We start from the raw sequence: 108,479 nt of genomic DNA, 5'->3' as shown, positions 1-108,479 counted from the left end.
TATATCCTGCATATTTCAGGTATTTTAAAATATGAAAGAATTGATGGTTAAGATTGTAAGATGTTGGATGATGGTTGGTATTAGAAATTGGTGCAATATCTATAAAATTGGGAACAGAAGTGGAGATTACAGAATTATCATGTAGCAAGTTCTATAATGTTATCATAGTGTCCGTAAGCTCTTCTTGTTGCTATACATAGAAATATCTGATTTGGTTTGACCTTTGGCATTAGTTAAATCACTATCTCCAGTAGTGATCACCATAAGACATAGGAGCAGAATTAGTCCTTTCAGCCCATCGAGTCTGCTCCACCATTTCATCATGGCTGATCCCATACACCTGCCTTCTCGCCATATCCTTTGATACCCGACCAATCAGAAATCTATCAACTTCCACTTTGAATATACCCGCGGACTTGGCCTCCGCCGCAGTCTGCGGCAGAGCATTCCATAGATTCACCACTCTTCGGCTAAAAAAAAATCTCCTTACTTCTGTTCTAAAAGGTCGCCCCTTAATGTTGAGACTGTGCCCTCTAGTTCTGGATACCCCACCAGAGGAAACATCCTCTCCACATTCATCTTATCTAGTCCTTTCAACATTTACTAGGTTTCAATGAGATCCCCATGCATTCTTCTAAAGAAGAAGTAACTCATAGAACATGGTGTTTGTGGTGAACTAGATATACCTGTCTGACTGCTCCTGTGGCTCCTCCCACAGACCCCTGTATAAAGGCGACTGTGGGCTGCTGCTCTCCCTCATTTTCCCCAGGATGTAGTGTTGTTTATTCTTCCAGTCAATAAAAGCCGATATCTCGCTTCCTAAGTCTCAGCGTGAGTTATTGATGGTGCATCAGTGTTCTCAGTTCTTTCGTGTACACTCCACTTATATATGCCATGCTGCTTTTCTTTAAATTAACAAACCCTATGAAAATTAGGCAGTTAGCCAATAATTTTACAGAGCCATATGTATATACAGTTCTTGGATTTTACCAACATTGGTTTATTCTCTTCTCCCCTCCTCTTTCCTACAAACTCTGTCCCATAAATAAAATATCTCTACAATGTACATTCCAGGTCACCTTTTCATATAACAATTGTAGTACAAATGTGAAATTAGTCAGCAATACATAGTCCTAAACAACTTGTAAAACAACTCCTTTCTGGTTGATCAGCTATAGTACCAAGCACAGGTTTATAACATACTGTATGTAACTACTATATATTGCCTTCACAATGATGAGTGGGTTGTTGCAATCTAGTCACCACCAAGCACACACTACTCTATGTAAAAAAACTTGCCCTTTACATCTCCTTTGAAATTACCTCCCCTTGCCTTAAATGTACGCCTTCTGCCACTCCAGAGAAAACAACCCAAGTTTGTCCAATCTCTCATTATAGCATGTCCTCTAATCTGTGCAACATCCTGGTACACATCTTCTGCACCCTCTCCAAAGCATCAACATTTTCCCTATAACTGGGTGGCTAGAACTGAATGCAGTACTCCAGAAGCTGCCTAACCAGAGTTTAATTCAGCTGCAACATAACTTCATGACTTTTGAACTCAATGTTTGACTATTAAAGACGAGCATGCCACGTGCCTTCTTAACTACCCTATCAAACTGTGGAACCACTTTCAAGGAGCTATGAACTTGGACTCCAAGATCCCTCTGCTCATTAGCACTAAAGACAATATATGTTACAAATGTTAACTACCTGTGCTTGCTACTATGGCGGAACACCTTAAGGGTCTTGCCCTTACCAGTGTACAGTCTCTTTATGTTTGGCCTACCAAGGTGCAATACTTAACATTTGATCGGGTTAAATTCTGTCCACCATTTCTCAGCCCATTTTTACAACTGATCTTCATATCCCTTTGTAATTTTTTGCCAGTCTTCTACCCTCTCCATAACACTACCAATCTTTGTAACATCTGCAAACTTACTAACGCACCCATATATATTTTCATACAGGTCATTTATATACATGACAAACAGCAGATGGCATGGTATAGAACCCTGCGGAATACCACTAACGACAGACCTCCAGCTAGAATAAATCCTTTCAACCACTACCTTCTCTCTTCTACGAGCAAGTCAATTCTGAATCCAAATGGCCAATTCACCATGGATCCCATGCATCTTAAACTTCTGGATGTGCTTCCCATGAGGGATCTTTATTACTAAAATCCATGTAAACAACATCCACAGCTCATCAAACACCCTCATCACCTCATCAAAAAAACTCAGCAAAGTTAGTAAGACATGACTTGCCCGGTACAAAGCCATGTTGGCTCTCCCTAATTAAACCATAGTTTTCCAAATGCTCGTAAATCCTATCTCTAAGAATTCTCTCCAGTAACTTCCCTACCACTGACATGAGACTCACACATCTATAGTTTCCAAGATTTTCCCTGGTTGCCTCCTTGAATAATGGAACAATTAGCTACTCAACAGTCCTCTGGGATCCTGCTTCTGGCTAGAAAGGACACGAAGATATTGATCAAGGCCCCAGCAATCTCTTCTCTTGGCTCTTTCAATAACCTGGGGTATAGTCCATCAGGCCCTGAGGACATCTACCTCAATAAGAGACCCAACACGACCTCCAACTTTACATCAAAATGTCTTAGCATGTCATTATGATCAGTACTAATCTCCCTATCCTCCACATCCTTCTCCTTGGTAAATTCTGAGGTAAAGTACTCATTGAGGACCTCACCCACATCCTGAGCATCCAAGCAAATTTTCCCACCTTTATCCTTGAGTCGTCCTACACTCTCCCTAGTTAACCTCTTGTTCTTGACGTATGTAGAGAATGCTTGGGATTCTCTGTAATCCTCCTTGCCAAGAAATTTTCATGGACTCCCCTGGCTTTCCTAATTCCCTTCTTGAGTTCTTTTCTGTCTTCTTTATAATCCTCAAGGGCTCCGTTAAATTTTAGTGTCCTAAGCTTTACATAGCTATCCTTTTTCTCCTTGACTAAATTCATCACCTCCCTTGTCATCCTAGGTTTTCTTACCTTGCCATTGATAACTTGACTTAAAGTAATCTCATTACAGTATCTCTTGTGAAAATTCTCACCTTCCCCTTACCTGAGGATCCTGGCAAGGGCATAGCTGTTGCCCTGAAACTGAACCAGTGGCCTCATCCTCTTCAAACAAATTATGGACTCTTCCTCTGTGATAAGGTCACATGAGCATTGAGAATGTCAAATCGCTAACCAAAGAAACTAAGTCTTCCCAAAGTAAGCTATCTTCTGCTACAGTTGACATCTGGTTTACCTTATAATGTATTCTGTAGATTGGTCCTTACCTCCCTCCCCATGAGCCTCCACATCCAACATGTCATTCTCCACAACCTCCACTGTCTCCAAAGGGATCCTACCACCAAACATATCTTTACCTCCCCACTCCGTGCCCCACTTTTCATAGGGATCATTCCCTCTGTGATTCCCTTGTCTATACATCCCTCCCCATTAATCTCCCTCAGGACATTTAACCCTGCAAGCAGCCAACGTGCTACATTTGCCCATTCACCTCCTCCCTCCCCTCCATTCAGGGCTCCAAACAGCCCTTCCAGTTGAGGCAATTTCTCACCTGTGAATCTGCTGGGGTCCTCTATTGTGTCCAGTGCTCCTGATGTGGCCTCTTCTACATTGATGAGACCTGTCACAAATTGGGGGACTGCTTCGTCGCTCCACTCCCTCCGCCAGAAACGGCATTTCATGGTCATCAAATATTTTAATTCCCATTCCCATTCCAACATGTCTTTCCATGGCCTCCTCTTGTGCCATTATGAGGCCACCCTCAGGGTAGAGGAACACCACCTTGTGTTCCACCTGGGTACTCTTCAGCCTGATGGCATGAACATTGATTTCTCCTTCGAGTAAAAATAAGAGGAAGCTATTTTGCTTCCTATTTATAAATTTAGCATATGCAAGTGTTGCTAGCCAATAGCCAAATGAGTCAAAATTGCAGAGTCATGGCTTTCAAAAAACACTTCTAATATTAGTAATAATAATGTTATTTATGGGACACTTTTCATGCAGGCATTGTAGTTCAAAGTAATTTACAACAAGATAAACATGAGCATACAACATTAACATACAAACTTGAAAATGAAAGAAAAAATAAAAAAGTAAACATGGAATAAAAAACAAAAAGATGTTAGTTAAAAGCGAGGTTAAATAAATAGGTTATTTAATATATACCTATATATTCATCAAATCAAATCAAGTTTAATTGCCATTCAACCCATATATGAATACAGCTGAACCAATCAGCACTCCTCTGGGGCCTAGGTGCAAAAACATGCATTCAAAATAGTGAGAGAGAGAGAGAGAGAGAGAGAGAGAGAGAGAGAGAGAGACAAAAAGAGCATAGACACGCAAGAAAAACACATTTTTAGTTCAAGACCCTGAGTGACAAGCCCTGCAAATTGATGGTTCCTGGCAGTCCAGCTTGTAATTCTACCAATCCAACACTGGAGGGCAGCACCAATGGGCGAGGCTACCCCAAACTGAGCACAGAATCCACGCTACCCTGCCTCCAGTGACTCCTCCTCACCTGAACTGCTGCAGCGGTCAAGCCCGGCTTAAGGCCTACCCTTCACTACGACAGAGGGAACACTGTTGCCTCACCTCCCGTCTTCCACCAAACAAGGAAAACAGGATTGTGGCAATCAGTGTCCAACAGGGTCTGGTGATTGCAAAGGAAACATCCAAGACAGTCACTAACAGACAATATTTTTAAATCTCGTCCCAAAAGGTGCATTCTTCATGAGCACATTGTTCTGCAAACCCAGTTCTGGGAATTCACTTTTATGCAATTTCTAAATAGCCCTCAACTCAAAGTGACCTAATTTTCTTTTCTTCTCTTAGGTGCATAACGTTTCAGGTGGGCTCTCATCAAATTCCATCTGCAATAATATCAGTGCATCGGTCCCAAACTTCCACAACTGCACCTTTGGTGAAAGAGACCCCTGTGATCACCTACAACCATTGATCTCCCATTGACCATCATTGCTTTGTCACACATTGCTCTTTTCTTTGATAATAGTACCGGGTCATCTTGAATGAGCTTTCTGAGCCTCTCTGGCTCCCATATCATCCCACAGGATTTGCAACCCTTTTGCATTTTGCACTCACATAAGCCACTATCATCCCCTTTATTAAGCCACAAGCCAAAGTGAGAGTTACACTTGTAATGCTCAAAGAAAAGTTTTAAAGGTGCAGAGTTGAAATAACCCCTTGGGATTTCAACAGCTTGCCACTGGGGCAAGTGCTTTCATCCTAATTAATATGATAAATTATTTTTTGAGAGAAGGGTCAGGCTCAGTAATAAATCTCGGATGCTCAGCATCATTACCAATAAAAAAACATTACCAACGCTTTGTCAAAGCCAACACAAAAACAAAAAGGAGGGCATATACTACGGCAAAATTAGTGGGAAGTTAAAGGATTGGGAAACATTTAAAAACCCAGCAGAAGGCAACTAAACAAGCCATAAGGGGGGAAACAGGTGAAATATGAAGGTACGCTAGTCATTCGTATCAACGAAGAGACCAAAAGCTTTTTCAGATATATAAAAAGTAAAAAAGAGGCAAAAGTAGATATCAGACCGCTGAAAAAGGACACTGTGGAGGTAGTAATGGGGAACAGGGAAATGGCGGATGAACTGAATAGGTATCACTCTTCACTGTGGAAGACACTAGCAGTATAACGGAGGTTTGAGAGTGTCAGGGGTTAAAAGTGAGTATTACTAGGGAGAAGGTGCCTGGGAAACTGAAAGGTCTAAAGTTAGATAAGTCACCTGGGCCAGATGGCGTACACCCCGGGGTTCTGAAAGAGGTGGCTGAAGAGAATGGGGAGGCATTAGTAATGATCTTTCAAGATTCACTAGATTCTGGCATGGTTCTCGAGGACTGAAAAGTTGCAAATGTCACTCCAGTCTGCAAGGAAAAAGGGTAACAGAAAAAAGGAAATTATAGGCCGGTTGGCCTAAGCTCAGTGGTTTGGGAAGATGTTGGAATTGATTGTTACGGATGTGGTTTTGGGGTACTTGGAGGCACATGATAAAATAGTCCAAAGTCAGCACAGTTTCTTCAAGGGAAAAACTTGCCAGACGAATCTGTCAGAATTCTTTGAGCAAATAATAAGCAGGATAGACAAAGGAGAATCACTGGATGTTGCATACTTAGATTTTCAGAAGGTCTTTGACAAGGTGCCACACATCAGGCTGCTTAACAAGACGTGAGCTTATGGTATTATAGGAAAGATACTAGTATGGTTGGAGCATTGGCTGATTGGCAGGAGGCAAAGAGTGGGCATAAAGGGAGCCTTTTCTGATTGGCTGCTAGTGACTAGTGGTGATCTGCAGGGGTCAGTGTTAGGTCTTCTTTTTATGTTGTATGTCAATGATTTGGTATCAGAATATATGGTTTTGTGGCCAAGTTTGCAGATGATACGAAGATAGGTGGTGTTGAGGGGCAGGTAGGGTTGAGGAAGCAGAGAGACTGCAGGTGAAGTTAGATTAGGAGAACAGGCAAAGAAGTGGCAGGAAGTGTATGGTCACACACTTCAGTAGAAGAAATAAAATCATAAATGGGGAGAAAATTCAAAAATCCGAGGTGCAAAGGGATGTGGGAGTCCTCATGCAGGATTCCCTAAAGGTTAATTTGTAGGTTGAGTCAGTGGTGAGGAAGGCAAATGCAATGTTAGCACTCATTTCGAGAGGACTAGAATATAAAAGCAGGGATGTAATTCAAAGGCTTTATTAGGCACTGGTGAGGCCTTGCTTGGAGTATTGTGAGCGGTTTTGGGCCCCTTTTCTAAGAAGGATGTGCTGACATTGGAGAGTACTTAGAGGACGTTCACGAGAATGATTCCGGGAATGAAAGGCTTGTCATATGAGGGACGATTGATGGCTCTGGGCATTTACTCACTGAAATTTAGAAAAATGAGGGAGGATCTTATTGAAACCTATCAAATGTTGAAAGTTCTTGATAGACTGGATGTGGAGAGGATGTTTCCTATGGTGGGGAAGTCTAGGACAAGAAGGCACAGCTTCAGAATAGAGGGGCGTTTTTTTGGAACGGAGATGAGGTGGAATTTCTTTAGCCGGAGAGTGGTGAATCTGTGGAATTTGCTGCCTCAGGTGGCTGTGGAGGCCAAGTCATTGGGTGTACTTAAGGCCGAAGTTGATGGGTTCTTGATTAGTCACGGTATAAAAGGTTATGAGGGGGAAGGTAGAAGAATGGGGTTGAGAGGGATATGGATCAGACATGATGAAATGGCAGAGCATACCTGATGGGCCAAATGGCCTAATTCTGCTCCTATGTCTTACGGTCTAACCATTGAAAATTATCAACGATAGCCCTAAAAGTTAAATTCCATTTTCAAAATTCTTAGTATTTATTGCTAGGGGGATATCAAATTAGTCAAATACATACTGTCTCCCTTCCTTTTACTCTCAAAAGTGCAATCTCTCTTTAAGGAAAGAGAAAGTGGTGGCACAGTAGAAAGTGAATGGCATTATTATTGTTGTAGGCCCTGATCAAGGATCAGTAATGATTAGTAACAGGAAACAAATGGAGAATCAGCAGAGATTTCAGTGCCTCCAATGTGAGAGGCACCTAATTCCTAAGTAGACCACATTGTGTTACTAGGTCAGAGAGAATCGAGGGGCTTTGCTCCCTTAGTCTGCTACAGGTAGGAGAAAACTCTTCGCCCACTCTCCACCCACCAGGCCATTAGGGTACTGAGCCTTCCTGCTTACTCTTTGGTCTTTGATGAAGAATGATGGCCGACAGATAAGCAAAGACAGTAACTGGTTCTCAGCAGACACGTGGCAATGCCCCCGTGAGCAACCACAGAGGCAGAAAATGCAGGAATTGTTCTGCAGTTTAAGCAGCATCTGTGGAAAGAGAAACAGTTGAAGTTTCAGAGTCGTGGCCCTTCATCGGAGGAATCAAGCATTTTCCATTTTTGTTTCAGCATCCGCAGTTTTGCTTTTGGACTTTCATTCACATCAAGAACAGGTTTACACTTGTAAAGAAAAGGTATAACAAGGTTTTCAATTAATTTGTGTTTATGCTCTTCCAATGCCAGAAATGTGTACATTTATATTTTTGCGCAATGCACAAATGATCTTGAATTGTGTCTGTCTTGGTCCCAATTCACTTTGTTTTTTGTTGTTCATTCTGCAGTTTAGATAGGGCATTATGTGAAGAGACTTGTACATAGTGTTATAGATGATCTTGATTGACTTGGTTAATGGCTGTGCTCGTGTATTGGTAATTTATATATACACTTATACAAACAAAAGTACTGCAGCTTGAGAGAGACAGATTATTAATTTTTACAGTTGCTTCTTACCACTAAATTTCAGTGTGACATATCTAATGTAAGCTTACATATTCAGCTATTCATTTATTATCAGCTGAAGACTTTGTACAAAACAAGTATAGATTATTGACCATAAAAGTGCATGTGGAGAGATCTCCATCTGCTTGAAACCATTTACTACACCTCTTCTGATTAGATGTTGCACTTATTGCTATGTATTCTAATTGGATTTCCATCAAAGTTGGACATAAATTAACCACTGGAAGTTTGGCATACACAATGTTTTAATTTATGCTGTTTGCCATTAGCATTGGTTTAGTAAAATCTCCATATTAATATAAATACATCATGAAAGATTTTCTCTGAAGATCTGACTGACCTTTGGAAAAATTAAATTAGAATTTTCTCCTATTTGTACCTTAGGTTTATTACTTTAATTGTTATTTCACAGTCACAATGGATGGAAGGCTTTATATTTTGCCAATTCCACATACTGACCTGATTCTAGATAGCCTAAGGTTATGAAAGATACAGATCTTTTAATGCAAGTCTGCAGTGCAGCATATCCCTTGGTCCCAATCAGCCTGTTTCAAAACAAAGGCACTTATTCATTTTAACTATAATGCTTGGAATTCTTTGAATGTTATTTTTAGAAGTTGAATTGGTGTAGAGATCTACAGTATATTAATGCCTTTCTGTTAATTTCAGTATGATTCTAACATCGTGAATTTTGATGCTATTTATATGAGTTGCGAATCAAGAGGATTTAATAGAATTTACACACACGTGAAAGGGCATGAAACTGCGATGTTAGCTCAGTTTTTTCACTCCACAGGTGCTGTCTCACTTGCTATGTGTTTCCAGCATTCTCTTTTATTTCAGGTTTCTGATGTTTGGTATCTCACAGGTTCAACATTACAGCTTCACTTCTCTCCTGTCAGTCTTCATTCACCTCCCTCTGCCGACACTGCTTCCAGTCAGACCAGCTGCAGTTGATAAGGTTTCTCCACCCTCTCTCAGCTGCCATCAATACCATCTGTGCCATTGGTTTCTACCTTACATCCAATATTTGCTTTGTCCTCTCCAGTCCTTCCCTTTTACAGCAACTTAAAACGTGGTGGTTTTCAGCTCTCCCTGTTTCTGAAGGAAAGTCAAAGCATGAACCCTCAATAGACACTGGAGAATTTCCAGGGTAATTCCTGCGATGGGAAGGTCATTCTGTTAAGAAAAGACAGAGAGTTTGGATTTGTATTCCTTGAAGTTTAGAAGATGATGGATGACCTCAGATGAGGCCTTGATAGGAAAGGTGCTGAGATATTTTCACTAGTGAGGGAGCAATGAGCAAAGGGGCATAACTACAAATTATGGGGTGTATGGAAATTTCTTCTCTCTGTGAGTAGTGAATCCCTAATGGAAGCTGCATCATTATTTATTTTCAAGGTATTGAGCGTCATGGGGAATCTGCACAGAAGAAAAGTTGAGATCAAACCCAGATCGTGTTGAACAGAGGAGCAGGCCTGAGATGTCTGGTGGCCTACTCTTTATATTGCGGTTATGCAACTTAGTTCATAATTTGTAACACAGTGGGAAAGTTTTGGTATTTGGGCATATATATTTTTAAAGCTGGAAATAAGCTGACATCAATAAAAATGATAATGCTGTTGCAATGCCATTGAAAACCCAGCTATCTCATCAATCTTATTTCCGTAGAGAAATGTTTCTGTCCATGCCTGTTCCAACTTGATCATCATATCAATATACATCGCCCTTATCCACCATCTCAAATGAACTAACAAGTCACTAAGTTGTATCAGATCACCAGAGGGATCGAATCTAGTTGTCAGGGCAATTAAAAATCAACAACTAGAGCTTTGTCAGAACAATTAGTCCCACTGGTAAATGAGACTAAAGCTTGGGGGCATTGCCTCCAGATTTAAGACAGAGCTGACGAGAAACTACTTTTCCTAGAGAGCATTGATTCCGAATTCTCTGTCCAGTGAAGCAATAGAGGCTGCCTCATTAAATGTATTTAAGACTCAGACAGAATTTTTGCATGGCAGGGGAATTAAGGATAATGGGGAAAAGGTAAATAGGTGAAGCTGAGTCCACAGCCAGATCAGCCATGATCTATTAAATGGTGGAGAGGTCTCGATGGGGTAGATGGACTGCTCCTGGTCCCAGTTCTTATGATTTTGGATGGTACCATGATTGAAAAGGATATATCCTGGACAAGCCCCCACAATTGTAACTCTTGCTTCGCCTTGCGACTTAATATAGGGGGTGATAACTCCCGGCCCGGCTAAACTTAAGAAATCTCGTTTGGGTGGATGCTGCACGATGTGTCCCCTGTTACAAATCAGTACCCCGAAATAACAAACAATACCCAATATGCGATTAAACGATTGAGCTTTATAACTCTTACTTTGACTATATGGTTAGTAGAGAAACAAGATTTTTAAAAAGGGCCCAATCTTATTAAATGGTCTGTGCGCAAAGTTGGAGCTCACTGTTAAGCCAATCGTTCACCATAAATCTCCGATCGTCGCTGCCCTTCGGAACCTTGCTCCAAGCCCACCCCGTCCGGTGGTCTACCAAATATCTCCATTCGTGTCTTCTCTCCTCATCTCCCTCTCTGGCAAAAGGCCGCGAAAAAACTCCTTCCAGATTCACAAGACAGGCAACAAAATCCTGATTGGCTAACATGCATACCACAGTCCTGTTATCTCCAGCTATTGCCCAAACATGGCTGCTACAGAGAAACCATTACCTCAGCAGTGAACATTACAGAGAAGCCATTTCATTAGCCTTAGCAGTGAAACATTACAGAGAAGCCATTACAGCACGTTACACTATGAAATAGAATTAACAAAAAGACTGGAGCACTATGATCATTTCCATATGCTTTGGGATAACTAGAATTAGCTTTTATGGGTGAATGTTTTTAACAGGTAATCTATATTCATAGAGTAATTCAGTGTATTGCTTCTTGGGGACTTATTAGGGAACTCAGTTGACATTAATCTATTCAAAGCGTATGCTCTGGATTTATGCTACCAATAATCTCAGTGCTTCCAACCTTTCTGGATGGAAATGGTTATATACAGGGCGGAGCAGCAGCAGTGCGGTTTGGCAATGCAACATCCTCAGCTGGCGGAGGATGAGACCCACAGCTAGAAGTAACTCTAATGTAAATGCAACAGATAGCTACTATTGAACATATGTTCCTGCTTCACTCTGAAATTGTAGGGTATAATGTAAACTGTTATAACTAGAAGAAGTTTTAATGAAATATTGGGCTTTTTGACATTTCAAAGGCATATACTGCAGGGCACTGTGGAAGTACAATGGAACCTTCATAAACATACCGCCTCTCTCTGAGAAATTGAAAGCCGTATGTGTCAAAGTTTGAAGTAAATTTACTGTCAAAGTAGATATATACCACAATGTACAATCCTGAGTTTCATTTTCTTGCAAGCGTACTCAATAAATTCATAATAGAATAATAACCATAACATAATGGTGAGGGAGGGCTTTAGCCATGATGGACTGGGCCTTATCCATTACGTTTTGTATGATTTCCATTCAAGAGCATTGCTGTTTCAATACCAGGCTGTGATGCAACCAGTCAATATACTTTGCACCACACATCTGTAGAAGTTTGCCAAAGTTTTAGATGCCATGCCGAATCTTTGCAAACTCCTAAGGACGTGAGGCACTGCCATGTTTTGTTTGTAATTGCACTTTCATGCTGGGCTCAGGACAGACCCTCTGAAATAATAACACCAGTTATTAATAAACACCAATTTAAAGTCGCTTCCCCTCTTCATCTCTGATCCTCCGATGAGGACTGGCTCATGGACCTCTGGTTTCCTCCTCCTACAGTCAATAATCAGCTCCTTGGCCTTGCTGTCATTGAGTAAGAGATTGTGATTATGGCACCACTCAGCCAGATTTTCAATCTCCCTCCTATATGCTGATTCAGACTATGGTAGTGTTGTAGTCAACAAACCTGAATATGGCTTTGGATTTGTGCTTAGCCACACAGTCATAAGTGTAAAGCAAATACAGCAGGGGGCTAAGCACACAGCCTTGTGGTGCACCTATGCTGATGGAGATCGTGGAGGAGATGTTGTAGCCAATCCAAACTGACTGGGGTTTGCAAGTGAGGAAATCCAGGATCCAATTGCATAAGGAGGTATTGAGGCCCAGGTCTTGGAGCTTATTGATTAGTTTTGAGGGGACGACGGTATTGATTGCTGAGCTGTTGTCGATTGAATGCTGAGCTGGAGTTACAGTATTGGAAGGCTAAGTGTTACAGCAAGCTCAATGTTTTTCAATGTTTTAGATTTGGACTTTAGGCTATAGACTCTTTTTTTCAGTGTTATAGATTTTGTATTCTGTGTTTTTTTCACCCGTCTTCTTGGGTTTTTTTTTGTTCGGGGAGGGGGATTTGGGGGTTGAGGTGCCTGATCCATTTTGTTCATTTTTTTTGTGTGGGAGAAGGGATTTAGGGGTCGATGTGCCTGATCCATTTTGTTTGCTTTTTTTTATGCTTGAGGAGGAATTTGGAGGTCAATGTGCCTGACCCATTCTGCTCATTTTTTGTGCAAGGAGGTGGGATTTTGGGTTTGATAATCATGCTGCCTTTCCTTTCTTTCTTGGTTTCACGGCTACCCAGAGAATTGAAGAATTTCACAGTTTTATACTTTGATAATAAATGAACCTTTGAACGTTTGAAGATCTCTTCTACTGATTATTTGAAATGCAACTGCTTCTATAACAAGTGGTTAAACAAGAATGGATTTAATTACAAGCACAAGAGATTCTGAAGATGCTGGAAATCCAGAGTAATACATACAAAGTGCTGGAGGAACTTAGCAGATCAGGCAACATCTTGTTGTTTTGGGCCATGACCCTTCATCAGGATTTAATGATGTTTGGTAATCCTGGGTGTTTATCTCAGCATCAGGAAAACAAATCTTAATGTGAGGTTGCAATATTATTGTTTATCTTTAATGTCAAGGAGCACAGAAACAAATCTTTTGGTTCATAATGTCCACAAGAAACACTTATACTATTCCTTCATTGTATTCTGTCCATATCCCCAGCAATTTCTCTCAGATTTTACCACCTCCTACACACAATGACAATGAATGACAGCCTACAACCCAAACATCTTTGAGGTGCGTGAGGGGTAGGAAACCAGAGCACCTGGTGGAAACCCAAAATATATTACAGAGAGAATGAGCTAATCCACGCAGAGAGCACCTAAGGTCGGGATGGAACACAGACTGCCAGATAATAACTCTGTCAGAGGTTCCACTGTCCAAACCTTTGGATTTGGAATTGAAATTTACCTTCTGTGCTTCTTAATGTCTCTTCCCATCTTGTACCCTAAAAACCTAATACTCCTAGATCGTTAGCTCTTTAAGAAAAGCCACACAGCATGAATGTGCCCCAGTTTTTAAATGGTGATTATAGTCCAAACTTTAGCATTGAAAACATCATGGGTTTGTTTGGTTGGCGGAATGTACTTAGCTAAAGGCATGTGGATGAAAGCAAAATGAAGGGCCTTGCGGGAGGAAAGTGTTAGATTGATCTCAAAGTAGGTTAAGAGATTAGCACATTATCATGGGCCAAAGGGCCTGTAGTGTGCCGCACTGTTCTAAGCTCTATGTACTGAGTTCCCCTCTGGGCTAATTTTACATGTCCATCAGCCGCCTGTTCCGATATGTTTAAAATATTGCAATATGTGTGCCATTACCAAAAATAAAATAAATTAAATTAAATAAGATAACTAAAATAACCGGGCCCAGGACACACACTCTTATGACTCAAGCGTTCTTTTTACTTTACTGGTGCACAAGGAGAACAGCCTGGTCCCCTGTCACCCACACCGTTCTGAAGCCAGGACAGAAAACTGCTATTTTTAAACAGAATTGGCTTACCTGTTACTGATATTGGTAAATTATATGTGTTTGAATTTCTTTGTTGGAAGATGAATCACCATTCCCAATAGAAGTGTTAAAGTCAATTGAAATTTCAAGCTGACACCTGATGACATTTTGAAGGTAATAAAGCAATTGTCCCTTAGTTGTTGGGTGTGTTTCGCATCCTTCCGTATTTCTATCTCGTCTCTCCCCAGCAGCCCCTGTTCTGTATAGGGATGCTATATTTTAGGAAGTCCTTTCTAGAGCAGTCTCACTTCAGAGGCCTCACTTGTCTGGCTTGAGTACACATTGGCACAGTCACCCCAGCCTATCGTGTCTGTAGAAAGCAGGGGAGCATCCTGCAATCTGACTTCAAAGGTTTCGCTTGACTACAGCTGTCTCAGGCTGTTATTGCCTGTACGTTGTCTTTAATCCTTGCCTTACTGTAACTTCCCCTCACTTACCTCAGATCAAGGCCTACCTTGCACCATGAAACATGTGCAAGATGGAAAGGAGCTTCTGCTGGGTGCCACATGTGGCACACCCAGCAGGTCCCGGTGGATTAGTGGAGAGATAAAATCTGATCCAATATCACAAATGACTTACGCCAGAAAGACCCGTTCTGATTCAAAAAGAGAAAAGAGTTTATCCGAACTCACCATTAATCCTTGGAAGCTGCAATGTGCCCAGACAGAAGAGATTAGGTCCCTCAAGATTATGTTGGGCCAAGTTAAAACAGTGCGGAAGGCCATAGACGAATAGCTGAGATTGGGAGAGAAGTGGAATTCTGAGTCCTCTCTGCAGGCTGAAAGTAAATGCTTCACAAAATGGTCGTCAGGCTTCTATTTGGTTTCTCCAACCTTGCGAGCTCTAAATGCACATCGCCGTCACTGAATTGCTGCTTTACTCGGAGGAATTTTTTGGGTCCTGGCTATTAGGATAGGAAGAGATGAAAGGAAGGGACAGGAGGGGAAGATGCGCCTGGCAGTGGATTCCTGTTGTAGCTGGCACGAATTGCAAAGGATGACCACCTGAATGATAGTAGGGTGAAGGGCGAGGAGAAAGAAACTCTATCCTTGGTCTCTACAGAAAGAGAAAGTGTGAACACAGATGCTAGAGATAGAGGAGACGTGGTCAAGGGCTGATGGGGAAACCCACAATTCAAAAAGAAGGAAGTTATCCCAGAGATATTTGAGGAAGATCTTACCATCAGAGGAACTGGGAAAATGTAATGGAACCCTTACTAGATGCAGGTTGGGAGGAATTATTTGCTTTACATCTATGGAAATCTGTATGTTTGTAATGGATATTTTGTCACTGGTGTATTCCATGAAATGGAGGTAGAGATCCAGAATGGAAAAGGCAGAAATAGTCAACGTGAACATAATAAAAAGCAGCAACAATGATAGATTTGTGTACAAATGCCAAAAGCTGTACCAATAGTCATCAATGCCGTAGGAAAAGAGATGAAGGTGGGAGCCGGATAGGGAAAGTAGCAGCCTTCCAAATTCAGTATCAAGTTCTACCATTTCTGGTTAAACTCTTTCTTTGCCATTTCTTCAGCAGATCATCCATTTATGGAATTGGCTCAGAGATTCTCCCTCCACAGCCAGATCTGCTGGGCATGTCTCAAAGTCCTCAATTTCACAACTTCCAGTGAGGGTTCTTTGATGTTAAATATTAACATTCCTATTTTCTCACAGATTCTTCCTAGTTTGTTGAGTATTCTCAGCATTTTCTCTTTTTAATACCACTCGGTAAATGTCTGGAAGGCATTCGCCAGTCTGGGATAACACTTCAATGAGGCCACAAAAGATTCATGGATTTCTTATTCTGAGATACCATAATGATTTGCATTTTTTCCCTACTGTTCACTGGTGTGTGTATATGGTCACATTACTGAATACTAACTTTTTGCTTCCAGATTACTTACTGTATTTAAATTCCCACCTGCCCTGCTGGGATTTATTTGTTTCTTTCTTTTATAATTGCACAGCTTGCCTTCTTTGCTCATTGGTCTTTGTGCGTAGTCTTTCAGTGATTCTATTGTATTTCTTTGTTCTACTGCAAGAAAATGAATCTCAGCATTCAGTAGACAAATACACACTTCAATAATATATCTTCTTTGAATTTTGATCTTCAATGCAAAACTGCGAAACATTAGTCCGGATGTCTCCACTGCCCCACTGCTGTAATGTCAAGAAAAGAGCAAGGACATTTAAAGATTGAGTCCAGAATGTCTTTCTTCAGTTGGGGGTTTTGGAACCTGCTCATTTTGAAATGGGAAGCAGCGGGGACCACTAGAGAAGGGCTGAAAAAGGGTTGTACCAAAAACTATTATTTGTGTCTCAACCATCTGAGTCTTGAAGAGCTGCATCCTGCAGGAGTACGGAGGTGGTGTTGGAAGGTGGGATTGGGCTGGGTAGCTGGCATGGACATGGTTGCAGTCCAATGTCCTCTGTCTCTTTAAAAAATGGTGCTCTGATTTGTAAAACAATAGCAACAAAAAGCTCAATGCAAACGCCTCTATGTGTTCAGAAAAAAACATTGTTCAAGCCTTGGAAATAGTTGATGCGCTAAGAAAATATGCAATTGAATAGATGGAAAGTGAAAATTGATTATAACTGTGTGCTTAACAGTGGGAGAACCAAGGGGTTTTCCTGGACATTGCTCCGCATATCTAGTCATCGAGGAGAGAACAAAGGAACGACGAATAGAATGTTAAACTCTTGTTTGTGTTTCACTGTTTTGGCTACGTGATTAAGTCATGATGAAACCGTTTAATACGCTGGTCTGTCCACACCTGGAGCACTGGGTCACATTTCTAACTGTTGATAAAGAAACGAAACAATCCCCACCCCTAGATCTCTTCTGCGGGGCTGGCTTGTAAAATAACGAGACGTGTTCAAAGTGGCAAACGATAACTTCTAGGAGTTTCAGCTGAAAGTCCGCCCCCCCCCCCCCACAAGGGCGGTGAGTGAATAAAGCAACTGAGCCAAAACATCAAAAATAGTTAAGGAAGTGGTTAGGATATAATGGTGAACATTAGGTGTTCTGGCCAAATCCCACCTTCTGGCCGGGTTCCCGTGATGGGGATCGTTTCGAGTTCAGTGCAGCCCTGCTGTTTTATCTGTTAGTGCACAATGCACAATACTCCACTTTTCCTGACCAATATAATGTGAAGATAGCAACATAACGTACATTCTGGGCTCCTGGTGTTGATATAAGAGAACTAAATGCGTGGTGCAATTGTATTACTGCACTGACTGGTGAATGCATTTTAACCGGCCCAGTTCTGATCCATCCCAATTTCACAATGCTGGACAGCTCTGACTGGAACAAAAGCCGGACGTTACCTTTTTGCTTATTAAAGACTTGTTTTAAAATTTGTGGTTATGGTTCACTGTCATCTATCTGTTTGCAGTCCTGCCCGAACATGTGAAAAGATTAACTCAGTGACTGTGAAAGTAAATTGAAATTTGCAAAGCACCGAGCGTCACCTTTCAGTAAATGGACACCGCGAGCGGCGCCCTGTTACACGGATAATGTATCTTTGTGGAGCGCGGCGACAGAGCGATCTTTGTTGGCCCGCCGACAGGATTGACGTGCAATCGCCGAATCAGCTGTTCCATTCTCTGCCGGAGGCCCAATGGGAGCGGGCGTGGGCGGGACTTCCCGTCGCAACCCATCCTGAAGTGAGTGGCCCGGACTCCCCCCTCCACCCACCCGCCGTGGAGTTCAAATGCAACTTTCTTTGTGCGTTTTAGTAGCTGTGAAGTTAGTGCGAGATCTGCGCGCGGTTGCTGTGGTTTCCAAGGGGAGGTTCATTTCCTGCATTCCTGTCATACTCCCAGAATGAGCGAGAGCAGATTAATAATTATTACCAGCTTGATTCCTGAAGGCAGAGGAAGGAGCTAGATGGGAGACAAGGAGAGGGACAAGAAAGAAGTATGACTTAATTGTTTTATTCGATATTCTTGAAAAGTTGTAAGCGGCGAAGCGTTCTTTTTGACTGTAGGACGGTGTTTGGGTTGGAATGGTTATGGGCAGCATTCCATCCCGTTGAAGGGCTGGCGGTGGGAGAAGGTCGGGAGGCGGTGGTGGGGGTTGCATTGTGGCCGGAGATTGTTCCGAAGTAACAGCGGCGGCGTGCCTGGAAGGATGTGCCTCGACGTGGCGATGTGGCAGGAATGATCGCGGAATCCTCGCGGCGTCGGCGACCTCCGGAGTAGGTAAGTTCGGGAGCCGCACGCACCCCAGCTGTCAGCCGGGGCTGAGACCGCGACCGTGTCACGCGTTCCCCGTCTGAATAAACTTTGTTCTCTCTTCCCCCCCCCCCCCCCATCGGCTTTCCCGAGCTGATTTTATTCCATTATTCCCGCCCACATCATTATTGTAATATTTCTGCCCGGCGGTTTGCCCCCATTTTGGGGTCTACCTGTGATCATGTTGGAAAGCACGGAGCGAGAGGTGCAGATAACACATTCCTTTCGCTACGCGGAATATCTCGTCGTCGGTTAGCACATGATCTGAATTGCCAATTTGATTTTTTTTAAAAAACAAGGAGCGATGTCTTCGCATTACCATTTCACTTGACTACCTGAAGAAAAGTGATGGCAGTGGTGACAAATGGTGACTCCATTCGGTTCAAACCCTCCCAGAAATAAAGTTCACTGGATCTGATTGTGGAATTTGTTTCTAGGGAACAAATATAGTTTAACTTAACATGAGTTGATAACCCTATATCAGGATAAGAATTAACACTGTTGCTTGCTTTTTTTTCTGGGCTAATTAAAAGCGATTCTGCACTATAGACTATATTCATCCTTGTAACAGATGGAAGGAGAATATGTTTTTGAATTATCACTCAGTGAATTAGAATATGCTGTTTTACACGGGGCTGTCAGTACTAAAGCGTAACAGGAAGTGCATGTCGAGCACAGTTCTCGGGAAGGGTTTTTACCTCTGGATTCTAATGTCTAAAAAAAAAACTAGATATAAAGTGCAATTTCGTTTTCATTGCAAGATAGAGTTGGTGGAAGCAAACAGCAGGAGGACGCGTTGTAAGTTCAGTGTTGAACATTTAAAAGGATTACTGAGGACAGTATCGGTGTTGCTGTTTGTAATCCGCTGGGCAAGATGTGCTCTGCTTGTTGGTACTCAAATTATTTTTTGTAAGATTTGTGTTTTTTTTTTGGCATTACGTCCGAATGGGGAAGGGGCAAGATGGGTCAGTGAAGTAGAAACGTTCAGCGGTAGATGGAATCTTTGTGTGAGAACTTTGACAGAGGTCCCACCTGCTTCTGAATTTCGTGGATGGTCTTGCATCCTGAACTGGTTTGTTCTGTCTTGACTAGATGCATGTGATTAAGTTACAATTACAAAGGACTTCAGATTGTGTTTTAGTAAGAGAAGTGGAATTGAAGTACTTGGTTAAGCCGGGGTAGATTTCATTCTTTAATGTTTCCCCTAGTAGTGATGTATTTAATACATTTGGGAAATCTTAGACATTTTTGGAAGCATCACTGGCACTCTAATGCAGTAATACTTGAATGCTACACTGCTGGAGGTACTTTGTCTGTAATGATACAGAGTCCCGAGGCATTAATTCAAAAGAAATATGGGGCTTCGACCTTGGCATTGGCACCAAGATAGACTATTTGATCATTATGACGTTGATGTTCATGAGAACATCAAGGTAGAGAATATTACAGCAACAGTGACTACACTTCAGGAATGAGCACTGACTGAAAGTGCTTTGGAACACCCTGAGAGGGATGTGAAAGATGCTATATAATACATCTTTATTGTGTGTGGTCCAGCCCCCCCCCCCCATAGTTCCAGTATTACCCACGAGAGATCAACATGATGTAAGAAGCCAGAGCAGCAACATGCCTTTTGGCCTCTTGAGCCTGCCTGCTGCTTAATAAAATCCTGGCTGATCTGAGTTTTGGCCTGAACTCCATAGGTCAGACCAGCCAAGATTGCACATTCGGAGTTGTGTGTTTAGTTCCAGGCAGCAAAAGCTTTAATGTTGTTAGTAAAGGAACATGTAGGAAACGTGATCTTCAGATTTAAGTTAATTGTCAAATGGGAAAGTTTAAAAAGAAAACAAGTTAAAGGTACTTGTAACAAAAATATCAGTTTTAAACAAATTGTGGGAGGCAGCTGAATACTAATTTTCTAAAAGGAGATCGGAGTGCATTTGCTTCGCATTGACAGACTGAGTTCAATTCTGAGCTTGGCTGCTGCCTATGTGGAGTTTGCATGTACTTCCTGTGACCACTCGGCTGCCTTCTGGATGCTTTCAACCCAAAGATGTATAGGTTGGTGGCTTAATTGGCCACTGTAATGCAGAGGTAAATTTCAGCATCTGGGGAGATGTTTTTTTAAAAAAAATAGAGGAATAGTGTAAGATGAGTGGTTGATACAGTGGGTTGAAATTTTCCATAAGACAGAGGCGCAGGACTAAGCCTTCTGGCCCATTGAGTCTGCTCCGCCATTCAATCATGTTCTTTTTGTCTTTCAGTGACTTCATAATAACATGCAAATTAGAATAATTCCGATAGAATGAAATAAGTTCAGCAGTAATTTTTATGAATGAATAGAAAAATACAAATGAACTAAAACAAATTCAGGAACGGGACACAAGTAAATCAAACAGCAGATGAAATGTGGGGATACAGGAGATTACACTTGCTGGATGTGGAGCGACCTGCACTCCGCTGTAGGAACTCCGTGGGTCAGGCAGCATCTACAGGAGGGAGAACAGGAAGGAAGGTCAAAGCACCGAATCAGGTTTTGACCTGAAACGTTTGTCAGTTCCTTTCCCCCCGCACCTCCCCTTCCCTCACAGATGCTACTTGACCCCTGGCGTTTCCCAAGCAGGTTAAATGACGCTATATAAAAAACATTGTGCAGCAGAAATAAAATAAACACAGACAATGCATGATAAGGTTACTGGCGGATAATTACTGAAAATAGTGGAGAACTTCATAAGGGAATAAGTATTCAAAGAAATAATGGTGCAAATTAGGAATAGGTAGTGGTGAGTGTGAAGAGAATCTAATCGGGGGTTATGATGGATTGGTGGAGGTACATTGAATAATTTGCTTGGGTTTTCAGAAAATCTTCCAGTTATATAACCTAGAAACTCACAAAACATAGAACAGTACAGCACAGAAACAGGCTCTTCAGCCCACAAAGTTGTGCTGAACCATCATAAAAGTAAATCAAAAATCCCTAAAAACTTCTTTCCTACCCACAGAATGTCCATACCCCTCCATCCTCCTCACATTCATGTGCCCATCTAAAGGCCTCTTAAAGCCTCTAATGTACTTGCCATTACCACCATACCAGGCAGCACATTCCAGGCATCCACCACTCTCTTAAAAAAAAATTACTCCTCACATCCTCTTTGTACCTACCCCCTCTCATCTGTAATGCATACCCTCTGGTATGAAGACATTTCTACTCTGAGAAAGAGATACTCTCTGTCCACTCTATCAATGCGTATCATGATCTTATAAACCTCGATCAGATCTCCCCATAACCTCTGTTGCTCCAAAGAAAACCTGCCGTGATGTCACATGCCCTCTAAACCAGGCAACATCCTGGTAAACCTTCTGCACCCTCTTCGAAGCCTCACCATCCTTCCTACAGTAACTTTTTTGGGAAAACATTCGTAGCATCTCGTAATTCTTTCACCACGTTTATCTTCTCCAGTTTCTGCTCCTATGTTCACAAGCAGAGTTTCTTTGCTTTTCCTCAGGATATTCCGGTGGGCCTCTGGAGTACAGGTTTTCTCTAGAGTGTATTGGAGAGCTGGGCAGCCTGTTTACACACAGCAAGGTCCATAGTAGTGAATCAGTCTTTGCAGAGTCTGCCTTGTGGTGGTGGTGTTGGTGAAAGAGATGTGTTGGCTTAGAGGCTGAGCTGGGGGGGAAATACTGCTTTCTCTTTCACTAATGCCTTGAAATATATATATTTTACAAATGATTGACCTACTAAAAACAGAATGCATTTTTACAGTACTCCAGCGCTACACTGTAGTAGAATAGCTTGTGTGCTTAATTCTTCTGTGGTGGGGGAAGCTGCTTGAGCAAGTAACATTTTAAACAAGGAGTATTGTTAGGAGTGAAACAATATAATTGGAATGTGGAAGTGATTAGATCAAAAACAATAGATCATAAATAATCCAGTAAAGATTCATTGAAATAACCTCCTTGGAGTGGAATTCCAAAGATAGTTCCCCATTGAGACTGTGTATGTCAGACAGCAATGCAGATTTGAAGATGGAAGAGGGAAACTGAAGGTACCTAGGGAAATCATGGTACCATGTACCCCCCGCGTCATTTCAAAATGTTCCCCAGAAGAGATGTTTAAGATCTTGTTTTGCATGTTTCGAGAAACAGGATGACTTTTTATTGAATGAAATGGGTAAACAATATAATACAGGGGTACTTGGCTCAGCTTTTATAACTTGGTGTTTATCTGCTTTGAGTTTTGATCCCATAGGCTCACTTTATTCCACAGAGACATCAGGCACATGGGAGCACCATTAAGGATCTCCTCCCAGTAACACACAATCGGAATTAAAGTATGTTCCCTTTCCTTCATGATAGTTGTTCCAAATCCTGGCATTTGCTGTCTAACAATGTGGGAGGAACTTCATCAGTAAGGCTGCAGTGGTTTCAGAAGGCAGCTCACCTGTTCAAGTCAGGTGGCATGGTAGCACAGTTGTTCGTAAAATGCTAAACAGCATCAGTTGCTGCCCCTGACTAAGGAGATTGAATGTTCTCCCTCTGACCATGTGGGTTGCCTCTGGGTGCTCCAGTTTCCTTGCCCATTCTGAAGACGTACGGGTTGGGGTTGGTAAGTTTTGGAAGTGTGACAACAAGTTGCCAGCTGCCTCAAGTACATTTTTGGACTGTGTTGGTCGTTGATGCAAATGGCACATTTTGATGTACGTGTAACAAATGAATAGAGCTAATCTTTAAGCCACTTGGGGATGGGAAACATTTGCTCGTCTTCTCAGTGATATCCAGATCCTAAACAACAAATTTGAGGATGGAATTCCACATCTTGAGTTCTGTCCCCCACCTTACCCTGGAGCCTTTGATGTAGACCAACTCTGGCAGTGTTTCCACACCCTCACAGGTCCCAGCAGGAGATTCTTCTGTTCCAGGTCCTAAATTTACTTTATTGTCACCAAACAATTGATACTAGAGCGTACAGTCATTACAGCGATATTAGATTCTGTGCTTCGTGCTTCCTGAAGTACAAATTGAAGTAAATATATTAAAAATTTTAATTATAAATCATAATTAGAAAATAGAAAAGGGAAAGTAAGGTAGTGCAAGTCAGGTCCGGATATTTGGAAGGTACGGCCCAGATCCGGGTCAATAATTGAAGTTTAAAAAAAAGTTCCTTCGCTATTTTTATGCCCCCCCCCCCCAAATTACCAGAAAAATATATTATTCTGATTTCTCTATCCAGTCAGTTCCTAATTGTTTGTACATCTAGGATGTGATTCCTGAAGAAGAGGAACAAATGACCTAGTGGAAAAACTTGGCGGGTTCAAGGAGGAATTTTGGTGATGGGAGGTTGGGGGTGCAGGGGAATGTTGGTGAGCAGTGAACCGGAATCAGGTTTCTTATCACTGAGGTTTGTCATGTGTTCTGTTATTTTATGGCAGCAGTACAGTGCAATACATAAATTACTGTAAGTTACAATAAATAGTGCAAGCGAGGGTTAGTGAGGAAGCATGCGTGTCCACACTGTTCAGATATCAGATGGCAGAGGGGCAGAAGCTGTTTCTAAAATGCCAGTGTTGGTTTTCAGTCCCCTGCATCTCCTCACTGATGGTGGAGAAAATGTTGACTTTTCAAGTGAAAAACCTGTATTAGGATTAGGCTCTGGTACGTCATTTCTATCCAAGGTGTTGACAATGCCTTCCCTCCCTTCACTCTCTCTTCCCCCCCCCACCCCCCCAAGCTTTCATAGATGCTGCTCAATCTGCTGAGTTTCTCCAGTATTGCTCCAGGTTCCAGCAACTGCAGTCTCTTGTGTCTCACTAATTAAGGAAAAAAATTTCTTCAAGGTATTAGTTTCTCATTGTCTGGCATTTTCCTTGTGCAGCCATGCAGTGCACTGTCTATTGAAGCTTCCTCTGTAGAGGCTGAAACTGCTCAGAACACTCCAATTTAAAATCAAGTACTTGTATGCACAGAACATATGGATGCTTTCTAACCTTTGCCAATATTCACTGCTTAACAGACCTTTGGCCTCCCCTCTGGATAATCATAGCTGATCCACTTGATTAGAAATTGTACAGGTATTTAATATTGTTTGAACATGACCCTCTAAATGGTTCTGTTCTTCCATTTATTCAAAGTCCAATCACATTCTACACTTGGAAGATAATGCAGTGATTAATGCAAAAAAAAGTCAATATGTGAGCCATTACTAATTAATGTAGGAGTCAGTTACAGTACAATGAATCTTTCTTTGGATTATAGTAGGTGTCATCATCTTTCTCTTGTTTTGACTAATTTTGACTAAAATTCTCATATTCATGTGACTGTTTCAAAGTTTCTGGCCTTCTGGTTCCATTGATTTGACTGATTTCTTTTCTCTTTAAGTTTGCGTTCTTCAATTCCACTTTGTCTTAAAGATCTCAGTTGAACTACTTGAAAGCAGGCCTTTCCCACACCAGCCTCTTTGTTTGCTATTCAGATTGACCAGACAATATTCCTTCCTTGGTCTCTGCTAGTCCAAGTCATAATACCCCATTTGCAACATTATCAACAACTATGGTCTTTTTAAGGACCTTTTTGGCTCCTTCTGGAAATATTTATCCTCTGTTCCTCTTTCTGTGTTTGACAATCCAGGCACTCTTTTAATGGTTTGTAAAGTATCCTTTACAACTCTTGTAAAGAACTCACTGCAGAATGTGTTAAAGCTGCAGTCTGTGAGAGAAAATAACAATCTTTTTTTGTTTTTGATAGTCACGTGCTGATCAATTTTAAGAACATCAGTTATGACAGGCTAATGACAACAAATCTGTTGATCACTTCTTAAGCACTTTGTAATAAAATAGTTGCCTTTTACAGCAGTAGATAAAGGCGAAGGGGAAACTACCACTATCACTTCTCCAGTTCTGTTTCCCTGCAACTTTTACTCATGCTGTGAATTATTCAGCTTCTTGAACCTTGCTTACCAAGTTGTTCTTCCCATTTAAAGGTTAATTGTTAATACGGTAGGTTATTCAGCTTTGGGGGCACTGCAGCCAAGCATGGTGCTGAAGGAACTCAGCAGGTCAGGCAGCTTCAATGGAGGGGACTTAACAGTTGACATTTCAGGCCAAGGCTCTTGATCAGGTGTTTCAGGCTGCTTGACCTGCTGAGTTACTTCAGAATTTTGTGTGTGTTGTTTGAGATTTCTAGCATCTGCCAGAATCTCCTGCATTTAACCCAAGCATGATGCTGTTGTTTGTTCTAAATCTACAAGTGTTTCCATTTTAATGTCATTTATGTGATGGTGATTGGGAACATTCACCATCATTTTATTTCATTTTTCGCCCAGTTTGGAGACATTAAAATCATATTGTCATAATCGTATTGAATCCTGATTGTCAGCAAACTTGGTATGGACTTGGGGTGAAACTTGGACCTCTCCTTGACTTTTTAAAAAAAATCACAGTTATGCTTTAAAATGCATTTTATCAATAGATTAATACTAACATTGAAAATTTAAAGCAGTAACATGTTTGTATAGCTAATCAGAAATTATCTATGAAGAAAATGCATCAGCTGATATTGTGGTTAGATTTTCTTTCTTGGAATAAACCTGCAATTCTCTGTAGCAGCATCTGGCCTTCGTCTGATTTCTCACTCCTTGTTCATCACTCTATCATCGAGGTCAGCAAAGGAATAGGAACAGGAACAGTTTATTTAGTACCTCAATATATTTTGTGTCACTCACTGAAGTTGTGGTTGATTTGAATCTTGGCTTCATGGACATCCTTTTATTTTTATGTTAAGGAAAATCTGCCCATCTTAGTTTTTAAATGACTAATTTAGTCATCTGTTAATTCGGGTACACTTTGTGTGAAGTGGCTTTCCCTAACTTGATTCCAGATGATTTTGCCCTGGACTGCTGTGTTAATGAAAATTGATTTTCAATGGGTACCCAAGCAACTGTTTTCAAAGTCTTAAAAATCACAATCAAATCTTGCTTTAAGGTAAAAATGTCTGATTTATATTCATCTGATTCCAACTTGTTTATTCCATGTAATGGGGCCTAATTGCGTATGAGTGTTGACAGCATGACATCTAGTTATTATGTTGTAGTGTGATCGTTACTTTGATATTTACCTGAAAATATGGAAAATTGCCCAGATATGTGTCTTCCACAAAAAAAAGGTAAATCTGTTTCTGCCAATTACTGTCTCATCAAGTCTAGTCTCAATCACCAGCAATGTGATGAATGGAGCAACAGTGCTTTCAAGTATTTGGATTATGCCGGATTACTTGGCTCCAGACATCATCACAGGCACAGTTCAAATGGATATGGAAGAGTTCAAAATAAATTTATTGTCAAAAGTACATATGTCACCATATACATTTTCTCATGGGCATTGACAGTAGATGCAAAGAAACACCATCAGTGAAAACTGCACTTTAACAAAGATGGGCAAGCAACCAATGTGGAAAGGACAACAATTGTGCAAATACTAAATTAAAAACAATAATAAAGAAGAAAAATAATAGTGGGAATATAAGTTAGTGGTTGTGGAATCAGTTCAGTTTCAGGATGAGTGAAGTAATCCATGTTGATTCAGGAGCCTGGTGGCTGAAAGGTAACAACAGTTTCTGAACCAGGTGGCACACAGAAAATTCTGGAGGAACACAGCGGGCCAGGCAGCATCTACAGAAATGAGTAAACAGGACCGATGGAGGGTCTCAGCCTGAAACGTCAACTGTTTATTCTTTTCCCTAGATGCTGTCTGACCTGCTGAGTTCCTCCAGCATTTTGTGTGTTGCTTTGGATATCCAGCATCTGAAGATTTTCTCATGTCTCTGAATCTGGTGGTGTGGGACCCAAGGCTTTTGTACCTTATTCCTGATGGCAGCAGCGAGACGAGATCCTGGCCTGGATGGTGGGGGTCCTTGATGATGGCTGCTGCTTTCCTGTGGCAATGCTCCTTGTAGATGTGCTGAGTGGTGGCGTGGCCTGTACATGTAATGGACTGGGCTGTATCCACCACTCTTGTAGGCTTTGCCAACAAGCACGTTGTTGTTTCCACACCAGCTTGCAGCCACGTATCTGTAGAAGTTTGGTAGATTTTTAGATACCATGCTGACTCTTCGCAAACTGCTTTTAAATCACCTGCTTTTAAAACCTTGGGATTTCAGCCTTGATTTTTTTTGTTTGGGATTCAAGAAAAATATATTAAAAATGTTAACGGTATCATTTGTTAGGTAAACACTCAAGATGTTGCTAAGTTTGCATTTTGAGAATGTAAGTTAAAAAGATTCATTGCTTAAATTAATCAGTCTAGCCAGGTTTTACCAATACTTCGATTGCTGCAGTGTGTGGATGGTTACTGCTCAGAAAGCAGTTCAGGATCTGCCAAGCAACACACAAAATGCTGGAGGAACTCGCAGGCCGGGCAGCGTCTATGGAAGAAAGTGTACGACTTTACTCGTTCCCCCTCCAATATAGATGCTGGCTGGCGTGTTGAGTTCCTCCTGAGAATGTGGAGAGGGTAAGGGGTACGTGTAGAAAAGGGGGACAAGGGGTAAGTGTAGCAAAGTATGCGTACAGGACTGGAGACAGAGTATGTGATTGGGGAAGTGTAGGAGGACGGACAGGTAAGTAAAATAGAGTAACAGACAGATACGGCAACCACAAAGAAAGGGGAACCTTGCCACCGCAAGACAATGTGTCTGGCAAAGTATCTGAGCTATATACCTATTTCGAGTGTTTTGCTTGCGTCCATACTTATTCCAAGTATTTTGTTCGTGTCTATACTTATTCCGAGTATTTCGCGTGCTTAGCTATGCAATAGCCAATCGATCGATGAATTTGAATCGGTAACCATATTTGCGAATGTAGTGCCCCTTTTTTGGGTATAAGTATGACCTCTATTAAGTAAGTGTGTGTGTGTGTGTGTGTGAGTGTCTCTTAGTCTTAGATTTTCAGGATCTGCGGATTTCTCCTTTGTGTCTTTGCAGTTTTAAAAAATGTCTCCCCTGCAATGGATATTAAGTACTTTCAACGTTTCTGTCGTGATAGTTTAGAATGTAAACAACAAAGGCCATTCCCACTCAAGCATGTGCACCAGGAGAAAAAAAATAAGAGTTCAGAAAGACTGGGCAAAATATGATGGCTTTGTGAGTTGCTGGCTTTTGAGTGAGATTTCAGAAAATATACTATTGTGAGTTAACAGAGAGGATTCTGTGTAGTGACATGGATGATATTGGAACGTTTTTGTGGCTGACCTCATGGAGCTGCCGCCTCACAGGTCCCGACCTGACCTCGGTTGCTGTTTGCATGCAGCTTGCAAAATCCCCCCTTACCATTGTGTGGGGTTCCTCCAAAGCCACCTAGTTTTCTTGCACATCTCAAAAATGTCTGGGTTGGTAGGTTAATGGGCCCCGTGTGCGTAAGTGAGTGGTAAAATCTGAGGGGAATGTGGGAAAATAAAGTAGGATTTGTGCAAATGCCAGCTACTGAATGGGACTGAACAACCTGAAGGTCATGAACTGTGGCTTACCCCAAAGCTGTTTTGCATAAATGGTTTCTTGATGATCAGTGTAGTTGGTGGGTCGAAGGGCCTGTTTTTGGCTGTCTGAATCTAAGCAGCTTTCAGAATGTTGAGTACTATCCAGTTGTTAGCTGGTATTTTGGAATACGTACACAGCGTTGTGTACGTATTCTTTGATCCACAGCATCTGCAGTTGTATTTTTGTGAGCTGGTATTTTGGGCTAATTCATGGCTCTACTCTTAATGTTTAAGTAATGGTGGTTCAAATTTACAAACACCTTGTTCTAAAACCATAGAAAGTGTATGTTGTCTAGATAAATACAAAAAGATTTACTTAGTGGATGCAGACTTTGCTGACACTTACTGCCTGAGTCTAAATGCTTCTGAAGTAAGGATGCAGTTTGGAACCAACCGTTTTGGTGCGTTTGGACTTGTGTGCTGGGCAGGTTCTACAGATCTCCTCCTAGAATTTAAATTAGCTAGGTGACTTTCATTGACAATCTAGCAGCTTCATGGTTTCTGTTTCTGAGACGAGCAAAGTTTTCAATGAGCAGCAGTTTCACAGCAGAAGACATGGAGCAAGGAGGTTGAAATACTAACTCAGCTTGGAGAGATGGCAAAACTTTCAGCATCAGGCTTTGAGGGAGGTACTAATAATTAGCTCTGAAGAAGAATGAAGTCAATGTTTCAGGCTGAGACCCTTTATCAGGACTGAATGGTCTTGGCCTGAAATGGCAGCTCTTTATTCCTCTCCATATAGATGCTGCCTGTCTTGCTGAGTTCCTCCAGCATTTTGTATGTGTTACTCTGCAGAACCCCTTGAGTTGATTATTATCTTTCTCATTTCCTTGGTGGGTTATTTTTTTGTTATCGCTGTTGCTTTCTCTCTTTGCACACAGACATTCCTGCTCAGAGGAAAAACATTCCACAAAATATTCTAGGTCTTCTGTTAATACCGCTTCTGCCTTCTTTGGTTAGGTGCACAAGAACTTCATTAAAGGAATTGAGGATTGGGAAATCAGGATTTTATTTCTGTCTCAATTGCTGTGGAGATGCTAAACATGGATAAATCCTTAAACATAATAGATCACTGTGTTGCCAAGCTGGAGTAAGATTTGAATGGTAACTCGCTTTAGCTGATTGTAAATCTTATTTGCAAATCGATGACTTTTCTCACAGAAAAGCAGGAACTTGGTGATGCCTTGAGTTTTAAAGGTAGCTTTACTCACATGTGATCTTTGCTTGGGACGGGTTGATGTCACCTTATGAAGGTCAGGTTCAGTTATGTTCAGGCAATCAGTGCTACAAATGAACTTGGTATACATATTCTCATTTATCCTTTATATCAATTGTACATTGACTGTAAATACAGACATGCCTCACGTCAATAATAGCCATCTCAAATGTGTTGTTTTCTGAATTCAAAAGGCGACAGGTCTTGCCGGTCACAGTTTCCCGGAAAGAGAAACAAGAATGCTATTTCCTGGCCAAAAATAACTTGTCCAGGGTGGAAAATACTAAAGGAAATGGAGGGGAAAGAAAACTTGGGAATTGGATCTTCCTTGACTTTGCAGTACAAATTTAATTTTCAAAATTTATAAAAAAAACTTGTGAATGAAGTAACGTGTTTGTGTGTTGAAAACTGCACTGTTCTGATACATTGTTTAGGGCTGAATCATATGATCATTTGCACAGTCAGCTATGTTTACTAAAGAAGAGATTCTTCATCTCCACCCATTTCCTTTCATTGCCACTTTAAAAGAGTCCGGTTATTGGAAATGTGTTTCATTTACACATAACGTAATTTAGAATTCCTTTCTCCTTTCTCTTGCTCTGCCAGTCCCTCCCATTCATATTCCCGACATTGGACTCCCAATTCTATTCAGACCTCCGTCATGGGAAGATATTACCAGGCAGACCGGAAAAGATTCCAGGATGCACCTATGGCTTCCTTGGAAATAATGCTAATTCCCACTGATTCCTGGAACCTCTGGACGATCTTGTGAACCATCGCTTGTCACAGGAAGTTCACAAGAATCCTAGGAATGAAAGACATAATGCATGAGGGAGAATTGATGTTTTTTGGTCTGACAATAGACAATAGGTCCAGGAGTAGGCCATTCGGCCCTTCGAGCCAGAACCGCTGTGATCATGGCTGATCATCCACAGTCAGTACCCCGTTCCTGCCTTCTCCCCATATCCCTTGACTCCGCAATCTTTAAGAGCTCTATCTAACTCTTTCTTGAAAGCATCCAGAGAATTGGCCTCCACTGCCTTCTGAGGCAGAGTATTCCGTAGATCCACAACTCTCTGGGTGAAAATGTTTTTCCTCACCTCTGTTCTAAGTGGGCTACCCCTTATTCTTAAACTGTGGCCTCTGGTTCTGGACTCCCCCAACATCAGGAACATGCTTCCTGCCTCTAGCATGTCCAATCCCTTAATAATCTTATATGTTTCAATCAGATCCATTCTCATCCTTCTAAATTCCAGTGTATACAAGCCCAGTTGCTCCAATCCTCCAACATATGACAGTCCCATCATCTCGGGAATTAACCTTGTGAACCTACACTGCACTCCCTCAATAGCAAGAATGTCTTACCTCAAATTTGGAGACCAAAACTGAACACAATACTCCAGATGTGGTCTCACCAGGGCCCTGTACAACTGCAGAAGGACCTCTTTGCTCCTATACTCATCTCCCCTTGTTAGGAAGGCCAACATGCCATTAGCTTTCTTCACTGCCTGCTGTACCTGTGTGCATACTTTCAGTGACTGATGAACAAGGAAACCTAGATCTCGTTGTATGTCTCCTTTTCCTAACTTGACACCATTCAGATAGTAATCTGCCTTCCTGTTCATGCCACCAAAATGGATAACCTCACATTTATCCACATTAAACTGCATCTGCCATGCATCTGCCCACTCACCCAACCTGTCCAAGTCTCCTTGCATTCTCATAACAACCTCCTCACATTTCACACTGCCATCCAGCTATGTGTCATCTGCAAATTTGCTAATGTTACTTTTAATCCCTTCATCTAAATCATTAATGTTATTGTAAATAGCTGTGGTCCCAGCACCGAGCTTTGTGGTACCCCACTAGTCACTACCTGCCATTCTGAAAGGGACCCGTTATTCCCTACTCTTAGTTTTCTGTCTGCCAACCAGTTTTCTCTCCATGTCAGTACCCTACCCCCAATACCATGTGCTCTAATTTTGCCCACTAATCTCCTATGTGGGAACTTATCAAAGGCTTTCTGAAAGTCCAGGTACACTACATCCACTGGCCCTCCTTTGTCGATTTTCATAGTTACATCCTCAAAAAATTCCAGAAAATTAGTCAAGCATGATTTCCCCTTTGTAAATCCATGCTGACTCTGACCGATACTGTTACTGCTATCCAAATGTGCCACTAATTCATCTTTTATAATTGACTCCAGCATCTTCCCCACCACTGGTGTCACTGTTCTCTCTCTCTCCATCCTTTTTTAATAAGTGGGATAACATTAGCTACCCTCCAATCCACAGGAACTGATCTTGAATCTATAGAGCATTGGAAAATGATTACCAATGTGTGCACAATTTCTAGAGCCACCTTCTTAAGTACCTTGGGATGCAAACCATCAGGCCCTGGGGATTTATCAGCCTTCAGTCCCATCAGTCTACTCAACAACATTTTCTGCCTAATGTGAATTTCCCTCAGTTCCTCCATTACCCTAGGTCCTCTGGCCACTATTACATCTGGGAGATTGTCTGTGTCTTCCCTAGTGAAGACAGATCCAAAGTATCTGTTCAACTCGTCTGCCATTTCCTTGTTCCCCATAATAAATTCACCCATTTCTGTCTTCAAGGGACCAACTTTGGTCTTAAATAATTTTTTTCTCTTCACATACCTAAAGAAGCTTTTACTATCCTCCTTTATATTCTTGGCTAGCTTACCTTCGTACCTTATCTTTTTTCCCCGTATTGCCTTTTTAGTTATTTTTTTTGCTCTTTAGAAGTTTCCCAATCCTCTGGCTTCCTGCTCATCTTTGCTATGTTATACTACTTCTCTTATTTTTATACTGTCCTTGACTTCCCTTGTCAGCCACGGTTGCCCCCTACTCCCCTTAGAATCTTTCTTCCTCTTTGGAATGAACTGATCCTGCACCTTCTGTATTATTCCCAGAAATACTTGCCATTGTTGTTCCACTGTCATTCCTGCTTGGGTATCCTTCCAGTCAACTTTGTCCAGCTCCTCCCTCACGGCTCCATAGTCCCCTTTGTGCAACTGTAATACTGACACTTTAGATTTTCCCTTATCCCTCTCAAATTGTAAATTAAAACTTATCATATTATGGTCACTACCTCCTAATGGCTCCTTTACCTCGAGTTCCCTTATCAAATCCAGTTAATTACACAACACTAAATCTAGAATTGCCTTCTCCCTGGTAGGCTCCAGTACAAGCTGCTCTAAGAATCCATCTCGGAGGCACTCCACAAACTCCCTTTCTTGGGGTCCAGTACCAACCTGATTTTCCCAGTCTACCTGCATGTTGAAATCCACCATAACAACTGTAGCATTACCTTTGCGACATGCCAGTTTTAACTCTTGATTCAACTTGCACCCTATGTCCAGGCTACTGTTTGGGGGCCTGTAGATAACTCCCATTAGGGTCTTTTTGCCCTTACAATTTCTCAGTTCTATCCATCCTGACTCTACATCTCCTGATTCTATGTCACCCCTCATAAGGGACTGAATTTCATTCCTCACCAGCAGAGCCACCCCACCCCCTCTGAACACCTGTCTGTCCTTTCGATAGGACGTATACCCTTGAATATTCATTTCCCAGCCCTGGTCCTCTTGCAGCCATGTCTCTGTTATTCCTACAACATCATACTTAACAATTTCCAACTGAGCCTCAAGCTCATCTACTTTATTTCTTACACTTTGTGCATTCATATATAATACTTTTAATCCATTACTCCCCTCACCTTTCACATCGATCCCTATTGCACTTGGCTATACTCTCCGATCCCTTCCTGAGCTTTCTGCTCCATTAGTTCTGTTGTCTTTCTCAACTTTCCTTATTCTCTCTTTCTCTTTAACTCCATACTCACATTTCCAATTCGTCTCCTCTCCCCCCCCCCCCCCACTACCTAGTTTAAACACATGCATGTAGCAGTGGCAAACCTGCCTGCCAGAATGCTGTTCCCCACCTGTTAAGGTGCAACCCGTCCCTTTTGTACAATTCATCCTTACCCCAAAACAGATCTCAGTGGTCTAAGAATCTAAATCCCTGCTTCCCGCACCAGCTCCTCAGCTACACATTCAGATCCCCTATCTCCCTGTTCCTGCCCTCACCAGCATGAGGAACTGGAAGCAAACCGGAGATAACCACCCTGGAGGTCCTGCTTTTCAGCCTTCTTCCAAGTTCTCTGAAGTCACACTGCAGAATTTCTTTCCTCTTCTTCCCGATGTCATTTGTGCTGACATGCACTACCACTTCCGTCTGTTCACCTTCACCCTTGAGGATGCCCTGCAATCGGTCCGTGACGTCCTGGATCCTGGCACCAGGGAGGCAACACACCATCCTTAAATCCCGCCTGTTGCCGCAGAAACCCCTTTCTGTACCTCTCACTGTGGAGGTGTGGTCTGTACATGATAGAGCTCAGAAGGATAAGGGGAGGGATCTCATTGAAACTTGCTGGATACTGAAAGGGTTAGATGGAGTGGACGTGGAGAAGATGTTTCCATAAGTAGGAGAGTCTAGGATCTGAGGGTACAGCCTGAGAATAAAGGGAGGTCCCTTTAAAACTTGATGAGAAATTTTGACCACCTGAGAGTGGTGAATTGGCAGAATTGGTTGCCACAGAGGCCGTGCAGGCCCACTTATTGGGTATATTTAAGGCAGAGATGGGTTCTTGATTGATAAAGTGATTAAGGCTCATGGAACAAGTTGGGAGAATGGAGTTTTTTAAAAAAATCAGCCATGATTGAATGGTGGAGCAGACTTGGTGGGCTAAATGGCCGAATCTTGCTCCTATATCTTATGGTCTTATTTCCTATTCATTTTGGCAAAGTAGCATTTGGGATGGTATTAGGAACTTCAAGTCCATGCATTGGTCAAACAAAGAAGTGGTTTGTAAGTGAAAGAAAGTGCATTATCTTTCAAGCTATCCACCTACATCCTCAGCGGAGTAGAGACAGGTCACTCTTGGTCATGAGCTGTGGCCTAAGAAGGCAGTGGAAATCTGAGCGTGAATTAATCAGTGTTCAATACTCCACTACTTAATGCCAGCCATTGGACATTCATACAATAAAAACAAAACAATATTCAGCGCCTTTAGAGAGAAACATGGGGGTCAACATTTCAGGCCAATGATCTTTTTTCAGAACTAGAAAAAATTCAGAAGCAAATGTGTTGTAAGTAGTAGAGAAGATGGAGGAGTGAAAACAAATGGAATACGTGTGATTGGGTGGAGAGCAAGACAATTAGAATGACACCACTAATGATGACACTGTGGCATGGAATGGTGCAGGGCTATTACTGTCTGCTGATCTGTCTGGTAGCAGTGAGCTGACTGAAAACAGACAGACGGGGGTGTGTGTGTGTGTGTGTGTGTGTGTGTGTGTGTGTGTGTGTGTGTGTGTGTGTGTGTGTGTGTGTGTGTGTGTGTGTGTGTGTGTGTGTGTGTGTGTGTGTGTGTGTGTGTGTGTGTGTGTGTGTGTGTGTGTGTGTTTCTGTCTGACTCAGTAGCCACTTTATTAAGAATACCTGTATACCTCGTTTTTACAAATAATCTAATCAGCCAGTGACATGGCAGCAACTGTGCATAAAAAGCATGCAGACATGGTCAAGAGGTTTATTTGTTGTTCAGATCAAACATCAGAATGAGGGAAGATACGTGATCTAAGTGACTTTACCCATGCGGTGATTGTTGGTGCCAGACGGGATGGTATGACTATCTCAGAAACTGGTTGATCTCTTGGGTTTTCATGCACAGCAGTCTCTAGAGTTCACAGGGAATGGTGCAAACAAAACCTAGGCAGTGGGCGAAAATGCCTTGTTAATGAGAGGTCAGAGGAGAACGGCCAAACTGGGTCAATCTGACAGGAAGGTTACAGTGACTCAAATAATCACACATTACATTGCCTTTGTGAAGAAGAGGAACTCCGAACGCACAACATGCCAAACTTTGAAGTGGATGAGCTACAGCAGCAGAAAACCATGAACATACACTCAGTGGCCACTTTGTTAGGTACAGGAGGTACCTCATAAAGTAGCCACTGAGTGTAAAATGTACAAAAAAGCTGACACTCTTTGAGGTACCAAGTACTGTAGTTGTTGGACATGTGAAGTGAAATAAAATAAAATACTACAGATACTGAGGCCAGTAGCATCCAGCAGTTTCCAGAATCTACTTTCAATGACATTTGTACTTTGCAAAGTTTTCATAATGATCTGTGGCAGTTTTGTGTGTTATTGATCATTCTCTCCAACCCAGGATTTGGGAAATTGTATTTTAAAGCAAAATTCACACATTAAGTGTATGGAATAGAATCTGGTTGTGACGCTAATTATCATGGCATGTTCTGCAGGGTCATTGTCTGCTGAGATTGGGGCTGGGTACTCTGTTTTCTGAGCAGTCGTGACCTTTGAGTTGAAATCCCCAGCAGTTTTAATCGATATTCATTTTGTCTTGATAATTGATGAATCCCACGCACCCATTGTGCTGGGAGGTTCCGGATATGAGTAGGAGGCCTTATCGGACATTGGCCTTGTCAGTTATACTAGCTTGATTTGTGCGTGATCATGAACAATGTTTTGTATATAAACTCTGCAGAATTTCTTGCTTGATTGGTTGTGAAATAACATAGTTTAATAGCTGACATTATCAAAAATACACATGCTTTGCCTGTGAAAAGACATGAATGGCAGACTTGTGAAATCATGGAGTGCCTGCGGAAAGGTGCAAGGCTGAGTTGCAGAACAGTTTTGGCATATATTTATACTGATGAACGGGCAAATATACATGACTACTGGCATGCAAGTGAATCTTTACACAAGCAGATGTACGTAACTAGGAGCAAGCAAGTACATCCTTAGCACAAAATATTTTTATTCATAGAACAAGTGACTAAATCATATGTGGGTGTGCTTCTTTATGGCCATCTGCACTCAATGCTGCATCCTGATTATGAAAGATTATATGCAGGTCTAAACTTGGGACATTGCTTACAAAAGTTCATTGGGTTACAAAGTTCAAATACCAAAGAATTGCTAGTTAGCTTACCCTTTTGCTGACCCTTTTCCACAGAAAGACACTAATATCCAGGATTGGATCACTACAGGTTTCTTTTGTTTCATTGAATACATTTAGCTTGATATTCACACATGCAAACCACTGTACCTTTAGCCCCCGTTGCCCCAGCTGCTGTTAGGAGTAATTAGCAGGGCTGCACTTGAGAAAGTGGCAGGAGACACATTCGTATCGGCCTACAGTACACAACAAATCTTGAGCCAAGAACACTTTTGATTTAGTCACATTGGATGCTTTTGTTCTTACTTGCGTTAGGAAATTGTTTTCTTCTTTTCTATTGGGACTAATTCCTGGTCTTGTGTTTAGAAATGTGTGTGTGTTGATGTAAAGACAGCTTTAGATTTGCTGTGCTACTGTGGCATGGATGGCTGAAGGAATTGGAAACTAAGCCATGATAACCAACACTAGGCATTTGTGAAATTGCAGTCTCCATTGTTTAAAACAGTAATTGCAATTACCCCCCCCCCCATCTGTGTTCACTGTTGCTAAAGTTTTATTCTATGCCTTTATAACCATATAATGTGTCTTCTGCAAAATTGTCCTCCAAACGTTACAGTCATATTGAATATGTGTCTACACATTTGCATTTCAATTAGTCTTTGGCAAGCATTATGTGCTCCTCCTTATTCTTGGGAATTGTTTTCAAGATCTTTAACTTTTTGATTATGAACCCATCAATAATCCTGCCAGTCCATACATTCCTGCTCGCACTCTCCATTTTTTCCAATTCTGCTTCCTACTTTTATTTTATTAATGGCAGCTGCCCTTAGTTTCTTGTCTGTAAAAGTCACTGACATTGCTTTCCTGTTTTTAAATATTCTTAAACATTTTTAAGCTCATTCTGGAATTTAACCTGTGTTCTGGAGGTGAAAGGAAAGAACTCTTGCTGAATTTAGAAGTGGCAATTGAAGTGGCCTGTCCTCTGGGATTCTCATCTGCTTGATCTGGGACTGGACAGTCTGGTTTCTGAGCAAGCTGTCTGAATATTTAAAAAATGCAAACTTAGCCTCAATGTCTGGCTGTTAAGAAGATGCATGTCTTTTTTCTTGGTGTCTTCTGCCTTAATGTTTAGGATCATTCATTTCCCTCCTTGTTAAGTGTTTTTGGGGCAGAATCAGAAACAGCAGAAAATGTTCTTGGTGCCATAATTGGAAGGTCCTGTTCAACATCTGCTCTAACATCAGCCTGTTTACAGAGTGTGAACATCAGTGGAAAAGCCTGTATTTATTACTCATTTTTAGATGGTGCTGAGTTGTTGCCTTGAGCTATTGCAATGAAAGCTCTGCACAGCTGCTTCATGGTAAAGTGAGTGGTTGAGCATGGTCTGCTCTGGTTTCCTGGGTCCCAGACTTCTAATATGGTAGCAATAATGAGAAGGTAATAGATATCCGAGGTGTGTTGGTATCAGACATTTTGGAGTTGTCAAAAAGTGATAGTCTTTTGCTATCTCTTTTCTTTTTCATTTCAGCTCCTCCTGATGACTAGAAGTAAAGCTAGAGCTCTGAATGCCTAAAATAAGAACAAGTAATATTTAAGTCTGTGACAATGCCAAGTTCTTGTCTGCTAACAGAGGGGAAGTAAAAATGTGAGAGAGCATGCAAAACAACTGGCAGCAAACCTAGAAAAGGAAATTCAAAAATATATTTCTTGTCATATGAAGAGGGAAAAGCTTGTAAGGAGAAAGATGGGGTCAATTAGATACCAAAAAGAAAATCTCTAGGAGGCTGAGCACATTACTGAGGAAATTAATAAATGCTTTACATCAGTCTTTGCCAAGGCATATGTTGTTTCTGGACTCTCAGCAATAGAAGATGCAGTTGAGGCTAAATATAACAACATAAAGCACACACACAAAATGCTGGAACCCTAAAGAAGGGTGTTGGCTCATCATAGTCTGGTTACCTTTTTCCATAAAAGTTGCCTGACCTGCAGTCCTTCCAGCGTTTTGTGTGTGTGCTGCTTTAGATTTGCAGCATCTGCAGAATTTTTCGTGTTTGTGATATAACAATATAGTTAGTTGTGCTTAAAGTGGGTAACTCAGCTGGCCCAAACAGGTGGCACCTCTGGTTGGTGATTGGAGAAACCAACCTAAAACTTGGCTACGCTCTTTCAAACATTTACGGTGTTGAGGTTTGCAACATTGAAAATGTTATGATTTTCAGAAAGTGTCTGGAGGCAAAAATGTTACGGATGTGCAAAAGATGTTGATAACATAGTACAAATAACAAAAAAACTAAATATCGAGAACATGAGATGAAAAGTCTTTGAAAGTGAGCCCATAGGGTATGGGAAACCTCAGTGTTGGGTGAGTGAAGTTATCCCACTGGTTGAAAAGCCTGCTGGCTGAGGGGTAATGATTGTTCCTGAACCTGGTGGTATGAGTCTTAAGGCTCCTGTACCACAATTCCTGATGGCAGCAGCAAAATGCGACATGGCTTGGGTGGTGGTGGTGGTGGGGGTACGATGATGGAGATGCTGCTTTCCTGCAACAGTACTAACAATGTACAGCATAATGGAATTATTGAATTAAAGAGCTTGTAGTATCATGAATGGGAAAACTGACTTGATAGAAAACTGATTATTGCAAAAGATTCATTTCTCTTTTACCAATACACTTGGCGGCCTTAAATATCTATATTGTATTTCTTCACCGCCTGCCCTGTTCAAAGGAAGAACTAGTACGCTGGATTTCCCCAGGAGTCACTAATGGAACCATTGCTTAAAAATATTAATTATTTAGATAGATAACTTGACTTTGTAAGAAGCCAAATGGAGAGGCTAGTAATAAATTTTGAGGAGATATGGATAGTAAAGTCAAACTGTAGATGGGAGGCAGATGAAATTTAATGGTTAAAAATGTGAAATGTTTACATCTTGGTAGGAAGTGTGATAAGGAGCAAAATAAATTAGAAGACATTATTCTAGAAGAGGTACAAGATGAGAGAAATCTGGACCCAGAATATTGAAAATGCAGAGCAGGTATAGTAAAAAGTTTATTTTTCCAAAACAAAGCACACAAGGACATAGGATTTATAAATGACAGTATAGATTTCAGGAGCAAGGAAGTCATGACAAATCTTTATAAAACATTGATTTGACCACAATTGGAGTATTATGTTTAATTCCAACTGCCACACAATATGGAACATCTAAAGGTTTTGGAGAAGGAGCAGAACAGATTTACTAAAATTACTTCAAGAATGCGGAGTTTTAGATATCTGGGTAGGCTGGGGAAAGTGGGGCAATTTTCCTAAACAGAGTAGGTGGCAGGGTATCTGTTAAAGGTAGTTAAGGCATTGAAGGTCATTGACAAAAGAGAGTGAAAATATTTCCATCAGCAAAGGGCTTTACAATTATTGCATTTTGAATGAATGTGATTAACTAAAATACTGAAAAGGGACATGAAGAAGAAATGTTTTGCAAAACACGTTAAGATCTGCAATGCGCTGCTAGGATGAGTTGTTAAGGCAGATTAAATTCTAGTGTTTTGCAGGGAGGGAGCAGTGGACTGGGACTGCCTGCATTTAAATGTTGTTCTGAGCTAAGGGCCACTACTGCTTCAGTTGTAATTCTATGGCAATGAATATCACAGAAAATCTATGACCCAGAAGGCCTTTTGGCCCATCTTGTCCAAGCAAATTGAAAAACAAACTAGCAGCAAATTTAAACAACATTTTTGAATCTTAACTTTCCGAATGAAAGCTTATTCAGAACAGATTCCAAGAACTTGCTGACCTTTGAAGTTAAACTAATAGGGCTACTTAGTTTGTCCTTTTCCCCTTATTTAAGCAACAGTGCAACATTACCAGTTCTCCAGTCCTCCTTCAGCCTGGTCTTGCAGTAGGTGTCTAACTTACCTGCTCATCAAAAGTCACTCTCGTGGGAGGTGGGAATTGGTCCATGTAAATTTCATTGTAGCCCCTCCCGCTAGCTGTCATTTGATTGATGACATCACCGTGCCGGTAGAGTTTAAATCTAGCACATGGAAACCGGTTGTTCTTTTTTCGCTCTCTGGGTTGCTGTAGACCAGGTAGTTGAAGGTGGGATGGAAGTGGTAAGCAGTAGTGGTGTGCTGTAGTAAAGGGGGCTCGGGCACATACTTTTACTTAGTATTTGCCACCATGATGCCCTGGTTATGGTTTCTACTGCTATACTGTGAGGTAGTGTATATTAGCAGTTATCTGTAAGAGCAGTGTGCCAAGCTGGGAAATACTGCCAAGCAGTGTTTTGGCTTCGGCTAAGATAAGGACACGTTGTCCAACTTAGGAATGTGAGAAAAGCCAATCAGGATTGTGGGGAAGAGTTTTCTGAAGGGCAGCAGTCTGGTTCTGGGGCTTTTGACGGGAGCGGTGAGTGGGACTTTGAGGCAGGATGACCAGAATGCCGTTGGAAGTATAGTCCCCCCATTGCTTTGTGCCGATGAATGGCTCCAAGGCGGAAGGGCCAGTACTCCTGAGAGAGCCAGTTTCTTCGAGTTGAACTTTGAGGGAAGTTCGGAATGTGGCGTGTGCTTTCATGCAGACTGTGGGTCCAGTGTGTGGGTAAAAGATGACTGTAGTTTGAGCGCCAGTAGCTTGTGCACATTACACTGGTTTAACTGTAATGCACCCTTTTCTTTTTCCTATTAACTGTTAAAGTTGAAATTTGTAAATATACTTTCTTTATAATTTTATGCAGTGTACGATCTGTTATTTCTGGCCCACTGACAGTTCTGTACGGGCAGCATTTATATAGCATTTGCTCAAATCCAGGTTTCTTTAATTGGAGCAGGATGTTCCTGTCTGGTTGAACCCCACATCATACCAACCCTAGACATACATTGTTTATGAAAGGTGGCCCTCTCACCGCTCAGTCATGTGGCTGTTAGCTGAGCTTGCTAACGAGCCAAGCTTGCTAACGAGCCCGGTGAGAGGGTTACACAGCTGTGTGTATGTTAGTGTCGGTTTTGGCCTGCCGCTTCAGGTGCTCAGTTTAGATTAGTATTTGTAACTTGAGTGTGGCATGAAGAGTTTACTGAATGTTTAGTATGTCTTGTCCTGTAAATAAATAGTTAACCTACTTGCCGGTAGTGAGTCTCCTCTGACCTCACCCACTGAATCCTCAAACCTGATTGTACTCAATGACTGAGTACTTAAAAGTGGTCTGAAGCTGTCAGGTTATGGGGGGGAAATTCTCGCAGCTCTGATCATTTTAACTCACCGCTCTTCTTGCCTTTGCGACGCCTGTATGAACTTGCAGCCTGTTACAATTTTTAACTCTCTCTTGTTGTGATGTATTGCAGCATTGACCCTGTTTCAGAAGCAGAATTGGGTCATATTATGGGGGGGGGGGGGGGTGAGACTAGGCAGTCGTGATGTTGTCGTAGATTCATGGTCTGAAGTTCATCTTGATAGCTAGGGTGAAGTGATGGCAGAAGAGTGGAGTTTGAGATGGGCTTGAGAATTTCCTGCTCACCCAGGAAATTAAATGCTCTGGCTGAATAATCTGAAGTGTCAGGAGAGGTGCTGTTGCGCTGGAGTTTGGATCAATCCCACCTCCTTTATTCCATGGTCTACTGTCCTGTCCTATCACGATCCTTCTTTAGCACTGTTCACCTATCACCTTGTTCCCTTTTCCCCCGTCCCTCCCCTTTTATTTTGGCTCCTGTCCCCTTCCTTTCTAGTCCTGATGAAGGGTCTCAGCACCCCGCCCCCCCCCCCCCCCCGCATTGGGGCTGTGTGACCCACTCCTTCAGTGTCTGCAGTTGTCTGGTGTCACTCCCAGGGTTAGGAGCGTTTTGTCTAGATATATGGTTGCTGAATCTTCAGAGTTATTGGGTCATTCTAGGCTTGAAAATGCATGTAAACTTGGTCCTAATCTAATCTTTGTGCTGTTCTGTTCCTATGTTTATCTACAGCAGGTATATTAACTTTAAAGTGAATTACAGGTGCTTTTATTTGAAAACTTATCTGGGCAATTCAGGTGACCTCATTTCTTTGCTATGCCTTTGATCTTGTGCCAGTGTAGTACTGAAGTTTACAATAGGGCAGCGAGGGAATTGAACAGTTTTATTTGCTGAAGTTGAATTTCTTTATGGTGGTCATAAAGGTATGAAGACTCTTAGTGGTTGGCTCTCTGGCCTACAAGTACTAAATAGCATTTTTTTCAAGATGCCGCTTTACCTAGGGAAACGAGATTAAAAACTGCAGATCCACAGCTTTCCACTGCAGCCAAGGAGGCCATAATGAATGAAACAGAGGCAGGTACTTGTAACTACTGTAGTGAACAGCATAACTATAATTGCAGACTTTCCATAATTCGACTGAGATTTTAAAAACATAGGGCCATTGTCTTGAAACTAAAACTTCTGTATTATAATGATGTCAGTGTTTCTTCCTTCATAGGCCATTGTCAAAAGAGAGAGAAATTCTGCATGCTGCTTGTCTTTTTATGCGAACACTATGGGGAATGTGAACGTGCACATGAAATCAATGTTTAGCTGAATTTTTTTTTGCATCTCTGCTGGTGTCTGAATCCTCCAGTTATAAATTCATGCCGTGCCTTCGCATTACTACAAGTGTTTATCTTCTTGCTTTTACAATGGATATGAATGGTAATTTGAGATTTCTTAAAGAGGACCAATTTGCATTTGTGTGGTGTCCTTCGTGACCTCCCCATATTGTAAGAGCTACACGACAGTCAATCCAATCCAGAATGCAGGGTTTTGGTTCACAATGTTGACAAATTCTGCTGAGATCACCAAGTTCCTCCAGTAAATTGTTTGTTGTTCCAGATTCCAGCATCTGCAGTCTCTTGTGTCAACAATTGGGTATGTTTGAGATTTACTCATCGTCTTGTGGGAACTACAAAAATTCCATATGATAATGAGTCAGATAATTTAAGGTTAGGCACTAGGTGAGTGATAAATACATTCCAGTCTTGCTTTTCACACTTGTGCTATGCAAAGTTATGTATCCATTGAAGGTTGAGTTGTCTGTTTAATGTTCGTTCGTTATGTGCCGCGTCGTATCACGTGAGCAATTATGGTCTTTCCATGACCGTGATTGTTCTTGGCAAAGTTTTCTACAGAAGTGGTTTGCCATTGCCTTCTTCTGGGCAGTGTTTTCCAAGACAGGTGACCCCAGCCATTATCAATACTCTTCAAAGATTGTCTGCCTGGTGTCAGTGGTGGCATAACCGGGACTTGTGATTATGTTCCAGCTCCCCATGTGGCCGTCCACCACTTGCTTTCATGGCTTCATTTGACCCTCATTTGGGGTGGGGACAGTGAGGGTTTAAGCAGGTACTACACCTTGCCCAAGGGTGAGTTGTAGGCTAGTGGAGGGAAGGAGCGCCATACATCTCCTTTGGTAGAGACATATCTCCACCCCGCCACTCTCTAATGTAATTATCCAAACGATGGTGTTCCATTCAGAAGACCTCGCCCCCACCTCTTTCTTCCCCCCCCCGTTGTTTTCTTAAAATCCAACTATTCCATGAATCTTTCCATTGATGAAGGAATGGTGTCATTTTACTCAGTGAATGGTGGAGTCCCTGGAGTTGGAACTTGAAACCTTAATCTTCCTCACAGAAAGAATGCCACCAACTGAGCCATTGAATGAATTATTTTAAAACAGTACGCATTTGAGAAAGGAATAGCGTTACCTGGAAACATAGAGAAGGGAGTTTTGGTAATTTAGCTCTGCAGATTTTAGTGATGAAGAAGCTTAAGAGAAAATTGGAATGGGGGTGTGTCTGTGAATTTGAGTTCTTAATCAGAAATTCATCATCCGGGTGAGGTTTTGAATGAAAGGCAATTGAGAAATGATGCCCCCAAGCTACTTGTGCATCCGTTGAGAATGTTTTTGTATTTGAGGGGTGTAGGAAATTAATATTTACGTCATTTTTGTGTTCTTTACTTTGGCATCCGTGCACCTTGGGAAGTGTGATAGCCATAATTGCACAATAAATGCGTAATTATCTCTGTGTGAAAATTCTGTGGATAGAAGCTGCCTTCTTACAGATAGGTAAATAGGAGATTTAGTACAAGTATTTATACACTGGAATCCTGTTTCCATTGGAGCTCAATATTGCTTAGAAGCTCAAGCCAAAACAGTGGCAAGTACTGAGGACAGCCTTGAAACAGGACCATTTTCTCAGTGTAGTGCCTGATGTGTCGTCTAAGAACTTGCTTGAGAGAATGGAAGAAAATTTTAATAAATTACTAAAATATACGTGTGCATTTTCAAGCCTATCATCTTGCTCCATTTTTGCTTTAGGTTGTAGTTTGTCCCATCTCACATAGAAATACACAGCAAGAATTTTTGGTTCTTCTCAATTTGGACCAGTCTAATTGCATCTCTCTGCTTTTTTAAAAAAAAAGTTGTGCCAGGCAGCATCTGTGGAATAGTTAATGTTTCAAGTCAAACTTTCATCAGATCTGCTACCTGACCTGCATATTTCCAGTATTTCCTACTTTATATCTGATATCGAGCACCTACAGTTTTGTGTATTTAATCTCTCCAAGTTGCCTATTTGCCTATTAGCACTTGAACTGAGAAATTAATAAGCATTTTATTCTCCTGACGAAGGGTCTCGGCCCGAAACGTCAACAGTGCTTCTCCCTGTAGAGGCTGCCCGGCCTGCTGCGTTCCACCAGTATTTTGTATGTGTTGCAAGCATTTTATTTCTTATTGTTTTAATGCTTCTCGGGGAAACAACTGATAATCTGGTAGAATGTGTATCTGTTAATATTCTACCTTTTTAGGTGTTGTTGAGCTTCCATTAAAAGTTGATGGGTGTGTGAAATTTTTATTTGCCTTCACCTGAATAATGAAAATGGGATAATTGTGTGTTTTGAACATGAAGTATTATATAGATGGAAAAATTTCTGATAAAAAATATTCAACTAATGTTTAGTGTGGTATTATAATAAATAACATCATATTTTCCATATTTTCTTATGACTTTGGACGCTGTTTGGTCCATTGAGTCAATGCCAGCTCTTGTAGCATACCCATCTGCCATTTGTTTCCCACCCAATATATTTTCTTGGATACCAATTAATTTCAATTTATTTTTTTATCCCTTGTCTCTTTTGCAGACAACTGTCGGTATGCTCGTAAGCAGTTACACCAATTTATCTTAAAAGACTTTTGTTTTTCCACTGTGTAATTGTACACCAGAAAATATTACAACATCGCCAAATTGTGTGCAGTTCAGGACACTAAGCTACAAGTTGGAAAGTGTGCAGAAGAGATTCACAGGACGAGCCCTCAAAATGTGACTGAACGAAGTCACCAGGAGACACTGAAGCTGGTGATATAGATGTCTTTATTCAGCACACAAGCAGGTATCATACTAGAAACGTTCTTAGAAGAGGCTTTCTGATCTAATATTACACGAGATTTTTATACGCTAAAGATCAAAGGTAACAGCAGGACAATTCTATAGTTACATGTATCCACAACACATCCTTTGAATTACATATAACTTTCAAACGCCTCCATCTTCACACCAGACACCCAAAATGAATGTTATTTCCCACTGATTTTGGGCTGCATTCATGCATATGCAGACATCTCATGTCAAATGGAGTGTTTCTTTGTTTGCAAATTGACCCCAGTCTGCAGCTCCGAGAACATGATTGTTTTGGGCTGCATTTTAAACTCTATCTATGATCCATTTTCAGGTTTGAAGACTGGTTGCTGTTGAAATTAATATTAGCTATATTCCATAACTCCAGAATGCACCCTAACAACTGGGATTAGAAAGCTTGAGTTCTAAAGAAAGACCAAATAGCTGGGACTTCTTTGCCTGGAGCATAGGAGGCCGAGAGGTAACATTGCAGGGATGTATGAATTTGACAGGGTGAACAGTCAGCCTTTTTTTCCAGGGGAGGGGAGTCTGAAACAAGAGGCCATAGTTTTAAGATGACAGGAGAAAGATTTAAAAGGGACCTGAGGGGCAACTTTTTCCACACTAGGGTGGTGGGTAAGTGGAACGATTTGCCCAAGTAAGGGGTAGATCCAGATACAATTGTTTAAAAGTCATTTAGACTTGACATGATAGGAAAGGTTTACAGGCCAGACTTAGACATTGGGGCTTGCTTGGTGTTGTACGAACTCCTCTATAATTCATCAGCCCTGTTAGGTATATCATCATGGTTATAGGTCATTAGTACTAAGTGATTCATATACAAGAAAAACAAAACGATTAAACTTAACAATGAATTGAATATTACTCATTGAATCCACTGAAGATGTCCTTTGTATTTCAATAAACCAATGTGGTTCAAACACCTGTAAATTAATCGGTTAGGGAAATTTTGTAAAAAGTATGTCAAGGTAGCATTTGGAAAAAAAAATGCCAAGTTAACCTTACATGTGAGGTCTTCTAATTAGATTATTTTAATTAGATGAAAGGATTAGTAAATTTTTAACCTTCCTTTGTGACATAATTTTTATTTCGAGTTGCCTTTCAATTTATGTCTGGAATTATCTGTGACACAGTGTAATTGGATTTGAAGATGGTTTAGCACTTCTTAATGCCATTACAAGCTATAGTAAAATATAAGATCAACAGAGCATATAAGATTCTACCCTAATAGGTGGAACCACAGACCACAAAGTGTAATCACTGCATACACATAAATGAGCAAGATGTTGTTAGTTTAGCTTCTGTGGAAAAAAAGTGAGTCACTATTTTACATTGTACCTCTTATTTGAATTGTGAACTGACAGAGGGGCCTTTCGTGTGCCAGCTTGTTGTGGACGTAATTACATTCTTGCCCAAGTTCCAAGAATATCAACACTTAAAGGAATAGAGTTTTGTGTATCAGGGAGGATCTTTCTCCGTTGCACTGCAGCAGACCATTCACTATTCAGAGAGTTGGAGCTCATTTTGAGGTATGGTTTCTGGAACGCTGGTACAGTCAGCCCTCTGTATCCGCGGGTTCCGCGTGCGCGGATTCAACCAACCGTGGATCGGGAAAACCCGGAAGTTCTCTCTCCAGCACTCGTCGTTTGAGCATTGTTCGCCTCGCGTCTTGTTCTTTCGCTACTTGTGTTGTGAGCGAGAGGAAGAAGTTTAAGGCTACTAAGGGATGTCTGGCTAGCTGTGTAAAGCGCTACAGCCTCAAGAACTTAAAGATCACGGGAAAATCGGGATCAGCTGATACCGAGGCAGCATCAGCGTTCCCAGAAGAGCTGCGATGGTTGTGTCTGTACTGAACATGTACAGACTTCTTTTCTTGTCATTATTCCCCGAACAATACAGTATCACAACTATTTACATGGCATTTACATTGTATTAGGTATTATAAGTAATCTAGAGATGATTTAAAGTATACGGGGGGATGTGCATAGGTTATATGCAAAACTACGCCATTTTATATAAGGGACTTAAACATCCGCGTTTTTTTGGTATCCGCGGGGGGTCCCAGAACCAATCCCCGCGGATAAGGAGGGCCGACTGTATCTTGTCAATGGACTTTCATCTGAGTCGGGCGTTGAGCACGAAGACCTGAATTGTCCCTTTGGTTCCTGTTAGGCATTCACAAATGTAATATTAGTTCCCCAGATAGCAATGGAAACAATAAATATGATTTACTTTTATTCTTCGGTAGAGAACCTGCAAAATCAATTGAAGCAAATCTTCCCTCCACCCCACGACCCTTTCTCCTCTAGGGAAATTAGAAATATTGACTAACTTAGACTAATGGCAGTTGCAGCCTACCTGGTTTGTCTGGCTCATTACAAGTACTGTTGCAATAGTTATTCTCAGAGGAAGTGGGGAGGGAATGTAATTTTTTGGGTATGATCACAGCTGCTTGTAAATTTGTCTGGAAACTTTATTGGGAATCATTGAAATTTGTCACTGAACGCAGTTTTCAAAATTCCTCTCAATTTCAAACAGGTATTTTAATTAAGTATGTAAGAAATGTAAATAATTCTGAGATTTTGTCAAATGTTTTTTACCTCTAATTCCATTATACTTTTTTTCTCTCCCTCCCTCTCTCTCTCTCTCTTGAAGACGAGGCTCACGTTGATGTACATACCTGGACAGCATTCACAGAACACACAAGCTTGAAATGAGAAATTCAGAAGAAGGAACAAGTGGGACAGTTCTACAGCGTTTGTTACAAGAGCAACTCCGTTATGGCAACCCTAGTGAGAATCGTAACCTGCTCGCCCTGCACCAGCAGGCCACGGTAAACGTTATTGCCTTTAACAACAATGGGTCAGTGATAGCTTCCAGTGATGGCATGACACAAGATGAGCGTCAAATGGTCCCACATTCTGCACGACAGGAACCCCAGGGCCAGGAGCTGCAGGTTGACAACAGTGCCATGGAGAAGCAGCTGCAGAGCCGAGCAGCGCAGAATACCGAGGAGCTCCCAACGTACGAAGAGGCGAAGGTCCAATCGCAGTTCTTCAGAGGACAGCAGCATACAGCAGCGGGAACTGCTTTCTTTGTTACGGGAATAAATAACCAGAAGATGAGAACTGAAGGCCGGTCCACAGTCCAAAGGATTGGAGGCGGGAAGGTTCACCAGGATGATGGGCTTAAAGACTTGAAGCAAGGTCATGTTCGCTCCCTGAGTGAACGCCTCATGCAACTCTCCTTAGCAACAAATGGCGTCAAAGAGCAATCTTCCGTTGCAGGTGGCGTGATTTCATCCCAACAGGCAAATGAGTTTTATACGAGTGCTGGCCATGTTTTGCCTCAGACATCTGTGAAAGGCACTGACCCTCGAGGACCACCGCCAGAATATCCATTCAAAAATACACCCGCTATAACTGTTACTTCCAAGGCTCAGGATTATGGAAATTGCTACAGTGACTTCCGATTGGGAATGATATCTGAGATATTAAAACCAGGTGTAAGTTCGTATATCAGGCCAGATGCTCCTGGTATGAGGTACCAGCCACCTCCAGATTATGGCTCTGTCAGGTAAATTCAACACCTTATTTCCTGTAATCTGTAAGTAGCACAAAGACAAAAAAAATCTGCAAATGCTGCAAAAACAAACAACACACACGAAATGCTGGAGGAACTCAGCAGGCTGGCAGTATCTGTGGAAGAGAGTAGACAGCTGACATTTCAGGCCGAGGGCCTTCTTCAGGACTGGGGAGAAAAGACGAGGTTAGAGCAAGAAGGTGTGGGGAGGGGAGGAAGAAGTACGAGGTGGTGGGTGGAAATAGGAGGGGTGAAGTAAGGTGCAGGGAAGCTATAAGTGGAAGAGATAAAGGGCTGGAGAAAGGGGAAATCTGATAGCAGCGGGTAGAAGACCGTGGAAGAAAGAAAAGGGGGGAGGAGCACCTGAAGGAGGTGATGAAGTGAGAGAGGGAAATGGGAATGGTGAAGGGGGGGGTGGGGTGTGAATTACCAGATGTTTGGGAATGTTCATGCCATTGGGTTGGAGGCTATCCAGATGGAATCTATGGTGTTGCTCCTCCAACCTGAGCGTGGCCTCATTGTGGCAGTAGAGGAGGCTGAGGACTGACATGTCAGAGTGGGAATGGGCAGTAGAGTTGAAGTGGGTTCCGTTTTTCTGGTGGACGGTGTGTAGGTGAACTGCTTTGCTGAGAATGTAGATTGGGAGACTGTTTTGCTGAGACCCACCGCCAAGCACGTCTCTCCCCCCCCCCCCCCCCCCCCAACTTTCCGATTTCTGCAGGGATATCGCTCCCTATGCGACTCACTTGTCCATTCATCCCTCCCCACTGATCTCCCTCCTGGTACTTATCCTTGCAAGTGCAACAAGTGTCATACCTGCCCTTACACCTCCTCCCTCGCTACCATTCAAGGCACTGAACAGTCCTTCCAGGTGAGGTGACAGTTCACCTGTGAGTCTGTTGGGTCACTTACTGTGGCCTCCTGTAGATCGGTGATACACGATGTTAGATTGCAATCTGCCGAGCAGCTATGCTTCGTTCACCAGAAAAAGTGGGATCTCCAATTCTATTTCCAATTCCCACTCTGACATGTCAGTCCATGGCCTCATCTACTGCTGCAATGAGGCCACACTCAGGTTGGAGGAGCAACACCTTGTATTCTGTCTGGGTAGCCTCCAACCTGATGGCGTGAACATCAATTTCTTGAACTTCTGGTAATTGTTCTCCTCCCCCCCCCCCCCCCCCCCCATTTCCATTCCAGTTCCCTCTCTCACCTCATCTCCTTACCTGCCCGTCACCTCTCTTTGGTGCTCCACCACCTTCTACAGCCTTTTATTTCTTTCACCAATCAACTTCCCAGTTCTTCACTTCACCCTCTTACGATTTCACCTATCACCTACCACCTTCTACTCCTTCCTCCCCTCCCCTCCCCTTCTTGCTCTAACTTCTCATCTTTTTTTCCAGCCCTGATGAAAGGTCTTGACCTGAAATGTTGACGGTTTAATCTTTTCCATAGATGCTGCTTGGCCTGCTGACTTCCTTCAGCATTTTGTACATGCTTCCTATAATGTGTTGTTTCTGACGTGTGAAGTCTCAGTCATGGTTTTGTGTAGAATTAGAAAGCAAGTGAAATTCCAAAGAGGCCAGTCAGCCGTTTTCTGGCATTTAAACTTCGCAATCAATTTTATTATTTCCTTTCATGTTTCTATGTCTTCCCACGTTGTTTAAATACCATTCACATGTAATGCTCTGAGGTGTGTTCTGAGTTACCTATTGCATTCAATAGTGTCTCTCTCATCATGTAACCTTTGGCTTGGAGATAAGGAATAGCTCGACTGCACAGAATGAGGAACTAGTGTTTCGGCCTCAGAGCTGGTGAGAGGACACCTTTATTGATCACATTTATTGATCAGAACATAGAACAGTGCAGCACAGTAAGATTCAAGAATTTATTTTCATTCTTCAGAGCTCAAGTGTAAAGGAGAACAAAATGATTGTTACTCCAGATCTGATGCAGCTTTAAAAAAAAACACAACGAACATAAAGAACACAATAAATATAAATATAAAAGCAATCCTATAAAATAACATACAAGTAACTGTTATACACATAGACTGATTATAGTAAAACTACAGCCTTTGCTGTAAATCTCTGTTGTGTTACTAGTATTCTAACAGGTCAAAGCTTAACTTTGCATTTTGTGAGGATTTAAAAAAAAATATTAACTGTTGTATGTTTATGAAGGAGTGCAATCAGCTTGTGCTAGAAACCTGGCAGTTTTGTTTTGGCTCTGTTTGTGTTCTTCAAGAATAAACCTACTCAGCTGTTTGGTTGGGTGAGTGGGCAAATCCATTACACTGGTGCTCTGCTGGTATGCCCATGACCAGAGAGAACACAAATTGAAACTCTTCCCAAAGCTTCACCTGTACTTTGCTTCCTTAATTTTCTAATATTTGGGGGATGTGCATCAGTTCTGAACAGGTTTAGGTGGTGGGTGTCAAATCCAGCACTAATGGGCCATGAAAAGATGGTGGTGAGCAATGACTTCATCTGCTTTACCTGTCTTGTGAAGGTGTTTCCACAACGGCATTCCAAGGGCATTCCAAGGTTTAGACCTGGGTAATATGATACAATTCCAAGTCAGAATTTTGTACACTTAGGTGGTGAGCATGATGACATATTGTTCAACATTAACGCGTTTGTTGAAACATTCAGAAAATGGAAACTTTTTTTTTGAAAAGATATAGAAACAATGAAGAGTTTTCACTAGAATAAACAAAGGCTATTTGACTTAATCCAAACCAATTAGACCACAGGAATCTTTGGGATTCCAGTTTGACATTGCTCTGGGTAACTTTAAATATGCACGTATTTTAGAATTCAGTGCAGTTTGTTTTTTTGGAAAGTCTCAAAGGAAAATAGATCTTGTAATATTAGAAAAAATGGGGTCAAAAAGGCACTTAAGAATATAACATGCTGACAATTTATTGGATTTAATAAACAAATTGTTCCATAAGACATGGGAGCAGAATTTGGCCATTCAGCCTATCAGGTCAGCCAATCTTCTTTCCATGCTAGTATCTTTCCAATACGATGGGCTCTCATCTTGTTTATTACTTTCTTGTGCAGCACCTTGTCAAAGGCCTTCTGAAAATCCAAGTAAACAATATCCATTGACTTTCCTTTATCCAGCCTGTTATTTAGAGGCATAGGGAAGTACAGCACAGAAACAGGCCCTTTGGCCCATCTAGTCCATACCAAAACGATATAAACTGCCTACTCCCAACGACCAGCACCTGGATCATAATTCTCCTTATCCCTAATGTCCATGTATACCTATCCAAACTTATCTTAATCGAAGAATTCCAATAGAATTTTTGGCAAATTTGCCCTTGAGGAAACCATGATGACTCCAGCCTATTCTATTGTGGCCTCCATGTACCTGAATAATGAACTCTTAATGTCTTTCCAACCACAGACGTCAGCCTGATTGGCCTACGATTTCCTGTCTTTTTCCTCCTCCCCCGCCCCCCCCCCCCCCCCCCCCCTTAGCGAGTGGAGTGATACTTGCAATATTTCAGTCCTCTGGGACCATAACAGGATCTAGTGATTCTCGAAAGATCATTCCTAATGCCTCCACAACCTCTTCAGTCACCTCTTTCGGAACCCTGTGGTGTAGTCCTGGTCCAGCTGACTTGGCTATCTTCAATCCTTTCAAATTCCCATGCATTTTCTCCTTAGTGATGGCGACTGCACTTGGTTCTGCCCCCCCCCCCCCCCCCCGTTTCTTTTGAGTTTGTGTCATGCTGCTGGTGTCTTCCACAGTGAAGAATGATGCAAAATGTTTAATTTCATTTGTCATTACTTTGTTTTCCATTACTACCTCCCCAGTGTCATCTTCCAGCCATCTGATGTCCATTCTTATCTCCTTCTCTCTCTCTCTAATTATTGGCTAGCTCACATCTTCATATTTCATTGTTTCTCTGCTTGCTTTTTATAATTGCCTCCGGTTGGTTTTTAAAAGCTTTCCATTTCTAGCTTTCATATTTTTACTATGCTGTATGCCCTCTCTTTTGCTTGTATGCTGTTTTTGACTTCCCTTATCAGCCATGGCTGCCACATCCTCCCTTTAGAACGCTGCTTCATCTTGGGGATGAACCACTCCTGCATCTTCAGAATTACTCCCAGAAACTCCAGTCATTCCTGCTGGTGTTCCCTTCCAATCAGATTTGGTCAGCTCCTCTGTCATGCTTCTGTAGTTAACTTTACTCAGCTGTAATAACGATAGATCCTATTTTATCAAATCCCTTTCAAACTGCAGGGTGAATTATATCGTATTATGATCACTAACTCTTAAGGGTTTCTTTACCTTAAGCTCCGTAGTCAAATCTAGTTCATTACACTACACCTAATCCAGAACTTTTCCTCTAAAAAGCCATCTCATAGCATTCTACAAATTCCTTCTTCTGGGATTTAACACCAACCTGATTTTTTTCCCCCATATACCTACGTTTTGAAATCCTCTGTGACCATCGCCATATTGCCTTTTTCACGTGCCTTTTCTATTTGAGGTTCAACTCCCATCAGGGTCTTTTTACCCTTCGTGGTTTCTTAACTCGACTCAAGGATTCTGCACCTTCTGATCCTTTGTTACTTCTTTCTAAGGATTTGATTTGCTTTCAAGAAAGCCACCCCACCTCTTCTGCCCACCTGCCTGTCCTTTCAATACTTTGTGAATCCTTGGACGCTAAGCTCCCAGCTGTGATCTTCTTTCAACCATGACTCAGCGATGCCCACAACATCATACCTGCCAATTTCTAACTGTGCTACAAGATCATCTATCTTATTCTGAACACTGTGTGCATTCAATTATAATAACATGTTTAGTCCTGTATTCACCACCCTTCCTTTCAATTTCGTTTCAATGGTCCTGAAGTTAAATTCTTATCCCTTTCTCAACTTTTTGTCTTGAAACTGTGAACCTTTAATCTTTATCCTGAAGACTTCTATAAGCTCTCCTGCACTCTCCTTCCCTATTCCTTTATCAATACTTTTCCAAACCGTTGAACGCAGGCTCCTACTATTTATTTGAAAGCCCTCTCTTCAGCCCTGTTTATGTGATTTACCAGTACCATATTTAAAGCAGAGGTTGATAGGTACTTGACTAGTAAGGGCATCAACTTTTATGGGGGAGAATGGGGTTGAGGGGGATAATAAATCAGCCCTGATGGAATGGTCTTATGATGTTATGGACCCTCGACCCAGCATGATTCAGGTGGCGCCAACCCCATTGGAACAGCTCCCTCTTTCCCCAGTACTGGTGCCTATTCCCTAGCCAGCTACTTATGGCCCTCTTGAACTTCCACTTGTTGGCCAGACTTGTGATCTGAATTAATTGTTTTTTTTCCTTCCTGTAGGGAAACATCTGGCCTTGACTTTTTGCTTTCTCTGGCTACACAGCTGGGATCAGGAACTTAGATTGCAATAACTTTTGTTGTTTGAAGTGCCTTCAATATCTTCTGTAGCTCCTAAGCTGCAATAAACCATGTTCAGATGCAAGAAAGCAGTAATTTTTATGCAAAGTACCATGAAAGAGCTGATCTGTGTAGGCTATAGCTGTCAGCAGAGTAAAACTGGGAAAATTCGTACTGATTTGTGTAGCCAAGAATATGTTGTGTTTGACTGCTATAAAACTGAAGCAGTATTGGAGTAGCATCCTGCCTGTGAAATGACTTGAAGATAAGTGAGCGTATGTAGGTATTACTGCTGAAATCAGAAGGTGAGGTGAAAGATCCTTTGTTGCAAATGATCATAGAACAAGAACAGACTCTTTGACCCACTACGTTGTGCCAAACCAAATGAATTAGTATTAAATGGCTATCTAAATTCTTCTGCCCATGTCCTTTCATTTTCCTCACATTTGTGTGCCTATCCAAACATCTCATAAAAATACCTTGTGTATCTGCCTCTGCCACCACCCTAGACAGCACAATTCAGGTACCCACTACCTTTTTTTTTAAAAAAAAGAAGCAGCCTTACCCCTCACATCTGCTTTGAAATTACCCCTTCTCACTTTAAGTGTATGCCCTCTGGTATTAATTAGATGTTTCTACCTTGTTGGGGGAGAGATACCATCTGTCCTCTCATCTATCCCTCTCATAATCTTATAAACCTCCATCAGATCTCCCCTCAGCCTCCGTCACTTCAGAGTGAACAACACTCATTTGTCCAGCCTCTCATTATGGCACAAGCCCTCTAATCCAAGCAACATCCTGGTAAGCCTCTCCAGGGACTCAACATCCTTCCGATAATGAAGGTGCCAGTAAGGCAGTAGGAATGCCGCTGTGCACAGAGTTAATGCTGATAGCTGGAAGGACTGGAGCAGAAGTTATATAATTAATCAGTTAGATACATGAATCTTTTAAACACCTCTAACCAAACTTGGAAAATTCACTTTCTGCTGTAGATGCTGAAGACCTGATTCACTTAAAGGATGTGGGCGTTAGAGGCAAGGTCACCATTAATTGCCCATTCCTAATTGCTCTTATTAGTCGTATCTCTCTAACCTTTGTCTAGAGATCTGTTCTTTGGTTATGCTTTTACAAGGCCATATCTTAGACTTCATTCAACATTAAAGAGTCGGCATAGATGCAAGTGTTGTTGCAGTGAACTTGTATAAACAGGAACAAGTGAGGTTGAAGTTTGAGTTTGAGTGGAGTACTATAATTATATTCCATCACAGGTATGTACATGGCCAATTGAAATCTTCAGTACACTTACTGTACATCAATGTATTTTTGGGAGATGAGCCATTTGGAGAAGAGTGGGAAATGAAATTGAGGTGTTGACCTGGCATAATCTTAAAAACGTCAGCTCCAGCTGCAGTGGAGCTGTTTACTCTGTTCTTTAATGCTTATGCTGCCTATATTCCTGCCTCATTCAGTCATTTATCTCTTGAGTTGTTATACACGAATCCTTGTTATGGATTACTCTGCAGTGTTTCATGTGACAATTGTATTAAATTTTGTTCTTTTGGGGAAATGTGGGAGCCGCTGTCTCTAAGGAGTTTTCCCTGTGACCATGTGGGTTTCCTCCAGGTGCTCTGGTTTCCTCCCACACTCCAAAAACATACTGGTTAGTAGGTTAATTGGTCACATGGGTGTAATTGGATGGTGCGGGCTTACTGCACTCTTTCTCGAAATAAAAGTTATAAAATAGTCCACAAGTTAAAATATCTTCAAAGGTTTAAAAATATATAATCAGTGCTGGTCCCTAAACCTGAACAATTGTTTTTAAGCCTCATCAATACCTATTTGCATCAGCCTATTCAGCAGGTGCATTTTTCCCTGCCTGACTCATCTGCCTAAACCAAATAATGTTCTCTTTATTATGTTGATTGGGAGGAAAAAAGTGTGATTCACAGTTGCTGGAGGGCTGGGATCATAATCGTTCAGTGGAAAGAACCATTGGTTGTTTGGCTGCAATACACCAATCAGCGGTGCATGTCAAACGATAACAAGAGTAGTCAAGTCTCATATACTCGTTTTACTTGTCTACAAGTATTTGGAGAATTCCATGACTGTGTCCACTATTTTCCAGTTTACTGACACACACTAACCAAATATGAACGGAAGCTGTTTGGTTTGGAGAGTTGTACTGGATTCGCAAACAGATGTGCTCTTTGACGAAGAGCTGAACTCCCTTGACAGTGCACTTCTGATCAGGATGAGAGCCGGCTTTCCCAAGCCTTTTGAATCGGTAGAAATATGATGCATTGCACAAGGTGGAAGCTCCCCATTTTATAGGTGGTTTCTTCATGATGTAAAAGGTTTGGGGATTAACTTTGTTTATCCGTATGCATTGAAACATACAGTGAAATGTGGTGTTTGCATCAAATCGACGGGGATCATGCTGAGCAGCTCACAGCTTACTAACCCTAACCGTACACTTTTGGAAATTGGGTGGCAGCCGGAGTACCTGGAGGAAACCTATTGAAGTTACAGGCAGAACGTACAAACTCCTTACAGATAACAGTGAGAATTGAACCCTGATCTTACAGTGAGCGATATATAGCATTGTGCTCACCACTGCGCTACCATCCAGCTCCTATGCTATCATATTAATGTTTGTATTTTTATCGAAAGTGCGCAGTAGGTCATTTGATTAAAACCTGTGGGACTGTGTGGTTTGCATACACACGGTGCTGGAGGAAGTCAGGAGGTCAGGCAGCATCTATGGAAATGAATAATCAGTAGACAATTTCAGCTCGAGACCCTTCATCAGGACTGGAAAGGAAGGGGGAGGAAGCCAGAATAAGGTGGTGGGGGAAGGGGAAGGAATACAAATGTTTAAAGTAAATTTGTTATCCAAGTACGTGTACTTCTCCATATCCAACTCTGAGGTTCATTTTCTTGTGGGCATACTCAATAAACGTAGAGAATAATAACCGTAATGGAATCAGTGGAAGACCACCCACATAGGGCCTTCAACTAGAGTGCAGAAGACAACAAACTGTGCAAATATAATAACAAATAACTAAGCAATAAGTGTCAAAAACATGAGATGAAGAGTCCTCGAAAGTGAGTCCATTGGCTAGAACATGATGGGTGAAGCCAGGCTGGGTAGTGGTGGGGGAATGAAGTGAGAAGCAGGGAAGTGATAGGTGGGAAAATTATAAGGTTGGAGAAGAAGGAATCTGATAGGAGAGGAATGGACCATGGGAGAAAGGGAAGGAGGAGGCGGCAGCGGGGGAAGTGGAGAGAGCTAAGGGGGAACCAGAAAGAGGGAATGGAGGAAGATAGAAGGGAGAGAGGGGAAATTATTGAAAGTTAGAGAAATCATTTTTTCCATGCTCTGTGGAATATGCTCCTCTAACCTGAAAGGGTTTTCATTGTGACAGTAGAGGAGGCCATGTCATTTGATAAAACCTGTGAGACCACTACGTGTACACCCTTTATATCTGATACTAATATTCGTATTTATTGTATTAACAGGCAAAGCCAAGAGGGACAGATACTTCAGCAACTGCAGTTACAGCAGCGAAGCTATCAGCACAGCCCTTCATCATCTCAGACCTCCATGGGATCTGTATCAGTAATGCAGCCCCCAGCCTCACCGATGTGTATCCAGCCTCAGCAAGGCCCCCCTGCAAACCATTTGCACCAGCAGTTTCAGGGTGACCCATTGGCTATTGTCTTGCGTGCTCAGCAGATGGTGGAGATCTTGTCAGAGGAAAATCGTGCTCTTCGCCAGGAGCTGGAGGGATACTACGACAAAGTGGCTAAATTGCAGAAGGTAAAAAGACCTACTGGGCAACTTTTATGCAGCATGTAGTATAAGCAACATATCAATGAAAAGATCATTCTTCGAGGAATTGATAGCTGGTAGGATGCAAAATTGGTTTTTTTTGGAACCTTGTAAAAAGATAGGAATAAAGCATTACCAGGGTTACCAAAATGAAGTAATACTCATCCATTGTACATATTGGAATCATGAAATTGACTCTCAATTGGTTCAGAATTAATGTGACTTGCTGAAAGGCTACAAGAAGTAGAAATCTAGTAGGGAGCATTCTGCAGATGAGTTAGAGACACATCATTAAGAGTAAGGCAGCAACGTCTGATGTGAAAATGCTTGTGAAGAGTTTAAATCCTGTTCATTGACATTTCATTCTGATCGGCACATCAAAATACATGACATGTCACTAATCTAATAGGCAACACTGTTTTGTTTGTAAGTATGGAGATTTCAGTAGGTTGTGATTGTTTTCCATTACTAAATTCATTGCATTAAGATGACTAGTTCTTACAAAATCAATTTGTTAAAGGTACTCCTATTGCTATTTCTTTTTATCCACTTATTCTGGCACTTGATTAAGCCTTTTTTAATCAAATTTTCAAAATGGGATAATTAGAGATTGATAACAACAGAACTTTTCTTATTACCAATATGAAATCCACATGAAGATGTACCACTCTTGCTTGAGTCTCGGGTGCAGAGTGATGGTAATGGTAAACTTAGTCTTGGGTTCAAAGTAAATTTTATTATTGAAGTTCATATGTCATCTTGTACAACCCTGAGATTCATTTTCTTGTGGGCCGACTCCACAAAGCTATGGAATAAACAGGATCAATGAAAGAATGCAGAGTGCAGAAAACAACAAACTGCGCAAATGCAAATATAAATAAATAGCAATCAATAATAAGGAGATGAATGGTCCTTGAAAGTGAGTCCATTGGTTTTGGGAACATTTCCGTGATGGGACAAGTGAAGTTAATCCCGTTTTGCTTCAAGAGCCTGATGGTTGAGGAGTAGTTACTGTTCTTGAACCTGGTGGTGTGAGTCCTGAGGGTCTTGGACCTTCTACCTGATGACAGCAACAAGAAGAGAGCACGACCTGGGCGGTGGGAATCCCTGATGATGGATTCTGTTAGTGTGTATGTGGGATGCTGGTTGAACAGCTAAGTCTTCATCAGAATTCAGTAACTGTCTGTTTAGTTAAGACCATCTACAGAATGTTAGTAATTGGTTTACAGAGTTATTGCAGATAATCCAAGTATCAATTGAGCCTTCTGTCCTTTCAGCTTCAAATAAGAGATACTTGTCTGTCATCGTACATTCAGCTACCATGGTAATATAAGCTCATAATGCTGGATGTGCATTGACCCTAGAGTGAGTAGTTACCTCCCCTCATCCCTTTTCTCTCCAAAAAGAGTAGTAATCATTAATTGACACAAAATGCTGGTGGAACACAGCAGGCCAGGCAGCATCCATAGGAGAAGCACTGTCGACATTTCGGGCCGAGACCCTTCGTTAGGACTAGTTCTGACGAAGGGTCTTGGCCCGAAACGTCGACAGTACTTCTCCTATAGATGCTGTCTGGCCTGCTGCGTTCCACCAGCATTTTGTGTGTGTTGTTGTTTGAATTTCCAGCATCTGCAGATTTCCTCGTGTGTGTAATCATTAATTGGTTGCTCAGTAGTTGGTAGGGACAAGTGAGTTCTTGCGTTTAGCACATTAAACTGTGAGAAGAATGATACTGCATTATTGATCACAATGGAAGCATGTTGGATCTGTCAGAAGTTTGTGTATCCAGTGGTGCCTGCTGACCATTTGTTCAGTGTGATACTGAGCTGTGTGTTAAGGTGTATAAAGGTAATGAATCAGATGTTTTTGCCTACATCTAGTTATAGGGGCAAACATTTGAAGAGCATCGGGAGAGCTGACTAGAACGGGAGTGCTCCGTGTGAATTTTGAGACTTGAACTGGAGGTGTGGTGAACATAAATGCAGAATAAGCATTTGGACTCCAACCATAAGAACTAAATTAGATTTCTCAACTGTGATGTATGTAGCAAGAGGTCCTGATGGAAAAACAGATCAACCAAAATTAGGGCAAATTATTGACAGCTTATTTAAGTTTACCGTTTTCATTTGTATTTGCAGTTGACCTCTGAGCTCGTAATTGGTATGTCTGGGTGCTTGAAAAAAGTAGGAGGATGTAATAACAAAAACAAGTTAGAGGATGCTCTAATGCCTTGAATTTATTCCTGGGATTTTTTTTTCTAATTCCATCTGCAATAGAATTTACCCACTTGATTGCTTCGTAGCTGATGGGTATCCAGAGGTCATAAGGGGTGCCCTGTTAGCATAGCGGTTAGTGCCATGCTACTACAGCTTGGGGCATTCCGGAGTTCAGTTCAGGTGCCGTTTTGTAAGGTGTCTCTGTACGTCCTCCCCGTGGAACGCATGAGGCACAGGTGGGTAAATGGAGCTGCACTACAGTTTGGTTCTGACTGCATGCTCTGAATGTTCATGACAAATGCTATGGGCCAGGCAGTGGTAGAGCTGCTGCTTAAAAACTTCTTCCCCTTGTTACAGCTGGAAATGGAAATCGAGCGAGTATCAGAAGCTTATGAGAACCTGGTCAAGTCATCTTCCAAGAAAGAAAGCTTGGAAAAAGCTATGCGTAACAAGTTAGAAGGGGAAATCCGGAGACTTCATGATTTCAATCGAGATCTAAGAGGTAAGGCGTGTTCTGGTGCTTCAGTAAGATCAGACTAAATAGAAAAATGAAGTTCAAGTTCGTTGCTTTTTATTGTCGTTTCGACCATAACTGCTGGTATAGTACATAGTAAAAACGAGACAACGTTTTTCAGGACTACATTAGTTAGTTCTGCATTTAATGGTTTCTAAAGCAGTGTATGTTACCATTTATTGATTCTAATTGCATCAATTAACATTGATCTTTTCAGCCCATTTCCAGGAAAGGAAACGGGAATATGATTTGGCCCTGTGCTTCTGGCAGTTCTGATACACTGACCAAGTTTTTTTCCCCCTACTTTCTTTTGCTCAAGTGAGGAAGTGTCCTTGGCCTTCCTTTTGGTGATATAGCTAAGCTTGTCTTCTGCAGAGAAATGGGACACTTGTCTCTGAACTGTAAAGTAATGCATGAAAGGGCAGGGAACGTTAAGGTAAGGGTTTGAAAAAAAAACTTCTCAGGGTTGTGAATGGGTGTTACTGACTTGGCACATCAGCACATAGGACACGTTGGAGGCTGTCACAGATGGATTGAAGGGGTAATAAAGGAAGGTTAACATTTTTACATTGATTATTAAATCACATAGCATTTTGCATTGTGTGGCAAATGTTACTTTATAACAATGTGTATTAATCTGAAGGGTAAATATCTGAAAAGAGTATAAGTGGATGTTGGGAAGTGGATAATGTTGTAAGCTGAACATCATAGGTCTCACGAGCGGTTGTGAAATGGTGGTTATAGTTTTGAAACTGCAGTAATGTGGCACTGTTGCCAGCATGCTGGCAGAGAAGTTCACTGTTGCAATTCGTGGGTTTTAATCTCAGTCCTTTCAGTGATTGGATAATTGCATTCAATGTAAACAGCACACAATGCTAGTTAGACAAGGGCATGTCAGGCAAAATGGAAAAGTTGGGGTTGAGGAGGAAGTGAGTAAGTCCTTCAATAATGATTATCTTAAAGCAAATAAATGAAGTATAAAATCAGCTGATCCTCAATTTTATAGGACCACGGAGAGCTGACTGGGCATTATTTTCCACAACAGACTTTCTTCTTTGGATACCTGTTGGGTGGTCCACAACTGGATAGTCATGATACATGGTTCATTCGTTTCTGATTCAACCATTCCTTTGGTGTCAGTCTTTGGACTTCCAACACGGGAAAACAATCTCTCTGCTGAGTATTACGTTGCTTCATTTTCCTCTCTCTTATGCCAACACTCCACTTCCTCTTGTACTCAAACTTAAGTTTTCAAAGTAGGACAAGGTACCAGACCAGTGGCTTGTAAGTTCAATGAAACTGTTGGGGAATTGTTATGCACACAATGCTCGGCTCAAAAGCAGTAACTCCAGGTAGAGTAGGTGAAGTACTTATCTGTAGGGATGTTTTTAAAAATAAAAATACCCAGTGCTGTATTGCTCATTGATGCTTGTTGTTGCCTCATTTTCCTCCTTCACTCTTAATTACTTCGTTTCCCCCGCTGCACCTGCCTTGGTCCTGTGTGCGTATTGCTCTTTCCAGAGTGTCTGTTTTCTTCTAGCCTTGTTCTGCGGAGCTTTCTCTACTACTTCTGTGGTTTTCTTTACTCTCAACAGTAACAGATTGCATTTGTTGAGGCACTTCACAAAGGTGAAAACTGATTCCAAGTGGAAGTAGAGGAATCAGAAGTTGCCAAAAAAAGAGCTGGGTTTGGAGAGATTTCAAAAGTTGCAAAGGAAGCTAGCATGACTTGGGTGTAATATCCCAATAAGTTTTGTTAAGATGGGAAGGAAGATAACAGAACTCCAGCTTCTGCGCAGCAGGAAGGATAGGGCAGAGGGGTGTGGAAGATGCTCTTTCTGACAATTAGAAAGTTGCTAGGAATCATGGTGGATAAAAATAAAAAGCATCATATGGTATTCATTATGAATGACTATTCTCATTCAGTTTCCTCTTTCTGCTTTCTGCATTGTCACTGTAATCTTCGGAATAAATTGAGCCATTATTACATTTTTGCTTTTAAAGTGTAATATTTGCATTAACAACATCGTGTTATTCTCTAAAATGAATGCTTTGTTGTGCCAGGTTCACTCTTATGGATGGATAGACTATGTAGAGTTCTGATTATTTCTGAAATAGTACCATACAAATATTGGACCAGGAATTACAAAGCTGACCATATTGCAGAGTAGGTGATGTGATAAAGTGTGCAGGGAAAATCGTGGAGTCATATTGGGGAATAAGAAGAGGATTTCAGATGAGTTTTTGGAAAGGGTATTTGGTAATGTAGGCAAGTAAAAACATGTACCAATTCTTCTGTAACCTCATACAAATGATCTTGGCTAGCATTATTACAAAACAATATAACATTAGATTATAATTTGGTACATAATAGTGTGACAACAAATCAAAGCTGAAAATGGATTTATGAAAGGGTTATTGTATAAGTCATTTATAAGTGCCTTTATATATATATAAAAGGGTTTTATTTCTATATCTATCCTATGAAAAGTATTCACACCCCCTTCCCTGCTTTGGAAGTTTTCATGTTTTATTGTTTTACAACATTGAATCACAATGGATTTAATCTGGCTTTGTTTTGACACTGATTAACAGAAAAAGATTTTTTCGTGTCAAAAGGAAAACAGATCCACAAAGTGATTTTTTAAAATGGGAAGCAATCTAAAGAATTAATGATTAGTACAAAATGATGTTTCAGAGTCTCATTTTAAGTTAGATCCCACTGGAAGCAACAGGTTATGCTGAAGGCAAGTAAATTACACTTCGTTATTTATGCCCTGTGCCACCTTGTAACTCTTTGCTTGACTTTAGATTATAACCTACTTTCACATACAGTGCCGTGAAAAAGTATTCAGCCCCGCAACTAATTTCACATTTTACTGTCTCATTTTCTAAATTTAAAATATATTGAAGATAATTTTTAAGCTAACTACAAAACATTTGGCATCATGTCATATGAAAAGAAAAAAAAAATCCAAAACCTGTCAACAATTTACTAAAAACCAAAATTGTGAGGCTGAAAAAGTATTCATCTCCTTTGTAATTACTAATTTTTGTCACGTGCAATACTGTATATTACCTTAGCAACTTGCTCAATTTGTTGCTGGTAGATTTTCAATAGAGCAATCCAAAATAAAGGCAAAAGTGCATTCAAAATAAGTCAGGGAGATGATAATACAGCAGCACGAATCTGGAGACCATCTCAAAGGCACTCAACATAGCTCGGAGTTCAGTGTAATCCATTGTGCAACCACAACCACATTGTCTACTTCAGGTTGCCCCTCTAAACTTAGTCACTGGAGAAGATTGGCACTTGTAAGAAAGACTGCTGTGATGCCAACAGTCACTGTGAGTGAACTGCAACTGGAAATGAAGTTTGTGGCTCCACAATCTCCAAGGTCTTGCACAAAATGGGTATTGATGGAAGAATGGCAAGAAAGAAGCCCTGGCTTTTTTTTTAAGTGAAAAAAAAAGCATATCCTTGCCCGTAAGCACTTTGCAAAGTGTCACTGTAAAGATATGGAAGAAGGTTTTGTGGTCAAATGAGACTGAAGTGGAACTTTTTGGCATCTGCACAAATTGGTATGTGTGGCATAAATCTAATGCTGCATATCATCCGGGTGACACCATCCCTACTATAAACTATGGTGGAGGTAGCATCGTGCCTTGGGGTGCTTTTCAGCCAGGACTGGAAGATGGGAAGATGAATGCTGATAAGAACAGAGATCCTGGATAAAGACCTGCTAGCCTCTGCCAGAAAGCTCAAACCAGGGAGGAAGTTTGTCTTTCAGCAGGACAACAACCCAAAGCATAATGCCAGAGCAACCATGGAGCGGCCTCAAGTGAAGAAAATTGACGTCCTTGTGTGACCCAGTCAGAGACCTGAACGTAACCTGATTGACCATTTCTGGCAAGACCTCAAGATGGTCCACAGCCATTCCTCAACTAACCTGGCACAACTTGAGCAATTTTGCAAGGAGGAATGGGCAAATCTTGCTCCATCACATTGTGCAAAGCTCATAGAGACTTATCCAAAAAGACTACTGGCTGTGAGAGGTGATCCAACTAGTACTGAGCAAAGGAGGATGAATACTTCTGAATTGCTGACATTTCCATTTTTCAAGCTTTACAGTTTCCCCTCTTTTGGGCTGTGCTGTGACAAAAAGAGAAGATAATTGGCATCTGTTGGTCTGGTGGTTCATCAGTGAAGGGGATGTCGTAATGGTTCAGTTATAGGACAATACCTTTCAAAGTGCTTTTGCTGTAGTTGCTGTTGTAGAAACTCTATAATACCATAGATTCAACCATAGTGGTTGATTTAATAAACCGTAGTTATAGTTATGTATAATCTGATACAAAAGCAGTATGTAGAGCTGTTGCTGGCAGTCCATTATAAACTCTGAAGAGCCCTCAATGGGAGTGTTTGCAGGGCTGGCTGGAGGGGCTGAGTGGCCTACTCTTGCTTATTCATGCTTGCTAATATGTTGTATGGAATTGTTGCTGTTGATGGCTGTTGCTTCCACTTCCGTTAGTAGTACTTTGTTTATATTTCTATTATTTCAGATGACAATCTCTGGATCATACAAAGCCAATATAACTATTATTAGTATGAAAAATCAGCAACATGCATGTAGAGTTCTTCCTGTTGATGATAGTGGACATTGATCAGCAGGTCACCAGTGCAATTACAGTACTTTAGATCTTTTGTTTTAATCAAGTTTGTTTTAATCATTGCAGAAGAAAATAAAGATTTTGAGGAAACAATAGACCCTGACAAGAGATGCATTGTAAATAATCAGTTAAGGACATCATTAAGTCTCCTTATTTGTTTGACTTCAAGATTTTGATAAACCTTGAAATGGTAATTTATAAATGAACATTTCCATGGTTTGCAAATTTTGACCATGACTACCACCAGTTGAATGAAGGAGGTAGAAGAGTACTTTTTCTGTGCATTCTGCAATCAGAATTTTTTTCAGCTGACAGAGATTACTGGGCCAATGGTCTCCTGCGCTCTGTACATATGCAAGAGTTCAGTAGCAAATTTACCTTTGTTTCTCCTGAGGTCAGATACACCTGAAGTTTAAAATCTTGATGTCAGTTCAATTGATTAAATTATGCGATGTATTGGTGAAGTCATCACCATAAGGTCTGTTTGTTACTTCGGTTTGTTATCATTGGCAAACTAAACTATTGAACAAGTTCTCAACTATGGGAAAAGCTGGTTTTGATGACAACTGATATAAACCAGGCTTGCCACTGGAAGTTGAGGTAAGTCATAAATTGCGACTGAGGTTCATTTATGTGCTCTTTGCCATTCTTGTGGACTATTAAGGACAGCCAAAAGCATGCCTGGTTTGGACTGGCCTTTCTCAAAACTGGTGTTGGTGCAGACAAATGATTGTAAATTATAAACTAATGTATAGTGTGATTATAAATAGGTCTGTATCTGTAGCAGGGGCACCAGATGCTGGTTCTGTTGGAACTGCTTCAGAAATATAGTGACATTTATCTGTTATACAGTTCTCCTTATCATTCACTTCTTTGAGACTTAGCTGTTTCCTTGTCTTGTGTTCTGTGAATCGTAGATCGTCTGGAAACTGCTAACAAACAGCTTGCTGTTAAAGAATGTGAAGGTTCTGAAGACAACCGTAAGACTATCGCTCAGCTCATTGGGCAGAGTAAGTAAGCGCTTCTTGTTTGAACTCCACAAAACAATTAATTCAGTAACCAAGGCTAGTGCTAAAATCTAGGAACTAATCCATAGTCATTTAGCCACTGAAAGGATTCTATAGCAACTCAGTGAAGTTTTGAGTCGGGTGTTGTCATAGTAAAGCTGTGTACATATGGTAAAGCCTATTGTTGTTGTTACAAGATTACCCTTTGATCCCACTTTTTGGGGCATCTGTCCCGATCCAAAATGCAACCAGGACTTTCCTTGGCTACTGACACACTGCTTGCCAAATTGGATGTATTGACATTCAATGCAATAGCTAATAATACTTAATTTTCCAAGCTTTGTTTCATGACTAGCACAGACATTTTTGTAAGAACCCAAGAAGCAATGGTACTAGTAGGCCTTAAATCTACTGCTACACCAAGAAATAGACATTCTGGTCTTTGGTCTTAGCTTCCTTTGGCCTCTCTTTTATGGAAGGAATTTTAGGAAAGTTCCTTTATGTTTGAATTCCTTAATTCTCTGGTTGGTTGGTTGTTCTTAAACTATGAGTTTGGGTTTTGGACTTTTTTCAATAAAAAAATAGGATAAAATTTAAAGAAAGGATACAATATCAACTAACACACACAAAATGCTGGTGGAACGCAGCAGGCCAGGCAGCATCTATACAGAGAAGCACTGTCGATGTTTCGGGCCGAGACCCTTCGTTGACAGTGCTTCTCCCTATAGATGCTGCCTGGCCTGCTGCGTTCCACCAGCATTTTGTGTGTGTTGCTTGAATTTCCAGCATCTGCGGATTTCCTCGTGTATACAATATCAACTGCTGCCATTGGCTAATAAAAACAGCCTCTAGGCAATGCCGGTGTCTGATCAAGGTTATGACTTTTGTTGGTATTTTTGACATTTTATCCTCTGCGGGTATAACTATATGATCATGGTTTACATTGAAGTTGCATCCATATTTGCCTGCTGTTGTGTACGGCTATTAATGGCTTCTATATTGGGTTGTTATTAATTGTACCTATAGCTATTGGTTATGTTGATTCGATTTTCTGCTCCTCAAATTTACTAAAATGGCAACTAAGAAATTCCAGGTATTTTGTCCGCCAATTCTGGAACCATAGACCCTGTCGGAGATGCCTGTCATATTTTGAGGAAGCTAATAATAATCCAGCAACAAAGGCCTTTCTGTTTTGTAGGTCATCACTTGGTCATCACACAGTGCACAACTATGTGAAATTTTCATGCTGTGCCCAGTTGAACTATAGAGAAATTAAATGTTCTATTCTTCCACTTTGGATTATGTCAGAGCATTCTGCATCATTGAAATGCTGTCATTGGTCTTCAAATTATTTGAGCTTGTGAATTCAATTATTTTAAAACAAACTGCAGTGGAGCAAGTTTGTCTTCTGTTAGTAGAGCATCTTGTTTATCACTAGACTTAATGTTAAAAGTAACTTCAACATGTTCTCACAAATAAGTTCCCGACATTTACTCCTGCACTACTTTTGTGATATTTCTAAATGTATTTTAAATACATTCTAATCATCACAATTTTTAATATATTTGGCAGCATCTACTTCATTATGTATATGGACTATATACTTCGGTGAAGCATATTTCTTCTATCCCTCTCTGCAACAATATCTGAATTATATTTTCACTACTTTGAGAGTCTGCACGTTTTTGTGCTTTTTTGAGTTACCAGCTGGTTCTGCAAAGATAGACACATTGGTAGATTAAGTCTCTGCTTTAAATTGGGTGGTGGGAAATCAATGGGCATGTGGAAGAGGGTGAATTGCAGGGAAATAGGAGGGGGCATTAGATTGATGTGTATGTACAGAGAGCTGGCGTGGAATCAGTGGAGTTAATGGCATGTTTACACATTTTAATGGAATATGGGGAGGGGTTAAACACCTTTGTGGTATTTTTGCAAAAAAAACCTAGCCTTTTTATAACGTACAGATGATTGTATACTTTTAACAGGGTTAACTTTTAAATCTGAGTAATAGTCCCAAGTGAAGCTGAGTTTCCACACTCCATTCCGGTCAATATGTCATCAAGGCATTCCGCAGCAATGTGGCTTACAAGCTTAATCTTTGATTCCCCAAATATTTTGCACTTCATTTCCAAGAACACCATATCTGGTATGTGCAGAGAGCTTTGATGTCCAACAGGCACCCTCTTCTTTCAAAGTTTCAAAGTACTTTCATTATCAAAGTATGAATACAACCCTGCGATTCCTCCTCCCGCACGCAGCCACGAAGCAAAGAAACACCATAAACCTGTTAAAAGAACACAAATACCCAAAGTGTGGAAAAAAGAGCAAATCGCACAAGTGGCAAGAAGTGAACAAATAACGCACACAATATTAAATATCAAACCATGAAATGGTCCAGGAGCCACAGCCACCAAGTCACTTCAGTTTTAGCGCTGTGCTGTGACGTTAGGTTACAGCCACAGAAACAGTTTCGGGCCAGTTGGCTCTTTCAAATCGTGCAAATAAGTGTAACCAAAAACACGTGGAACATGAACACAGAGTCCCCTACTAACAAGTCCACAGCCACAAACTGTGTTCACTGAGGTCTTAAGACATCAAACTGCCAATTTACCCCCCCCCCCCCACCCCCAGAAAAAGAGTCCCACAGTCATGAGCCACGATCGAACCATGAAGTGTGCGGACCCAAGATTCCTGCACCTTCCTCTGGCGGCATTAAGAGGGACACCAAATGCAAGCAGACGGCACTGAACACCCACTCGCCTTCTGCTCTCGTCCTTATCAAGTTCTGACGTTGATTGACGAGGAGTAGTGGAGCCAACTATAGGCCCACATTCTGTATTAGGAATCAATGGCCTTTTACTCTGCTGCAAACCTCGCCAAAACTCCCAGGAGATACCAAAAGGGCCAGATCGCTCGTTTGGCTCAAAAATACATCATCAAGCTGGAAATTACAGGCTGCACTTGATTGCAGTTCAGAAGAAGAAACACATTTAAAAGTAGTAGCTTTGTGAGCTGTCTACAGCCATCTTGTTTCTTTGCTAAAGATGTCCTGAATTTTGGCTTGTCTAAGTGTTATCCAGGCACCTATGTTGGTAATGCATCTAAATGAAGTAGGGAGGTGGCAAGGTTGGAATTATTGAAGGCCAGAGAATATTGGAATCTTTGAATTTTTATGTTCTTTTTCAAAATAGAATTTTGATTTTCTAATTTAAGTCAGAAGACGAGTGTTTATAAAATGGAAAAAATATTCATGGTGTTGTAAAATATCTGTGTCTCCTGGGTCAATCTGAAATGAATCTTGCACATAGAATTAAAATTTTCTTCTCTTTTGCTTGTCCCAATAAATGATGGGCTGAATAACACAAGCCTGTAAGTACTACCTTGAGTATTTTGGCAGAGAGCGGACATTCCATGACAAATGGGAGATGTGTGGAACAGTAACTACCCCTTCAGCTGCTTGAGTCTTTTGGCTTACAAATTCAGAAATTACCCTGTGCATACCAAATAGCTAATTTCGAAGTTTCCCACAGAATTTCCAACAAAGCCTCTTTCTTGAACTATTTTCAAAGTGAAGTTTTCACAGTAGGTTTTATATAAAAATGATAATTTTTATGGTTAAGTTCTTGTTATTTGAAGAAAACAAAACACTTGGATTTGTTTTCCTGTCCACTTTTTTCATTTGGGTGGTCAGGCTTTTTGTTATTGCGTTTCATAGCTAAACTGTTTACCTGAATAGCTGGTCCCATTGATTTGGCTTTTGTTTATTCGTGTTTGAAGAAATACATAAACCGCTCTTCAATTCTCAACATTTTGTTGTTGATGTATCCAGAGGACGGGGCATGCGTCCAGGCTTGAGGTGGCCCCGAAGTTTTCTCGTGTGTTTCTGGTCACGGTTCTTGCATGCTCTATGAGTTGCTTCCATACTGAAACCTTTTCAGTAATTGTGATGTGACACATTACCTCCCTGAAGTGTAAAAATTACAATTTTTCAAACCCTCGTGTAGCAGGGCTGTGGGAAAAAATAGTTGACTTCGTACAACCCTGAATGAAGCTTTTTTTCTTTACGGTATCATAGTGCTGTGCAGATCACAAATCTGTGCCTCCAGATGACTTTCTAAACCAACCTCCGGGCTTATAGGAGCAGAATATGGCCATTCAGCCCATCGAGTCTGCTCCACCATTCCATCATGGCTGATTTCTTCTCAGTACGAGATCACAACTGTCTTTTCCTTGTTCTGTCGGCTCTTTCTTTGGTCATTCTTTGTTCTTGCCACACTTAATAAAATTGCTTAGCAATATTTTATGCCTCATTCTTCATTTGCAATGAATTATATAATAGGCTTAGATTTTCTCGTAATCAGTTGCATATTATTTAGTTGAATGTACATCCAGAACATTATAATTTTATAACCAATTGTGTGTAAACATTGAGGTGCATTAATGACCTGGACACTTTCCACAGGAACAGAAATGGACCTAAAGCACAAATTTTTCTTTAAAGCACAAGCATTGGTGAAAAACATATCTTGTATCTGCTGTTTCCTGGTTAAGCAATGAATCTAAAGTTGATCAATGTATGTATGCTGTGTAAATTCCAATGATGTCAGGTCAACAGGAAAATTCTTGGGTGTGCCCATACCAACACTTGAAAACCAGTTAGACAAGTGGAATGTTTAATAAAGTCTAAATTGGCCAATAATGACTTCATGCAGTAGATATCCCCAGGCCTGGGTTTGGGCGATGCAATGCAGTGTTTCTAATTCACACCACCTTGGTTTAATGCAACGTTTCTCTCTCAGGTAGGTGGTGTATTCTAGGAAGATGGTCAGGCATAGCAATGTCACAGATTTAAGAGACTTTCAAAATAGATGAGAGTGAATAAGTTGAAATAACTTTAGACTAAGTTCAACAAGAGTTGTAGGTTATATGAAATTCCAGGCAGTCTAAGACGTAGACTTCTGACAATTTATAAATACAAGTGCAAACCTCGGGCTCGGCCAGCTCGTGTTCACCTAGGGGAAGACAGCTCCCGGCCCTGCCAAACTGAGGAATCTTGCTTGTGTGGATGCTGCGTGGTGTGTTGCCCGGTTACTAATCCACATCGCAAAATATCCGACAGTACAAATGCAATTACGTGATTGAACTTTATAAATCTTCATCTGTATATAGGGTTAGTAAAGAAAATAAAAAGAAAAAGGGCCCATTTTAAGGAAAAAGTCAGAAGTGCTCATTGGAGCTCACTGATACGGCCATTCATCAACCAGTGACCTCCTCCGAGTGTCGCTGACCTTCGGACCCTCACTCCCAGTCCACTCCGTCCGCTCTCTCCACATGCGTCTTCCTTCTTCCTCTCTCGCTGACAAAAGACCATGCAAATCTCTCTTCCAGACCCACAAGAAAGAACAACAACCCTCTCATTGGATAATCCCACATTCCAAAGTCCCATTATCTCTAGTCATAACACAAACATCACTACTACAATGAAACCATTACATTAGCAGTGAAACATTACAGCGTGTTACACAAGGTATTCTGAAGATGCTGGAAATCTTGAGGAAAACACGCACAGTGCTAGAGGAACTCACCAAGTCAGGCCATAATCTATGGAGAGGAGTAAATAAACAGTTGACATTTCAGGCTGAGACTCTTCATCAAGTCCGAAATGTCAACTATTTATTCCCCTCCATAGATGCTGCTTGACTTGCTGCATTCCTCCGGCATTTTGTGTGTGCTTATTTCTGGTAATTGCTTAGGTAGGGTGGGTTAAAATGACAGATTTGAATATTATTCATTTATATCAATACTTCTGTTATCTCTGCTGTTCAAGCACCCAACAGATTAATCCACTAAAGATTTGTTGGAGAAAGAACAAGAGAAATGACAACTGTGTTCAAGTTAGAGGAGTCACAACTCATAGTGTAGTATATAAAAAAAAATCAGTATCCTAATAAACCCTTTCTGAATCAAAGCAATTTATCAGCTGCTCTCTTGTGGTTTCCCCAATTATCATGAACCTGTGTCCCTTGGCTATCAATCCATCTTCCAGTCAAAATGATTTCACTTTTATTCCATTAAGTTCCTTTCTAAATTTGAAAATGTCTATTAGCTCCACAATTAATCACGTTTGCGCCTTTGAAAATTAATTCCCACTTCTCTGGTCTCTTTGTATCAGTCTACAAAACGCCTTCACCTTTTACAAGTCAGTTGGATGTGCCACCGTTGATAAAGTAGGTGTCAGCTTTGTAAATAAGATGCTCGAGACTTCTTAACAGGTTTGATAAGTAAACAAGGACATAAGGGAGCAATCTGGTATGAAAACAAAATTTGATTTTAGTATGACACCAAGAAAATCATCTGTGTGCAACATTTTAAGTGTGACCTTGCTTAATTGGGGTTGAAAGGTGTTTGAGGAAGTGTTGTGGGTACAGAGTTGAAAATTGTACCTACAGTCCTCTTGCAATTTTTTGAGATTGCATTGTCTTGAAGAACTGCCACTTGCTAATCTTTATTTATTAAAGTGTCCATAATGTTCAGTACTCTAGCCGCAATCTCCCAGAAATGCAGATAAGGGTTAGTGATACCATCCAAAAGCCTAACCACAGCCCTCAAGACTTAAATCTCCACTCTACTCTCTGCCTTTAGAGTTATAGTTTCTCCATATTATCTATTCATGCAAGGAATGATTTTAACTCCTGCCTTTGTTTACCTATCGCCTTTCCAGATAAGGAGAATTTGAGAGAAAAGGAGAAGCTAGAAATGGAGCTGTCTGCCCTTCGGGCTACGAATGAGGATCAGAGACGGCACATTGAGATCCGTGATCAGGCTTTGAACAACACCCAAGGCAAAGTGGTCAAGTTGGAAGAGGAGGTAGGATGAGTGCTTCCACCTGAGTGGAATGTCATCACTTAAAAATCCTATTGCTATCAAAACTAAATAAATAAACTACTATTTAAATATATTTTTGCTGATACATTTTGTTGTTTTACTAATAGAATTCAATTAGTGTGCCTTTCCCCTTGAATATGATTGCTACTGAGAAAGATCCCTGATTTTAGTTGATTGAAGTGGAAAATCTGCTCTTTAACAACCACAAGTTATATCTACCGGAAATTGTGCAAATGGTGGCTGAGGACAATGTCTTGGCCTGACAGACACACCAGTGTCACAAAGGTAGCATGATCACTGCGTTTCCTGTGGTTTGCATCTGTTTCCATAGAATTTCTTTCCCCAGCCAGATTTATGCCTTACGGGTGAGAAAATCAGGAAAAGTGGATTGACAGTAAGACATAGGAGCAGTATCAGGCCATTTGGCCCATCAAGTCTGCTTTCCCATTCCATCATCTTTGAATTATCATCCCTCTCAACCACGTTCCCCATTCCCTCGCCTTCTCTCCATAATCTCTAACACCCTTTCTAATCAAGAATCTATCATCCTCTGCTTCAAATATACCCAATGACTTGAACTGCTTTGCCGTTTGTGGCAATGAGTTCCACAGATTCAGCACCCTCTGGCTAAAGAAATTCCTCCTCATCTCTGTTCTAAAAGTATATTTCTTCTGTTGTGGGTTTGTGCCCTGCGCTTCTAGACTCCACCACTGTAGGAAACATCCTCTCCACAGCCACTCTGTATAAGCCTTTCAATACGCAGTAAATTTCAATGGTATCCTCCATCGTATGTCTAAACTCCAGCAAGTATAGACCCAGAGCCATCAAATGCTCCTCATACATTAACCCTTACATTCCTGGGAACATTCTCATGAACCTCCCGTGGACCCTCTCCAATTCCAACACCTCCTTACCTAGAGGCAGAATGGCCTTTGGGCAAGAAATTTCAGTGCCAGAAACCCAATCTAAATCGATGCCTTATTGGTGGGAAAATCAGAAGTGGAGTAGACGAATGTCCTTTTGGGTGCAAACTGTACAACAGAGTGAAGTGACTGATCACTTTTTACAGAAATGAAAATTGGGCAATGCACTCATTTTTAAATGCTTGCATTTTATAAAAATTAAACCCTACAAGTACATTCTGTGTGTATTTGTTTCACATTCATACACACAGAAAGAACGGTTTGTGATTCCAAAATCATTCACCTGGCATAGAATAGTGGAGCTAGTAAGGCTGCTGGCTCATCCTTAATAATGGACTCTTGCCAACCACAGAATAATAATGGATGTTAATCTTGCCAACCACTGAAATCCAGGCTGAGGAACCTATGATTTCCTGTCTTTTGCTTCCCTCCCTTCTTGAATGGAGTGACATTTGCCATTTTCCAGTCCATTCCAGAACCATTCCAGAATCTAGTGATTTTTGAAAGATCACAGCTAATGCCTCTGTAATCTCTTCAGCTACCCCTTTCAGAATTCTGGGGTATAGTCCATCTGGTCCAGGTGACTTACCTGCCTCAAACCTATCAGCTTCCCAAGCATCTTCTCCTTATTAATAGCAACTAAGATCACTTCTACCCCCAAGCCGTCTCAAATTTCTGGCATGCATTTGGTGTCTTCCACAGTGAAGACTGACAAAAAATACTTGTTCAGATTGTCACAAAGAAGAGAAAATCTGCAAATGCTGGAAAGCTGAGCAACACACACAAAATGCTGGAGGAACTCAGCAGGCCAGGCAGCACCTTCGGGGGAGAAAAGTGCAGTCGACATTTAGGCCTGAAATGTTGACTGTACTTTTTCCCACATAAGCTGCCTGGCCTGCTGAGTTCCTCCAGCATTTTGTGTCTGTGTGTGTTGTTCAGTTTGTCCACCATTTCTTTGTCCCCCATTACTACTTCTGCAGTGTGATTTTCCAGCAGTCCGATATCTACTCTTTCCACTCTTTTGCTCTTTATATATCTGTAAAAAATTTTTGGTAACCTTTTTATCTTATTGACCAGCTTACCTTCAAATTTCATCTTTTTCATTCCTTATTGTTTTCCAATCCTCTTGCTTCCCACTAATTTTGCTGTATTATATGCCCTTTCTTTTACTTTTATGCTGTCTTTGATGCCCCTTGTCAGCCACAATTGTCTCATCTTCCCTTCAGAATACTACTTTTGGATGAACTGATCCTGTGTCTTCCCAATTACTTCCAGAAACTCCAGCCATTAATGCTCTGCCATCATCCCTGCTTTGTGTTCCCTTCCAATAATCTTTGGCCAATTCCCCTCTCATACCTCTGTAGTTCCCTTTACTCACCTGTATAGTGGTACATCCAATTTTAGCTTCTCACTCTCAAACTGCAGAGTGATTTCTATCAATGCCTTCTTTAACTTAAGCTCCCTAATCAAACATGCCTATTCCCTAATTGACATGAATTTTGGGAGAATAAAATGAGATTGGTGTATGTGAGTGAGTTCTTGATGGTTGGCATGGATTCCATGCTATTTGTCTGTAAGATCACCCATCCACTTGCTTTCCCTGCTGCTGCTGGTGACGTAACCAAGCAAAGCTGGGGAGCAGAAGACTGGGTTCAGAAAGTCCTGCTTTTCAATGGCATGAGAAGATGCAGGGGCTTGTCAACAAACATGTGTCACTCCATTAGCCACCTTACTCAGCCTTTTCTCAGTAGTATTTGCTCTTTTTAATTAGTTCATACTCCTCTTTGCTCTTTCACTGTTGACACTGTCATCCCGTGTATTTTAAGAAAGTGACTAATTAGCGAATCTTCCATGAATTTCTTGTCCCCGTTGCAAAATAGTTTATGGCCAATTTTGCAGCTATCTTCTCTCAGTTCCCAGAGCTTGAAGGAAGTATCGCCCTTCCTGACTGTAATTTAATGCATTTGATTTGGCTTTCATTGCAGATAGAGTTATTGTCTTATTTGCATCTCTTAACCATAAACTGTTGACGTATCAAATAGAGAACACTGGCTCTGGATAAAATGGAAACCTAAAACAGCATGTAGAGTTGTGACCCTGATAATGATGTTGAAATCCACACAAAATATTGATTATCTCAGGAATGCATTTACAATGTTACCTGTTCTGGATATTTGCAAACTGTCATGAAATTTAGACATTGCACATTTTATCAAAAAAATTTTCAGTGAATGGTAATAGTTGAAAGCATGCAATCATGATGCAATTGTTGTAATCTCTGTTAAGTTGCTAAATGTGGTAAATATGGTAGCTATTCTGTATACAGTAATATCTAATAATTTGCTGGTTAATTTGGTGATGATTTTCTTTGACAGTGGTTACTGCTGAGAACATTGAAAGTTCCTGCTGATTATTTAGTGTTCATGGTTTTTTAAATAGCTGTCCAAAACACATGCCCCAATATCTATGGAAAGAAATTCACAAGTTCATGGACACTAAGGTCCCATTAAATTTAGTGTGGATGTGCATCCATGTGGGAATTGACTTGCAGGATACTAGAATCTTTGATCTTTAGGGGCAATAGCCTTCTAGCATAAAACGAGGTGTGGGTGGGGAGGTGCGGTGTTTGAAGACGTCAGACTGAAGGTTTGCTTAAGAAGTCAGGGGTCACCGTTGTTCTTCTTTGCCCACAAGTCTCTCTATAAAGATGTTAACATCTTGAACCCTGTCCGACTTTTTAAATCCTACCGGCAGTGTGAAAAGCTAAACCTGGCTCCCAATTGTACTATGAAAACTGGTTTAAATGTGTTAATGAAATGTATACTATACATTCATTCTTTGTGACTGGCCACTAACGAACACTCATTTCCCTATTTTGCTGGGTTATCCTTTCCTGCCTGGGCAGACAGATGAGGAAGGTATTGGACTGAGGAGAAAATGCTAGGTTGAACTATATGTGAGCAAATTTAGAGCATCAACGAAACAGCATACCCTTTATATTTGTGTGTCAGGCCCCAGAATGATGATGAGTTTAGTTCTCTTTCTGTGCAGCTACTGTGGCAAGTTAATGCCAAACAGAAATCTAGCTTTTAGGAGTGCTGTAGATAATAGAGCCTAGGCAACATCTGGTGCTGCCAAATGTGTGGTTAATGAAAACAGTTGCAGTCACAGGGTGAGCGAGTAATTATGCAGAAAACTTAATGCTTTGTGATTATTGACAATGTCTTGTGATTCTCACTAACACTTCTCTCCTTTCTGGTTATAGCTAAAGCGGAAGCAAGTGTATGTTGACAAAGTAGAAAGAATGCAGCAGGCTTTGATCCAACTTCAGGCGGCCTGTGAGAAACGGGAACAACTTGAACATAGACTAAGAACCAGGCTTGAAAGGGAACTGGAATCCCTTCGATTGCAGCAGGTACACACTGCAGGTTCCTACTGCGTTGTATGTCAGAGCCATTTAAATTCACTTTATGGAATTGCTGTTGAGGTATCGGTGAGGTGAAGGTGAATTCTTTCTCTCAGTATGTTGGATATTTGGCATCCAATCCCTGATGATTAAATGTTACGCTGCACAAGAAATAACTGGGCTTGAACTAATAGATCAAATGTTCTTTTGCTGTTCTGTCTTTTAAACCATGTCGTGCAACTTGCAGCTGCATTTACCTTTGTGTGTCATTGCCCAGGGAGAGGACATGTCAACTTAGTTTGTCCTTGTTGATCAGAATCAGGTTTGTTATCACTGACGTGTTGTGAAATTTGTTTTGTGGCTGAGGAACAGTGCAAAGCATTAAAAAATGTTATAATTTACAAAAAGAAATGTAAAGAAAATAAATAAATAGTGCAAAAAGAGAGCAAAATAGTGAAGCAGTGCTAACGGACCGTTCAGAAATCTGATGGCAGAGGGGAAGAAGCTGTTGCTAAAATGTTGAGTGCGTGTCTTTAGGCTTCCGTACCACCTCCCTGATGGCAGTAATGAGAAGATGGCATTCCTGGATGGTGAGGGCCCTTAATGATAGATGCTGCCTTCTTGAAGCACTGCCTTTAGAAGGTGTCCCTAATGGTGGTGGTACACCATATAGAGACAGTATTATGGATGTTGGTAAAGATAGACACAAAATTCTTTGCTTGTGTCCCTGACTTTCCTTTTAAATAATCTCTGTCACTTCCTTTGATAACGTTCCATATTCTCACTATTCTGAGTAAAGATATTCTCCTTTACATAATTTATTAGTGATTATTATCTCACAGGATTATGGAAACAAAATAGTTGGAAACTGAATTAGTGGGAGTGCAGGGCTTTTAATTCAGCAGTTCAGAGATGTGAGAGTCCCATTGTTGCAGCTGAGAAATTTAGATACAATGAAATGTCTAGAATTTTTATTTTAAATGTTATGAGCAGTGAAAGTGATTCAGGAAACAGAAAGCCCATCTAGTTCACTGATGTATTTTAAAAGAAATCCACCAGTGTGCTATAGCCAGTATGTGACTCTGGAGCTGGGTGAGGTCAGATCCAGCTGATACCAATAGTTATTAGGCTTCCCTTCCTGGCTTGCTTAATTGTGAGCGATGACTACAGTGGCCTTTAACCAAATCTATGATACCGTTCAAGAATTAAAAGCTGGGATAATAAAATGGGAGGTGGGGAGAAAATTGGAAGATGCAAAACAAACCTTCATAATGAAGAGGAGTTCAGATTCTGCCAGCACTACAGTGAATTAAAAGTATTAATTCATACCAACGTGGATTTGTTCTGGATATTGTTACTGAAAAGCTCTAATTCCAGGAATTGGAGCTACTGATGGGAAATGTAATTGTGAGATGTCAGTTAATTTTCTTTTCTTTGGGTCTAACTTAGCGCCAGGGCACCACCCAGACAGCCAGTGCCCCCGAGCATAGTGCCACAGCTTTAATGGAGCTGCTACGTGAAAAGGAGGAGAGAATCCTGGCGTTGGAGGCTGACATGACCAAGTGGGAACAGAAGTACCTGGAGGAAAGCGTGATGCGCCAGTTTGCATTAGACGCGGCTGCAACAGTAGCTGCCCAAAGGTATGGAGTGACCTCAAAATCCCTCCTGTGCTCGGAGCTGCATCAGCACTCTCAGGCCCGTCCACGTATGTGATTATAATCTTGTTTCCTTTTTTTTTTAACGAGCATAATTAAAATGCAGTGAGATAGTCTGGGAATACAGATCTATAATTCCTTGAAGGTGGCATCACAGGTAGATAGGGTGGTAAAGTGAGGTTTTGGCACATTGGCCTTCGTGAGTATTGAGTTTGTAATGAGCTGCCGGCAGAAGTGGTAGATGTGGGTTCACTTGCAACATTTTGGGTTGGTATATGGATGGGAGGGGCAGGGATGGATATCGTCCAAGTGCAGGTCAGTGGGACCAGGCAGAATAAAAGCTAGGTGTGGACTAGATGGGCCTGGTCCTGTGCTGTAACGCTCTGTGACCCTGACAATGAAGTGGGATCGATTCCACCAGCACAGTTTAGAGTTTGTGACCCCCATTGACAGAAAGAAAGAAGATAAATCCTGGAACAGAAAACTCAAATCTGATCCTTAATCCCCAGAGCTGGTCAGAAGAAACCCTGATGGTCTGAGGGCAGATTATTATTCTCTAAATCCCAAGAAACTTGGTGGACTTCAGTATAGTTGGTGGAATGTGTATTCAAAGGAGTAATTTTATCAGAACTGCAAATACTGCGTTTGAAAGGGGATGTACAATAAAGTAAACATAATTAGAGTCTCACAAGAGATTCTGCACAGTATTTTATGCATGATTAGTTTGTTGTTAGACGGTCAATACCTGGAAATTCATTCCGAGATGGTAGCACCAAATGTTATTTTGTTCTGTCAGAGTGTATGACTCTGCCTCTGCAGTTCATTCTGTTGATGTAATGAATTTGAAGGGAGAGTTCCTACTATACACCATTGACACAAGATGCATTTCTAAGTGAATCTTTGAATGAAATACATATACCTTTCTCCTATTCCCCTCCCCACATCTCAGTAAGTGCACTAAGTCTGCTTGTGCTGTTGTTTCACATAATCAAAACTCAAGCCCAGTTTGATAATGTTTGCTAAGCTCCCCACACGCTGGGGCCATGCTCCCCAGGCTCCCTTTAAACTTATTAGGTTCACTGGAACATTTGTCATCATACTGGGATAATAACTTTGTTTCTTCTTTTACAATTAGGGATACTACTGTACTGGGTCATTCACCAAACGGTAGCTATGAAACGTCCTTAGAAGCCCGGATTCAGAAGGAAGAGGAAGAAATCCTAATGGCTAATCGGCGGTGCCTTGACATGGAAAGCAGGTGGGCAAAATGTCTCCATGTTAGAATGTGTGACTGTTTTGATAGAAATGCATAATGAATTGTGCACGTGTTCATTTACCTCTCTGTTCTGATGTTACATGGCAGAAATCATGTTGCATGCAATACTGATAAATTGCATCTTTTTACTTGGAAAAGACCATAAGACATTGGAGCAGAATGAGGGCATTCAGCCCATCAAGCCTGCTCTGCCATGCCAACATGGCTGATCCCAGATCCCACTCAACTGCATTGACAGAAAAGAAGAAGAGAAATCCTGGAACATATTCAAAGATGTACAAAAAGTAGAAAGCCTGTGACTTGTTTTTCATTTACCTGTTTATTCATTTTTCATTCATTCATTTCAATGTTTAAGAAAAATTTGGATGGGTACATGGATAGTGGAGAATTGGAGGGCTATGGCCCTGGTGCAGATTGATGGGAGTAGGCAGTCTAAATGGTTTTGGCATGGACTAGATGGGCCAAAAGGCCTGTTTCTGTGCTGTACTTCTCTGACTCTATCCATATGTCACTTCTTCCCAGGAAGAGAATCTTTAATACTATTGATCCAGGGAAAGATCAATTGCCCATTAGCTTTCTAGTTATCCTCACAATGTTCCCATCTCCTGTAACACATCTAGCCCTTGCCAGATCCATGGTGTTGTAGCTTAAAATGTATTCCATCACCCTATTATCCGCTTTGATCCTGAGTACTCCACAAGAAGTTGGGGATTTCAATACTCCACACTCTGTTTCCCATCATCCTATGTGTTGAAATATTTTAAAGGAGCTTTAATACAAATTGCTGAATGGACTATGACATTTTTTCTTCTTTGTGTGTGTGTATATTAGGATTAAGACACTTCATGCTCAAATTATTGAGAAGGACGCTATGATCAAAGTCCTCCAACAGAGATCAAGAAGGGAGCAAGTTAAAACGGAACAACCAACTGCATTAAGACCTTCTAAGTCCCTAGTTTCAATTTCTAATGCGACATCTGGACCTTCGTCCTACCCCACACTGTTGTCCAGTAACCCAATAATTGAAGAGAAGAAAGAAGACAAGAGTTGGAAGGGCAGTTTAGGTAAATTTGGTTATTATTTTAAAAATCCAAAAAACCACAAATGAGCTTCGTAATGGCTTAATATAGGAATAATATAGTATGATTCATTTTACTCTTCTTCACTCTGTTGGAATTGTGCTTCAGACCCCCAATAGCCACTGGAGCATTTGAAAAAACAGAAGAGGTGTAAAAGCAACAGGGTGACTTCAACTTCCCTAGTATAGACTGGGTCCTCCTTAGCGCAAGATCTTTAAATGTGGAAGAATGTCTCAGGTGCACTCAGAAGCGTTTCTTAAATCAATATGTAGATAGTCCAGCAAGAGGAGGAGCCCTACTGTACCGAGTGTTGGGTAATGAACCTGGCCGGGTGCCTGACCTTCCAGTGGCAGAACAGTTGGGAAGGAGTGATCACAACTCCTCAAGTTCTAAGATAGTTATAGAGAAGGATAAGTATTGTCCTTACAGAAGAGTGTTAAATTGGAACAGGGTAAATTAGATTTAGCCAAGGGATAAAGACAGTATTGAGGAAATTATTGGCTGTACACAATCAGGTGTCTGTCAAATAAGTATGTTTCTAAAAGTATTGGATTTTTAACCGAAATCTGTTCTGCAATGCCACTGGGGTTTTGAAAAACAGAAGAAAAGTGTAAAAACAACAGGGTGTCTTCAGCTTCTGAAGTAGACTGGGACTTCCATAGTGCAAGGTCTTTAAATGTGAAGGAGTTTGCTAGGTGCATTCAGAAGGTTTTCTTAAATCAGTATGTAGATAGCCCAGCAAGAAGAGGGGCCGTATTGTGCCTAGTGTTGGGTAATGAGAACTGAAATAGAATTGACCAAACATGGATATACTTGATGGTTTATTTGGTATATGTACCAGCAGTGGTAAGTGTTAGGAGATTAGTTGTTCACGGTTTTTAGGAAAGCAAGAAGATAGCACTTTAACTTTGTTTTTCCTCTCCCATGCTTTCAGGCTTTCTACTAAGCCCAGAGAAAAATGAGTTGCAGTCCTCCTCCTCTTCTCCCGTACTACCATCTACACCAGTTCTGTCGGCGCATTCTAAAACAGGAAGCCGAGATAGCAGCACCCAGACGGAAAAAGGTCCTGAGCACAAAAAATTGGGCAGTGTGTCACCGACACAAGGAAAGCTAGGCAGAAGCAGCCCTGCACAAATGGAAACACTAGGTATTGTGTTTCATACTGTATACTCTGTAATCTAATTTAGATAAAAATTAATATGTGATTAATAAATGTGCCACATCCTAATAATATGGAGTGAGTGGAATTTGGCTTAATTGAACGTTCCTTTGTTAACCTTCGGATTTATTATTTTCATGGAGCATAGTTCAGGAAAAATACATTGACCTAGATATGAATTTCAGGAAAAAAAATTGCGATGTGCCTTGTTTGAATGTGGAAATTTTCTGCACTTGAGTTTTCAAGGAGGCAGTTATTCTTCTGGTATAGACACAAACAGTAATTGTTGATAAACTGTGTGAATTTGAGGAGAGTGGGGGTTATGTAGACACCTAACATCAGGGTTGACTTCTCTTCTTGGCCAGTTTAGTTTGCAATAGGGACCATGGGATTTTGAACAGGGGTAATCGCCTAGTGGGGGTCTCCGATGAGGTGGAAATCTTTTCATCTTACTGGCAGTGAGACTGTTTTATGTGATATATCTGCAGACATATGATGCTGGTCCTAAAATATCAAGAGGAACAAAAATTCCCTGAAACAATCAAAACGTGCTGGTTAAAAATGCAGTCTGCCTCTCAACTTATTGTTGACCTCAGTCAATAAGCTGATGAGTAATGATGTGGAAACTTTCACTGTGAAGGTGAAATGTAATCTTGTGTGAAATTTTTGGGTTACTTGTTCACACCAAAGGCAAACAACAAATCTCCAGGATGTCCTTCAAGAACTTCTTTTGTAGTTTAAGTAATACCTGAGTGGTTGCATTCCACAGATGACTTTCACGTTGCTTCAGATAGGCTGGAAGCTTTGTGCTCTCTAGAGTATCTGTATCAATACCCCTTTTGACCTTTTTTTTCCATGATCAAGTTGTTTTAGTGAACCGGCTGCTGTCAATAAGGAGTTTGTACGTTCTCTCTGTGACCACGTGGGTTTCCTCCCACAGTCCAAAGATATACCAGTTGATAGGTTGATTGGTCATTGTAAATTGTCCTGTGATTAGGGTGGGATTAAATTGGAGATTGCTATGTGGCACGGCTTGTAAAGCCGGAAGGGCCTACTCTGCGCTGTAATAAAATAAAATGAAAACTTGCACGTAGTTTTCTGTTAAACTGTTAGGAAGGATCATCAGACTATATGAGACCACTCAGTCCATTATAACCTGCATCATGCTTTTGAAAACAATTATCCCATTTTGTGTTTTAAACCCATTGCTCTGCATTATTCATCCCTTGAAGTACTTAGTTAAAACATTGTTTTTGTGAAAGCTATGTATGAACCCTCTCCACTGCTTTAAATGGAGCATTTCAGGTCAGAACTACAAAAAGCTGTTTTATCTCCCTGCTGCCTTTGGTAGTTGTTGCTGGTGTTTTGTTAGCCAACTCAAATCTCTTCTCTTGGTTCTCAATTTTGAACATTGGCACAATCCCTATTGACTAGATCAAGATCCTTCTGACTTTTGAACACCTCCAGAAAACTTACACATCTTTTCCTGCCTTGAGAACATTTTCAGCTCTTGTCTCACAAAACATATTTTGAACCTACTTGATTCTTTTATAACATCCTTTCTGAAGTACAGTATCCAGAAGAACACTTAATTCCAATGATACCCAAACATGTATAAAAATACTTCCTTAAAGTTTAGCATACTGCCTTACCTTTTAGACTTCTATGCCTTATGGCAAGGTTTTTATCTACTTCAAAATAAGCATTTCCCACTTTGCCTCTTTAAATATTGTATCTATTTTTAATGAGTTTTATTTTTTCATGAGATTTTTTTTCCTGACAGGCGTATTATCTGCTAAATTTTCGGATGCCTTTTGCAAGTACCTATAAACGGTTGACTGCATCACCTTCATTAACTCTCACTGTTGCCTTGTCCAAACCTCTATCATATTTGTTCAATTCTATGCTAGCTTTCATCCATTTACCGCTTTGCTTGCCCAGCTGACCATTAATTTTATTCCAGATTAATGATTCTGACAGTTTCCTCACCAGCCACGTTAGTTTCCTGGGATTATTCTTGCATTCCTTTAGTGTAGTTTCTGCAGTTCTGTGGTTTACTGGCAACAGGCTAAGTAAGGGTTCATATTTGGTATTAATTTGCAGTTCTCCACCTCACTAACACTTATTTAGCAACTGAACTATTTCATGTGCTGCAGCTTTGGTAGGATTTCATCCAACATATGATGAAAGCATATATTTTGTCCCTACCTCCTCCTTATGGATTACTACTGACATGCCTGTTATAGGTTCTCTCTTAGGGAGCTTGTGGAGTCTACAACCATTTGCAGCCTTTTTTTGATCATATGCTCTGGAGCCTCCATATCTTCCTATTTCTGCACCCTATTCTCTGCTTTATCTTAATTTTTTTCTCTCTCTTTTTGTCTTCCAGGGCACTACAGCTTTGGCTGTTCCACTATCTTCCCCTTCAGGGGAGCGTATTTTAATTGGTGTCCAAATCCTTCCTTCATACTAAAGCTGCTAAACCAAATTGTAGTAATGAATCTGTCGTGTTTGTTTACTTTCATCCTGCTAGTTCTCTGATCCTCAACAGTACGTTTGAGAGGAGAGTGTCGCCTTCACCATGGCAATAAGGTCCTGCTGATTCTTCCTCCGTCTGCCCCATTCCCCAGAACAAGAGCCACCAAGAGCGTTTTCCTCACTGCTGATCAAAATTCTCCTAAGTACATTTCAGAAACTCTTCCCTAATTATGCCTTACTTCAGATTTATCTGTGTCTCTTCCAGTCCTCTGGTTCATTTCATGTTTCCCTGTGCCAAGCTATTTTAATCTCGCTTTCCTGGGCTGCATCAGTTACTGCGGCTTTATTAAAGTGTAAATTCCAAGTTGCTGCAGCATCTAGTTTCATCTGAAACATCCCCGAAATGGTTCAAAGTAAATTTATTACCAATGTATGTATATGTCACCAATTACTATCCTGAGGTTCATTTTCTTGCAGGTATTCACAGTAGAAAAAAGAAATACAATAGAATCAATGAAAAATTACAAAGACTGATTAACAACTAGTGCAGTGCAACCATGTTACATTTTCATAGCCAGTATGTCAAGTGATGTATTTTGAGCTATATGATTATTAAATAATATTTATTCTGCAGTACTCAAAGGTAATCACTTCATAACTTTATTTTTTTAATCTTTAATAGTGAAGACAACATTTGTACTGCCATATGACTATAATGTATAATTTGTTGGAAGTGGTCCTAAATCTGTGTTCTGAAGTAACTGTCAGAGTACTGTATACATTAAATGCAGAGGTGTATTCAAATGTCTTATTTGATGTGAAAGCACATTCTAATAATAAATCTGTTCTTGTTCCTTTAAACAGATAGTGCTCCATTGCTAAGTAGCACAATTGAGAGGAGAGTGCCACCTTCGCCTTCTGGACAGGATCTTTCAGATAATGAGATGGTGGAAATCCTGATATGAAATTCCCCTCATTTAGGATTGAGAAAGGAAACGCTCAAGAGAATCCGAATTGCATTATCTCTTGGGTGATTTAAGGCCAGGGATACGGAGCGAGTGTAAAGTGGATCCTGATCCAACCACAAGTGTGTTTCAAGCAAAAGCACTGTAGGAAGAGACGAAAAAAAATGGATGAAAGGATGTATATGTTTTATCTTCATATTTTTTTAAAGAGTATACAAAAGAGTGAAATTATCCACCTGGCTCTTCATAAACCTGTCTCAGTATAAACTGTTTAGACAAGTACCAGCACTGCCTCACACATAACATTCCAACTTAAGCAAATGCATTTAAATGAAAGTATTATGTACACAAAGAAATAAAATGGCATTTGATAAGACCTTGGGCAACAGTGTATTCAAAAGCCACTTTTTGACTATCAAAGTGCTTATCAAAGGAGGAAAGAACTTTTTTAAGGAGAAGAAATGGCCACAGGCAACAATGGAGCAAACCTTCGGTCCTTTCAAAGCCAGAGAAAATAACCAGTTTCCTTCTGTTTGTATTTGAAATTTTAAAAAAAACACAATTTAAAGGGAGATATTTTGAACACCCTGGGTTGTGTGTAAAGGAATATGATATCCTTTATTAACAAAGTTAAACCAGTGTTGAGGTCTCTAATGTGATTTTATTTTTGTTTCTGAATGATTCACAAAAATTCTATCCTAGTACTAAATTTAAATAGTTTCTAAGTTTCCCTTTTGATTTTTTTTGTGAAAATCAAGCCACCAATTGCTGTCAATAGCTGGTTTTGTTATGAGATATTTCTTCCAATATCTCATCAAAATGATTATTCCTAATATATGCCTCAAAACATTGACAGAAGGGTTATTGAATTATGAAAGTTTAGCTACTGAATACCGTTCTGTTTGCATTTGGTATCCTTGTGACTCTTTCCAACACATTGTCACTGGTGAATGTGTAAGAGCATTATTCGGAGGCGGGTTTCATTGTGCTGTCATAACAGGTGAATGCTCTTACTGAAAAGCTGTACATTTCCTGCCATGTTTCCATAAGATTTGGCAGCTCATTTGGTTTCAACAAACTTTGAAAGATCACCCATGCTATGTTTCATTCTGGGATCCAGCAAACTGACTTAACTATTTAAATAAATGATGGGTTTGAAACAGACATGGACCCATTATAGAACTCCTAATAACATGACGATGTTACCCCCCCCCCCCCCTTTCCCTCATACCCCAGATAAATATGTTCAGTGAGAATGACATTCTGCTTTTTTCATTTGCTATTTAACTCGTGTAGGATAGAAATGTAGAAGTGATACTGCGCTCCTATATTTTTGTATCTTGACAAATGAGGTTTAGCGTTGAGTATTATTTACAGGATAACTGTTTTGTAATATCATCCTGGGATGTTGCTAATATTGTCAATCTTAACACATCTTATAGCTGAAGCTGATTGAATTCATATCTATTTCAGTCTTTCGGTTAAAGCAGAATTCTAAAATGCATCAGACATTTTTTTAAACCTGCATGTAAATCATGTAGAGTCCACGTTGGTCTACCTGGAACTTGGTGTTTATTTGACAGAAAACTATTACTCTTCTGCAAAATCAGATTTGAAGAAATGTTATGCACTTAATGCATTTATATTTGAGCATTTCCTCATTATTATAATAGTTCAAAATTTAAGGGAAAGGAATAACAATACAGTTGCAACCTTGTGAGCAGTCTATTATAACATTACTGATACAGTACAGGAAAATAATTAAACTTGGGCCAGCTCTTGCTGTTATTTCTAAGTACCACCAGTGACAGGCCTGTATACATAGTAATAAGTTCTAATGACACACAGCTCAGTATTATGGAAGGGTTAAAAATAATTAAACAACTAGATGTTTGGACATTAAGAGAAATATTTGTAGGTCCGGAAAAGAGCTTCATTAATTTTTCCTCTTTAAATTTATCATCTCTTTCCTGTTCAGTTCATTCACTGCTCAGCTCCCAATCAGTGACATTTGCAGGTTAGGAGAAGAAATATGTGATCCATGTTCTGTCCTTTTTAACTTGCTCTTAGGTTAACTTGGCTGAATCCCTCTAATGTCTGCCTGAGCACGTGCAGCTGTGGCCCTCTTTCCCATTTAGCACCATTTCTGGTGGGTAGACATATTCATAAGAGGGTAAAAACATCCTTTTCATTTATAATTTTTTTTAGTTTTAATAGCCACTTTCTTATTTGGATTCAACATCTTTGAAAATATTTTGACTCATAATCATTTTGTACAAGAAAAGTGTATAACAAATGTAGATCTATAATTTTTGCTGCAGTTGTGACTTTTAGTAGACAAGTCAGTTTTTGGTTGTGTAATAATGTTATTGCCTGAGGTAAAACAGAAATGTTGCTATATAACAGTGATATCCCTCAAATACTACAGCGCTGTATGTGCCCCTTTAAAAGGCCAAAGAACCCAAGGAGGGGGTTACAAAACAGGAATATCTGAGTCCTGGTTCAATGCTGAGCATTGTCCAGACAATGCTAAGGAGATTGCAATTCAAATTCCTCATGCGGTGCACACTCTAGTATGTAAATTAGTCTTACTTTTTTTTGTTACTTATTTTAAAGTTCATATAATTTGCTGCACTGATTAGTCTGATGAGGTGGTGATGCTGGTAATAGAAGTTGTGCCCTCTTATCAGAGCCCATTGAAAGAAAAGGATTCTGTTTAGCAGTGGTGGATTATGATGAGCTCCACCAGGAGTTTAATTACCAATTCAGAATGTTGCACACAATAATGTTATTGTTGGCCTTTTTTTAAAAAAAAGATAGCATGCCAAGCTAATAAAACTCAAATTAAAACTCAAACTGTGCAAATTAAATCTAGAAATTGTAGTGAGCAAAGTCAGAAATTAATGGATAAATTGAGTTGATTAGACCTGAAAAATACGTAGTCCAGCTAACCAGAAATAGTCAATGTATCCACATATTTGAGGCACTCAGCCATTTCAATGGGGCAAAGGTATATAGTGTACATTCTGTATATTTAAATGGCTTTGGCTCTAAAGCCCATAACATTGCACTGTACTGGACGTCAATATATAGTAATTTCATTTTTGATTTGTGAATAACCTAATTCCAAAATACTAAGTCATGACAGTCTATAACATTTTTTAAAAAAAACTTTTTTATGTACATTTCAAGATTTGCCTCACTAAGTTGGGGAGAGGTCGGGAGAGTGCAGGGGCCATACAGGCACAGACATTTTAAAACTAGGAACTGGTAATGTTGCCTATCTTCAAGGTTTTGATATGCAAGCATCTGAATATTTTCAATGTGCACTTAACAATTAGGAATTAAGTCTCAAATATGTGGTGCCTTTTAATTTTTTTTACTTTGTTGTACATAGTCAAAACTATTGTTAGACTTTTAAAGCCGGCTTTTTGCTCTTAAGTTAAAACCAACAATTTTGTACTTTCTAAGTAATTTGTTTATTGTATATTTAATAGAAATGTTTTCTAAATTGTAACCAAATCAGATGTGTTGTCGTTCTTGCTAATTGTACTTTGGCATAATGCTACTCACATAAACAGCAAAAATCAAAAATGTCAAATCAAATTAATTTTATTCCATAAGAAATAGGGGCAGAATTAGGGTATTTGGTTCATTGAGTCTGCTCCACCATTCCATCCTGGCTGATTTAGTATTCCTCTCAACTCGATTCTCCTGCCTTCTCCCTGTACTGTTCGATGCCCTTACTGTAGGAGTAAAATGGAAAATGAATTGAGTGGTGAATGCATAATTAAAACCCAGGAAGTGCCGTATCCTCTGATGGCTGTATGCTTCAATCAGTAACTTAAAGCATATGTGCAGTGCCACAGTTGTCAGTGTGTTCAGACATTTCATGACCAGCCATGAGAATACGGATTCTTTAGAAAGGTTAAAGCACAATATATCTGATTCGCTGATTCAGTTTGCTAAACAGTAAGTGTGTATACCAGTGATCAAATCATTTGTTACTAGAAACATAAGATTGGGTGCCAGTTCTCAAACACCTACTTCTTCCTACCACCCAAGTGTATTTCAAGCCCTTTAGTGAACAGAATTTATTTTGGTAACTTATGTCAGCAAAGTCATCAGTCATTTGCTTAAAGTGGGGTGTGGGGGGGGGGGGGGGTACTGTTTTTCACTTTTTCCACCTCAGAAATGTGTTTTGAATGATAAAAGACTTTTCCTAAATCTTGAAATCCTTGGGTGGTCTTTGGCAGTGTAAGAAGCATTTTAGACTTCGCTGCATCAGTGGTCCGGGGTGCCAAGACAGCTGGGATTGAAACACTAGGCTATGAACCAGCGATAGGGAATCCAACAATCGGAAGGTTCTAGATGGCAGCAGATACATGATAATCAAGGTTCCATGCACTCTGGTTTATTACAACATACTGTTTTAATAATGTGCTTTTAAACAGAATTCATACTTCAGATTGACACGGACCATGTGATTCCATTGTTTAGTTTCCTTAGAAACTTGTAAAATAATATTGTAACATGCGATTTCCACCAAGCCAAAGGCAGCGGAATCTGGCGGTTGAAGTATGTTACCTCAGGGACAAGACTGAAATGTGATTGCAATCATCCACCATCCTGAAGCTGGAAAGGAGCAACTGATTCTAGCCAAGATCTAACTGCTAACTTCCTGTCTGCTATCTTAATACTCCCAAGCAGTAATTCCAATAAATAGTCAAAAATTTAAACCTTAAATATGTGAATGCCCACTGCAACGTTGATACGCCTCTATACCAAACTTAGTAACTACCCAACAGTGGTAGGTTATAAATCCTTTTGCTGTGCCTAAATATCTATACTAATCCCATTTATCACCCCTTGATCTATACCCCTCTGTGCCTTGTCAGTTCAAATTCTTGCCTAGATAGTATCTAAATATTGTGAGTCTCTTCCTTAACGTGAGCAACATATTCCTGATTTCAGTCGCCACCTTGAATCTGGTCCCTGGTAAACTTCCTGTCTCAATACCCTTGGCTTTTAATACCTCTGCCATGGGGAGAAGTTTCTCAATACACTCCGTGGTCACCTCATTCGTGCACTTGCATGCATGCTTGTAAATAGAAATACCTAATCAGACAATCATGGCAGCATCTCAATGTATAAAAGCATGCAGACATGGTCAAGAGGTTCAGTTGCTTTTCAGATCAAAGACCAGAATGGGGAAGAAATATAATCTAAGTGACCTTGTGAAATGATTGTTAGTGCCAGGCGGTTTGGTTTGAGTAACTCAAAATCTGCTGATCTCCTGGGATTTTCATGCACTACGTTTCTAGAGTTTACAGAGAATGGTGTGAAAAAAAAATCCAGTGAGCAGCAGTTTTGTGGGTGAAAATGCCTTTTAATGAGAGAGGTCCAAGGACACTGACCAGACTGGTTCAAGCTACAAGGAAGGTGACAGTAACTTAAATAACCATGTGCTACAACAGTGGTCTGCAAAACAGCATCTGTGAACACACAATGTATTGAACTTTGAAGAGGAAGACCACACTGGGTTCCACTGCGGTACCTAATAAAATGGCCACTGAGTGTATGTACCCTGTCTATGCCCCTCACACCTACATACCTCTATCAGATTCCCTTCCTGTCTTCTCCAGTCTGAAGCAAACAATCCCAGACGTGGGTTTGGTGCACCTCATTTGTTGAAGCCCCACTGCAATCACGTCCTTCCTAGCAACCAGGATTGTCAAACTTTGCTTAAGCCAGTGCAGGAGTAATATGTACAAAGTTGTACCCTACCTTCCTTACTCACATATTCTTTGCTTTCACTAGCTTATCTTCCTGTGTTAACTTGTACATTGAGGTGCCACTGTTCCTGAGTAGTCCCCAAGATTCTCCCAAGCATCTATCTTTATCATTCTTCCCAAAACACTTCAACTGTTCAGATGAGAGGTCATCTGCAATTCCCCTGCCCATTTTACCAAATGATGAATAGTCTGTCGCCTATGACTGTCCTCTTCACCATCAACACTGCCACCAATTTTCAGACTTGCTCTTCCTATATTCACATGCAGATTGTTAATGTATACACAGAATAATGGGGTACCCAGCACAGGTCCCTGTGGTAAACCACTGGTCATAGGGTTACAAGCAGACAAACAACCCTATTACCGAGCCAATGTTTGGTTCCAATTTGCCAATGATTCCTTGGCCTTTAATGTTCTAATCTAGTCTCCATGTTAGGATCTTGACAAATGCTTCACTGCAGTCCATTGCTCTCATCCATATATCTTGTTACTTCTTTGAAAAATTAAATAGAGTTTCTCCCAAATATATACATTCTGATTACCTTATAAGTGTTGATTCATCCTGTCCCTCCAAATATTTTCCAATAATTCCCTAGCCACTGACAAACCGCAGGCCTGCAGCCATCTGACACTTCACCTTGACTAGTGAAAGCTTAAAAAACTCTTTGTTAGGGTTTCTGCAATCTTCTCCCTTGTGTCTTATAACAACTGGCCTGGAGTACAGTACATCACATTGGGCCTTGGGGATTTATCTGCCTTTAAGCTTGTTAAAACATCTATTATCTTCTTTTAAATGATACCATATTAGAAAATTTTACCCCCCCCCCCCCCCCCCAGTGAATTCTTCAACCACAGCCTCTTTCTCCTTGGTGAATACAAAGAAGTGGTATTCATTGAAGACCTCACCTATACCCTTAGTCTTCATGGAGTGATTGCCATTTAAGTTATTCTTTCCTTAGTTACTCTCTTGCCCTCAGTGCAATTAAAATGCCTCAGAATTTCTTTTAATCATGTCTCCAATGGTAGTTTGTGCCTTTTGACCCTTTAAATTACTCTCCTACACTTTCTATACTACTGAAGGGCCCCTTTTAGAAATTCTCCATACCTATTACATGCTTTCTATTTTCCTCCTTTCTCAATATCCCTTGACATTCAGTGATCCTGGGACTTGCTCTCCTCACCTTTACCCTTGCATAGGCCTTGGACTTTCATTATTTCAGCTGTGAATGGCTCTCACTTGTCAGTCAAATACACCTCCTGCAACGAGCTGCTTCTGATCACTTTTGCCATGTCCTGTATTATGGCTTTCCCTCGATTCACAGTTTTGTTTTTTAATCCATCCATATCCCCTTCTATAACAATCTTGAAACTTACGGAGTTGTGGTCACCATTTCCAACATACTCTCCCATTTACTGTCAGTTATTTGGCCACATTCCCTAAGATTAGATCCTCTCTAGTAGAATTATGTATGTACTGGTTTAAAAATCCCTCCTGAAAACACTTCAAAATTATACCCCCTATTCAGTTCACATTTAAATAATCCCAGTTAAAATTGGGAAATTTAGGGAACTATTATAACATTATTATATTGTAATTTTTTTCACATATCTTCTCGTCTATTACCGGATATTAGAAGGCCAGTTTTAGACACTCCCTTCTCCCCTCACTCCCACATGAAGTAATTGCTTCCTTTTTCATTCCTCAATGTGTACACGTCTTCATTTGAAGAGCCTCCCTCATTGCACCAATAATGGATTCCTGAATCTACACTGTTTTTGCATCTGCTTTATGTCTAAAGATTCTATACCCTTTCTCCTAGCCTCTTCACTGCACAGCTTCTCATCTGTAATGATTTCAGCCATCTTCTGCCTCCTAAATTCTCTTTTCCCCCTTCAACAAACCTAAAGAAAAAAACCCTCAATCCATGTTCATGGTTGTTCCATTGATCTTGTTATCATACATATTATAATCCTTGCTTCAATGACATTCTCCATCTCCTCACCCACACTTGTCCTTCTCTTCCATAAACCCGCCCCAGAAATGGTTTGCTCTAAATTCCTTTAGATTCTGGATATTTAACTATAGAGAGTTAACATATGAACTGCAATGTCAAAAATGTTTCTGCATTTACTGTTTTACAGTAGTACGTTCAAATCTCTGTTTCTACTGGCCACTGGTGCACAATAAATGGCCAATTAATCACAAATGGACTGCAAGAACATAGTTTCTGGTCTATCTTCAAACTTCTAACGTAATGACATAGGGCATATTACAGAATTAGAGGTTCTGCGAGAAGTAGAAAATCTTGGTGGAGCTAAACGTCCTTCTATGTCAATACTGAACCTTTAGCATCCGTTATCAAAATTTCGTCTGTTTTTGTGAAACTTCATAAAACCTCCACAAAAGTTCAGTCAATTTATTATCAAAGTGTGTGTGTATATATATATATATATATGTCACCAAACAGTACACTACCCTGAAATTAATTTTTTGAGGGCATTCACAGAGAAACAAGACACAATGACAGAGAAACAACCAAGCTGGAAAAGAAGACAAGTTGTGCAAAGACAAAAACGATACACAATATTGATAATGTGAGTTGTGGAGTCCTTCAAAGTAAGGCCATAGGTTGTGGAATCCAATTATTCTTGAGGTGAGCGATATTATCCAGGCTGATTCAGGAGCCTGAAGGTTGAAGGGTATTAATTGTTCTTGAATCTGATGGGATAGGATGAATGGTGGGGGGCTTTTAAATATGCCAGAAATTTGGAAGTGTCAGGGCAGAAGTAACTGTAGTTGCTATTACTAAAGAGAGGGTGCTTGCAAAGCTGAAAGGTCTGAAGGTAGATAAGTCACTTGGACCAGATGGACTACACCCCAGGGTTCTGAAAGAGGTGGCTGAAGAGATTGTGGAGACATTAGTTGTGATCTTTAATGGATCACTAGATTCTGGCATGGTTCCAGAGGACTGCAAAATTGCACGTGTCACTCCACTCTTTAATAAGGGAGGGAGGAAAAGAAACAAAATTATAGGCCACTTAGCCTGAATACAGTGGTTGGGAAGATGCTGGAGTCCATTATTAAGGATACTTGGAGGTACATGATAAAATAGGCCAAAGTCAGCATGGTTTCCTTAAAGGAGAGGCTTGCCTGACAAACCTCTTGGAATTCTTTAAGGAAATAACAGTCTGCGTAGGAAAGTGTATGGTCATGCACTTTGGTAGAAGGAATAAAGGAGCAGACTATATCCTGAATGGGGAGAAAATTCAGAAATCAGAGGTGCAAAGAAAATTGGGAGTCCTCTTGTAGGGATTCCCAAAGTTTAACTTGCAAGTTGAATCGGTGGTAAAGAAGGCAAATATAATACTAACATACATTTTGAGAAGATTAGAATATAAGAGCAAGGATGTAATGCTGAGGCTTTATAAGGCATTGGTCAGAACAGATTTGGGAGTGTTGTGAGAAGTTTTGCATCCCTTATCTAAGAAATTAGATGCTGGCACTGGAGAAACTTCAGTGGAGTTTCTCAGGAATGAAAGGGTTTGTGTATGAGGAGCACTTGATCGCTCTGGGTCTGTACTTGCTAGAGTTTAGAAGAATGAGGTGTGATTTGATTGAAACCTATCAAATATTGAAAGGACAAGGTAGTGGGTATGGAGAGAATGATTTCCTGTTGTATGGGAGTGTAGGACTAGGGGGCACAGCCTCAGAATAGAAGGATGTCTCTTTCCTCACAGAGGTGAGGAAAAATTTCTTTAGCCAGAGGGTGGTGAATATGTGGAACTTATTGCCACAGATGGCTGTGGAGGTCAAGTCACTCGGTGTATTTAAAGCTGAAGTTGATAGATTCTTGATTAGTAAGGGTGTCAAAGGTTATAGGAAGAAGACAGGAGAATGGGGTTGAAAGGGCTAATAAAGCAGCCAAGATGGAATGGCAGAGTGCACTCAATGGGCCCAATGGCTTAATTCTGATCCTATGTCTTATGGTCTTCTGGAATAAAACCTAAACTTCCCAGCTGCCACCTTCCATTGTCATGTAACACTTGGCCATTATGATTTTTGCTTTTTTTCAGTGACCCATCCTCTACGTAATATATCTTGCTCACCATCCACACAGAAGTTGCAGAAGTTAACATCTGTTTCTGGAGTGACCAGAATGACTCTAGCCTTCCTATTAAAACCAAAACATATTTGAGTGTTGAACATGGATTGGTGCCTCTTGTTGGAGCTTCAGCAGTAACCAATGACCTAGGAAAACTGCAAGTTTGGTGAATGTAGGAAGAAAACATAAGAAGAAAAGAATCCTTCCACTTTCTCTCCCCTTGTTCCCACACAGGAAAAATTATCTTCAGTTCTCTTTTGATAATGATGATGGTGCTGTTGTTAGGAGGTTCCAAGAAAGGAGAAATTGAATGGATGAGGATGGTGCTTCTTGGGCAACATGACCGCCTAAGCCATAATGCAACCAGTTTCTTGATCAAGGTCAAACCAAAAAAAAACTCTAAACCTCCAATTGCAAAACTCAAGATGCTGGAGGATCTCAGCAGGTCAGGCACCATCTGTGGAAACAGGTCAACCCTTCATCAGGACTGGAAAGGAAGGGAGAAGATGTCAGAATAAGAAGGTGGGGAGAGGAGAAGGTGTACAAGCTAGAAGGTGATAGGTGAAGCCAGGTTGTGTGGGGGGGGGGGGGGGGGGGGAAGGCAGATGAAAGTAAGAAGCAGGGAGGTGATAGGTGGAAAAGGCAAAGGGCTGAAGAACAATGAATCTGATAAGACAGGAAAGTGGACCATAGGAGAAAGGAAAGCAGGACGGTCACCATGGGGAGCTGATAGGCAAGAGAGGAAACGCCGTAAGACGCCAGAGTGGGGAAAAGAATAAGGGGGAAAAGAATAAGAGGAAAGGGGGAGAGAAAAAATTACTGCAAGTTGGAGAAATTGATGTTCTTACCATCAGGTTGGAGACTACCCAGATGGAATATAAAGTGTTGCTTCTCTAACCTGAAAGTGGCCTCATCAAGACACAAGAGGAGGCTGTGGACTGACATATCGGAATGGGAATGGGGAGAGGAAATTCTGCTTTCGCAGATGTGCTCAATAAAACCCCAGTCTACATCAAGTCTCACCAATGTAGAGGAGGCCGAATCAGGAGCATTAATCCTAACAGATCTGTAGGTGAAATGTTGCCTCACCTGGAAGGACTGTTTGGGGTCCTGAATGGAGGTGAGGAAGAGATGAATGAGAGGTGTTGTATCCAGAGATACTGGCCACGTGACAGACGCACTGCCGCCTGGCTGGTCGGAGGACACACCACATGCCAATCAACATTTGGTCCCTCCCAACTAATCAATGCACACCTAAATTATTGGTCACCTTAATTGGATTATCTCGCCCAGCCCCATGCTATAAAAGGTGAGACATGTGCCTGGCTCGCTCTCTCTTACAGACCACCTCATTGAAGGTAAGTGCATTGATTTATGTTTGGGAAGGTTTATTGTTTGTCCTGGTAAGGGAGCCACAGCTATCCAAGGTCAAGGGGGATAGCTGTCGTAGTGCTTTGCCCTTGTTCTTTGTATGTGTAACTGTACCCTGTCCCCACAACGCTTTCTGTGTATCGTACAGCCGACCCGACCTTCCCCACATGTGTTAACCCTAAGCGTTTTTTGTAAGAATATTGTAGCTGCTTGTGTTGACCCGACTTCCCCTTGTAAATAAATTCCTTATTATTAAAACTGTGTGTGTCCAGGCCTCTACTGTTGAGACTCAAAGAACCAGTTATTTTCCATCACAACAGGTGTAGCACTTTTGCTGCTTGTAGGGATGTGCTAGGATTAGTGGGAAAGGATAAATGAACAAGGGAATCACAGAGGGTGCGATCCTTGTGGAAATCGAATAATGGAGGATGGAGGTAAAGATGTGTTTGGTGGTAGGGTCCCGTTGAAGATGGCAGAATTTGTGGAGAATGATGTGTTGGATGCGGAGGCTCATGGGGTGGTAGGTGAGGACAAGAGGAACTCTATCCCTGCTAAGGTAGCGGGAAGGTGGGATGAGCACAGACTTCCATTTTACTGTTACTATATGCTGAATGTCCATAATTCAACATCCTCTCCCCATCTCGGAAACAGTTCTGATAATTTTATATGGTATCTCCAGGAAGAAGCTCCAGGGAAGTACTGTACCTGGATATTTTTCTTTCATTAAATTGAGCTTTATCTGTTCCTTCGGACCTGTAAGTCTATTTATGCTGGGGCTAACTGTTTAATTTTTGGTTGGTAAATGCTTGAAGCTTATTTGTGCATATTTAATGGTCCTAGACCCTCTTGTTGGTTTATTTGACCATGTTCAGAAAATAAAACCAATAAATTGCCAGGATTAAGGTATTAGTCATTCTGAAATGGGGCACTGGTTATGTGGAAAGGAAGAGGAACAAAATGTATAGCATATAAGGACAATGGAAAATTGTTTAGTATTTTTATTAATTTAGTTTTGGAGGAAATTCCTATAGAAAATTCCTATTGTTATAATATTTAGAATGTTATTTGTAGATAGTAAATATATTAAGATCACTGATGGATGTTGCTTTGAGAGGTCCATATGTTTATTGAATCTGTATGACAGATAAATCTTTAAATGATTTCAAGGAAATCATGCTGCCAAACGCATGAATTCAAAAGTGACAATTTCTTAAATTTGAAGTCTGGAGAATATTGAAAACTTTTTGTTTGGTGGCAAACTGAACAGAAACTCAGTTTCAAGTAAGTTCTAGTATTCGCGTCTGGAAAAACTAGATAAAAATTGTTAACATCTAATCATTGCAACTTAGTTCAATATACTTCACATGCGTGCCCACATGGATTATCAATCTACCTCTCCAAATGAGTAGGTCGTGCATAATTTTGATTACTCATGCACAAAGTTGACGGAGAAGATCCTGAGAGGCAGGATTTATGAACATTTGAAGAGGCATTTTATGATTAGGAATAGTCAGCATGGCTTTGTCAAAGGCATGTCGTGCGTTACGAGGCTGACTGAATTTTTTGAGGATGTGACTAAACACATTGATGAAGGAAGAGCAGTAGATGTAGTGTATATGGATTTCAGCAAGGCATTTGACAAGGTACCTCATGCAAGGCTTATTGAGAAAGTAAGGAGTGGGGTCGAAGGGGACTTTGCTTTGTGGATCCAGGACTGCCTTGACTACAGAAGACAAAGAGTGGTTGTAGACGGGTCATATTCTGCATGGAGGTCGGTGACCAGTGATGTGCCTCAGAGATCTGTTCTGGGACCCCCTACTCTTAGCGATTTTTATACATGATCTGGATGAGGAAGTGGAGGGATGGGTTAGTAAGTTTGCTGATGACACAAAGGTTGGAGGTGTTGTGGATAGTGTGGAGGGCTGTCAGAGGTTACAGCAGGACATTGATAGGATGAAAAACTGGGCTGAGAAGTGGCAGATGGAGTTCAATCCAGATAAATGTGAGGTGGTTCAGTTTGGTAGGTCAAATATGATGACAGAATATAGTATTAATGGTAAGACTCTTGGCAGCGTGGAGGATCAGAGGGATCTTGGGGTCCGAGTCCATAGGACACTCAAAACTGCTATGCAGGTTGACTCTGTGGTTAAGAAGGTGTACGGTGTATTGGCCTTCATCTATTGTGGGATTGAGTTTAAGAGCCGAGAGGTAATGTTGCAGCTTTATAGGACCCTGATCAGACCCCACTTGGAGTACTGTGCTCAGTTCTGGTCACCTCTCTACCGTAGAAAGGGTGCGGAGGAAATTTACAAGGATGTTACCTGGATTGGGGAGCATTTCTTATGAGAATAGGTTGAGTGAACTCGACCATTTTTCCTTGGAGTGATGGAGGATGAGAGGTGACCTGATAGAGGTGTATAAGATGATGAAAGGCATTGATCATGTGGATAACCAGAGGCTTTTTCCCAGGGCTGAAGTGGCTAGCATGAGAGGGCACAGTTTTAAGGTGCTTGGAAGTAGGTACAGAAGAGATGTCAGGGAGAGTGGTGAGTGCGTGGAATGGGCTGCCGGCAACAGTGGTAGAGGCGGATATGATAGGGTCTTTTAAGAGACTCCTGGACAGGTACACGGAGTTTAGAAAAATAGAGGGCTATGGGTAACCCTAGGTAATTTTTAAGGTAAGGACATGTTTGACACAGCATTAGGTTTTCTATGTTTCTATGTTTCTACTCCTTTGAAACTATCGTTCTTTCTCACCAAGGTCTCTCGCCCAGTAATGTTCTTATATGTGCTGCATAAACTTACAAGGCCCAGCCTGGAATGCACTTGAGGGGCACCTGGATTAGCCATTCACAATTAGGATTGGAGAGACGACATAAAACACCACCTGACCTATTGCATACTCAGTACTGCAGTATCATTTTGAGCTTCACTGAATGAAGTTTTGTTGATCTACTGCAAGTCATTACTTTAACAGCTCCAACAGATGTGAAGGGCTTTTGGATGAATTTGTCAATAAAATTGTGACCAGTTGATTAGCTGTGCCCTAATACATACCTTTCTCCCCTAAACCACTTCTAATGCTTCCTCAACAGCTCTAACCATAAAACTTTCATCATCCTCCAGTTTCACTGTAAACTCATCTCTTGTCCTTTCCATAGTTCAAATTGTCAATGAGAAATATCTCCTGGTTCCTTGACCCTATCCCTACAGATCAATTGACCAATCAATAATTGATATTGCTAATAGCTCTTCTGCACTTGAAGTATCATCCTTTCTCCATAAATATGACATTACCGCCTTCTTCTTTGTAAGATAGTTTCTCATCTACAACAATCTTCTCCAAATCCTCACAAATTAGATTTTATAACTGCATCTCTGTCAAAATTGCTCATGATCACAATAACAGCATCAACCTCTTTCTTAGCTTTTGGCTTTGATTGATCAAAACCTCCCCTGTTAGCATTTCTTCATTGAAATCCAGATATGTAGTGCTTCATTCATCTTATGTATGATAACCTGTCATTGCGAGACAACTACCTACAGTGATCTCTCTTCCCACAAGAACATTGCTAACTATCCTGGGTCACATCTTACTTATTTGCATGCTGCTCTTAGCAAGACAATCCCAAGTCATGATTAGTTTTTATATTTAAATTTATAACATGTATCCTTACTTCATAATTCCCTCTTATTTATAAATCCCTTGCCTCCATCTTCTCCCTATCTCTGTAATTTCCTCCACCCCTTTCACCACTCACAATTTTATTATTGAAAGCATCTGTGCCCCTTACATTTTGGCCTCTGGATCATCCCTGAATTTTGTTGCCCCACCACTCTCAGTCAACCCTGCGGCTGATAAGATGCAAACCTCTGTTAACATCACTACTTCTCTACTTTTTAGCCCTCTTGCTTCTAAAAATTTCTTTCTTTAACCAAGCTTTTAGCTACCCACTCAAACGGTGCTGCATTGATTTTGGTTTTGTAATACTGCTAGGAACACCAGAAGTTCACTTCAAAGTAAAATTTATTATCTGAGTATCCACATACAGTGCCTATAAAAAGTATTCATCCCCCCCACCCACTGGAAATTTTCTTGTTTTATTGTTTTACAGAATTGAATCACAACTTTTAGTACCTCACTACGTTTTAAAACATTTCTGTTTGTCACTATTTATTTTAACCATTTAATATACATGCATATACTTACTGTAATTGAGTGCTTTTTATGTTTATCATGCATTGCATTTAACAAATTTCATGACATACAGTATGCTGGTGATATTAAAGCTGATTCTGATTGCCATCTTGTTATTGAGTACTGAAACAGCGCACAGACATGACTGGGCTGTTCCTGCCTTAGATTTGTATGTCTCTGTGCTCAATTGAAATCAGAATGTCTTTGTGGGCTCTAGGGACAGATTATGATTTTAATTATGTTTGATTTGAGCTTCCTCTTTTTGCAATATCATTCCCTCCCACTTGCTGCATCCTGTAGCCAAGCCTTAGCTTCACTCAGGCTGAGGTCCCTATATATCTGTGGTAGGAAGATCTCTCTCATCTCTCCAAATTGCAGTGGCCAATATTGCACAAGCACTTCCTCTGCCTCTGACCACATACTCCACCCTTGCTTTGGAACAACATCTGTAAGCATGCTGACATTATTCAACACATTTATAATTTTGCAGGCACTGACTAAACCCACAACACTTCCAATACTGAATATGTACTCAATGACATTTAGAGTCACGCCATTAATTATTGCATTTTTCTATCTCTTGGACCTGGCTCCGAATGCATCCCAGATTGAGAAGATGGTAGGCTGCACTTCCCCAAATTGTATGGAATAAAATTGGAATCCAGTAATCTGATGGAACCTAGTTACTAGTGCATGAGCCAATAATGTTACATTTTTTGTAATTCACCATTAAGATTTCCTCTCCGATGGCGAAAAGTTTTTTTGTATGGGATATAGATTATGTGACTGAGATACGGTAAGGTCAGCTCTTCAGAATTCTGATCTGAAACGCTAACTCTGTTCCAGTCTCCATAGTTACTGCTTGAAATGCTTTTATTTCTGTACACAAGAGGTTTGGACTAAGGCACTTTATTGAATAGAAAGGTGTTCTGCATCTAATATGTTTGACATCTAAGCTAGGAGTGCTGACAGTGATGCACCATCAATAACTCTCGGAGACGGGAGGTGAATGATAGGCTTTTATTAGCTGCAAGAGACCACGATTAACAGCAAGAGACCACCACACAACATCCTGGAGACTGAGGGAGGAGCAGTGCCCCAATCGCCTTTATACAGGGGTCTGTGGGAGGAGCCACAGGAGCAGTCAGCAGAGGGACGTGTCCAGACAGGTATACGTAGTTCACCACAGACAGTGGTAGGTTAACTTTATGAGTTCATGTTCCTGGCAGGAAAGGTTACTGCCAAGTTTGCATATTGGCAGTTGTAAAGAACAGAAAATAGTAAGCATGCAGTTAAATTCTTACTCATGTGATCCTGGGTAAATATAGAGGTATGTGTTTCTAAAGTTACTGGTAGATGGTGCCAAGATTAAGACGGTGCACTGAAATTGTCTACTGTCTGAAGAGGTAATGAATTCAGAACAAAGCAGGTAGCGAGTTTCTTTCTACCAGGCACACAGAACCCTCAATAACTGGCTAAAAGCGATGTGAGATTGTGGAGACGTATTCAGGATCTTATCACTTAGGAATAGCACATATGTCCCTGCAAAAAGCAAAAAAAAAAGTCTACATTTCCCCCATCATCTCTCCTTATGAATTCAGATCTGTTGGTTATAAAGCCCTGCACTTTATAAGTGGGGTACAATGTGCATGGGGGCTACTGTGTTTTGCATTTAGCACAACTGACTGGAGGTGAATTTCTACCTCCTATTAGACCATATGACCATAGAACATAGAAGCAGAATTAGGCCATTCGGCCCATTGAACCTGCACCATCATTTGATCATGGCTGATTTATTATACCTTTCATCCCCATTTTCCTGCCCTCTCCATAACCTTTGGCAACCTCACTAATCAGCTTTAGATATGCCTAATGATTTGACCTTCACAGTCATCTGTGGCAATAAGTACCACAGATTCACTACTCTCTGGCTAAAGAAATTCCTCCTCCTTTCTGTTCTAAAGGGACATCCTTCTATTTTGAGGCAGGTCCTAGAATCTCCCAGTGTTGGAAACATCCTTTCCACATCCACTCTTTCTAGGCCTTTCAATATTCGGTAGATTTCAATGAGATCCCCCACCCCTAATTTTTCCAAACTCCAGCGAGCATAGATCCAGAGCTATCAAATGCTCTTCATTCATTTTGGGTGCCTTCTTTTGCTAAACAACCTATTAGAATGGCTTTCTCCTTACATTTAGTTTATTCGTTGCAAAATTCAAAGTACATTCATTATCAAATTATCTATACTTGAGATTCATCTTCTTACAAAACAAGGAAACCCAATAAAGCAAAAGAAAACCATCAAACATCTCTTGTGCAGAGCTATAAAAAGAAAATAATATGCAAACAATAAAAGTAAGCAAATAGCATTCAGAACTGAGGTTCACACTGATAGTTGCAGTCCACAGCCACAGTTCAGTGCAGAGATGACTAAACCTCGCAGAGCAACAAGCTGACGTTCTGTGCAGAGTCGAGTAAAACTCACGGAGCAGGAACCTCCTTTTCTCTTCCAAATTTCACCCAGATCGTACGCAATTGTTGTGAACTCTCAGGACAGTAAAAGGTGAGCTTTGTCCTGTACTCAGCTGACATGCATTTTTCAGTGTGTAAATCCCTGAACGTGTTTCCATCGGTGGAAGTCAAAGCCAAACCAAAAATTGCTCCATCAGTTGTGGATGTGATTAACTAAGTCAGCACAGACCAGGTTTGAACCTGCAGATTTCCTTGTCAGGAGTGTTGTAAGTGAGCATTTATAACTGAGCGGCTGAGAAATTTCACTCATCCCCCTCCTTCCTTTTTACTTGTCTGTGGTTTTAATTTAGAAGCTGTATTCCTTTGGAATCTGCAAGGCATGCATTCCGCATCCCACCATTTATGAGATGTGGTTTTTAATCTTCACATTAAGAATGGCTTCTTTGCAAATTGGAACAAGTTCGCCAACTGCTTAAAGATGTGAAAAAAAAATTGGAAGCTATAGCAGAAAAGAAAATGACAGACTTGAATCAGCATAAACAGAGAGAAGCAAAAACGGATTTACCCCTATAATTATTTCGCTCTGTTACTCCGTAATGCTCAAAATATACTGCTGCAAAGCACAGAACATAACATGCAAGAAGTTTACTGTTCATATTCAGAATGAATTCACTATTTCTAATCTAAACCTGGGGATTCATGAGTAGATTGTGCACCAGCAGTTTCCCAGACTGATGGCCTTGTTCATTGGCTGTACCTTTACTTCTCCGATGACAGGACTCTCAAAACATTTCTAATGTCCTTCCCTCTCCTCCACCCAGAGTAAGTATGGCCTCACCTTCCACCCCAGTAGGGTTTGCATTCAGTAGAATGTCTGTTATTTCTGTCACATTCAACATGGCACCACGAACAGTTACATCTCCTGATCCTCTGCCCTGTCAGTGTTGTCAACTTTTCCACTCAGTCCACAGATTAATCCTGAGTTTCCAGTCAGCTGCCTCTCTAATTTTCTTTCCTACTCCCATCTTGACTGTTCTATCTTTGGTCACTTACAGTGTGTGGTAAACTACATATACCTGTCTGGACATGCCCCCCCCCCCCCCCCCCCCCGCTGACTGCTCCTGTGGCTCCTCCCACAGACCCCTGCTGACTGCTCCTGTGGCTCCTCCCACAGACCCCTGCTGACAGCTCCTGTGGCTCCTCCCACAGACCCCTGTATAAAGGCGATTGGAGGCACTGCTCCTCCCTCAGTCTCCAGGATGTTGTGTGATGGTCTCTTGCTGCTGACAGTGCTCTCTTTCAGCTAATAAAAGCCTATCTCTCGCCTCACGTCTCTGAGAGTTATTGATGATGCATCACAGTGTTCCAGCGAAGCCCAATATAAGCATCTTAAAGCTCTCAGCAATACAGCCTTCAACAGTCTCAGTAACCAGCTTTTCCAATTCTGCCAAAAGGTTATCAATGTAAGTTTAACTCTGTTTTTCTTTCTCTACGGATGTTGCCTGATCTTCTGAGTTCTTCTAGCATCTTTTTGTTTCCGATTTCAATCATCTGCAGCTCTTTATATCTCTCAGTTCAAGTAACCTTTTTTCTATTACCTTTTTTCTTTTTGTTTATCTTGTCCTACTTACATGTCTTCCAGGCAGGTTTTGAACAATTAACATACCTACACACTCTCTCTCAGCCAGCACCATTTACTATATGTTATTGTCTCTATATGTCTTTAACCTAACATGGACATTCCACTTGTTCTTGCCAGATCTTTTCTCTGCTACGTAAAACATCTTTGGTTTCCAACAGAAGTTTATAAAATTATGAGAGCTATAGATAGGGTAGATAATCAGAATCAGAATCTTTTCCCCAGGATCTCCCAGACCCTCCCTAACATTGAGCACGTCTACATGAAACGTTGTCGTTGAAAAGCAGCACCCATCATCAGGGACCCACACCACCCAGGGCATGCTCTCTTCTCACTGCTACCATCAGGAAGAAGGTCCAGGAGCCTCAGTATTCACATCACCAGGTTTAGGAACAGTTTCCACCCTTCAAACATCAGGCTTTTGAACCAGAGGAGATAACTTCACTTGTCCCATCGTGGAAATGTTCCTACAACCCATGTACTCACTTTCGAGGAATCTTCGTCTCATGTTGTCAATACTTATTGCTTATTTATTTATTTATTATTATTATCATCTCTTTTTGTATTTGCAATTTGTTGTCTTTTGCACATTGGTTTGATGCCCAAGTTGGTGTGGTCTATCACTGATTCTGTAATGGTTATTATTCTATAGATTTATTGAATATGCCCACAAGAAACAGAATCTCAGGGTTGAGTTTGGTGACATATTTGTATTTTAATAATAAATTTACTTAGAACTTTGAAATATCAAGTACAAGAGGACAAGCTTTGTAGGTCAGAAATGGAGTGCTTGAGGAGATATGTGGGGCAAGTTTATAACACAGAGGGTGGTAGTTTTCTCGAACAGGCTGCCAGGGGTGGTGGAAGAAGCTGTTCACATCCTAAAAGATCATGTCCTAATGCTACATTGTCTCCTGCCTGATAGTGCGGTGGTGGGGAGTCAAAGAGATTGCTGGATTGATGGGACAGATCATTCACAATGCTTGTCCGGACACTTCTTAGACGCTGTCAGTGACTGTGCCTCCTCCACACCCCGGATCCGGCAGCACCTTTCAGGTACTCTTCACTCTGGGTGAGAAACATCCCCGTCTGCTTAGAGATCACGGAGAAGAGGCTGTGTATTATTAACCCTTCCC

The 108,479-nt window shown here is 40.8% G+C and overlaps 1 protein-coding gene across 2 annotated transcripts; it reads left to right on the top strand.

The window, feature by feature from the left end:
- Positions 1-17,996: 17,996 nt before the first annotated feature.
- On the top strand, positions 17,997-91,287 carry amot (angiomotin). Of its 2 annotated transcripts, none has more exons than XM_073057983.1 (12): positions 17,997-18,218; positions 49,360-50,280; positions 59,219-59,519; positions 62,105-62,249; positions 67,850-67,942; positions 74,661-74,806; positions 79,013-79,162; positions 80,603-80,793; positions 81,944-82,066; positions 82,916-83,148; positions 84,098-84,310; positions 87,665-91,287. In XM_073057983.1, the coding sequence occupies exons 2-12, from the start codon at positions 49,418-49,420 to the stop codon at positions 87,763-87,765; spliced, it is 2,559 nt and encodes an 852-aa protein (XP_072914084.1). In that variant the 5' UTR covers positions 17,997-18,218; positions 49,360-49,417; the 3' UTR covers positions 87,766-91,287. The 2 variants fall into 2 exon arrangements, with proteins under 2 accessions (XP_072914084.1, XP_072914083.1); XM_073057982.1 differs by having other exon boundaries at positions 17,997-18,502.
- The last annotated feature ends 17,192 nt before the right edge of the window (positions 91,288-108,479 follow it).

Source organism: Hemitrygon akajei, chromosome 10, assembly GCF_048418815.1.
Source record: "Hemitrygon akajei chromosome 10, sHemAka1.3, whole genome shotgun sequence".
NCBI lineage: Eukaryota > Metazoa > Chordata > Chondrichthyes > Myliobatiformes > Dasyatidae > Hemitrygon > Hemitrygon akajei.
This window is presented reverse-complemented; position numbering and strand designations above follow the sequence as displayed.

Coding starts and splice junctions, on each gene's coding strand:
- amot (XM_073057983.1), top strand. CDS start 49,418: ATGAGAAATTCAGAAGAAGGAACAAGTGGGACAGTTCTACAGCGTTTG. Junction 67,943..74,660: donor CGCTCAGCTCATTGGGCAGA/GTAAGTAAGCGC, acceptor TCGCCTTTCCAG/ATAAGGAGAATTTGAGAGAA. Junction 79,163..80,602: donor AATCCCTTCGATTGCAGCAG/GTACACACTGCA, acceptor GGTCTAACTTAG/CGCCAGGGCACCACCCAGAC.